At 41.3% G+C, this 122,285-nt stretch overlaps 1 protein-coding gene and 1 long non-coding RNA gene across 3 annotated transcripts; one reads left to right on the forward strand and one right to left on the reverse strand.

The window, feature by feature from the left end:
• The first annotated feature begins 50,354 nt into the window (after positions 1 to 50,354).
• LOC142743590 (uncharacterized) lies at positions 50,355 to 70,249 on the forward strand. Its single transcript, XR_012881590.1, has 3 exons — positions 50,355 to 50,836; positions 67,980 to 68,073; positions 70,180 to 70,249. It is a non-coding gene; the product is annotated as an uncharacterized LOC142743590 (long non-coding RNA).
• Positions 60,232 to 121,432, reverse strand: NRIP1 (nuclear receptor interacting protein 1). Of its 2 annotated transcripts, none has more exons than XM_075854498.1 (2): positions 121,158 to 121,432; positions 60,232 to 64,084 (listed from the first exon to the last, which is right to left on the reverse strand). In XM_075854498.1, the coding sequence occupies exon 2, from the start codon at positions 63,795 to 63,797 to the stop codon at positions 60,396 to 60,398; it is 3,402 nt and encodes a 1,133-aa protein (XP_075710613.1). In that variant the 5' UTR covers positions 63,798 to 64,084; positions 121,158 to 121,432; the 3' UTR covers positions 60,232 to 60,395. The 2 variants fall into 2 exon arrangements, with proteins under 2 accessions (XP_075710613.1, XP_075710614.1); XM_075854499.1 differs by lacking the exon at positions 121,158 to 121,432 and adding an exon at positions 120,890 to 120,939.
• Positions 121,433 to 122,285: the final 853 nt, after the last annotated feature.

The following is a 122,285-nucleotide window of genomic DNA, read 5'->3' on the forward strand; positions in this document are numbered from 1 at the left end:
TAATCTGGGTCGACAATCACCACTTTTTATTGTATTTGTGTTTTTGTATTTACCTGTTCGGTACATGGTGGTAATAATTTGTCATTTTATGGCTGTATTATATATATTTAGAAAAATGCTATACATTCTTATGGTGTAAATTAATTGGGGATGGGAAGTTACTACATAGTTTTCCCATCTAACATGAGCTGCACCCCTGCTCAAGTAATCTAGTGCCTCAAGCTGTATTTGTGATGTGCTCCCTATCAATGTGTAATGGGATTATAATTCTTAGCGAGTCTCAATAATCTATATTTTCATAGACCTGCATGGTTTTGTAGTGGTGGTTACCAGTGCTCGATTGTGGCTCTAGGGTTAAGGGTTCTCCCTGAGTTTGCATGGCTTTCTTACACGTGTTCTAGGTAAAGCAGATCTGACTGATTTCCTATGCCACCCTGAGGGCGGCATAGGATAGAGGAAGAGATGCAGAGCTCGGGGACATATCGTTTTCTATTATTGTTCGTTTTCAGCAGTTTCATGTGAAAATCTGTTTAAATGCTTGTAGGACTCATAAAACAAAAAGTCTGTGAGTCCTGCTTCACCCGCCCCCCACACAGAATGATTGACAGCTCTTCCTCTATGAGTTTGTATACAGGGAAAGCTATTAATTACTTTTTGTGGCCAGAGGGAAGCAGGACTCACAGGCTCTCTTTATGTTGCATTTTACATGAAAGTACTGAATAAAATAATAGAAAACTTTATATCCTCAAGCTCAGAATTTTCCCCTCTATCTTATGCTGGGTCTCAGACAGAACCACTTTAAATTACTTCAATTGAAATTGGACCTAGTGCAGATCTATGTACCTAAGATTGTAGAGTTTAGATTGTTGATCCTACTAAAAAAATAAAAGAAAACTATTTTCCATGAAGTTCTCATTCATGGATGCTGCACATGCGGTAACACTAATAGAGTGTAATTAATTGTTGATTAATTGCAACAGCCAATGACATTGACCCCAATTTGGCGATAACAAAAAGCAATTAAAGAACCATTTGAAACAAGTGCAAAACAAGCATAAAATACAATAAATTTACACAGTGGCTGATATTTTATACTCTATGGTTAAAGTAGAAAGATCTATAAGAAACATTCACCCCAATTGACATAGGTCTATATACTAAAACAATAAAAAGGATTTTGGGAAGAGTAATAAAAGTTCAACAGTAAAATTCTTTGCAACAAATATAATTCTACATTTTTCTCATAGCTGCCGTGGAAGGTAAATTTAGCCTTCTATGTTTAGTTGCACTTTAAGCCGTATCTAACCCTTACATTTTTTTTACTTATTTTACATAAATCAGTAGTTCACGTGAATATATGAAGCTTTATGTTATTGTTTATGTTATTAATCTTGTTAGGAGAGTAGTCCCACCTTCCTTAACCTTTCAGGAGCCTGTAGTTCCTTTTTTACTGCCTGCAGGCTCTCTGTAAATGTTTAAAAACCTATTGACTCCAGAAAATCCATCTAGTGTAAAACAGTAAATAGTTCAAGGAGGAGGGGGATGCAGCTGCAGTTTCAAGAGTATTGAAACTGCATAAGAGGAATAGGAGAGGCAGCGGGAAGAAGACCTGATTGGCTCAGAGCACACAGCATAACTCTAACATATACCAGAAAGAGCTCGGCAACTCAGCAAGCATGGAGAGAGAACAAATTTGCATTTACAAAAACCAGGCGAGGGGACGTAAAAAGAGCAAAAATTGGTAGGTTATACACATTGCTGGCTGCACTACACCTAACATCATCTACAGCTGCCCCTCAAGTATTTTTTAATGTTTCATAATAAATCTACCCATGTAATTCATTGATTGGTCCTTTCTATATACTAAAGCTCATGTATCGAGAAAAATAGTCTTTTCTCCAATCAAAATTAAGCTTTCCTGGGGTTTGTGCCGGGTCGGGAGGCGCGCGATAATACTCTTAAAACCTTTGATATTATCCACCATGCCCAAACCCACCACATCCCCCTCATGATCCTGTCCCTAGATGCCGAAAAGGCGTTTGACAGGATATCCTGGCCTGCCCTTCACCAAACTCTTCAACATATAGGACTGGGACCTTCACTTATGAGTAAAATAATGGCCCTCTATCATTCTCCATCCGCCTAACTAAAAGTAAACGGCTCCCTATCTGCTCCATTTGCTATTCATAATGGTACCAGACAGGGTTGCCCTCTATCCCCACTGTTTTATGTCCTCGTTATGGAACATCTTATGGCCTCCATTCGGAGCAGCTCGGATATTAAGGGCGTTCTCATAGGTGGGACTGAATATGTGTTCTGCCTTTGCTGTTGACCTATTGGTTTATCTCAAGGACCCGCATGTATCGCTTCCCTCGTTGATGTCCGAGCTGTCCCGCTTTGGAACATAGTCAAATTTTAAGATTAACTTCTCCAATTCTGAGGCATTGAATGTATCCCTTCCATCCTCGACACTATCGCTCCTCAAAAATAATTTCCCCTTCTCTTGGCCTGTTAGGGGTATAAAATATCTGGGTGCACGTATAAGCTCTGATCTCTCCCAACTGTTCACCAATAACTTTATCCCTTTACTAGCCAAATTTCTTGGAATAAAAAGGAATTCTCCTGGTTTGGCCGTATTAATATTATTAACAACTTGAGTACCCAGCTCATTTTGGCCTTGAGGACCAGACCCATTTTTTCAAATCTGACATGTATCACTTTATGTGGTAATAACTCTGGAATGCTTTTACCTATCCAATTGATTCTGAGACTGTTTTCTCGTGACATATTGTACTTTAGGTTAGTGCAAAAATTTGGTTGATAAATTCATTGCTTATTTGTGAAAAACACCAACATTTAGAGAAAATATGAAGAAATTATGATTTTTCCAATTTTAAATGTATCTGCTTGTAAAACGGATAGTAATACCACACAAAATAGTTACTAATTAACATCTCCCATATGTCTACTTTATGTTTGCATCGTTTTTTGAACATCCTTTTATTTTTCTATGACCTCACAAGGCTTAGAACTTTAGCAGCAATTTCTCATATTTTTAAGAAAATTTCAAAAAGCTATTTTTTCAGTAGCGAGTTCAGTTCTGAAGTGGTTTTGAGTGCCCTATATATTAGAAACCCCCATAAAACACCCCTCAAAGTATCCAAAACAGCATTCAGAAAGTGTTTCAACCCTTTAGGCGTTTTACAGGAATTGAAGGAAAGTAGAGCTGAAATTTTCAAATTTCATTTTTTTTACAAAATTCATATGTAATACATTTTCTTCTGTACCACAGAAGGTTTTACCTGAGAAACGCAATTCAATATTTATTGCCCAGATTCGGCAGTTTTTAGAAATATCCCACATGTGGCCCTAGTGCGCTAATTTACTGAAATACAGCCCTCAGAAGCAAAGGAGCACCTAGTGGATTTTGGGGCCTCCTTTTTTCAGAATATATTTTAGGCACCATGTCAGGTTTGAAGAGGTCTTGTGGTGCCAAAACAGTGGAAACCCCCAAAAGTGACTCCCATTTTTTAAACTACACCCCTCGGGGAATTTCTCTAGGGGTATAGTTAGCATTTTGACCCCACAGGTATTTTGCTATATTTTCTGGAGTTAGTCTGTGAAAATGAAAATCGACTTTTTTTCTGGAAAAACTTGAAAATTTCTAATTTTTGCAAGAAATAAAGGAGAGAAAGCACCCCAACATTTGTAAAGCAATTTCTCGCGATTACGGAAATACCCCATATGTGGTAATAAACTGCTGTTTGGACCCACAGCAGGGCTCAGAAGGGAAGGACCCCCATTTGGATTTTGGAGCTCTGATTTTACTGGAATGGTTTTCAGTGCCGTGTCACGTTTGCAACGCCCTGGAGGGACCTAAACAGTGGAATCCCCCCAAAAGTGACCCCATTTTGGAAACTATACCTCTCAAGGAATTTTTCTAGTGGTATAGTTAGCATTTTGACCCCACAGGTTTTTTGATGAATTTATTGGAATTAGTCTGTGAAGATGAAAAGAGACTTTTTTTGGAAAAAACACAGAATTTTCTAATTTTTATAAGGAATAAAGGAGAAAAAGCACCTCAACATTTGTAAAGCAATTTCTCCTGATTACGGTAATACCCCATATGTGGTAATAAACTGCTGTTTGGACCCACGGCAGGGCTCAGAAGGGACGGAGCACCATTTGGATTTTGCAGCTCAGATTTTGCTGAATTGGTTTCTGGGGGCCATGTCGCATTTGCAGAGTCCCTGAAGTACCAGTACAGTAGAAATTCCCCAGATGTGATCCCAATTTGGAGACTATACCCCTGAAAGAATTAAATTAGAGGTGTAGTGAGCATTTTGAGCCCTCAGGTGTTATATAGATTTTATTAGAATTGGTCCGTGAAAATGAAAACATTTTTTTTTTCCAATAACCTGTAGCTTTAGCTCAGAATTTTTCATTTCCACAAGGAATACAGGAGAAAAGACACCCCAAAATGTGTTACACAATTTCTCCTGATTACGGAAATACCCCATATGTGGTTGTAAACGGCTATTTGGACATACGGCAAGGGTCTAAACGGAAAAAGTGCAATTTCGTTTTTGGAGTGGAGATTTTACAAAATTTGTTTTTGACGCCATGTTGCATTGCGCTGAGGTACGACTACAGTGAAAACTCCCGAGAAGTGACCCCATTTAGGAAACTACACCCCTCAAGGAATTCATCTAGAAGTGTAGTGAGCATTTTGACCCCGAAAGGTTTTGCAGAAATTAGTGCACAGTGGATGTTGCAGATTGAAAATTGAAATTTTCCACATATATGCTATTTCAGTGCCCAATGCGTTGGGCCCAGCTTGTACCACTGGAGACATACGCCCCATAAATTGTTAAGCGGTTCTCCAGAGTACGGTAATACCCCATATGTGGTCATAAACTGCTGTTTGGGCACACTGCCAGGCCCAGAAGGAGCGCCATTTGGCTTTTGGAGCGCAGATTTTGCTTGGTAGTAGTTTTGTTTAGTGTTTTACTGGTGTTTCAGTTTATAATGTGGGGGCATATGTAAGCTGGGCGGAGTGTATCAGGGTATATGTAAGCTGTGCGGAGTACATCAGGGTATATGTAAGCTGGGCGGAGTACATCAGGGTATATGTAAGATGCGCGGAGTACATCAGGGTATATGTAAGCTGGGCGGAGTACATCAGGGTATATGTAAGCTGGGCGGAGTACATCAGGGTATATGTAAGCTGGGCGGAGTTCATCAGGGTATATGTTTGCTGGGCGGAGTGTATCAGGGTATATGTAAACTGTGCGGAGTACATCAGGGTATATGTAAGCTATGTGGAGTACATCAGGGTATATGTAAGCTGGGCGGAGTACATCAGGGTATATGTAAGCTGTGCAGAGTACATCAGGGTATATGTAAGCTATGTGGAGTGCATCAGGGTATATGTAAGCTAGGCGGAGTACATCAGGGTATATGTAAGCTATGTGGAGTACATCAGGGTATATGTAAGCTGGGCGGAGTGCATCAGGTCATAATAGGATGATGTAATAATGGGGAGAATGAATAATAAAATTAATTATCCCTGGATAGTGACGTACGCTTTGAACCAATCCTTCATGCACAGGCCGGATTATTGGGTGCAGGAGTCGCACTTCTAAAGGGTGTCCGTGGTATTGTACAAAACATCCGCACTCCAGCATTGCCTAATCTTTGACTACTTCACTAGCCCCATATGTAGCACAGACCCCAAAATGTCATCGTTTTCGCTGCATTTACAGGGTCTACCAGTGGGGGCTGCAAATGATGATGTGGTGTTTTAGGTGAAGAACTGCTGCAAATATAAATTAGTCTGGGCCGTCGTTTTGCATTATTGCGTTCCAAGAGTCATAACTTTTTATTTTTCCGTTGACGAGCTGTGTGCGTGCTTGATTTTCATGGAACGAGCTGTCGTTTTTATTAGTATCATTTTGGGGTACATGCGATAATTTGATCAGTTTTTATTCCATTTTTTCTGAGGTGAGGAGACCAAATACCAGAAATTCTTTCACTATTTTTTTTATAATTTTTTACCGGCGTTCTCTGTGCAGTATAAACAACATGTTTACTTTATTCTGCGGTTCGATCCGATTATGGCAATACCAAATTTATATAGTTTTTATATGTTTTACTACTTTTACAAAAAAAAAAACTTTTTTCTAAATAAAATGTTTTAGTGTCACCATGTCCTGAGAACTATAACTTTTTTATTTTTTTTGTCGACGGAGCTGTGTGAGGGCTTGTTTTTTGCGTGACACACTGTCGTTTTTATTTGTACCATGCGACTTTTTGATCACTTTTTATTCCATTTTTTTGGAAACAACGTGACCAAAAAAGGAAATTCTGCCATTGTTTTTTATGGTATTTTTTTTACGGTGTTCACCATGCGGGATAAATAATATGATATTTTTTTAGGTCAGGCCAATACGAACGCGGCGATACCTATTATGTCTAGTTTTTGTCTTTTTTTTCATTTTTTTTCTAATTATAATAACATCAGAAAAGGCAAGATGGACCATAGTGTATCAGCACACTATTGTAAATTCCACCATAAAGATCCCAAGGACACTAAATTCTTTGCTATTGAGACAATTGATAATCATTGGAGGGGGGAGGATTTTATTAAAAAAATGAGCAAGCAAGAAAGTTTTTGGATCTATCAATTAAAAACGCTTCAGCCCTTAGGACTCAATTCAGACTTCGAATTGAAGTGTTTTTTATAAAAATGTTTTTTTGTTTTTTTTTGTTTTGTTTATACAAGTATTTATTAATATTGGTGAGATACCATCTGATAGATATTCTGGTCCATATTTGTAGTTCCATGTTATGAAAACAATTATGCCAAAAAATGCCCTATGTATAGTATTAGTAAGAGACTTGTTCACACATAGCATTATGACCAAGGGATCTTGTCTCAGCAGAACTTAATTGTTCTGATTAGCTGCAGCTCACTGAAGCTCTGGAAGCTTTAGAGATTGGCCACAGTTCAGACTAAGTGGAAAATTAGAGACAGAAAAAATATAAAACAACTGATAAAATATAAATAAAAATCAATATAATGGATATGGGATGATATGTGGAATCTAACCAACTATAAAGGTGGCAAATAGGCTTGTTTAGCATAATATATTATATATATTTTTTTACTTTTTAAAGAGATTAGGCATTTATATAAAAATAATAAAAGTGTATATATATGTATACGATTATGATGGTAAGATCAGATTATCTCTATATATTGCAGAGATCATTGTGGGTGTATATGTTTTTTTTAACCATTTTTTATGTATGTAAATTTATGTAAATTTAAATGATATGCGGCTATATAAACCTGTTAATTAGACACGTCACACATGCCCCAGAGGAAGCCGGAAGGGCGAAACCCAGGGTCGGGCGAGAGTGTTTGGCGTGCCGCCTAGAAATTTTAAAGATTTTTACTTACCTTGATGCTTTTATTTCTTGTTACTTCTGTGAGTATGGATTAAACTTGGCGTGGAGCAATCTTTTTCAGAGGGTGTTGCACTATGTGTCTTCCTTTTTCCATCTATTAGAGACATAAGATCCTTTTCCTACCAGGAGTTCTTTGAATGTGGAGGGAGACGATAAGGAGCTTGGTGGAACTACAAGGATAAGAATTACCATCCACACCCTCATTGGATTGCGGACTGTCCACTGCATATTTCTGGGAGAGAGTGTCTATACTGAATGATATTGGACTGTTACCAGTGCCGTCTGAGCGGTAAACTTCACTGTACTTTATATATGCTATTTAGGGTATTTGTTGGATCATACCCAATTTAGTTTTGCCTGCTCCGGTCTGAGAGAGATTTTGTGGGTATTTGAGCCAAGAGAAACCACCATTATATTGGGATAAATAATATGATATTTTTTTAGGTCAGGCCAATACGAACGCGGCGATACCTATTATGTCTAGTTTTTGTCTTTTTTTTCATTTTTTTTCTAATTATAAAGGGCTTGATCAGGGAAACAGGGCGATTATTGTTTTTATTACGTAAAACTTTTATTTATTTATTTATCTAAAACTTTTTTTTTACTTTTTTTCACTTTTTATTTTACACATACTAGGGGACTGGAAGATCTGATCTTCTGATCCCCTGCACTACTTCTGTATGTACTGATGTAGTGCAGTGTATTGTAACTGTCACTTTACAACTGACAGTTGAGCCTATTACGTCCTGCCTTGGGCAGGTCCTAATAGGCTCCCGTACCTGGCAACCAGGAAGCCCCTCCCTCTGTATCAATCACTTAAATGCCGCTGTCGCTATTGACAGCGGCATTTAAGGGGTTAAACTACAGCGATCGGAGAGGACAGTGATCGCTGTAGTTGCAGTGGGATGTCGGCTGTATATTACAGCCGACATCCGATGAAGATGGTGCGAGCACAGCTATACGCCCATTTTCGGGATGGGGTTAATAAAAATAGTGTTTTTTTTTTTACACCGCTTTCTCTGATCTCCTCGCGTATCTCACAGAAATGAGGAGATCATAGAAAGTGACAGGAGCTTTCTCCTGCAGACGACGTCACAGACGGCTGTGATTGGTCAGTCTTCAGAGACTGACCAATCACAGCAATCGCCGGCATTGGGGACTGCTAATTGGTCCCCAGGCCGGTAGCAGAGACAGTTAGCTGTCAATGACAGCTGCCGCCGCTGTTATGTTACTATGTGATTTCACATAGTGACAGTTTATTCCTCCTCCGTAATAGTACGGCGAAGGTACGCTGGAATAAGCGGCCAGTGACGTACTATTACGGCGAAGGTACGCAAGGGGTTAAGATGTCACTTCTCCCCAGACTGCTCTACCTCCTGCAGACGATGCCTACAATTTTTTGGTTCCTTCATATGGCCAGCGGGTCGTCCCCGTCTGAGTAGGACGATTCTTACTCGTTCCAGGGGTGCAGGTGGGGTTGGTCTGCAGGACTGTCACCTTTACTATTTGGCGTCAACTCATGCTCGGGTCCTAGACTTTTTTCACACTCATGACTCTAAACTCTGGGTCCGCTTTGCACTCGTACCCTTTCTACTCTGCCTTGGACCCTGCCTGGGAATAGACCGACTTCCGCCTCCTTTGTCGTTTTCCATACCCTCTTGACACTGAGGTCCTCTGGGAGGATGGGCTCACTCGTTGACCCATTGTGTCCCTTGACCGCCGTCACTGACAACCATGCCTTTCCGGCCGGGGAGGTGAGTCTCTCCTTCCTGGGTAGATCTTCCACCAACCCCATGTACTTCACTCAGGTTCTCTCTGATGTATCTCTGCTCCCACTGGCCACGATCTGCCCAGCTGATACACTGTCACCACGTCACATATTTGCATACTCCCAGTTATAGTGTCACTAAGCGTCGGGCTCATCTTCACCGGCCGCTTACTGACTTCGAGCGGTTATGTGTTTCCACCCGGTCCCCTGCACACACCATATTCACACTCTATAAACTACTCCTATCCCAGCGATCCCCTCATCTCCCATCCTTCCTCAGGGCCTGGGAAACAGAATTTGATGCAACATTCTCTGACGCTCAGTGGAGACGGTGTTTCTACCTTTCCCAGAAGGCCTCAGTTGCCATCCGAGCTCAGGAAACTAGCTTCAAAATTATTTCTAGGTGGTATCGAGTTCCCGCTGCCCTGCATAAATTGTACCCGTCTGTACCTGATGAGTGTTAGCGGTGTGGGGCGTCGTGGGCTTCCATGTCTCACATTTGGTGGAGTTGCCCTAATTTGCAGAGTTTTTGGGTGGCGGTTCTTAAAATTATATTGGAAGTTACTGGGGTTTCGGTCCCTAAGGGTTCCTGAGGCAGTCCTTTTATTCATGTTCCCTATGCTGCTAACCATTTACAAATGTTCCTTAATTAGACATCTCCTCCAAGCCGCCAAGTCGGTTGTCCCTCGTAGGTGGAAAACGGCAGTCCCTCCACTGTTGGATGAGTGGTTCCAGGAGGTCGCTTTGATACAGCGAATGGAGCACCTTCTGGCTCATTCCCTGGCCACTTCTATAGGGTACAAGGATACTTGGTCTAACTGGCTTATGTGCCTCTCTTCTTCTACCTATCGCACTGCAGTGACCTGAGATAATCACCCTTTCCCATGAGACTTCATCACCGTAGGGACTACAGGCCGGTGTATTAGGGTTTGTTTGCTCCAACCAAATCTCTGACAGGCGCATGGCTGTTTCTTTTCATTTTATCTATGATGTTCCGGTGCTGGAGTCCAGGTCCGCCGTAACCTCCCTTTCTTTTTCCTCTACCCGTGTTTGTTTCCCATTCTATCTTTTCCTTCCCTTATTGTGTCTATTGCGAGTGGTCATTACTTCCTGTGATTGCACTTACATGCTATTGCCATTGCATTTTAGGATGTCTGGGTGGCTGGATTGGTGTATTCTCTTTTCTTTTTGTTACAATGCTCACTTCCTTTCAGTTTCCTCAGACTGCTGTGATTGGATTTTGTGCTTGTTATGGCTTGTGATGTTCACTCTCCTGCTTGGGCTGTGCCCTTATTGTCATGTTCTTTTTATTATGGGGACACATTTTTCCCGATTGTGTGTGTACCTGTTTGTATTAAAATCAATAAAAATTTTGAATATGAAAAAAAAATTATGGTTTCCTTATTTTAAATTGGTTTCTATGGACCCATAACACAAGCGCCATTTGATGTGGGACTACTGGGTAAGTAAATATAGCGGCATCTATAGGCCCTTCACTGTTTATGGCACATCTGTTAACCTATCACATGGAGTGGAGCACATTATTTTCTACTATAATGGGCAGCTTAAGCAGCCAATAAGCCTTTTTGGTTGGCTGACAGGAGGTGACATCGGTGTGTCCATGCAGTGACTATGTTACACACAGCCAATAGTACAGCACTAGAGTTTTGGATTATGCAGTCATATGAGTGCAATTCAGAGATGTCAAAGTGTTCAGCATGCGACCCGTGGCCACATTGTTTACGTGAGGCTGAGGAACTGCGCCGACAATGATGTAACTCATTTTTATAGAATTCTATTAGCAAGTTTATACATTTTACCAAATTTTCATGTTTGTGTAATGGTTAGATATCTGCCATATCCCAGACAAGACCTTTAATTAATTATGCTTAAATGCTAACTGGTTATTAGAGAAAACTTTGTAACTCCATTTGCACAGTGAAAACTGAAGTTTTCATTCAAAAAATTGTCCACTATTGTCTTTAGAGAAGAGAGAAACTGGATCTAACCGGGATAGAAATACAGCTGAAGGCCCAAATGCACAAGTTCAAAAGAGGAAAGTTTAAAATGCAGATGCTTTACAGGTCCTGAGTTCACTTATTCCTTAATGGGGCATTCCAGCAGTACACATTCATAACCTATACACAGGACCCCCACCGATCCCTAAAACAGGAAACCCTAGTCTAGTGACCCACTCCCTCCCCATGCACGTGCACAACTGTGGTGAGGGGGAGTTTAAGTAGAGTTTTGTGGACCGGCTGTTTGCATGCTTGACAGCTGGCTCCATACAAACTCCTTCTCAACACAGTTGTGTGGGTTGGGAAAGGGGGGAAAATGGAGCTGCAATTCTAAGATCCGGTAAGGGTCCCAGCGGTGGGATCTCTAACAATCAAACAAATATCATCGTTCCAGTAAATAGGTAATAAATATTTTCCACTGGAAAACTTCAATAAATGTACCAATGTGACCTACAAAAGTAATATGAAACTACTGCAGGATGCTGGCCTTACAGGCAGAGCTGCAGAGACAAAGCCATATATTCATCTGGAAACTAGAAAGAAAAGGTAAAAATTGGGGAAAAAAACAGACATTGGATGTGGATAAACTTGAAAGAGTAATATGCATGGATGAGGCAAAGTCTGGGATTCTTGAATGAAAGTGGAGAACAAACAACAAGTGAAAGTATACTGAAGAAGAGCTTGATGCCTACTGTCAAGCATTGTAGAAGACATGGGGTTAATTGTTTTTGATAGACTGGCCTGCAAAATCTCCAGATCTCAACCCTGCTAAGCCATTGTGGGATGAGCTTCCCCATAAGGTCAGGAAATAATGGCATACAAGCCAGTCACACTTCTGGGAATAGAAACAGACTTCTGATTATCTTCAAAAACTGATAGAAAGACAAACAACTGCAACACTTGGTGGACTCTTGGAGAACAAAAAGCTTGATGAGCAGAAAAGTTATCTATAATTATTATAAGTAGAGATGACATTTTCAATAAATTAAATATAACATCTTAAGTGGTACCTTGATAAATAAAAAAAGTATTTCATCGCTGATGGCGAGTAGGGGGCATTGTACATGCGACATTAACCTGGATCTTTTGGGGATATATTAAGAACAAACACATATAAAACACACACACTTAAAATAGTCTCATTGGACTTTTAAATCTCTGAATGACACCACATATTAGGTGCCAAGTAGAGCAATACAATTCCCTTTGTGACATTTATCTCGGAAGCCTACATATCCTGTAAATTGGCGGGAAATTTTCACTAAAAATAGTGTCTGAAGTTGAGGTTGATTTCTCTGTGTCCATCACAATATATTAAGAATCAGTTGCTAATTTCTAATGGTGACTCCAGATTTGAAGCCCTCTCTGTGCCCATATATTTATTTCACTATGATATATGCTCTCAAAATGTAGTTAAAAAAAGCCATGACGGGCAGGAAAAACCCTAAGGGTATGTTCACACGCACTAATTACAAAATAGCGTTGACAAACATCTGCCAATTGAAAGCAATGGGCAGACGTTTGTCTGTTCACACGAGGCGTAATTTACGCGCCGCTGTCAAATGACGGCGCGTAGATAGACGCCCGCGTCAAAGAAGTGACCTGTCACTTCTTTGGCCGTATTTGGAGCCGTTATTCATTGACTCCAATGAATAGCAGCGCCAATTACGTCCGTAACGGACGCGGCGTTCAAGCGCCTGCACATGCCGTTACGGCTGAAATTACGGGGATGTTTTCAGGCTGAAACATCCCCGTAATTTCAGCCGTTACGGACGCCCTCGTGTGCACATACCCTTAGGGTATGTGCACACGAGAAGTGGCTTTTACGTCTGAAATGACAGACTGTTTTCAGGAGAAAACAGCTTCCTCGTTTCAGACGTAATTGCTCCTCCTCGCATTTTGCGAGGCTTCTCTGACAGCCGTAAATTTTGAGCTGTGCTTCATTGAGTTCAATGAAGAACGGCTCAAATTACGTCTGAAAGAAGTGTCCTGCACTTCTTTTGACGAGGCTGTAATTTTACGCGTCGTCGTTTGACAGCTGTCAAACGACGACGCGTAAATGACAGGTTGTCTGCACAGTACGTCGGCAAACCCATTCAAATGAATGGGCAGATGTTTGCCGACGTATTGTAGCCCTATTTTCAGACGTAAAACGAGGCATAATACGCCTCGTTTACGTCTGAAAATAGGTCGTGTGAACCCAGCCTAAGGCTTCATTCTCACTCGGGTGCAAGAGATTTGTTTTGCCACCTGTCATTATCCACTAAAAACAGGAATCAAGCCTAACTTCTTTTTATTCCAAAAAGGGGCAGTGAAGGACAGGGGAGCATATAGACATTTGTCAAGGAGGGAGGTTCTCTGGTTCTCAGGTATGGTTATACATATGCAGCACATGCAAACACATACAAATAAAACAACATGCACTAGATATAGTCTAAGAGTCAGTGTCCTTATTATAAGGTAAAAGAAGCCTAACTATACAAATAAAATATACCACTGTACAGTACATAAATAATGCCACCAGATACTGTAACAAAAATAATACTGTCCTACACAGATTTCAGATAATAACAATATACAATGCTATAACATTGCAAATCTGTGACCAAATAATAATACAATATGTCGACATAAAACCTAACTAGACCAAATATTATGATTTAAAAGAACACAAATAAATATCACATAAACATACCAACATAAACAAACGCTCCCTTATATACATACATATAAACAAACGCAAAATATATGTATACACACTTACCTACTGTACTTTGACCTTTGTGTAGGCAGCCTCTTCAGGTGTCAGGCAGAGCTGTCGCAATATTACATGTAGTAGTAGGGAGCAGTGAATGTAGGGAATGGATGAAGAGATCATGAATCTATTTCATACCAGGCACTTAGCAACTCTACTGCCTTAATGTTTAGCACAGGGATGGGAGATGCAGTTACATCAAACCAGCGGCTGGAAATAAGCCTAGCCAGATTCATAGAAGACCTGGGCAAGGTCTGTGCTGGTCCTGATCCCATATGAAGTGGCTGCCTCCTCTCCTGCCACTTGGCTCTGCTGACCTCCTCTTTTTATGCTTCCTAAAGTAGCCACCTTCTGAAGGACACCAGATGTGGAGTGCTGCATGCACTGCCACAAATTTTTCCACGTTCCACAGTACCTGTCACAAAGCTTTAAATGTTAACCCCAGTTGAATATAGTCAAACACGTAACATCAACACTGCAAAACACAACCTAGGAAAAACAATGAACACAAGAGTAATGACACAATAGAAAGGTTATTTAGACAAGGCCTACATCAAAATAAAAAAAACCAGGGGAGCTCACACAACGTTTTTTGTCAGGCAGAAAAAACCTGCATCAAAATTCCTTCAGGAATTTTGAGGCAGATTTTTAAGTGCCAGCGTTTTGTTTTTTTAAGTTGTTCTATCACGTTTCTTGCAGGGTTTTCGGCCACGTTTTATTTTAGCCGTTAAATCTAATGCAAATATCGCAGGCATAAACCACTGCAAAAAAATGCTCAAAATGAGCGCCACAGGTTTTTTCTGCCTTTCATTGATTTCAATGGGAGGTCAGAGGCGGAAACCGCTCGAACAAAGAGCCACTTTTTTGCCCGCGAGCAGCCAAAAGCCACTCGGAAAAAAAAAGCCTCTTCCTCCCATTGAAACCACTTAGTGGCAATTTGGGATGTTTCTTGGCGCTGATTATGACACCGGTTTCTGCGTTGTAATCATCGCCAATAAACTCTGTGTGAACTATCCCTATAAATGATAAATACTATTGTAACATAATCACAATAGAACACAAATGAATTATTAAGGATAAACACTATTGTGACATCATCACAATAGAACATAGTTTTGAAATGATAACAGAGTATTGTAACATCATAATAGAACAAAGCTTATAGATAAAGAAACGCCCCAAATCCCGGGTGGTTTATGACAATCTGAAATAATCCTGTGAATTAGTTTGAACTCACTTACCACTACTCTCACTTTGGAATAACCCCCATTCTCCTCAGGCTCTGAAAAGGATGCAGCCTTTTGCTGGTGGTGGTCTAATGGAAAAAAAAATATGCCACTTACCGCATCCCATTTGCGGATCCTCTCCTTTGAGTAGATACAAACAGCCAAAGAACGTCCTCAAGTGGCAAAATATTCCGAACACAAAATCAGATGCGATCTCAAATCTCTCTCTGCTTTCGAGAGGATTTCCGACTCCAGCCCCAACTCTTAAAGAGGACCTGTCACTAGGTCATATTAGTTTAACTGGTTAACTGATGGAATTCGGTTTCTCATTGCTCCATAAACGTTACCACTATGGAAAATACATACTTATATAAGAACTTACGAGATGGTACCTGAACCCAAGCCGCATAGCTCATGCAGCGCCAAACTATCCTCTCACATGCTTTTGTGGATGTCCTTCAGTAGAGTACTTGGTGGTCCATACTTTGTGGTCCTGTCCTAAATTAACTAGACTTTTCTTTTCGTAGCCGCTAAACAGACAATCGCATTCAATTGGAAAAAAGGTTCTGTTCCCTTTTATGAAGTTAAATCAAATGTACCAGTATTCTCCTTGACGCCAACACAAAATTTTAAAAGATATCGCTGCCATGCATCCAGTACGCCCATCCGCATATACCCTCTCAACTTCTCAGATTTATGATATCCAAATCGTTTTGACGGAATTAATACTGTAGTCAACTATGGTATTCAATCCGTCAAAAAGACGCAAACTGAAACCATTGGCACCGAATCCATCACCATTGAAATCAATGGTGATGGAAACGGTAGCCTATGGTTTTCGTTTGTTTCAGTCAGGGCTCCGTTCCCATGGAAAGCTCTGACGGAACGTCGGAACAGAGCCCTGACGCAGATGTGAACATAGCCTTAGGAATAAAGACACACACTTCTGTGGCATCATTACAATAAAATACAGCCTAGAAATAAATACAAACACTTTTGTGACATAATCACAAAAGTACACAGAAATTCAGACAAACACCCAAGATATCGTCACATCGTCACAATAGATCACAATCTGGGAACAGAGACAAACACTATTGTGACATCATCACAAAAGAACATCGGTTAAAAAAAGAGGACACAGGCCATTGTGACATCAACATTATAGAACATGGCCTAACAATAAAGACAATCGCTATTTTGACTTCACAGTAGAACACAAAATAACGATACACACAGTCTTTTGTAATGTCATCATTATAGAACATATACTATCAATAAAAACAAGCAGTATTGTGACCTTATCAAACTAAAATACACTTATAAACAAAGACACAGGCTATTGTGATGCCGTCTAATTTAAATACAGCCTAGGAAGAAAGACATACACTTTGTGATGTCATCACAACAGAACATAGCTCATAAATAAAGACATAGGTCATTCTATCATTATCAAAAAATAACTAAGTCTAAGCTGTCTTGCACACGACCGATGTGCCACTCGGTCCGTTTTTAATGGCATCCGAGTGGCACCCGATAGTCTTTACGGACCCATTAACTTTAGCGGGTGAATCGGGTCCGTGAAAACTGACCCGATTCTCCGATCCGAAGAAAGATAGGACATGTCCTATCTTTCCACGGATCACTGACGGGACTTTGCCGGCGCACACTGTCGTGTGCATGAGGCAAAAGAACAAGGACCATCACTATTTTACATCATCACAAAAGAACATAACGTAGTAATAAAGACAATCACTATTATGACATCACCACTGGACATTTTGACATCGTCTAAATAGAACACTCTGGGAATAAAAACAAATTATATTGTGACATCATCACAATATAACACAGTATTGTGACATCATTAACATAGAACACAGCTTATAAATTAAAACTAGGCATCATCATAATAGGACACAGTGTATAAATAAACAGACACAGGCAATTGTGAAAGTACTATAATAGAACGTAGCTTATAAATAAGGAAACAGGCCAAGCTTCACATTAGAACATAGCCTGCAAATAAAGACAACTACTATTGTGACATAAAAAAGAAGAAAGAGCATTCATTGAAACTTAATTCTTTTCAAATGTTATTTATCCATTCATGCATCATTTCAGCTGAATATGCCTTACTCAAAAAAGTTTAAGAAAGGTTTATTCCCCCTAAACGTTGCATTGCATTGGTAAATAAAGTTCCATCTTATATATATTTTCGAAAGTTAGTTTGAAGCCCGATTTTTCATTTGTTTAAAATCATGGAATAGGCTCCGCCCCCTATTGATGACGTGGCTGCCCATAATTAGCTGCAACGTACATCATTCCTCGCTGAATTGCCTAACACAGCAGCACTGCGATGTTGGCCACAGCGGGTTTACACAGAGGCAGGACAGTTGTCATGTCTCGTATAATTGAGGGACTAAAATGCATGGAGAAGCAATGAGAAAGTAAAAGAATTCCATACCGTTGAAAGTAAAAGAAGTTCATACGTACCGTTGTTTTGGTGACGCGTCCCTCTTGACATCCAGTCCGACCTCCCTGATGACGCGGCAGTCCATGTGACCGCTGCAGCCTGTGATTGGCCTGTGATTGGCTGCAGCGATCACATGGGATGAAACGTCATCCCGGGTGGCTGGACTGGAGGAAGAAGCAGGTAAGTTAACTTTTAATACTCTCTAATTATTATGCGGGTCATGCTCCCATATAAAGTATGGGAGCACGATCCGTAAAAAGCAAAAACAGGACATGTCCTATCTTTTGTGGAGCCTTTCTACGGCACGGACACCTTCCTGTAAATATACATTAAGGTGTCCATGGGCAATAGAAGTGAATGGGTCCGTAATTACGGACAAATTGTACGGTCGTTTGCATGGGGCCTTACAACACATAATTGGGTATTTAAATAGTGAGCTTTTACTCTATCTATACCGTAAGTCAACCTCCCGAGCAACGCCGGGTATAAAAGCTAGTAACAATAAAGACTTCAATCGGTGCCGCTACTTTTTCTTTTTTATGGACTAAGGCCGGGTTCCCACAGAGCGTAAATGCTGTTGAATTTCCGCAATGGAGTTCTGTGGAAAAAAAAACGCAGCGAAAACTTTTACAAATTTACCTGCAGTGCGGATTTTAAATCCGCAGCATGTCAGTTTATGCTGTATTTTTGTTGCTTTTCTGTTGCGTATTTTCCCATTTAATTTAATTTAATGGGGATGTAAAACCTGCTACAAATAGCCAAGTGTTGCGACTCTTGCGGCGGAATATAAACGATTTTGCCACAAAAATCGCAAGTCGGAAAAAAAACAACCATAGGCTGGGTTCACACGAGCTTGTTACGTCCGTAATGGACGATGCTAGGAGTCCCTGCCTCGCTGCAGGACGACTGTCCCGTACTGTAATCATGATTTCAGTATGGGACAGTAGTTCCACAGAGAGGCAGGGACTCGTAGCGTCGTACATAACTATGATGTTAGGAGCCCGGCTCCCTGCAGTGTGTTCGGTCCGGGACTTGCGGCCAAAATACACTACCGTTCAAAAGTTTCCTTATTTTTGCAAGAAAAGCAGTTTTTTTCAATGAAGATAACATTAAATTGATCAGAAATACACGCTATACATTGTTAATGTGCTAAATGACTATTCTAGCTGCAAACGTCTGGTTTTTAATGCACATAGGTGTATAGAGGCCCATTTCCAGCAACCATCACTCCAGTGTTCTAATGGTACATTGTGTTTGCTAACTGTGTTAGAAGGCTAATGGATGATTAGAAAACACTTGAAAACCCTTGTGCAATTATGTTAGCACCGCTGTAAACAGTTTTGCTGTTTAGAGGAGCTATAAAACTGACCTTCCTTTGAGCTAGTTGAGAATCTGGAGCATTACATTTGTGGGTTCGATTAAACTCTCAAAATGGCTAGAAAAAGAGAGCTTTCATGTGAAACTCGACAGTCTATTCTTGTTCTTATAAATAAAGGCTATTCCATGCGAGAAATTGCCAAGAAACTGAAGATTTCCTACAACGGTGTGTACTACTCCCTTCAGAGGACAGCACAAACAGGCTCTAACCAGAGTAGAAAGAGAAGTGGGAGGCCCCGCTGCACAACTGAGCAACAAGACAAGTACATTAGAGTCTCTAGTTTGAGAAATAGACGCCTCACAGGTCCTCAACTGGCAGCTTCATTAAATAGTACCCGCAAAATGCCAGTGTCAACGTCTACAGTGAAGAGGCCTTCAGGGTAGAGTGGCAAAGAAAAAGCCATATCTGAGACTGGCTAATAAAAGGAAAAGATTAATAAGGGCAAAAGCACACAGACATTGGACAGAGGAAGATTGGAAAAAAGTGTTATGGACAGAGGAATCGAAGTTTGAGGTGTTTGGATCACACAGAAGAACATTTGTGAGATGCAGAACAACTGAAAAGATGCTGGAAGAGTGCCTGACGCCATCTGTCAAGCATGGTGGAGGTAATGTGATGGTCTGGGGTTGCTTTGGTGCTGGGAAAGTGGGAGATTTGTACAAGGTAAAAGGGATTTTGAATAAGGAAGGCTATCACTCCATTTTGCAACGCCATGCCATACCCTGTGGACAGCGCTTGATTGGAGCCAATTTCATCCTACAACAGGACAATGACCCAAAGCACACCTCCAAATTATGCAAGAACTATTTAGGGAAGAAGCAGGCAGCTGGTATTCTATCTGTAATGGAGTGGCCAGCGCAGTCACCAGATCTCAACCCCATAGAGCTGTTGTGGGAGCAGCTTGACCGTATGGTACACAAGAAGTGCCCATCAAGCCAATCCAACTTGTGGGAGGGGCTTCTGGAAGCATGGGGTGAAATTTCTCCCGATTACCTCAGCAAATTAACAGCTAGAATGCCAAAGGTCTGCAATGCTGTAATTGCTGCAAATGGAGCATTCTTTGACGAAAGCAAAGTTTGAAGGAGAAAATTATTATTTGAAATAAAAATCATTCTTTCTAACCTTGTCAATGTCTTGACTATATTTTCTAGTCATTTTGCAACTCATTTGATAAATATAAGTGTGAGTTTTCATGGAGAACACAAAATTGTCTAGGTGACACCAAACTTTTGAACGGTAGTGTACGTTCAGTCCATTACGGACGTAACATGCTCGTGTGAACCCAGCCTTATACTTACCCAGAACTCTCTGCTCCTGTGTCCAGCCTGGCCTCCAGGGATGACGTTTCATTCCATATGACTGCTGCAGCCAATCACAGGCTGCAGCCGTCACATGGGATGAAATGTCATCCCAGGAGGCCGGGCCTCAGGACGTCAAAGAGAGGCGTTGCCGTGGTTACGGCCGGGGTGAGTATGAAACATTTTTTTTCTTGCGCTGCTTTTCGCAGCGGAATTTCCGCCCTGTTTACAGCTTTGCGCTATTGATCTATTAGGGCCAGTTCACACAGAGTTTTTTTGACACGTTTTTTGATGCGGAAACCGCGGCAAAAAACTGCCGAAATTGCCTCTCATTGATTTCAACTGGAGGTGTAGCCGTTTTTTTCCCACGAGCAGAAAATCTGTCTCGTGGGAAAAAGAAGCAACATGCCCTATCTTCGGGCGTTTACATCTCTGACCTCTAATTGACATCAATGGGAGGCAGAGAAAGCGTATTTTGCTGTTTTTTTTGCCCATGGTGCTCAATGGCCACGGACAAAAAACACCAAAAAAAACGCCGCAAAAAAACGCGACATTTTCTGCCTGCAAAAAAACCCAGTGTGAACATAGCCTTACTGTCCATTCTCATACATTTTCAATCACTATTGTGACATCAATCACAATGACATAAGGGGGGATTCACACGAGCGTGATTTTCGTGCGTGCAGGCCGCGTATTTTTCGCGCGCCACGCACAGCCCTATAGAAGTCAATGGGGCAGTTCAAACAGTGCGTGATTTGTGCGCAGCGTTTGTTCGCTGCGTACAAAATGCGACAGGTTCAATATCTCCGCGTATTTCGTGCATCACGTGACCCATTGAAGTCAATGGGTGCGTGAAAACCACGCAGGTCGCACGGAAGCACTTCCGTGCGAACCGACTGAAACAGCGCACCAGCTGTCAAAAGGATGAATGTAACCAGAAAAGCACCACGTGCTTTTCTGTTTCCAAACATCCAAATGGAGTGTCTTTGAGATGAGCGAACCCGGACAATCGAACCGAACTTCACCGGGTTCGGCCGAACTCGTTTTGGCCGAACCCGGCAAAAAAATTTCCGGTACGCGACGTCAGGAGATAGTCACTGTCCAGGGTGCTGAAAGAGTTAAACTGTTTCAGCACCATGGACAGTGACTACCGATCCCAATAAACATGAACCTGTAAAAAAAAACGAAGTTCTGACTTACCGATAACTCCCGGCTTCTTCCTCCAGTCTGACCTCCCGGGATGACAATTCAGTCCAAGTGACAGCTCCAGCCAATCACAGGCCAAGCACAGGCTGCAGCGGTCACATGGACTGCCGCGTCATCCAGGGAGGTGGGGCCCGTTGTCAAGAGAGGCGCGTCACCAAGGACGCGTCACCAAGGACGCGTCACCAAGGCAACGGCCGGGAAGTTCTCGGTAAGTACGAACTTTTTCTTTTTTTTTTAACAGGTTGCTGTATATTGTGTTCGGCATTCACTGTCGAGGGTTCTGACAGAGTTACTGCCGATCAGTTAGCTCTTTCAGCACCTTGGACAGTGACGGGCGTCGACTAGCCTCATCTCTATGATGGCGGCTGCGCGAAAATCACGCAGCCGCGCATCATACACGGATGACACGCGCAGCTGTCAAATGGTTTTTGCGCGCGCAAAACGCAGCGTTGTTTGCGCGCGCAAAAACGCAACGTTCGTCTGAATCTGCCCTTAAGCCCATGGGTAAGATCAAACACTATTGTGGCATAATAAATAAAACAAAAAACATATAATACCTTACATAAAGATGACACTGGGTATCTCAGTGCACATGCACCTTGAGAAAATTCGGTTTTGGACCAAAAGCGTCTGTGGTGATGTCAGACACTACTGCCACCAGGAGAGATGCTGGCTAAATGCTTAGATGTATCATCCCTGCTGCCGATACTACTCCGATATAATTCCAGAGTAATCCACTCAATATAACGACTACTGAACTGGACCAGGGGTCTCAGAGAAGCAATATAGTGCACATTGCCTGATATCTGACACTTGTCATGATATAAGCTGCTGCACGGAGGATCATGTTCTGCTTATATTTGCAGCAGAACAATATTGCCTTCCGTAACATCTGAAAAGCACTTGTCATGTGGAGTGACTAATGGATTGGCGTTTGTTCCATGATTTATCATCTATATCCCTGCTTCACTGTGTTGTGTTCAACAGAAAGTACTAACAGCGTTATTACAGTTGTCCAATCATGAGATGGTCATTGAATAATTCTGGTTTAATGAGACACTACATCTCCATAGGCTAGGAGGAATTCGCTACTTTATTACAAGGGTCCTGTTATATTGTAAATCATGTGTATCGATTGATGACAGTGATGATACTGACTGCATTGTTTGACATAATTATATATGTTGGCATCAGGGCTCTTCTTTTTACAATAGCCGTAAACAAAGCGTTCCTATGGTCGACATTTCTTGTCAGCCACCCGGCCTTCATTATAAATTGTTATATTTAGCATTCAAGTATTAATTAAATTATTCTCGAATGACAATCATACATTTTGTAATACCATATGTGCTTTACAGTATATGCACTTGAATTCATTTATTTATATATTTGCTGCCCAGTAGGTTGTCTACTATGGTGGTAGGGCAGAAGAATCACAAGTGCTTTATGTATTTTTGATATCTATATTTTTTTTAACATGAATTTTGGAATAAAATAATACATTTTTATATTTACCAACTCTGGTCTAAATGCTTGGTTCTATGCCCAACTTATGTTTTGGTGTTTTCTATTTCACATTAGAACATAGTTCTTAAATGAAGACGCTGTCAATAGTCATTATGTTGACATAATAATAGAATAGAACATAGGAATAAAGTCACATAGTATTGTGACATCATCAATAAAGAAAACAGCCAAGTGTTAAACACTATTGTGACATGATCAATAAAGAAAACAGCCTAGTGTTAAACACTATTGTGACATCATCAATAAAGAAAACTGCCTATTGTTAAACACTATTGTGATATCATCAGAATTAAACACTGGCTAGCATTAAAACAAACACTATTGAAACATCATCACAATAGAAAACAGCTTAAAGGGGTTGTCCGAGATTTATTTTTTGAATACATTTAGAAATACATTACACATATTAAAAATTGCATAATATACTTACCTGTGTAATCTTGCTTCTGTTCTCCGCTCTGGCTGCTTCTTCCTTCTGGTCACATGAGCTCTGACGTCACCTTTTCAGCCGCCTCCACTGTCATGTCGTATCCCGATCACATGGTCTCGCACTAGAGAGACCTCGGATGGTATACGACACGTCACTGGAGACGTGTCGTATATCGGCTTCTTCTGCTTCACATCCCGTAACGCGCATGCGCTGTCACTGCTGTTCTCGCGGTCCCTGCTGTTCTCGAGATAACAGCAGAGGCCGCGCATGCGTGTTACAACAGAACAAGCCGATATACATGTCGTATACCCGGCAAGAATTCAAGATCAACAAAGCGGCAGAACCAGAGCAGAGAGAGACATCAACAGTCAAGTTGCCGACGGCAGGATCTGGAAACGGGGCCAGTTTGGAAAACGTAAGTATATTACAATTGTATTTATAACTTAAATGTTTTAAAGGTGTTATTGAAAATATGATGTTATCTCGGACAACCCCTTTAAATTCTGTTCACATTTAGCTTTTCAGGCATGTCAGAAGTATACACTGGGGGTGATCTCTGACGTATGTGTATGACGTATGCCTCCGAACTATGCCACTGTTTGGCACACAGTGGCATACGTTAGTCATTGACACTCGTAGTTTAAAAAACGTATACAGTGCGGTATATGTTTTTTATTTTGCCCCACTGCATATAAAAGCGTAATAGACGCCTTTCTATACAGTGAAAAAAAAGGTAAACCAATGCAGACCGGCCCAGCGTATTTAAAAAAATGGGTACATGGATATATGGGGCCTATGGTCATGTTGGAGTATACATCGGTCGATGATTCTGGCGCATACCTCTAACGTGCCTGAAAAACAAAATGTGAACAGAGCCCTGAAAATTAAGTAACAGTTTATTGTGTCATCATTACCATAAAACATGGCCTAGTAATAAAAACACTACTACAACATCAAAATAGTCTGATGTGACATCAATAAAAAAAACTGTTTATAAATGAAGACACAGGCCATTGCGTTGGGGTCCTGTTCTGATGTTCCGTTGGAGCTTTCCGTCAGAACGGGACCCTGAACAGACACAAACTGACAGGAACGGAAACCAGAGGTTTCCGTTTCCATCACCATTAATTTCAATGGTGATGGATCCGGTGCCTGTGGTTTCCGTTTGTCTCTGTTGTGCACCGGAAAAGTCGTTTTGCCGGAAGCAATAGCGTAGTTTCCGTTCCTGTCAGTTTGTGTCTGTTCAGGGTCCCGTTCTGACGGAAAGCTCAGACGGAACGTCAGAACGGGACCTCAACGCAGATGTGAACAGAGCCTTAACAATAACGACAATAACTATTTTGACTGAGTACAACATAGGAATTTAGACACAGAGAGGAATGTATTAACCTGAAAAGCACTGAAGTATGATGCGCCTACATCTCTGCCATCTCTATGGCAGAAAGTCAAATCTACGCCAGCTAGGAGCGGACACAGATTTGCACTATAATTTCTGCCAATTTCTTGCCTAAATTATAGAAAATTTGTCGGACTGCGGATAGCCCCGCCCTCTTCCACGAAGGCCTTATTCAGACACCCTGTCACACGGGCCTATGCAATTCAATAGGGCCATTCAGACATTGTGTTTTTCACACAGCGTGTTTCCGTTGCATGAAACTCACTGCATATCCTATTCTTGTGCGTTTCTTGCGCATCACACACCCATTGAAGTCAATGGGTGCGTAAAAACAACGGACAGCACACGAATGTCATCCGTGTGTTGTCCGTGTTTTTCACGCACAAGTTGCTATAGAAATCATTAGGGGAAAAAAACACCCACTTCAGTTTTTTTTGCTGACGTAAAAAACGCATTACATACATGCGTAAAAAATGCAGACGAGCACTGTACACGGATGTCACACGGAACTGCAACGCAACAAAAATGCTGTATTTTTTACGCGCACAAAACGGACACGTTCATGTGAATAAGGCCTAATTTTAAAAGTGGCAAAAGCAGCGTAACAATGCAAAAGTTACAGAATTCTTGTGCAAAATCGGGTAACTCAGATCCAGGCTGTTTGACCCCATTAGATACCACAGCCAATAGTGACTGCAGCATCTAAGCAGTTAGACAGGGGGAGCGGGACTTCCTCTGTCACCCCATCAGCCCCCCCTGCAAAAGTATTGCAGTGTATTATATCAGCAATAAAGCTCATATATAATCAAAAAAGAAGTTAGAAAGCTTTAAAATATTTAAGAAAAAACAAAAAACATTCAAGATGTCTCTTTTTCCTAATTAAAAATGCTTTATGTAAAAAAAAATATTAATAAAATACATTGTTGGTATCGCCGCAGCGGTAACGAACTGAGCCATAAAATTAGCATTTGGTCTAACCCACACAGTGAATGACATCATCTCATTCCACAAAAAAACTAAATCTCACCTTCCTTTGACGGAAAAATAAAAAAGTTATTTGTTTGTGTGTCAAATAAAGTGTTTTTATTGTGTAAAAGTAGTAAAACATAAAAAAAAAACAAAAAAACAGTAAAAATGTTGTAACGCCGTAATCATACTGACCCGCAGAATAGATTTAGCATATGATTAATACCACATGGTGAATGCCATAAACACGAAACCCCCCAAAAACAATGACAGAATTCCTGTTTTTTTTTCCATCCCCCACAAAAAAATTCTAAAAGTTTTCAATGCATTATGTGTAACAGAAATGGTGCCATTAAAAAAATACTAATCGTGCCGCAAAAAATAAGCGATTATACGGCTACGTCGATGAAAGAAAATATAAAAAGTTATGGCTCTCGGAAGACGGGGATGAAAAAACAAAAAATATTGATGCGTCCAAAAGACCAAAATAGGTCACATCCTTAAGGGGTTAGGTATAATAATATGTGTCGTCTTTTACCTTATTTTGTGTGTTTTTTTTTACCAAAATAGATTCTAAATCCATGTGTCCCAGTCATGTCACTAGGTCCTAATTGAATGTGTCAAGTCAATTGTAGAAAGTTGTTTTTAGCATAGTTTTACATTTTTGTGAGGTGAAATAAAAAATAACAGTGATCTTTTGTTTTTTTTAAACTAATTCTGCAGATCAATTACAATTTCATCACGTGATGACACAATATCACTGGAGAACATACAGTAAGAGGCTGGATTCTGTACTTTATTGGTTCCAGTGTCTAACCTGAAGCTCATAAAAGCTTGTATTTTCCCATTTATTTGCAAGATGTTCTGACTTCCTGGGCACAATCATCATAGAGAACGTCTACCATAGGTTATCTCCAGCTCCCATTTAGCCAAATATTTTGCTCATTATACATCCCACCATTCACCAGATGCTTCCTTAAAGTAATTGTTTATTAAAATAATTATTGGGAGTATTTTTCAGGATGCCAGAACAGAGAGATGTTCAGATTATTGGTTGCAAGGTGACAATAAGGTCCAGTTTAAAGATAATGCTTTCAATAAAAATTTAATGTTTCAAAAATAAAAGATAATGCTTGACTTGTGGCACATTCCAATACAAAGCTTAAATGAATGAGGTCTAGTGAATGAGACTAAAGTCCCTTTTACACATCCTATTATTCCGCCTGTTAAACGAGCGCCAATCAACAACAAAGCATGTTGATTGGCATTCGTTGGCTCCATTGGTAATACATTAGCATCTTGTTGGCAGCGCATCCACCGTTTAAAGGAGACGTGCTGCTGACAAGCGTTTGTCCGCTGATCGGCGCCCTGTTTACACAGGACAATGATTGGAAACTAGCGTTTTCCTGAACACTGGCCTATGTAAAAGAGCCTTTACCCTGCCACCACTCACTTTAAACAGTGATAATTGACCAAGAGGGCAAGGGTATATTGGCAGCAGTTGCACCTGGGCACTGGTGGCTGATGACAGCCCCCTGTCATCAAGAAAAATACTTCTCTAGGTACAGAGCAGAGGAGGCGGACTGCAGCAAGTGGGGGTGTGTCTCTTCACAGCCTGCCCATGGAATACTATGGAGGAGAGGGTTAGCAGAGTCAGTCACAGACGCTTCCCATAGAAGTCTATGGAGTGAGGAGGAGAGAGCAAGAGGAAGGAGCCGAGAGACAAAGACACACTGTGCAAAGAAGTCTATAGAGAGGGGAGGGTGAGAATGAGTGGGGAGCATGGAGAGAAAGACACCAACAAGCTGCCCTGTCTTTGGAGAGGGGGGAGCAGGAGCATAGAGAGACACTTGCTGCTGCCCATAAAAGTATATGGAGAGGGTAGGGGAGCAGGAGGAGAGAGCAGAGTGAAAGACAAAGAAACGCTGCCTATAGAAGTCTATGGAGAGGGTAGGGGGAGCAGGAGGGGGGAGCAGAGAGAGAAATACACAGCCTTTGCCTAAATAAGTTCATGGAGAGGGGAGTAGGAGGAGATAGAAGAGTGAGATATACAGACATGCAGCAGCAGCTGCTGGAAAGATTTAGGTCTCACCCCAGTTCTGGATTCTCAGCTACACTGTACATTACTGCTGTATAATCTCCTGAGTAGTGTAAAAAAGGTGACTGTTCCCACGATCCGAGCACGCATGTTTATCGTGCAGTCAGGAGAAATAGTTATCTGCTAAATGAGCATTCGGCTGACCGCTACCTGATGTGCATGTCCGGCTTAAAGGAGCCAAGATGATAGTTTCCAATTAATAATTACTGCTTGAATAATTTAAAGTAATCTCGCAAACATTTCTATCGTCAGACAAACCCAATTGTGGTGATATCCATAGGAACCTTCTTTAGTCATCAACATAGTTTTCGCTTTCAAAAATGTTTAATTTGTGTACAGAAGCCAAAGCAGACAATTCCCAATATTTTAACATTGTACAATGGGAAAAATAAAAGAGAATTCAAAGAAATGTCATGTCTGTTGTTCCAATTTACAAAACACTTTCAGTTCGATTTACAAAATAGTTGGTAGCCTCTAGAAGTCATCAGCATAGTTTTGGTGTGCTCTCAATGTCAGACACTTCTTCTAAAGCTTCATAATTGTAGCATGTAAACGGAGCCTACATAGGGACATTTCTAAATTGCCAAACCCAAACCGACTGATAAATATTGGTTGTTTTGTGATTGCCAATTTACAAATGTCCATATGTAGGCTCAGTTTACATGCTACAATTATGAAGCTTTAGGGCAATAGTCTGACATTGAGAGCACATCAAAACTATATTCATGTGCATGTCTCTTTATTACGGCGTAGATAACAAGAAGCATTAATCTTCTTAATTCATTGTTTGCTTCCAGCCGGAAGCCACTGTAACACAACGTCTACTCAGTGGTTACCATTTTGGTGTTGAAGTAGATATTTGGGTGCCCCAGTTTAATATTACAACGGCGTGCAACGAGCAAGGCACAAAAACGAATCGTATGGTTTCAAAAGTAAGTCATGACCTAGTTCTCCTTCCTGACCCAAGGCAAATGACTAACACAGAGGCAGACTGTGACCTGCTTAGACTGGTTTAGTGTGTCAACTGCCACCTGGTTTTATGTCATTGAACATTTAATGAAGCTGTCTAAATCAGGCAGAGTTAACCCAGAAACCACGCTACAGTCTTAAGTTGTATTTTTAGGTTAAATCCTGTTAAATACATTAAGCAGAATCTTAAGCGCACTGTGTTTTGAAACTTTGTTAATCCATCTTGTGTCTTTGCCGGCGGTGGAGAAACATCTTCTGCTCCCAGGTCTTTTATGTAGTAATGCACTGTTCAGTTACTCACAAGAATTTCTAGATTGCATGTACTTCTCTCAAGTAATAAAGGCTAAAAAATGAAGGGCACTGCTTTAACTAGTTGCCCTATAGATGAACCATTGCAAAAACTATACACAAAAACCCCCAATATCTGCAGGTCCTTAAATTTCAATACAGTAACTGGTAAATTATAGCAGATATGCAATGGTGGTCTCCTAGACAGTACCTTTGGGCAATACTTACCCGTGAGTATAACGTAATCCTGATGTGTCCAATGTACTGTATCTATGCAGTAAGGCTGAGTAAGCTCTTCTCACAGTAAATTTGTTACCAAATTTACATTCTTAAAGGGAACCTGTCAAGTTGAAAGTGCAGTCTGATCTGCAGGTAGCATGTTAGAGAGCAGGTGGAGCTGAGCAGATTGAAATATACTGTAGGTTTGTGCAAAAAGATTCAGGATAACCTTTAAATTATTCATTTGAATACCTGCTTACTGTGAGCTAAAGAGTCCAGTGGGCGGTCTTAACCATTGATTGACATCGTTCCCTGATGAGTCTGAATACAGAAATACCTGCCAATCACTGTGTAGGACCGCCCACTGGACTGAACCTGGAGATATGCTTTTTTGTATGTTTTGTAGTGTTTTATATGGTTTTTGTTTTTAAAAATAATTTACTATGTTATTAATGAACTTTCACATAATGAATATTTATCACCTATCCACAGGATAGGTGATAAATATCTGATTGGTGGGGGTCGGTGAGACGCCGGCACACACTGCTCTCCTTCCTGGCTGATGCCCCTAGCCAATCCCAGCACACCCAGGACTTTAAAAAGAACTCTGTCGACTTCCTCATTGCCTGCGCAATATTGTATCTAACCCTGTGTTGGTCTGCAAAGGTTCCCTAGCGTTATCCTGTATCCTGTATTGTGTTTGGTGTCAAGTGTCCGGTGTCCGTACCAAGTCAAGTGTCCGGTGTCCATGCCAAGTCAAGTATCCGGTGTCCGTGCCACGTCAAGTGTCTGTGACGACTTCTGTGTCCTGTGTATTTGTCTGGTGTTCGTCCCAAGTCCAGTATCCGTGACGACTACAGTTCCAGTGTCCTGTATCCGAAACAAGCCCAGTTATCCAGCATAAGCCTGCTTCCGATTCTCAGGCGCAAGCCAGCTTCCAATAGTCCGGTACAAGCCAGCTTCCGATAGTCCGGCACAAGTCAGCTTCCAATAGTCCGGCACAAGTCAGCTTCTGATCATCCGGCACAAGTCATCTAGCCAGGTACTCTTGTCCTCTCGTTTGACCAGCTGCTACTTCGCTACGGTAGATCGGCCCAGTGTGTCCACATACCCCACAGCCGTGACAGTTTGCTGAGGCCAGGCAATGCAATCAGACATGTGAAACCTCCGAGCACGCCAGGATCAGCTTCTACAAACGGTCAATGCTATTACCACACGCTTGGATCTTGCTTCTGTTGCTGTTCCATCTACTCCACTACCCGCCATCATTCCAGTCGGTTCTGGGTCCGGAGTTTCGTTCCCACTTCCACCTTGTTACAATGGAGATGCTAAAACCTGTTGAGGCTTTTTCAACCAGTGCAAGATCCACTTCGAGTTGCATGCACATCATTTCCCCTCTGATCTGACCAAGGTTGCCTCTATGGTCTCCCTCCTCTCTGGCAAAGCTCTGGCATGGGCAAACCCTATCTGGCAACGTGAGGGGCAGGAGTCTTCCAACCTGCAATTATTCTTGGATACTTCAGCAAGAAGGAGGCTGAGGTCCTTCCTCCACTTCGCCTGAACGATTGTCCAATCGTATTGCTCCCTGAAGCTTCACCTCCTCGGGAACAGGTTTATCCTCTGTCCTTGCCTGAAACCCAAGTAATGTCAGCATACGTTAAGGGGAACCTCAATAGGGGGTTTATCAGAAAGTCTATTTCTCCAATCAGAGCTGGATTCTTCTTCGTAAAAAAGATCTCTCCGGCCATGTATAGACTACGGTGGTTTAAACCAAATCACTATCAAGAACAAATACCCCTTAAATCTATTGTCTGAGCTCTTCAACAGAATTTGTGGGGCCAATTTTTTCACAAAGCTGGATCTACGCAGGGCATATAACTTGATCCGTATCTGCAAGGGTGACAAATGTAAAACCGCATTCAACACACGAGACGGTCACTAAGAATATCTCGTGATGCCCTATGGCATGTGTAACGCTCTAGCTGTGTTCTAGGATTCATAAACTACGTCTGTGTGGAAGTATATCTGGATGACATCTTGATTTACAACAGATCTGACGTCTCACCGGGAGCATTGTTCGCCAAGTCCTGTCGCGGTATAACCTTTACGATACACTTGAAAAGTGCATATTCGAAAAAAAGATCCTTGTCCTTTCTGGGCTATATAATTTCAGATCGTGGTCTCCTGATGGATCCGGAGAAAGTGAAGTCCGTCTTGGAGTGGCCGCGTCCTCAACGTCTCCGTGACATACAGAGATTTCTTGGTTTCGAAAATTTCTACCGCCAGTTTATCCCAAACTGCTCTTCACTTACTGCTCCTATCTCTACTCTCACCAAGAAGGGAGTGAATGCTAAGGTCTGGACCGCTGAGGCAGAGACGGCATTCACCAATCTCAAGAGAGCCTTCTCTTCAGCTTCCGTTCTTCACCATCCTGATGTGTCTCTGCAATTCTCGTTGGAAGTTGACGCTTCTTCCATTGGTGCTTGAGCACATCTCTTTCAAAGAAAGGCGGTTTTCTGTGGCTTCTTCTCAAAACTCTTCTCTCCTGCAGAACGAACCTACTCCATTGGGGACCGTGAGCTACCGGCCGTCAAAGCAGCCCAAGAATAGTGGAGGCATGGCCGCCATAAGGGCAGTACTAGAGGTACTGCTGTACGGGGCCCGGACAAAACCTAACTGAAATGGGGGCCGCCGATTGCCTTTGGTAGTAGAAAACAGGCCCCTGCAATGGGGCTCGTTCTTTTCACCAAGGTAGTGTTGTGGGCAGCGGGCCCCCCCTTACGTGATTTTGTGATGCCGCTCTGCTCCTCTCGTCATGGGGGCCTGGCCGTCAAACACCACCCCCCTTTGTATATCCGCCCGCACGCAGCCTCGCGCACCTGGCCGCTCGTAATCACGCGCACGCAGCCGCGCGCACCCGGCCGCTTGCTCCTCTGCTATCTGCAGAGTACGTCCCCCCTCTTATTTTTTACTAACCTCCTCCTCCTCAACAAAAGTGCGTAGCTACGTAAGGAGAGGAGGAGGAGTCAAGTTATAGCACGGCGGCGGGCGATTTCTGATCCCTGCTATTTTCAGAAGCCTGGAGGTGGAGGACTGGACCTGGAAGACGTGGGACAACGAGGACCGGAGTGGGAGCCAGCAGCTCTTCTGACACAGTAAGTAAAGTGTCTGAAAGTACTGATTAAATCTGCCTCAAAATTCCTTCCGATTTTGACCTGCCTACACTTTCTTGCCACGTTTTTTGCTGTGTTTTTCGCCCGCGGCCATTGGGGACTGACAGAACATGCCGCTCTTTTTCCCCGCTAATGGCTCCCATTGATTTCAGATAAAATCAATGGGAGACAGTTTCGGGCGTTTTTTGGCGCTGATTCCGATGCAGTTTCCGCGTCAAAATCAACACCAAAAAAACTCTGTGTGGAATGGGCCTTATTAGGGTAGGCACACACTAGGCGTGAACACTGCGGATTTTATGCAAAAAATTCATTGTGGAAAATACGCAGCTTATTGCAATAGCAGCAGAATGGATGAGATTTGAACAAATCTCATCCACACGCTGCAGAAAAAATCTGCCCCCCAAAAAAAATTAATTTACCTGCTGTGTTTTTCTTTAGCCGCAGTATGTCAATTTATGCTGCAGAATCGCTGCACCTCTGTTGCGGGTTTTCCCCATTGAATTCAATGGGGATTTAAAACACGCAACAATGTGCCGTGTGTTGTGATTTTTGCGCGCGGAAATGCTGCGATTGCTCCGCAAAAATCACAAATGAGAAAAAAAGGTTTTTTTTTTTGTTTTTTTTTAATTAATAAAAACATTTATACTTACAACGGCCGTAGTCTAGGCAACGCGATCCTCTGTTCTAAGCGCAGCCCGGCCTCCTGTTTTGACGTTTCATCCCATGTGACTGCTTCAGCAAATCAAAGCCTGTAGCGGTCCCATGGACTAAAGGCGTCATCACAGGAGGCCGGGCTACGCTCAAAAGAGAGAGACGCGTCACCTAGACTACGGCCGGGGTAAGTCTCTGCAGGATTTTCGCAGCGGACATGACGCCCAATAAACTGCACCACTATTTGGTGCGGTTTTGCTGGCGGAATTCCCTGTGGCTACCAGGGCGGATATGCTGTGTAGTTTTATGCAGTGTATCCACCTAGTGTGTTCCTACCCTTATGATGTGCTCCTGAAGCTGCTGCCTGTCTCTACATAGGCAGTTGGTTCAGTAGAATTTGTAATTGTTTATTTTTATTTTTATGTATCACTCAAAGAGCGTGATATGGTACTGAACGAAGTACCGTTAATGGGCGGTGCCACGGGAGGGGGGCCCAGACAATTTGGCTGTATGGGGCCCTGAAATTCCTAATGGCGGCCCTGAGTGGAGGCATTTGCTAGAGGGGGTTGCTCATCCTATTATCATCTACACCGATCACAAGAACCTCACTTATTTGCAGTCTGCACAACGACTGAACTCTCGTTAAGCCAGATGGTCGCTGTTTTTTGCCAGATTCCAGTTCTTGCTTAATTTCTGACCAGCTGATAAAAATATAAAGGCTGATGCACTGTCTCGGTCATTTGAGATAGATGACTCTGAAGAGGATCCTCAACATATCATTGACAATTCTAGGATTATTTCTGTTGACCCTCTGTAGATTAAAGACATTCCTCCTGGAAAAATCTTTGTTCATCCTACTGACAGGAAGAAAATTCTTATCCGAGGTCATAATTCCAAGTTGGCAGGGCACTTTGGTATCCGTAATACTCGGGACTTTATTTCTCATCACTACTGGTGGCCGACGCTGCCCAAAGATGTTGTGCACTATGTCGCTTCTTATAACAACTGTGCCCAAAACAAAGCTACCTATTCCAAGCCCGCGGGTCTACTTCAACCTCTGCCTGTTCTTGATGCTCCCTGGCAACATATTGCCATGGATTTAGTTACAGACCTTCCTCCTTCTGCAGGCTGTACCACTGTCTGGGAAGTGGTGGATTGTTTTTCCAAGATGGCACATTTTGTTCCTCTGTCTGGCCTTCCCTCAGCTCCTCGGCTGCCAAATTTGTTTGTCCAACATATTCTTCGTCTGGACCTACTGCCCCTCCAAATCGTGTCTGATCGGGGTGTACAAATCACGTCTAAGTTGTGGAGAGCCCTGTGTTAACTTTTGCATGTGAAATTAAACTTTTCTTCTGCTTATCAGGTCTTTGCCGGTGTCTCCTTCCTCAGAGACACTGGCACACACTGCTCTCCGCCCCGGGTAATGCCCATAGGGTGCATCCCTGGGCTTGGGCATTACCCGTCGGCACCAGGAACTTCTCCCCTAGCCAATCCCAGCACACCCGGGACTTTACAAAGACCTCTGCCTATTTCCTCATTGACTGAGCAACATTGTATCTAAACCTGTGTTGGTCTGCAAAGTTTCCCTGGCGTTATCCTGTATCCCGTATCGCGTTAGATGCCAATTCAAGTGTCCGGTGTCTATGCCAAGGTCAGTGTCCACGTCAAGTCAAGTGTCCGTGACGACTACAGTTTCGGTGTCCTGTATCCGAGACAAGTCCAGTTATCCAACACAAGCCTGCTTCCGATTATCCAGCGCAAGCCAGCTTCCGATAGTCCGGCACAAGCCATCTACCCAGGTACCCTTGTCCTAGAGACTATTATGGACTCTCTTTTGACCAGCTGCTACTCCGCTATGGCGGAGCGGCCCAGTGGGTCCATATACCCCACAGCTGTGAAAGTGACGTCAGAAGTTTTGATCCGTGGGGGTCCGAGCTCTGAGACCCCCACCGATCACTAAAATGAATCCGCTGTTGCACTCAGGTGAGCGCTGAGCCGCTTGGTTTCTTATCAGCTTTTCTCAGAAGCCGATGTAACGGTGTACGGACTCAATAGAAAGTCAATTAGCCTGTACACCGCTACATCGGCTTTCCGAAAAAAGTCCATCAGAAACAAAGCGGATCAGCGCTCACCCGAGCACTTCTGACACTTCGTTTTAGCGATCGGTAGGGGTCTCAGTGCTCAGACCCCCACCGATCAAAACTTCTGACATGTCACTATGAAGTTTGTTGAAAGGAAAGATTAGTTACACTTTAAGTAATCATATCTCTTTGTAAAAATAAGATATTAAAAAAGGTTTTCCATATTTTAAGTTACACTAGAGGGCCTTTTATTATGTTCTCCTGCACTTGTTCTTGTTTACAATTATAGTATTGAAAATTATTCTTTAATATACATATGTTTCATTTTTGGCAGTGCAATATGTAATATATAATAAACTGCAGCTGCACGTTTTGATTAATTAGATGACTAATATTTCTGTCTTCTATAGAAGGACACGTCAATGGCTTTTAGCAGTATCTGTCATAGAAGTTGCATCCCTAACCAAACCGTTGACTTAATCTCAAAAGAAATCTTGATGAAGGGGGGCAGGGTAAAAAGTTAATGAGCTGCGTCTGAATCTAATTAAGATCCTTACTCTGCAGTTCAAGGCAGTGATGGAGTGCCTTAGGAAAGGAGACGAGAGGTGTCCCCACTTCTCCAGCCACAGTTTTCCAGGCTTCTGGGACTGGGACGTAAAGAATCACTTAGAAAGCAAGAGAACAGCACTCTAGCATCTGAACTACATAGCCGAAGGGCAAACGGGTCCACTCATGAGCAAAACCAAGCGTGCAATATTTCTTAATTAACGTATGCAAGACAGAAGTTAAATTGGTGAAATATTGACTTCCCGGGCTGGAAACAAGCTCTTCAGTCATCACAAGATAAAGTACTTGTCTCCAGGCAGAACCTTAATGTACATAGTTGGCCAATTTTATAGGACACTTTGAACTTAACATTTTGAACAATTAGAATTTTTGTCATTGAAGGTTAGATCACATTTGTAGCCATTTGGTGTAGATACAATGAGCTTTGTTTGAAATGGAGTCTAAAGAAAAAAAATCAAAAAAAAATCACCATTTAATATTATATATTCTCTCCTGTCAGATTGTAACAAACTGTATTCAGCAGTTTCTTATTGCCTTGCCACCGCAGCCATTTTTTGTTTTTTTATTTTATTTTTTTCCTACTCACATTCCAAATGCCATAACGTTGTATGAGGCTTAACTTAAGTCATACCTTTTTATGAGAGCTTGTTTTTTACATGACGTTTTTTTACGGCACTATTTATTGTACCATATAATGTACTGGGAAACTGGAAAAAAATTGTGTGTGGTGGAGTGGGAAAACAAACAGCGATTCCTCCATAATTTTTTGGGTTTAGTTTTTACGTTGTTCACTGTGCCGTAAAAATGACATTAACTTTATTTTACTACTTAGGTTTAACTATTAGAAAAAAATAATTGTTAAAAAAAAAAATTGTGCCGCCGTATTCTGAGACCCATAATATTTTTATTTTTCTATTGAGCGATGTGAGGGTTTTTTTTTTTTTTGCAGGACAAGCTGTAGTTTTTATTGGTACCATTTTGTAGCGTCCATGGCCACGGGCCGTCCGGTTTACTTACCTCCCGACGCCCGCAGCCATAGATCTGTGAGCGCTGGTCCCCATCTCCTTCCTAGGAGACGCCAGCGCTCACTTCCGCTCTGGTCCGCTGTGTCCCGTAGGGTTCGCGCGCACGCTCGTGCCCGCTCTTAAAGGGCCAGCGCGCACACATAAAAACAATCACCATCATCAACTCACATGATTTCCTGGACTATAAGAAGGCCTCTGCCCTTCTGATCCTTGCCTGAGCGTTGTTTGTCATATCCTAATTTGTCTAAGCAAATGGTCTCCTAGTGTTTTCCAGTTCCAGTGCTCCCTGTTCCTGTACCTGTATCCTGTGCTATCCTGGTCAAGTGCCATGCTGTGCTGTAGTCGTGCTGTGCTGTATCTACGCCTGTCATGCTGATCCACGCCTGACGTCTACCCGCTGCCTAGTCCCAGCCGAGCCTGCCTTGCTACTGTCCGAGCTGCCACAGGTACCTTATACGAACTGTGGACTATGACCTGCGCCCTGTTGGCCGTCAAGGCGGTACGGCCCAGTGGGTCCACGAACACAACGTGACAGACTATTCAATCAAATTTTATTCCTTTTATGGTGGGAGACGAGGTGACCAAAAAACAGCTATTCTTTTTGTTTCCGGCGTTCACCGTGCTGGTTAAATAATGTTATATTGTAATATTTAGAACTTTTACGGATGTGGCAATACGATTTATGTTTATTTTATTTGTTTACATTACTTTAGGCGCAAAATAGGTAAGGTTTTTTGTTTTTCAACTTTTAACTTTTAAACTCACAATTTTGCACTTTTTTATTAGCCCCCCTAGGGGAATTGAGCAAGCGATCATTGGATCGCTTGCACAATATACTGCAATATTTATGTATTTCAGTATATTGTGTTTTTTACCAACTCCTATTAAGCCCTGCCTTTGGCTTTGGCTTAACCAAACCTTTGGCAGGGCTTAATAGGAAAGCAAAAATGGTAGATATAGGGGCCTTCATTAGACCCCCAGGCTGCCATGACAACCATCAATACCCCACAATCGTGTTGCTGGTAGGCAGACGGTCTGTCGGAGTGGGCCGTCCCCTCTTTCTAATGACTTCGATGCCGCAGTTGCTATTGACCATGGCATCTAGGTGGTTAAATGCCCAAGTTGGGCGTCATCTCTGATCCTGGCCGTGGCATAGAGCCGACACCCACTAAGTATGGAAAGGGCTCAGCCTGTTTCATGCTTCTCCTTCCGTTGTCCGGGTTTTTAAAAGAAGGAGTGCCTAGTGCCCAAGAAATGTACTTGGAGCATCCTTATGAGCTACAATCCTACACACATCCTATAGATGGATGGTTTTTGGAAAAACTGGGTGGCAACTTATGTGGCCACCATAAGCTCATGCTCAAAGCTGCATCAAAACCTGCACCGAAACCAGAGAGAACATTTTTTTTGCTGCGATCAAGGTGACTTTGGTTTTTATCCTAGAATAGCTAGAGGCGGGGTACTGGATGTAAAATAACCGCAATATGTATTTTTGCAGAGGTAGTTCTCAATTACATGTTTTATCCCTATTAAATTAAATAGGGTAAAGATTTTTAGGAAAAACTCCTATGGATTGTGCATAATGTAGCAGATTTACTAATGCGGTCTAAGATTTAGACAGCGTAAAATTAGACCAGGCAGTCAGAAGTTGCCCCAAATTTATCAAAGTGGCGTACGCTGGATGACAATATGGCGCATCTTGCTAGACATGTTAGATACATTTCTCTTACTTTCTTATACCCCCTCTTGGTTGCCTTAGTTTACGCCAGTTTTCTTGCACTAAAATGATTTCAACTTTGGCATAAGTAGAAGCATTAGAAGACACTCCCTCTCCAATTCGCCACGCTTTCTTTTCTAGACGCTTTTGAAAAGTGTCAAGTGGTTCGCAAACATCACTTATTTTTGGCAAAATCAATAATACGTTTGTCTCAATTGATTTGCGGCAAGAAGAGTAGAAACGAAGGCCAGAATTCTGGCGCAATAACAATAGTAAATCTGCCCCAATTATTTTTTTATTTTTTTTTAAATGCAGCAAGCCCTAAAAAAAAGTGTGGATTTCAAATGCAAGATATGAATGGAAAATGTGCAAATCTAATTCAACTTCATCTTTTCCACTGAATTGAATGCTTCATTTGATCTCCTTGGTAGCGCTGCAGGGACATTGAACACTTCTCGAATTCCCTCACGATTACAGATGATCGATCTGGCTGCAGGACACCTTGTGACCAGTTTATTTTTCGAAGGGCCCTTCTTAGGGTCTATTCACATGTGGCAGATTTATTGCAGAAATTTCCGCAACTGTCCCATTTATCTGAACATGGCTTGCAGAAATCTATGTGCTTCCTGCCAAAACAACCTCATTCACACGAATGCAGCTGATTTTCAGATGAAAAAAATTCTGCAACAAACCTGCCATGTGTGAATTCACCCTAACGGAATGTATATATATATATATATATATATATATATATATATATATATACATACACATATATATATATACACATATACATACTAGAAAAAGTACCCAGCGCTGCCCGGGTATATCGTGTCGGTCTGTCTGTTTGTGTGTTCATTGGATCTGTTCAAAGGGTGCCCAGGAGGCTAATCCATGCCCTAGTATTTTCTTGGTTTACAGGGAAATCGCTGGTAGTCATATATAACCCGGCATTTACACACTGTTTATTTCAATTTTAACTTCCTACATACCTACCTACAGCTAAACTAGCAGGAAATTGAGTCATAAGACTGTGACAGAGCCTGTTGATTAACAACATTGGCAGTTTTATTACCAGTTGGCCATAGACTATGGTTGGATCATAATTCAAAACAGCATCATGCATGAAAGCCACTCATTAGCACGCTGAACACAATGCGCTCTATCAGCTTGCTTTCTGTCGCAGGTTCGGACAGGAGTCTCTGCGCTTCTGAGAGCCACCTGCCTGTTGTGTTGCTGAGAGAGCTCGAGTTTGCTGAGGAGTTTCAGCAGCTCGAGCAGCAGATGCATTTGATCAGCTTGCAGTTGAGCAAGAGGAGTCTCTGCAGCTAGTAATGCAGCTTTCCTCCTGGCCATCAGTAATCTGATTGGTTGCTATGAGTAACCGCTCCCCTGTAACTTCTCATCTAGGATTATCTTGTTAAGTACCTGCTACTGCCAGATGACAACAACTTTACTACAAAAGCAAATGTCTGTATTCGCTTTTATAGGATTGGATCGTGATCATGTGATGATGGCTGATAACAGAGAACAACAGCAAGGTTGGGACATTTACGAAAACTTTCCCGTACACCTGATGTACCTATGTGCCAAATTTGGGGTCAAATATTTCAGGCGTTTGGATGCCTATAGAGGACGACAAACAGACATTGAATTTTATAATATAGAATAGCGGAGTTCTCCGGCTTCACACTGGTCCATTTGTTTAATGTTTGTGTGTGGGGTTAAAAACGTAGTTTCCTACTGATATGAAGCCGACATATACAATAAAGTCCAAGTGCAGGTTCCATTTTGGAGGCATGACTGGTCTGAAAGGTTCAATTTATGAGAATGCTGAAATCCACGGGCTTGGTTCTGTTGAGAGATTTCAGCAGCTCGGACAGCAGCCATGCTCTTTGCCGCTGGAGTCTTTCGTCCAAGTGAACGGTTCATTTTTTGAGGCATGACTGGTATAAAAGGGTTTTAATTTATGAGAATGCTCAAATCCAGTATAGGTTCAGTCCGTTTACAATTAATCACACTTGGAGTAAAGAAAAATGGCTTGGTTGTTATGGAAACCTGGTCTAAATCTGTGTATATGTGAATGAGGCTAAAATGAAGGACCTGAGAGCGTCTATTGGCTAATACGGGTCATGTGATATGGAGGGAGGCCCTTGCTGTGGAAGTCAGTGGTATCATATTTGCTTTAACCCCTTAATGACCAGCCTATTTTAGACCTTAATGACCAAGCCATTTTTTACGTTTTTCAATCGTCGCATTCCAAGCGCTATAACCTTTTTATTTTTGCGTCGACATAGCTGTATAAGGTCTTGTTTTTTGCGGGACAAGTTGTAGTTTTTAATAGCACCATTTTGGGGGACATATTATTTATTGATGAACTTTTATTAACTTTTATTTGGGGGGAAATAGAAAAAAACCTGAAATTTCGCCACTCTTTTTCGCGTCTTAAATCTACGCCGTTTACCGTGTGATATAAATAACACAATAACTTTATTCAGCGGGTTGTTATGATTGCAACGATACCAAATTTGTATAGTTTTTGTATGTTTTACTACTTTTACACAGTAACAACGCTTTTTTTTCACAATTATTTGTTTTTGTGTCTCCATATTTGAAGAGCCGTAACGTTTTTTATTTTTTCGCCGATGCGGTTGTATGAGGGCTTTTTTTTTGCGGGAAGACTTGTAGTTTTTATTGGTACCATTTTGGAGTAGATGCGACCTTTTGATCACTTTTTATCACATTTTTTTAAAGTCAGGATTCACAGAAAACAGCAATTTTCCATAGTTTTTTATTACATTTTTTACGGCGTTCACCTTGCGGGTTAAATAATGTAATAGATTTATAGTCGGGGTCGTTACGGACGCGGCGATACCAAATATGTGTAACTTTTTAACTTTATTTTGGTTTTTTAATAGTAAAGCATTTTGTAAGGGGAAAAGGTGGGTTTTTCATTTTTTTTAAAAAAATTTTTTAATTAACTTTATTAAACTTTTTTTTCACTTTTTTACTAGTCCCACTACTGGACTACAATATGCGATTCTGCGATCGCATTTATAATACACTGCAATACTTTTGTATTGCAGTATATTACTGCCTGTCCGTTTAACACGGACAGGCATCTGCTAGGTCATGCCTGCGGCATGATCTAGCAGGCATTCACTCCAGGCACACCTGGGGGCCTTTATTAGGCCCCCGGCTGCCATTAGAGACACTGACACTCGGCGATCGTATTGCCGGGTGTCAGTGGGATGAGAGGGAGCTCCCTTCCTCTCTCCAAAACCACTCAGATGCGGTGCACGCTATTGTGCACCGCATCTGAGGGGTTAAACGGGTGAGATCGATACTAATATCGATCTCACCTGGCAGAGCAGGGACACCCCCAGCCCTCAGCTGCCTCTGGCAGCTGAGAGCAGGGAGATTTGACAGCTCCCTGCTCTGTTTACTTATTCCGATGCCACGACGTAAAAAGTCTATGGCATCGGAATAAGGCCCGTTAGTGACCGACGTAGAAACACGATGGGCCGGTCACTAACGGGTTAATGAATATGTCGAGAACAGTATGTCCTAGAGAGCTAAAACCCGGTCTAAACCTTCGGAAGCGCGTGATTTACAAATGTGCCAAATTTGGTGCAGATTGGTCCAGTCATTTGGCCATTCATAAAGAACATGCAACAGACATCAGAAATTCAATCATATATATATATATATATATATATATATATACATACATATACACACACAAAATATATATATTTATATATATATATATATAAGAATCCTCCGCTGGGGACACAGTTCCAAACTGGAAGGTTACGCGGGTGTCCGTAAGACCCGAAACCTGATTGCTCATCAGTTCTGGTGGCCCACGCTGCCCAAAGACATCACAGACTTTGTCTCCTCCTGCACGGTGTGTGCAGCAAATAAAGTTGCCTACTCCAAACCAGCTGGCCTGCATCAGCCGCTGCCTGTGCCCCCTGGAAACATATTGCTATGGACTTTGTCATGGACCTGCCTCCCTCTGCTGGATGCAGTACGGTCTGGTTGGTGGTGGACCGATTCTTCAAGATGGCTCACTTTGTTTCACTGACCGGCCTACCTTCTGCTTCCCGACTGGCCAATCTCTTCATCCAACACATCTTCCGTCTGCACGGCTTGCCTCTGCATAGTTTGTCAGATCGGGGGGACAGTTTCTGGAGAGCCCTCTGCGGGCTCCTTGGTGTGAAGTTAGACTTTTCCTGAGCCTACCATCCCCAGTCCAATGGTAAAGTCAAGAGAATAAATCAGAACATGGAGAACTATGTACGACACTTTATCTCCAGGCAACATGATGACTGCGTGCAGCTGCTTCCTTGGGCTGAGTTCTCCTACAGTAACCACACTAGTGAGTCCACCGCCTCCAGTCCTCTCTTCATTGTCTATGTCCAACACCCAGGAATACTTCTCCCTGTTTCCACTACGTCCCAGGTACCTGCAACTGACTCTCTACTGACTTTCTACAAATCTGGCAGCAGACCCGCTCTTCTATTCTGCTGGCGGTCAACTGAATGAAAATAAAAGGCAGACACAAGAAGACGAGAGCCTCCCAAGTTTCTTCCAGGCACTAAGGCCTGGCTGTCCTCTAAGAATATCCGGCTGAGGGTGCCATCGCACCAGTTTGCTCCCAGGTTCCTCAGACCTTTAGAGATTTTGCAACAAATCAACCATCCCCTACAAACTTCGGCTGCCTCCTACCCTCAAGATCCCCAACTCCTTCCATGTCTCCCTTCTGAAACCTGTGGTGCTGAACCGTTACTCCAAGATTCCTAGTCCTGCAGTGGCTCCCAGCGGTTTATCAGATACTTTTGAGTTTAAGGAGATCCTGGACACCACGAGAGTGGGTGGAAGAACCTTTTATTTGGTGGATTGGAGGGGGTTTGGCCCTGAAGAGAGGTCCTGGGAGCCAGAGTAGAACTTCAATGCTCCTACCCTTCTGAAGAAGTTTCTCTCTCGCTCTGGCCCCAAGAGGAGGGGGCGTAAGAGGGGGGATACTGTCATGCCCATGGCCGCGGGCCGTCAGGCTCACTCACCTCCTGACGGCCGCAGACATGGATCTGTGAGCACTGGCCCCATCTCCTCCTTGGGAGGTGCCGGCGCTCACTTCCCCTTCTCTTGGCCAGGTCCCGTAGGCCAGCTAGGATTTTCACAACTGAATGATGTAAAAGTCTCTGTTAGAATAAGATATATTTGCCTGGTATGGTTTTACTCATGGCTGATTTTATAGTGTGGACTGGCAGAAGCAGCTGGAACATGGATTAATAAATAATACCTATCACAGCTGCATTTTATGAGCAGCTCACAACCAGCCGTCCCATACTGAGCAAGCAATAGGTCACTGCATACAGCCCTCAGGAAGTTGAACTTTACATACATTTTACACCAAGTCAAATCTGACTGTGTTGTAGGATCGTAGGCTTTATTTAAAAAAACACAAAAAAAACCACACTGATTCGATTGAAAATGACTGATTGACGAAATAATCGATATATGTAAATATAGAAGATCCACTGGATCGGATTGTTGGTTGATCTAAATTTGACCACCATTTTTACTTAACAGATATTTGCCATTATATGAAATAGGATGCAATATAAAAAACCTGCTATTAAATTATTAAGGCGTGTAAATAGCCTCTTCAAAAGATTGTCGCAATAATGAAATAGCAGGATGTCAGTCTTATTTATTGCCGAAATCTCTATCCATGTGTGAGATATCTTTAGCAAAACAGCAATGTGAGGCTATGTTAAAATATCAGATGTTAGGCGATTACCTTAATCTACGGCCATTAACATACTTTAAATGCAGACATAGAAGGCAAGTGCATTACTGTACAACGTGACATATATAACATGCCATGACCTGCAATAAACATACTCATATTACTGCTAATATTATCAAGGCTGCACAAGGTTATAGATCCTGACATTATAATAACTTCTACCAACTACCTTCACTACAGATCTGCTTTGTGCGATCACTATATACGGTATAAATTGATTTTCTTATATATATATATTTATATGTTTTCTTTTTTTATCTTGTTTTATTATGATGCCAGAATAAGGCACTTTTATAGCAGGATATATAGTAGGAGTTTAAAGGACCAGTGTCACGAAAAAAATATTTTTTAGATCAATTTGACTTTAGTGTGTTATTAAACATTTTTTTATTTATTTGTGTTTGTGTGTTTTACTTTTTTTTATTTTTTCACTTTTTCTTCCCTATGGGGGCTGCCATTTTTTTTTCCATTTCTGTATGTGTCGATTAACGACACATACAGACATGGAATACGGCACATACAGTCCCATAGTGAATGCGAACGGGGCCCGTTCCATCCACTATGCTGTACGCCGTCTGTGTGGGAACGGCGCATGCGCCGCACCCACACAGTCCAAGTTGAACTGTGCGACGTCCGGCGCCATTTTCCTGTGGACCGGAAGTCGCGGCCGGACAGTAAGATTACTACTTCCGGTCGCGGCTTCCGGACTTGTGCACTTGGAGCCGCGGTAGCAGACGGAGCGGACGGACCGGAGGGAGCGGCGGCGGCAGGAGCAGGTAAGTTATTTCTATGTATGTTCGTGTTTTAGTGTGTGTTTACTACTGTATGTAAACCTACTACACTGTGTGTTAGCTCAAAAAATGGCGACACACAGTGTAGGAGGTTTGACCGTTCACTCCCCTCGTTTCTCCCGGCGCAAGCCAGGATAAAGGAGGGGGGGGGGGGTTCTGAGAGCTCACTAGAGCGAGTGAGTTTTCTCAAATTTTGCAGCATAAAGCAATGTGGTTGCTTTACCACATGCAATGCTGCAATTTTGGGAATTGCTCCATCTAGTGACCAGCGCTGGGAAATATTATAAATTAGAATCTAATTTATAATATTTCCTGACTCGTGAAAAAAATAAAAAAAAATTAGAACAATGTCTAATCACCTATACACTAACTGTTTTAACTAAAAAAAAAAAAATGTTTTTCTAGCGACACATTACCTTTAAGGCGGTTTGTCTCAGAGCAGACAACCTCTTCAATATGGAAGCCGCAGCAATCAGACATTTCACCTGCAGTGGACTCGAGCCGTCACTATATAACATAGTCAGCCCGAGTCCGCCAGAGCGATAGCTGCTGCTTATTAACTGCCCTCTAGTCTGGCTCAAAGAGGAGGTCCCGAGCATGAGGGCTCCCTAGATGACGTCCATGTGCCCCATAAATGCCATTTGAGAGTCGTTGCCTTGATTGATAACCTCTTTAAAGGGGTTGTTCACGATCGGACAACTGATGATCTATACAGAGGATAGGTCATGAGTATATGATCGGTGGGGTCCAACGCCCGGACCCCGCACCGATCAGCTGCCGGATCTTTTGAAGGGTATGCAGTAGTTGGAGCCGGAAGCAGATAGCTCCGACCACTGCATAGTGGCCATTCTGCAGAACTGCAGCTCTGCCGCTATTCCGCGACCGGAGCCATCTGGTTCCGGCTTAAAGTACTGCTTACCCTTCAAAAGATCCGGCGCCCGGAGGCAGCCAGAGCAGCTGACTGGTGCGGTGTCCAGGTGCCCACCAATCATATACGAAATATGTGGATAGGTCATCAGTTGTCCGGTCTTAGACAGCCCCTTTAAAGGCCAAATGCACACAATGCGTTATCTACAAGTTCCAGATTTTTTTTGCACATAAATTAGGGCTGGGCAATTAATAGAAAAAGAACTAAAACGGAGCATAATTAACCAACGTCATCTTGCACAGATCGGTTTCTTCAATTTTTTTTCTTTCAAATCTGCATTCTCAGGATGTCATCTTGCGCATTCCTTTTTTTTGGTTATTTTTTTTTTCTGGTTTCAACTGTACCTGCATCGTCAGGACGCAGATACAGTTAAATCCAATGGTAGAGCAGGGAGCTGTAAGATCCCTGCTCTACCATTCGCTATGTATCGCCGGACACTCACGGCTCGGCGCAGACAGGCGAGAGGCAAAGAGGTCGTCGCACCTGTCTGCGCTGAGCCACACAGACCGAAGGAGCAGAGGGATCTCCTCCACTCGACGTTGGAATGGGGTTAGGTGAATATGTATTTTATTAGGCACTGTGTGGGGCAGCTATAGAGACTTTATACTGTGTGGAAGCAGATACAGGGGTATTATACTGTATGCAGGCAGTTATGGGGGTATTATACTGGGTGGAGAGCAGCTATGAGGGCAGCTATGGGAGGCATTATACTGAGTCGGGGCAGCTATGGGGGGCATTATATTGTGTGGAGGGCAGCTATAGGGGGCATTATACAGTGCAGAGGCAACTATAGGTGCATTATACTGGGTGGAGAGCAGTTATGGGGGTATTATACTGTGTTGAGGGCAGTTATGGAGGGCATGATACTGTATGGAGGGGAGCTATAGGGGCATTATGATGTGTGGGAGCAGCAATGGGGCATTATACTGTGTGGGGAGCATTGTGGGGCAATATACTGTGTGGGGACAGTGCCAGGATATATTATACATTAGTTTATAGCAGGCTCAGCGGATATTAATACAATGGCATAACATGCAAATAGGGGGCATGTTATGCAAAAAGGGGTGAGGCCTTAATCCTCCATTAATCGTTAACGAGGTTACATGTTCAATTAATCATGATTTTTATTTAGGTCATAATTGTCCAGCCCTAATGTAAATTGTCCTCCGATGCGTATTTTAAAATCTGCAGCATGTCCATTTATCCTGCGTTCCACCTGCGAATGGTATGTGACAAGTTTATAAAAAAAACAAAACACAAAATTCCGAAGCAAAAAGCTGAATTCAGATGGGGCGGATATGCTGCGTAGAAGGACGCAGCGTATAAATCCTGTGCGCCGCAGGGAATTCTGAGCGAATAACTGTTCCACAGTTTGATGTGCTTTTGTCCGCTGCGGAAAACTGCAGCACTTAGCATGTGATTGGTTGCAGCGGTCACATGGGATGAAACATCATCCCAGGAGGCCGTGCTGAAAGGAGGAACACAGACTTCTGGGTAAGCAAGAGTTTGTTTTTTTCTGCGTTGCGGTTTTTGCGGCAGAATCGCTACGAACCTGTCACAAAGAAACGCAAGAACTGCTATTTGTTGCGGGATTTACCTCCCCAGTGAATTCAATGGAGAAAACCTGAAACAAATAAGCAGCGTTTACGCAAATACAATTGACATGCTGCGGAATAAAATTCTGCACCGGTCGATTTGAGCATTTTTTTCCGCTCACTATTTACGCAGTGTGGGGATGAGATTTATTTTATCTCATCCAATTTGCTCCTACTGTATTTACTGCAGATTTTTTGCAACTAATTCCGTTGCGGAAAAACCACAGTATTTACGCAATGTGTGAACCAACCCAACAACTGCACTAACCCCTGCATCAAAATCTAAAAACACACACAAAAAACAACAACGCACTATTAGGCCCGATTCACATGAGCGTGTTCGGTCTGTGATATACGGATCGTATGTCGGAAGTATTTCCCGGACCGGACACAATGCAGGGAACGGGCTCCTATCGTCATAGTTATCTATGATTCTAGGAGTCCCTGCCACGCTGCGGGAAAACTGCCCCATACTATAATCATATTCTTAATATGGGACAATTTTCGCCCAGCGAGGCAGGGACTCCTAGCGTCATAGTTAACTATGCTACGCTAGGAGCCTGGCTTCCTGCAGTGTGTTCAGTCCAGGAAATACTGCCTGTATACGATCTGTATATCACAGACCGAACACGCTCGTGTCAATCCGGCCTAAGGTGCGGATGTTCCTGGCGGAATTACCTGTATTTACTTGCGGTTTTGATGAAAATTTTCTGCACCAAATTACTCAACATGTGAATACAGCCTAACATGCACACTGTTGTGGCATGTACCAAGTCATCTTATCTGAATACTGTGGTCCGGCTATGCAGGGTGACCTCTACCACAATAGGTACCAACGAGTTACTAGTTCAAGGCACAACCTGAGCAAACAACTACTGAAACATCTGTGACTAAAACGTCAAGTTCACTGATAAAAAGGACCACTAATTACATTTACAGATACAAATCAAAACTTTTCCAGAGCTTATCACAATAGTAAATATTTGACATAAGATCATGATTGTGAGAGCTGCTCCTATAAGACCTCATGCACACTTCTGTCGGCCGTTGAACGGTCGTTAATGACGGTCCCTTCACACACGGGCTGCACACGGATGGCTTCCGTGTGCAGTCCATTGTTTCACGGACAAAATTCAATGAGAAGGCAGAGACTGTTCCATCAAAAACGGGCAGGACCTGCCCTACTTTTGACGGAACGGCCGCATGGTTCCGTTAAAACAATGGAGGTGTGCATGGCCCAATTCAAATGAATGGGTTCAGGGTGCTATCAGTGACAAAAACGAATAGCACCCTAAAGGAAAAAACTGCCTCATGTCCACTTCCATCACCGTTTTCACACCCTTTTTCACGGATCCGTGTGGTTTCCGTGTGCACTGTGTCCATTACGGGTTTCCGTTTTAAACGGACGTTGTGCTTCTGTTTCGCTTCGGTGTTTCCGTTACAAAAAACGGAAGGTTCTGAACTTTATTTGAACTTGTCACATGTCCCAGTCTGTGAATTTTGTCACGCCCTGCCGTTGCTAGGGCAACGGATCCGTCAAAAACGGACGGCACACGGAAGCCTTCCGTGTGCCGTCCGTTTTTTTTCACTGACCCATTGACTTCTATGGGCCCCATGGTCACTGACAAAAGTAGGACATGCTCTACTTTTGACGGAACGGAACAATGGATCAGTGAAAATAATGGAAGTGTGCATGGGCCCATTGAAATGAATGGGTCAGGGTGCTATCAGTGGAAAATACAGATAGCATGTGGGCATGAGGCCTAAACCGAACCCTTCCCGACAGCCATCTCGTGAAGGAGACTGCAGCTGCCAGTTTAAAAATAATGAAATGGATAGCCAAAAACAATAACCTGCACAGCAAATAGTAAATCCAATGTAACTCATCTCACGTAATCTTAAAGTGACACTAAACCGAACGTTTAGTTTCTCTACATTTGCGCTTGTTCGCTGTAGTCTATTGTTCGCTGTAAGCAGCCCGATTATAATTGCTTCTCAATGGGATTACTAATAAATTCAGAATTTTTTTTCCAGTTGTGACAATTTCTGGATACATTTACATGGAATAATCTCTGGAACTGCATATAGGGGAGGGGGTTTCCCTGCAATTCCACCAACTCCAGCAGTTGTTCTGGTAGACGGTTGTTTTACGGGGCTACTAATAGAAATTGTACTAATGAAAAATATCTGCGTTATTCCCCTTCTCGGAAATGTATTTATATATATTTTCTCTAGGCATAAGGGTACCTATCACTTCATGATGTCAGCTGTCTTGGCCTTGGTTTATTTATCTTTTTTTTTTTGTGCAAAACCATAATTCAATATTTGTGTTTGAACAATCAATTACAACAGAACTTTTCATGAAATAAAAAACACAAGAATATAACACCAAAAAATGGTCTTCTTGCAGTCAGTTCAAGGCAAGGAACTCTGGGCAAACACTTAAAGGGGTTTTGCCCATCAGGGACATTTATGACATATCCACAGAATATACTATAAGGGGAGATTCACACGAACGTTGCGTTTTTGCGCGCGCAAACAACGCAGCGTTTTGCGAGCGCAAAAACCATTTGACAGCTGCGTGTGTCATGCGTGTCTGATGCGCGGCTGCGTGATTTTCGCGCAGCCGGCATCATAGAGATGAGGCTTGTCAACGCCCGTCACTGTCCAAGGTGCTGAAAGAGCTAAATCTTTCAGCACCCTCGACAGTGAATGCCGAACACAACAGCGAAAAACCTGTACAAAAAAAAGATAAAGTTCCTACTTACCGAGAACTTCCCGGCCGTTGCCTTGGTGACGCGTCCTTGGTGACGCGTCCTTGGTGACGCGCCTCTCTTGACATCGGGCCCCACCTCCCTGGATGACGCAGCAGTCCAAGTGACCGCTGCAGCCTGTGATTGGCTGCAGCCTGTGCTTGGCCTGTGATTGGCTGGAGCTGTCACTTGAACTGAAGTGTCATCCCGGGAGGTCGGACTGCAGGAAGGAGACAGCAGTAATCGGTAAGTTAGAACTTCGGGTTTTTTTTACAGGTTAATGTATTTTGGGATCGCAAGTCACTGTCCATGGTGCTGAAACAGTTTAACTCTTTCAGCACCATGGACAGTGACTATCTCCTGACGTCGCGTACCGATAATTTTTTTGCCGGGATCGGCCAAAACGAGTTTGGCCGAACCCGGTGAAGTTCGGTACGCAAAGACACTCCGTTTGGATGTTCGGAAACAGAAAAGCACGTGGTGCTTTTCGGTTTTCATTCATCCTTTTCACTGCTGTTGCGCGAATCACGCTCGTCCAACGGAAGTGCTTCCGTGTGGTGCGCGTGATTTTCACGCACCCATTGACTTCAATGGGTGCGTGATGCGCGAAATACGCAGAGTTTTTGAACCTGTCGCGCTTTTTGCGCAGCAGACAAACGCTGCGCAAAAAGCACGGACTGTCTGTACTGGCCCATAGACTTGTATTGTCCATGCGTGCCGCGTGAAAACCACGCGGCCCGCACGGACCGAATACACGCTCGTGTGAATCCCCCCTAACTGTCAGATAGATGCGGGTCCCACCTCTGGCACGGGAGGTTTAGAGGACTCCGTTCTAGAGATAGGTGCGGGTCCCATACCCTGTGGATATGCCATAAAGGTCTCTGATGGGCAAACCCCTTTAAAAAACAGCTTTTGCCTGTAGTTCAGAAGATATACCACCCAGAGTTGGCACTGATCCGGTGATCTCCTGCTATCTTCTCCAAAGTCTTGCAGCTTGTTAGCTTCCGGGCAGCAGCTATCATAGGTCATGATATAGTCATAGGCCACTTAGGAACTTATCTGCCAATTGGAAATGATGGAACAAGCCTTTAGGAAAAGCCTGCAGGACAACAGCAGATTTCAGAGGGTCCAAAGTTTCACTGTCTGAGATATCCAACCACTTTTTATATGGAATATGATACTATGTATGGCTGGATATATTTACACATACCACATGACTTTTTGCACAATTTATATTTAGATGAACATAGATTATTTTTGCATAGGATTACCACCTAAATGTTTGTATTGTTGGATACATCTTGATGGGCCGGGTGGAGAACGAGAGATTGTCAATACAACATTATGGTGAATGCCTGAGGTGTGTAAGACGGAATGGCTGCTAGGGTTACATTGCCTAGAGCCCCAGCCAAAGAAGTTGTCAGGCAGGGTGTTCACAGCAAATAGTCTATATACAAGGGAGAGCACAATGTCAGGAGTACAGTGCAGTGTATAAGAGCAGCACAATTACAGGTAGTGAAAGAGTTAGACCACTAGGCAAGTTGGTATTAAGGTAGGTAAGGGGTTAGTGCTAGCTTCCCTGGTGATCTAAGTACCTAAAAGGTCAATGCCAACATTCTTGGTGGTCTAGTGTATTGAAGAGGTCAATGACAAAAGTCCTGGTGCTTTGGTGTTGGAGTTGATGTAAGCATCCCTGGTGGTCTAGAGCATAGAAGGGGTTAAGGTAAACATCCTTGGTGGCCTACTTTGGCGAAGAGGTCAACCATATCTGGTGTCAATTAGATTACTAACCCCACAGGCTCCAGTGACTTCTGCTCTTACCGGAAGCTGAACGCGATGTAACTTCCCTGCACTGATCACAGCTGGGAGTGACAGAGGACTTTTTGGTTGTAATTAAACAGCTGCAATGTTGTCTCTGTGTTTTAGCAGAGCATTACGTGGCCCGTTAGTCATACCTAGAATTATGTGACCTGTTATAGTAATCCCTAGCATTAAGCAGTCTGTTATATAGTCAGACCTAGCATTACATGGCCTGTTAGTCAGACGTAGCATTATGCGGCCTCTGATCGAAATATCTAGCACTACGTGGCCTGTTATAGTCATACCTAGCATTACGTGGCCTATTGTAGTCATCTCTAGAATTAGGTGGCCTGTTGTAGTGATCCCTAGAATTACGTGGCCTGTTGTAGTCATCCCTAGAATTACGTGGCCTGTTGTAGTCATCCCTAGAATTACGTGGCCTGTAACACCTAGCATTATGTGGCCTGTTATAGGCATACCTAGCCTTATGTGGCCTGTTATAGGCATACCTAGCATTATGTGGCCTGTTATATAGTCAGACCTAGCATTATTTATTATTTTTACAGTCTAGCTTTAAAAAATACATAAAACAAAATTTTATTTTAATATTTATTCAAATCCTCATCAGGAAATGAACACTAAGATTTTAAAAAAATAATAATAATAAAAGAATCACACAGCAATATATACAAGGCTTGTGACACCACAGGAAAACAAGAAATTTTCCATTAAAATAACACAATAAAACAGTTTTCTGTAAACCTTAGAATCTATAACTTAATGGCAAAGAAACAAGATTTAATATTGCAATGCTAAATTACTTCATTTACCTTTTTTTTTATGTTTTTATAAAATTAAAATATATAAACTATCAGTCACATTACAGTTGTGGGCTTCCCATTGAAATCCATCATCATATCATATCATTAAATCCTTTACTTATTAGACTATTCCAGGGGGACTATGAAAAAACCCACAATTTTTGATTAGTCTCCGACCTGACTCCAAAGTCATCACGCACAGGACGTCTTCCCATGCATCGCACATGCAGAATTTAATCACATTTTTAAATAAAATCTAATTTCTGTACATTTTCCCAAGATACAATGATATGCATACATGCAAAACAAGAAGGCTGAGAACCCATCTGCTTCTATATACACATATATTCACAGACTGTATAGAACCCGAAAACAGGTTTCATTAAAACAATACAAAAAGATTGACTTATGGTAAACAATATTTACAGCCATGTTTCCTTTTTAAAAAAATGCTAACATACCAATGCATATGTGATACATTATTTACAATCATATTTACATAGGAAGAAAAACATATTTTTTCATTTGTATTTAAAAATACAATATATTTTAAAATGTTATCTTCAAATTATTTTTTTTACAGAAATTTAAATATTGTTTTGCAACACAACAATCCTGCAATTTCTAAATTCTGTGCAATTAAAAACACATTTTCAAATTTGAAATATTTTTTATTGGAAATAAAAAAAATTCAAGAAATTAACATAAAAGAAAAAAAATCCTTCTATTATTAATTGAGCATTTTTGGCCAGTGCATGATCTGATAAGGCACACCAATCCTCTCACTACTAGCATAGGGATAATCATGGCCTACATAAGTTCATACAGGTTGGCTGCTTACTTGTGCTTATACCTTTTAGCTAGAAGGTAACTTTTTCATTTTGAGGTTCAAAATTCTATGCAAAATAATTTCTTAATATATTTTTATAGTGGTCAAACCCTAGTTTTTCTGATACAGAGCTCCAAATCCCCTGCATGGACACAGAGTTAATTGATAAAATACTCTATCTGCCTGAAGTCACCACTAGAGGGAGATTACTGCATACTGGTTTAGAATCGAGTTCAATGTACAAACAGTATGCAGTAAACTCATAAGCCCCCTCTAGTGGTGGCTGAAGGCAAACAGAATCTTATCATTTAAATCTGGGAATTTGAGGCTCTGTATCTGAAAAACTGAGCCCCTATCCCAAAAAATATTTGGACGTATTTAGATTATAATGCACATTTATCAGCAGCTTGATATCAATAAGAGCATATATAGCCTATCCCAAAAACTTCTAATCATGTGCGGAGAACACAATAGATACAAAAATCAGGTTCATATATTACTTTAATGGGAAAACATGGGCAAACCCCAGAGAAAGCCGTTGCCAATAGATCAAATGCAAATGTTCCCAAATTACAAATTTTCAGAAGACGTTTTACCTTGAGTGACTATGCACGGACTTAAAATGCACAAGTAAGATCTCATACACACGGCCATATTAGGGTCAGTTCACCCTCTGAGCTGTACAAAACTGTAAAACAGCACCCATAAAACATATACATGGGGCTATACTGTACCTTTGTATGCCTCCGATATCATACAGAATGCAATAGAAAAAAGAAAATAAATCATGGCATGCTCTATCAAATGGCATATTACAGAGGTTGGGGGGGGGGGGGATATTTTCTTAATACAGTGCCTTACAGGGGAACCAAATGGCAGCACATGGTGTCACTATTGTTCTGTAATACGGAGCCATAGGGATTCTACATGCCTTTGCGCACATGGCTCTGCTGTGACCATGGAGTCTTAAAATTAGAGTGAATGGCCATTTTTTTCCTGCATTAGAACTTCAATACTAGAATTTTCTAAACACTATAGTGGTATCTTCAAAATTTAATGTATTTAAATTTTTCCCCATAGATTTCTAAGCCAAACATAAATGGAAACTGGTTTCATTTGTTAAAAACCCATTTAAATTTTTTTGTAGGGGAAAAAAACAAAAGCAGAGATTCATTATAGAACAGTAAAATATTTTCTGAAGTCAGATTTGAGCCTCACCCCACATATCGCTTCTATTTACATACACGGCATATATCTATATACAGATTTCAGGCACAGTACAAGTGAGGGCATATCACATAGAGATACTCATGGTAAAATGTTATTTTCAGTATTTAACATGTAAACTTTGTTAGCTGCCTCTTAAAGAAGTAAAAGAACTCAAAAAAAAAAAAAAAAAAAAATAGGTTGTGTTTCAAATAAAACATTGATCTGTTCGATACTCAGATGGGCTGTAGCTAAAGCACACAAAATAGCATTAGATTTGTCAAATTTGGCAGACTGTAACAAGACGTTTAAAGTTAATCATCCATAAAATAAGTGAGGGGAAATCATCACTAGAATGGAACTTTATATTCAGATAATTTCCAAAAATAAATTTCATAAAGTCAGGATACGGCGTTGGAGGCTCTGTTAAGGGCCTCCGTCGCAGATCCGGCAGAGATTGGAAACAATAGCGCCGCATGCTGAGCTATTGTTTCCGGAAAAATCACGGACACCACGACGGAAAGCTGACGGAACCCATTAAACTCAATGGGTTCCGCCGGCCGGCTGCGGTGTCCGTGGTGCAACTGAACTGTTGCCTCTTGGCATTCCCTTGTTCTGCTCCTCTGATGGAGCAGAACGACAAAACGGCCTGACGCAGATGTGAACAGGGCCTTAGCCTACCTAATGTAAAAAGAACCTGTATGCATAAGAGGTAAAGTACACACCCAATATACATCCTCTCACACTGAGCCTTGATTACACACACACACACACACACACACACACACACACACACACACACGACTGATTCACACAGTAAAAATATGAACTAATGAATATTTTTTTTTCAATTACATATGATCTATTTAGTCTATCATATGCAGAAATATGTACTTATGATAAAGAAAATAAATAATGTAATTAAGTAAGTTTGGTAAAAAACGAAAAAAAAATGTGTGGATATCTTTTAAGAAAATTGTTACGTTACAGAAGTAGCTGAGCCCTTTTTATACTGATGTCAAATTTATATTGGCAACATGCAGATGTTTGTTTCTATAGGTTATCAGCATTTCTAAATTTGTTAAGCCATAACCTCCGAGTTGTATGGATCCATAATATGGCACCTATAAAATTCTATGGGGCCTTATTGTACCGCTGTATTCAGAGGCGTCCAAATATGATACGGTGTTCCACTGGAGGCTGTATCACTGCTTCTAGAGAAGAATATCTCCGTAATATGGTGCCGAATGAGGTGCCATATGGAGGCACATGGAGTGCCTCTGGCTTTGTATTACAGGGCCACGGGGACTCCAGGGACACAACCTGCTGTGTGCATTAAGGCCTTATGTGATACTGAGTAGTATTGGTTTTGCTTCTGATTTATTAAAGTTGTAGGAAGACAACCCAGACATATTACAGCACTTAATGCAAAAGACCTGCAAAAACAGACCTCAACACATAAAGGTATGTTCACACGCTAGCTGGCTTTTACGGCTGAAATGACAGACTGTTTTCAGAAGAAAACAGCTGCGTCGTTTCAGCCGTAAATGCTCCTCCTCGTAATATACCAGGCGTCTGTGACGCTCGTATATTTTGAGCTGCTCTTCATTGAGTTCAATGAAGAACGGCTCAAATTACGTTGCAAAGAAGTGCCCTGCATATAATGTATATAAGTGTCCTGCACTTCTTTGCCGAGGCAGTCAATTTACGCGTCGTCGTTTGACAGCTGTCAAATGACGACGCGTAAATTACAAGTCGTCTGCACAATACGTCGGCAAACCCATTCAAATGAATGGGCAGATGTTTGCCGACGTATTGTAGCCCTATTTTCAGACGTAAAACGAGGCATAATACGCCTCGTTTACGTCTGAAAATAGGTCGTGTGAACCCAGCCTAAACGTTGCAATGTACTATGCAGATTATCAGCCGTTGTAGTATTTTTTACTCGATTCATATAGGTCATTAATTGTTCTTAAATTTTGTCAGCATTTATTTTACATTTCCTATACACAGAGCCCATTGAACCGTGTATAACAAGTAAAAGTTCTTCTATGGTCTCTCTGCTTCTTTTGCACTTTTGCACTGATGATCACAATTGTTTTACTTACTGCATTTAATGATGCTCGGCACAGAACATTACCTACTAAAGACAATTTTAGTACATTTTTGCCAATCTTAACATTGGATAATTTGCTCCACTCATAGCTTGTATGTAGTTTAATATGCTTCAATAACGAAAAGTATGAAATTTTTACCATAAACAGAGGAAGTTTGTTGTATAGCCACCTTATATTAAGCCTCATTTATGTCATACTGACTCAGTACCTTGAAGTACGATGTAAAAAACAAGAGCCTGACTATACTTATTTGTATTAATGCTATTGTGCTTTACCTTGACATTATTGGAATAGGGGGGGCCCAGACACACGTCCAATTTCTGTGTCTTGATAATGGACAAGAAAATGAAAATTGATAGCCTATCCTTAAAGAGGCTCTGTCACCACATTATAAGTGCCCTATTTCCTACATAATATGATCAGCGCTACAATGTAGAGAACAGTAGTTTTTATTTTGAAAAACGATAATTTTTGAGCAAGTTATGAGCAATTATAGATTTATGCTAATTAGTTTCTTAATACCCAACAGGCGTTTTTTTAACTTTTGACCAAGAGGGCGTTGTAAAGAGAAGTGTATGACGCTGACCAATCAGCGTCATATACTTCTTCCATTTGTACTCAGCACATAGGAATCACGCTATGCTGTCACATACACCCATATTAACTTTACTGAAGTGTCTTGAAAGTGAATAGACATTGCCTCCAGCCAGGACGCGATGTCTATTCAAACTCCCGACACGTCTGTAAAGTTTTTGTGGGACTTACTTGCACAGCGTGATCACACTGTGCTGTCATTCACAGCGTGATCTCACTGTGCTGTGATTAAGTCTCACACAAACTTTGCCGAAGTGTCGGGAGTGTGAATAGACATCACGTCCTGGCTGGAGGCAATGTCTATTCACTCTCAGGACACTTCAGTAAAGTTAATGTGGGTGTATGTGACAACGCGAGATCACGCTGTGCTGAGTACAAATGGACATGAATAGAGAGAAGTGTATGTCGCTGATTGGTCACGGATTGGTCAGCGTCATACACTCCTCTTTACAACGCCCACTTGGTCAAAAGTTAAAAATCACAGTTGGGCATTAAGAAACGAATTAGCATAAATCTAAAATTGCTCATAACTTGCTAAAAAATGATAGTTTTTCACAATTAAAACCACTGTTATCTACATTATAGCGTCGATCAGATAATGTAGAAGATAGGGCATTTATAATCTGGTGACAGAGCCTCCTTAAAATAGGACATAAATGTGTAATTGGTGGGGATCCGACCTGCAGGACTACTCCAGATCAGCAATTGATAATGGATTATCCAGACACAGTTGCTCTTCATGTACGTGTGGCTGTGCCTGGTACTGCAGCTCAGCCCCATTCAAGTCAATGGGGCTGGGCTGCAATTCCCACACAGTCACATGGACTGGCCGTAGTGTCTGGAAATAAATTTAAGGAGCCACAGAACTCCAGGTACTGTCGTGGTCCCTTTGATCTGCTGATAGGTGGGAGTCCTGGGTTTGGACCCTCACAGATCACACATTGATCAGCTATCTTAAGGAAAGGCCATTAAAGGCTATGTACACCTTTGTCATTTTTTGTTTTGTTTTTTTTTTTAAATAAAATTGTCCATCAGTGTGATTGGTGCAACTTCCTAAATACATTTTATGAAAAATTATTTTTACTTTTTGAGATACAGCTGCTTTGTGTCCTGTATACAGAGCAGCTGTATCTTGCACTGAATCCTGTATTCATCAGGTCAGCGGGACTTACAGGTTCAGTGTCAGCGGGTCACGCAGGATCGAGCTGCTATTGATCACATTTAAGTTCATAACTTAAATGTGATTGATTACAAGTGGATCCTGGATGTCAGGAACACGCAGAACCCGCTGACACTGAACCCATCAGTCCCAACCTGACGAATACAGGTTCTGGTGAACGATACAGCTGCTCTGTATACAGAATACAAAGCAACTGTATTTCAAAAAGTTAAAATCTATTTTTATCAAAGTGTGTTCAGGAAGTTGCGCCAATCACACTGATGCACAATTTTATTAAAAAACAAAACAAAAAAACAGCAAAGTATCTTCCCAAATGTGATGATCAATCTTTCGAATAGCCAGTAATATTAAAGTTACCATTATGGTAAAAACAAAATTACAAAATGTCAAAACAGATATTTAGACAAATGACGTGCTGTCACAATGTTCTCCCTGAAGAAACGGAAAGTCGTATGTCAATTCAAATGGCAATGTTGTTACCTTGGGAAAGAGACTAAGTATTCCATTTACCACTAGGTAACACCGCTATGACCTTGTGGTAACCGGCCAGCTTCACTGTGCTTGCTGCATTGATTTAACATTAAAGACAAACTGCCAGGAACATAAAAGTATCCAAAAGAAAACCATAATCATCAGAATAAGGATTACATATTGAAAAACATTCTGTTCTTGTCACCATCTGGTCACTAATGTGCTTAAAAATACTGAGAAAACCTAGATGTTATTATGCTATATTGGATTTGGCCTAAAGACACTGGAAACATCCAAACCACGACATTTATCGCCTAAAAGAAAAAACATTTGTACTTGGATTATGTTTTTGTAAATAAAATAGTGTACTTTTGTGTTTTTGTTATTTTTGTTGGGGGGGGGGGGGCAAGGATTGGTGCAGGGTTAGAGGTTTAATGTATTAGTTTACCCGTAATGAAAAAGTGTTCAATACTATAAACTCAATATTTGTCTCTTTCCAAGTACCCCAGAAAAACACCCAATTAACCAGAGTAATTTTGAAACTGTTGACATTTTCAATGACCTGTATTATAAGTCGATATACCTAGCTACTGAAGTAGGAGCAAAATAAGATATTAAAAAGGTAAAAAAAGAAGAAATTTTTAATAACAATACTTGTACATTTACTAGAACCACAAGCAAGATCAACCTAAGTCCATAAATTTATAACATGTCCATAAGATCATGCCATTTGTTATGTCATGCATGATACAATTACATTTTTTCTTTATTTTGATTTTCCAGTATTTTATTCCGGCTCCTTCTTTATTGTTAGCATATCAAGAAGCCCATATTTGCTGCTATTGGAATTATGCAAAGTGTTATTTACAACATTGGGATGTCTGGTAAAACCAATCCCATTTGTTCCTCTACTATGGGCTGATTCTCTTTTGAAGGTCATCTCTGCTGCTTGTCCCAATAGCGACTCAGTCCAGCTGGTTCGATCTCGTAAGTCCTGACCAGCAACCGTATGTGCCCCCTTTTGTAGCATATAGTACAATATAGGGTTGGTCTTGGTCAGTCTAGGAGAATCTTTCCCAAAGTCATTTTTTTCCATATCTGCGATAACCCATTTAATGGGACTTCTATCATTGGGGGGAGGGCACATATTCATATGTCCAGACTCAGTCCGTGGGGAGTTATTTCTTAAAATATCTGGGGAAGAATGTGGAGAGTTCTTTAAAGGAGATGGATATTGAAATGACATTTGACCTAAATTATTTTGATGAGAATGCTTTCCCATAAACATATTTAGAGGAGGAAGCATAAATTCTGAGTTTCCTGATAAGTTACTTCTGTTTCCTCTTATAAGTTCATCAACCGGCGTATTGTTCCTATGCTGAGAGTCCCTGACACAATTTTCTGAAAGCAATAGCTGTTTCAACACATTAAAACCTTTACTCTCTCTTGACCAACTCAAGTTTTTATTCCCATTGAAGGAATTCTGACACATAAGGTTCTTGTTATCATGATCAGTTTTTGTGCCATTGACTTTGTCCACATGGAGAAAAGGTGCCTCACATGAAGATGGTGAAGTGCAGTACTGCATGTTTCCAACATCTGGTGAATTCAATTTTGCCATTTTCACTTGGCTTTCTACGGGGTCATTTTGGTGCATTTTTCTTTTTTTAGGCACAATACAAGATATTTTTGATTCTGTCTGTTTGGATTCAGAATGTCTATTATTTACATCTAGGTCACTGGTATCATATCCATCATGGTTTTGACGTAGCAAACGACTTAAAAGGCCATTTTTTGAAAGTGAAAAGTCCTGTGGGGGAGAGTGTGGAGAACGGACATCCTCTGGAGCTTGTCTTGCAGCTTTGTGCAACGAGGCCGCTAAGGGACTTGGAACACTTGTCTCTTGGTAAGCATTGATGTGCTCCCCGGGCTCAGCTTTAATTCTGAAAGCCATAAGTTGCTCATTTGGAGACTTTTGAGTCCGGTCTGTGTTAATTTCATCTTTTATACTTGGTCTCTGCACTTTGTCATTTTTGCATTTGTTGTTAGGTGTGGCTAGCAGCAATTGAAGTACAGTACGACGTTCCAGAAGGTTTTCAATTTCAGAGCCAGAAAATGCAGAATCCACTGGAGTAGATGGACTGCTAAATCCCCTACCTTCCTCAAATGTCCGTGATGATTGATTTGTAAGTAGAGGACTGTTCAGTCTTTCAATTAACCCTAAAGATTTTGAATTTGCCGGACCTATTGGTTTCGACTGCCTCTGCTCATCGGGAGAAGATGTTGGCTTTCCACATTGAGCTAGATTTTGTAACAACTTGCTAGCACTGAAAGATGTATTTTGTGCATTTTCATTAGCTAGTGGGACAGTTGTTTGAAGTGCTTTGTTTCTGTTAAGCTCTATCAAATGGCTTGATGCTGGATTTACAACCCTTTCAGGTTGAATGTTGTTAATAAATGATGTGAAAGGAGGCTTTACTGGAAATGACTGGTGAGTTAGGTTCATTGGAGAATCTGCTTTTGAAGAAGAGTGCAAAGAGAGTGCATTTAACGGAGAAGAATTGCGTATACTTGGACTTTCTGAGAGAGGACCAGGTGCGGAGAAACTGAACTTCGACAAATCTGTAGCCTTCTGTTGTGTCTGCAGATCTTCAATTGTTGATGGAACTTCTTCGGTTTTATGCCCAAGCAATAGTTGTAACAGTGTTACTTTTTGATATGGTTTAAGTGTAGTATCCACTGATGAGTCTTTATTTTCTTGGCTGATACCAATTCCATTGACATTTGGATCCCAGTTGTGAAGTAACGATTCCGTTAAATTTTCAATAGAGGCTGCAGAATGCAACATCTTGGGCTTGTCTGCTCTGTTTTTGAAGGACAAATCTATAGGTACACAGTTAGAATGAGTGCTTTCATCATCACTGCTCTCTTCCTCTGTAAAGCTAGGATTGTTATCGGAACAGTCATCTGTCGTTGTAGGTGTAGCACTTTCTTCAAACACAGAATATTTTTCATTGTGCGAAAGGTTTTTTCCAACACTTGCACCATTTTGGCTTTTTAAAAGGTGTAAAAGCAAACTGTTGTTGGGTGATGGCTTTCCATGGCTTCTTTCCAAATGGTTCTTATACCCAACTGTTTTAAGAGGAGAATTTGGAACACCAAGTGTACTTGAAAAAGGCGACATATTGCCTGCGTTACTTAATCCATTGGTTACTGTCCTTGCTTGAGTATTCAGGCTAGCTGGCACATTGGATAACTGAAGCCGGCCAAGATCATTTTCCGAACTCTCCTTCAATCTCGCCATTGCTGCAAGCCTTTCACTTGCTAACTGACTTGCGGTCTGTGCTTTAAGCGCATGCTCCCTAGAGTACTGCTGCAAGTGTGCTTCACTGGAAAGCAGAAGAGCAAGCTGACTACAGGCCACACTTGGTTTAGGCGAGGCAGTGGGACTTGACCTTTTCTCCACCATGTTAGCAACAGCTTGAAGTCTTGCAGCACATGAAATTGGCTCACCTACCACTTTAGTGCTACTTTGTGCAGAAAGAGAAGGTTCAACAAATGTTTCCTGATGAGAACTTTTAGCCAAAACAGTCAAGTTACTGTCCACTGTATTATCTTTTGATCTATTTTTGTTTAAGAGAGTCTTTAGGTGATTTGAAGCCAAACCATAACATTGAGCATCCTTTTCATCTGCGTTTCCCTGCTGGCTGAGGGAAAATCCTTGGTCTTTAAGACTTTGTTTTATCTGTTGAGTCAGTGCAACACTCTGCAGCCTAGAGCTAAATGACTGCAGCAAAGAAGCCAGCAACGTGCTATCTTGTTTCCCTTTTGGAACATTTTCAACCATTCCAGCTAAGAGAGAATCATTTTTGCCATTTCCATTGACAGAATCAGATAAACGCCTTCTCTTTGCAGCATGCCAGTCCTCTGAAGACTGTAAGAGTCTGGCCTTCTTGAGATGCAACATGCCGGAGGACTGACTACTGTTGTGCACTGGGGCATTATTCTTACAGTTCGTAAAAACATTCCCAGAAATGTTAAAGTTGTCATCAGCTTTTACACGGCCGGAGAGTTTGTCAACCGCTGTTATAGAACCGCCTGCTGCTTGATGCATTAGTAATCCTTCTAGATACGTTAAAACAATGGGATCCTGTTGCATTTCAGAGCTAAGCTCTTCTCCATGAGTCATGTTCAACAAACGTATGCGTAGAAGCTATGTCTTTACCTACTTTAGAGAACAGTGTAGACTAAATTTTCGAAAGTAGATATCGGTGTTCTTTTAAATCATTTCCAGAATAATCTCCCAGCAGATGTCCTCTGAAGAATCTTTGCCAAGAATACGAATGTTCCATCAAATTAGTGTTGAGGCAACATGTTGAAATGGTGTGTATCAATCGGTCAGAACTCTGCTCGCATCAGACAATCTTCTTAATTTTTCCATGGAAACAGTGCTTTAATTCTTTTATTAGAAGTTACCTTAAAATCAAAGAAAAGAAAACACACATAAGTATGTTATCAAATAATAGTCACAGATCAGATACAGCATTTAAAATGAGCCAAAAACTCTCTCTGAATAACAGTGACCTTATATTGTAGTAAAATAAATAATTCTACATAAAAAAAATGAATTCGTAAAAAAAAAGTGATTTTTAGAAATATACATTCAATTACATAATGATAAAGTGGTGTCACCGGCTCCTTTTATGGTTAAAATGCATGAATGTCTAGCAGGAACTCCGTTGTATGCTCATAATACTTATGACGGTCCATTTTAAGGGCACCTACAAATATTTTACATGGGGTTCAATAATTTAAGGACTTTTTTGTGCCTAAAGCGTTGCTGGCCTTTCCTTAGGATAGACCATCAGTGTTTGATTGATGGCAGTCTGATCCCACAGGAACCCCACTTCTCAAAATTAATAGGGATGATCTGCAGTACCAGGTACAGCCATACATATGGGCGAACCAGTATGTGTGGATAAACACTGAAGACGGGGGAAACTTTGATGGCCTATCTTAATTTCATCAATTTTTAGTATAAAAAAAACCGCGTTAAGTTTAGGGGCAACTTGTTGCTAAAATAGCAACTAATGAGAATGTACTTGGTCGCACTAAAATACAGCAGGTTTAGATTTCTGCCACGACACAAACACATTTACTATTATTAGTTACGATGTAGTACTGCCACATTGCGATATGTTGCGTGGCCTCAAGTCGCCGTGTAGCTCTAGCCTAAGAGTCCAATTAGGAAATAAAATGAAGATACAAAAAGGTTTATTTTTACCTAAAAACATGTAGGTTAAAACACAAAATGTTCAACGCAAATCACCCTTATAAAGAGATATAACACATGGTAAGTCCAGAACTGCAATGTCAAGGTCATAGAGTAGAATGTAAGATTACAACCAGGACCGATGTAACAGCTGCCATTTGATCCAGGCTCGTGGGATTTAGAATACACTTAACATACACACACTCAATTTAGGCATACTGTACATTGTGTACAAGTGTTTTCACACCTAAAGACAACTAAATATTTAGCCTTACGTGACATTCTGTGTAAACCAATTCATTATACCATTAATTACAGCTCATCAGAAATGATGCCAGTAATGGTTTTATGATTAAAACGGACTTACATGAAAAGGCGACAAACATAAAAAGGCAAGTTGCCTTAAAAATATAACATTTTACAAAGTTCTGATGTATTGGAAGTTGCAGAACTGAACTTTAGATGTGACAGAACGGATGAGAATTGTTCTAAGATATCAGCCATCTCCGGTAACATCTGCTTCACTATTAAGGAGTCTGACCAACTTGCGTCAGAAATGACCATAGATAAGTCTTTAGGATATTCAACATTCAGACCGGCTTGCTTACAAAACACCTCCAAAAGCACAAACAGACGTAACTTTAAAGAGAATGTCCACCTTTTATCTCCATATCTTGTTTTTAGGTTCAGAATTCTTTATAGCAGTTGGTTGTGTTTCTAATGTAGAACCCAAAATCCCGTTGATAGAGTTATTGGGTATTCCCAACTTATACATTAAGCAATGCCATAAACGTCTGATAGATGTGGATTCCAGCTTGCTCGGCTGTTTTCTTAACGGTCGCACATGCATGGCCATCTCTGCATACATTCTCCACCTGGATCTGGCAGCCAGCTCACCAGGTGGGACAGGGGTTGGGTGACCACTGTTCTGGAGATACGTGTGGGTCCCAGAGCGAAGACTATGCCATTCAATAAATGCTTAAGTTGGGAATACTACATTAAATGGTAAAATTCTGGCTGCCTGCATGAACCACTAGAGGGAGCATGGAGGGTTACTGCAGTATCAACAGTCGTGGCTGCAGGCAGCTAAAAAGTTAACATTTGAAGAAGCACTCCGGCAATAAAAAAAATTCTGTCCCGATTATTTGAAAATTTGATCACTAGACCAAACGTAGCAGCTACCAGTAAATTAAAGGGCCCGGTAAGCCGATAACTTTAAGCGGTAGAGGGGCTTTTGAGCCCCTTAAGGAACCAGCACTCAGGTGCCGTGTAGTTGTATGCTTACGCATAAATAAATTATATTTGCAGTAGATGCAAGGTTACCCATAGACATATTTTTTCTTTTCTCCTATTCTGAAAAAATATAGGTTACATGTCTTGCTTGCAAACGCGGTCCACACAGTTAATTTCCCATAGTGTGAAGGAAAGTGATGACTTATTTGTTATAGATTTTATTTTTCCCTTTGCAACGAGTCTTGCTGGCTCACTGGATATGCACCTATTGATCGATGGCAGAATAAAGTCAGTGGTTCCTCCCCACGTACAGTAATTGATGCCACACATAAATTCCTGAAAACAGCTCAGCTATTCTTGTTGAGACCGCTTTCTTGAAGTGTCAAACTCCCGGAATAATTTAGGCAATAACTTCGTAGCCAACAAATGCAAACTTTTTCACCATTTCTAATAATCTTGGTCTCCACATCAGCAAACAAATTCGAAAATTCAGTTAATTCACCTTTTTTTCAATCAAACTTAAAGAGGCTCTGTCACCAGATTTTGCAACCCCTATCTGCTATTGCAGCAGATAGGCGCTGCAATGTAGATTACAGTAACGTTTTTATTTTTAAAAAACGAGCATTTTTGGCCAAGTTATGACCATTTTTGTAGTTATGCAAATGAGGCTTGCAAAAGTCCAAGTGGGTGTGTTTAAAAGTAAAAGTCCAACTGGGCGTGTATTATGTGCGTACATCGGGGCGTTTTTAATACTTTTACTAGCTGGGCGCTCTGATGAGAAGTATCATCCACTTCTCTTCAGAACGCCCAGCTTCTGCCAGATCACGCTGTGACGTCACTCACAGGTCTTGCATCGTGTCAGACAAGCGAGGACACAGCGGCATCAGAGGCTTCAGTTGATTCTGCAGCAGCATCGGCGTTAGCAGGTAAGTCGATGTAGCTACTTACCTGCTGATGCTGATGCAGAATCAACTGTAGCCTCTGGTGCCGATGTGTCCTCGCTCGTCTGACACGATGCAGGACCTGTGAGTGACGTCACAGCGTGATCTGGCAGAAGCTGGGCGTTCTGAAGAGAAGTGGATGATACTAGTAAAAGTATTAAAAACGCCCCGATGTACGCACATAATACACACCCACTTGGACTTTTGCAAGCCTCATTTGCATAACTAAAAAAATGGTCATAACTTGGCCAAAAATGCTCGTTTTTTAAAAATAAAAACGTTACTGTAATCTACATTGCAGCGCCGATCTGCTGCAATAGCAGATAGGGGTTGCAAAATCTGGTGACAGAGCCTCTTTAAGGAGAAAGAAACACCCTAGATCTAAGAGTCTATGACCGATGTCTGAATCAAGGCTATAGAGGATCATTACAAGCACAATACATAATTAAATATGATAGCAACTCATTATTCAGCCTTCCCCTGTCTCCAGTCTGTCTCAGGCTAGGTTCCCAGTTCCACGATGTTTCACCTTTACGATTGGCGTGTATGCCAGGAGAATCTCCCATCTAACGTGCCTATAGACGTCAATAGAAAAACGTATGCCAAAAGTTGACAACTCTTAATTCCAACTGTAAAAAAAAAGAAATCTCTACTACACGGTTTATGTTGTTTTTTTTAAGGGTTACTCTGTATACATAATTCTTCATGTGACTTAATCAATTCAGACAATCCATAGTGGTTGTTGCATTAATTTCTTGGTCCCTTTAACAACCAAACATGGCTATAATACAGATCGCAACTAAAAAACAACTTCCTCATCCTCAGAAGGTATCCTTTGTATTCTTTAAAATTCACCTTTAGCCGCGCCGATAGTAGTGGTTGAAGTAAGCTGTAGCATTAACTTTCCTTACTTTATGAGCCACAGATCAGATATAAAATGTCATAATGAACAACACTAAATGAAGCAAGTCACAGGTCAGAGAACGATGACAAGCCTTCCTGCTCAAACAGGCAAAATGGTGAGTCATATTAGCTTATTAATAGCGGATTGTTTATAGCAAAGACATCGGATGAGCATGAGTGTACGTAGAATGTCAATATAATCACACAAAACCCCCAAGAAAAAAATAAAGGGGACCTGCCACTAGATTTTAGGGCACTAAACCACCAGAATGTTGTTATAGTGCTGGGATTTAGCATCCTAAACATGCCCCTCTCAAAACGGTCCGTGTTACCATTTTGTCTAAAAAGAAGATATAATACAGCCTGCGCCGTATGTAAATTACCGGAGAAGAGTCCTGAGAGGAGTCCAACAGCATCCTGCACATGCTCAGATGAAGCAGAGGCCGATATACCTGGACTCATCTCAGGACTCATCTCTGGTAATCTACATACGGCGTGCACTGTATTATAACTTCTCTTTAGACAAAATACTAAAATGGACAGTTTGGACAGAGGCATTTTTAGGATGCCAAACCATAGTAGTAGAACAGGTTGGTGATATAGTTCCCTAAAATCTAGCGACAGGTTCCCTTTACAGGGTTTGTGCCAAGATAGACATTTATCACCTTTCCAGAAGGTTGGTGATAAATGTCTGATCACGGGTCACAGATCACTAGAACAAGCCCCCCCCCCCCCCCCAACCCCTCTGATCCTCTTCAACACATGACTGCAGTAAGGAGACCTTTGATTGGAGCGATGCTCGGAGGTTTATGTTAGCCCCATAGCCATTGAATGGCGCAGCAGGGCCCATGCTCGACCACCACTTCACTCAAGCTCCTTCTCACTGAAGACGGTGCAATGAGAAGGAATGGGGGACTCGGGACCCCCGTTCCAGTGATTTGTGGAGTTCCTAGCGGTTGGTCCCCCAGTCACCAGACATTAATCACAGTGGGATAACCCCATTAAGGTGCCAAAAAAATTCCAAATTATTGTACATAGGAAACATTGTGTCATGCAGACTCTGTGGCTATGTATGGAGTGCTATCCGGATTCCCACTGCTACAAATCCGCGGTATCGCATATGTGAATCAGCGCTCTATTAGCAAGTGATATTGTAGTCATTATCAGTCCTAGGGCTCATGCACATAGCCCCCTATATACGTCTATGGCACCGATAACAGTCTCTGGGGCCATACTGTATCTCTATGCCTCCGATTTTATAAGCAGTCATTGATAATACTTGTATGTTCCAGATGATTTCTTATTACGAAGATATTGTTCCCAAGAACAACTGCTTCCAAAGGAGAATATCTCCATAATATGGTTCCATACAGATTCACTATACTGCGGGATATAGAGTACCTTCAGCTCCGTAGTGCAGCACTATAGGGAGTTCATGTGCCGCCGTACAGTATATGGGCACACGGATATGCCATGTGCATAGCCCTGATTCAGAAGACGCTGCTTTAACATGTATGCATAAAACCTGCAGGTTACAATCTACTGAACTGTATCGCTGAAATTATTCTATCATGGCCTTATGTACTAGTTTGGACCCTACTCACAGTGTCCTTCGTCTCCTACCTGACCTGGCTTCTTTGTGGGGGTATTCTACCCTGATAAATTGTACCAATGATCCCCTTCTTCATGAAGCCTTAGACAAAGGCAGCAGCCGGGGGGAGGGTAGCGATCTGAATTACGCCTCACTAAAATGTTAATGCACTTTATTTCCTTTGTCTATTAAGCCAATGGTGTTCAATAAAAAGCTGCAGATTGCAATTCAAGACGTGGAGCTATAGGTAGAGTGACTTATTAGAAATCACTGAGTAAATCTCATGGTGTTTGCTAGAAATGCAATTTGCATAAACCTGACATGCCGTCTTAACATCGAACAAAGCATACATTTATTAAAAGTCCATGACCTCACGCTAAACTCTAGCCACTCGGCTAATTTGGCATAAAGACATTCAGTACAATGCTGTACCTACTTACAGGAGTTAAATGACCCGATAAATGAACTCGCGGCTAAAAACAATACGCTCACTGTACCGGCCACGTCACTGAATCAACAACTTATTTTTGCCTTTGTGCTTTGTACATTTTTATCTGGTGAGGTCTTATAATATAGAAGGTTACTTATATCATTTTATGTTTTTGTGTGTAAACATTTTTGTCAATTACAGAACACTGGATGACATGGGAAATGCACGTGGGTAGTGAGCAGCACGAACACACACATGCATACGACTGGAAATTAAGTAAACTATTAAAAATGTAATGATTTGATTTTTCTGGGCCTTCTCTGCGACGCAGCAGTCAACGTCATCAGTGCTGTGTCACATGCAACATCCCGACGCCATCCAACGTTGGGACATTGTATGAGCCGCAGCATGCCGAGGGGGTCGGAGGGGAAAAGAGGAGAAATGAGGAGAGTATACATTTTTTTTTTTTAACTTAATCGTCCAACAGGGGAGGAGGGCACACGCCTTTACCTTGCTACACCCTACAGAGTGAAATCTACGCCAGCTAGAAGTTGGCGTAGATTCTCACTATAATTTACACCATTCTATAATTATAATTTTTCTCGCATAAATTATATTAAACTTGTTGGGCGGCTGTGGCCACACCCCCTTTCGGGAAGCCACGCTAGGAGCTGGTGTAGATTTTCACAAAAATTAATGCCAGTTTTCTGGCATAAATTATAATCAATTTTCGAGCCACTCGGGCCCCGACCCTTTTGGGAAGCCCTGCGCCTTTCCACAAAAGTAGCGATGACAGCATAGAAAGGCCAAATTGGTAAATTTGGGCCCAGTAGAGACTATTCTACACCAGAAAACTGGCATAAAAAAGGTTGATAAATTCCCCCAAAAGTGTTGGCCAATCTCAGCCCCTTTCCAATGGACCTTAGACACCTGACTGCATATCCATATACTGTCCTGGACGCTGGAAACCCGCACATAAACTTACTTGGGTGTAGAATCATAAAGAAGAAGAACTGTGTTCATACAGGTTATATTCAGGACATTGGTATTAAGAGACCTTTTAATAAGGAGTAGAAGTATAGATATTATAAAAGTGCCGGTAACACTGATAACATCAGTCACACATGTATGTAAATGTTTCTGGAGTTCTCAGAACCGGAGATATGTGACATACAATAGTGATTATGAAGACAGGAATATTTCTGGACTCAATGTCTGTCATCAGCAGGATCCCCCTAAAATAAGCATCCAGAATGAATGGAGGATAACAGAGAGCAAAGGCTTGCATTAAACTGAACATATAGAGAAGTATTAATTTACTGTACCTTTTAAAGAACGATAGTATAATTTTACTACAGTCAGAGGAGGAAACCCATTGAGTTTGTAATGTATTTAGCTTAGTTAGGTTTGTTTCTATTGTATGTAAAAAGTTCATAAAGTTAATATCACAAAAAGTGCTGTATTACTAGACAATAACTGTAAATAAGCAGCAATAATAAACCTGTGGAAGTTCCCATCTCATGAATATCCATGGCCGGCTATTGGTGGCTTAATTAGATTGTCATTTTGATTGATTCCTCTGTGTTTTGGAAGGGATATCTGTAATCAGCAGGCATGTTATAGCAGAGATTGAAAACGCACGATACTGAAGAATGGATCAGAATGCAGAACATATGCAAACACACAAACTATTTCCATGTAATGCAGGAAAAAATAAATAAATATATATATATATATATATATATATATACACACACACAAATACATACACACACACACACACACACACACACACACACACCATATGTATCTGAACACACAGTAATTATATATATATATATATTTATTTTACACACACACACATTACACATATATGTGTGTGTGTGTGTGTGTGTGTGTGTGTGTGTGTGTGTGTGTGTAAAATAAATATATATACACATACGCGCACACACAAAAAAAAAAAACACATTATATTTATTTATGTATATATGATTAAAAAAATAAAAAATAAATTAAAATTATATATATATATATATATATATATATATATATATATATATATACACACACACGTGCCATGTATCTGCATATATATTATAACTATCTAATATTCCTAATCTTCTGCACAGTACTTTATATCACTGCATTCCAGAAAGGTCTCCTAAGGTCCTTTCCCTCAATGTAACCCTTTTCCACCCCCCCCCGCTCCTTATATTATACAATAAGCTCCCATGCAGATTTGAAGAACTCCTGTACGTCTGCCACCTGCCCAGTAATGTTACTGGCGGTGTCTGTTGTGTGAAAGTGGACAAAATACTTGAGCCGTCTCTACTGTCTGTTAATGTAAACACGGCATTGTTCACATACTAACCCAACATCACAAGGGCAGACCATCTCTGGCCACAGTCACGAGACGCTCTGGTGAGGACCTCAGCTTGGAGTTTCCAACATAGAGCAAAACATTCTAACAAGTGCATGAAGAGATACAAAGACTCCCATCAGATCCTCTTCCAGCAAATAAAACAACATATATATATATATATATATATATATATATATATATATATATAACCCAAGACAAACTGTCTACGGAGATGATAGACCTAATACCGTAACAAGATTGCACTTGATTAATCCTTAATTGTAATTCAATATTCCCAATGTATACGACAGAAAATAATCTTGGAATGCCCCAATTTGTGATACGGTAACAGATTCCGAGCATACCTCACTGTTTTTGTCTCGATCCTGCAAGCGCTGGTGCCCGGCACAGGTACGGTGTGGCAATCAATTTGTTCTGCAGACAGAACGGCTTCCTTAGAATACTAATGAAAATACATCCTTCTTTCTCCTTCGACTTGACTCCCCAGCGCCCAGGTCCTGACCAGTACGAAGGAGAGACTATCCTCTAAGACACCTACTGGTACTAATCAACAGTCTGCGTGTCAGGGCATAGGATTAAAACCTTTACTACGCTTGAATCACTCAGAGCAGCTAAGCGTATGCAGAACAAGGTCAGCATTAAACACGTATACACACACACATGCAAGAAGACTGGAGTGCACTAATTCATCACTCAGTACCATTGACTGACTTTTACCTCCGGGGATTGCAATTCCATCTTAGGGTAAGGATGACAAAGAAAAAATAATGCATTGTATGTATTGCTGACAACCGGGGCTTATATTTACTCCACTTTATTGGATATATTTACAGAGGTGACTTTGCTAAAAAAAACGAAAACATTTTTTTTTTTGATCATTTCCATTCGATACGTGTCACTACACCTGGGTAACAACTGAATTGTTTGTGCGTGGTTTGTTATGCTGCTATAGCATCAAACAGCAGGTAACCTCTTTGTCCAGAGACGTCTGAGGGCAGACACAAAATCTGCCAAGCTATTCCCCTTCAGTGAGCACCTACTTGTAGAAAAGCAGTGAGAGAGGAGCACTCAGCCATGAAACATCTGATTAACCTTTCAAAAGGAGGAAGAAGAAAGAAAAAGAGTTAACATCTAATAACAAACAGAACGTTCTATCCTAGATACCTCTGATATTACACGAAAGCGCCGTGCGATACAATCGCTGGGCCGTAATACAAAAGGTCACCCTTAAAAAAAAATCCTCTGCATTGTAAATAACTTTTTGGAAGCCCGATATGGTTGCTGGGTAGCACGCAGCAATTGAGATTAGCCATTTGCTCCCCGGTGACAATATCACACATTTAAACTAATTCCAATGACAAGGATGTAGATCAATGTTATAATTTCCATTCTCCATGGCTTGCTCACTGCACCGTACTTTAATCACTGACATCCAATATATAAGCAGCCGCAATGAGACATCATGAAAGGGAGCAGAATCAATAACGTAGCCATCGCCCTTGACACAGTGACATTGGATTGCGCTCATGTGATAGCGAGTCGCTTCCCCACCTGGCTTGTGACCTTGTCCTTTAAATGACCCAAAGCCTCTTACATGAAGCAGGAGGCTCCTCCTTGCTGTCTCAGCAAGGTCAAACGGGTCAGCATGTCCCCATCTATAATCCGCCACCATTTGTCAGCGGGGAGGCTTGAAGGAGGCATGCTTGCTACAAGGAGAGAATGCCCAATTAGGCAGCTGTCACACAAAGCATTGGATGCAAAATTATCCCCTGTCAAAAGAAAGAGCAGCTGCGGGTACCAATTACAACAATCTTTCCACCCGTTAGGTGCCGGAATCCAGACAAACAACTGGGAAAAATTGTCACAACATGGCATTGAACTAGAGCCGCAATGTTAAATGGCCAAAGGCCATGCCCAAGGGGGTCACTAAAAGACAGAACGTTCTTCAATGACACTCATGAACTTGGGTCCTTTTTGGAAACACAAAACATGACCATTACAGGGTTAAAAGAACGTCTATTGTGATGAGTAATGGACTGTTTAAATACATGTTACTCACAGAACCAATACCCTGTCATGGACCAATGTGGGAAACGTTAAACTGCTGCGACATTACGGCCAACTGTGTGATGATTCAATGTACATACGAGTGACCTCAATTTAACTGCATTCCATACGAGAACAAGGTTAAGAAAGTAGGACAATGTGTAATGACGGGGCCATGAAGTAACGCAGGACTGAGAGGTCACATTTAACAACGTACAAGTACATTTAAATTTAAAAAAAAATTCATTTGGGATGTTTTATAGAACTTAAAGAGGACCTATTACCAGGGGAGGCCCATGTTGATAAAAAGTTAGACCCTACAGAATAACTAATAATTTTCTAAATATAAGTAAATTTAAAAAAAAAACAAATTAAAAAAAAAAAAAAAAAGACAAAAAAATGTAAAAAGAAAAACATAAAGCAGTTTTTACAGGAGCGTGCCTGTTTTGCAAATAGGCGACTCACCTCCGGAGTTGGCGTGTCCATCCTCTCGGACATGACATTTGTTTTTTGTGGGGGCTAACTCTTTATCAATTAAAAACAGGGGGCCTCTCCTAGTGATAGGTTCTCCTTAACCTCTGCATGGATTGGATGATAGATAGATAGATAGATAGATAGATAGATAGATTAGATAGATTAGATAGATAGATAGATAGATAGATAGATAGATAGATAGATAGATAGATAGATAGATAGATAGATAGATAGATAGATAGATAGAATTCAGTAGTGCTTTAGGCTGTGTTCACATCTGCACTATTTTGTTTGGCAAGATGACAAAAACCATGGTGGCACCCATTAAAGTCAGAGGGTTACATTTGGTGCCGTTGCTGTCCGTCATTTGATGGATTCAGTGCTTCCGTTATTTTCATTATTCTGGTTCTATGACAGAATAGAATAACGGGAAAAGAAAAGGCAGATGTGAACAGAGCCACATTGTGTCAAAATATAGGTCAGCGAAAACGGCATAAATTGGAAGGTATGTTAGAAACTTCACTCCTCCTTATAACACGTCATGGCTGGAGTTCATTTACACCAATATTGTATGCCAAAAAAAATGTACCTTTCAAAACTTCACTGCAAATTGCCAAGAAAATAATATTTGCCCACATTGCTTTCCTGATGCAAGCAGTTAGACTGCACTACACGATGACCAGAGATACATCTGCATCCTTCCAAAGAATTTAGATGCACAAACAACAAACAGCAGTCATATGTGTATAAACCATTCAAAACCACCTCTCTCTTAAAGGGTCTGTCCCACAATTCCTGTCCATATGCCTTATTAGGGCAGATAGACGTCATAGGGTGGAGGATCTACTGCTTGGGACAACTCCCCTAACGAGCCAGAGCAAAGAGTGTCGCCTGCTCTGGAGGACTCTGCATGACCATGATTCACATGGTTGCCCATCCATGACGGTGTTGGTCATGACAACCAAACAGGTCACTGTACTCCCCTACACCATCAAAATGCCTTTGCAAATCCACCCTTATGACTCCCTGTGAGTTTGGGCATGTGGCTTTAAGGACTCCACTGTGACTAAAGAGCCGGCGCTTGGCATTAAAAATGAGATACTATAAAAATAAAACAAAAACAATACACTAACACCATTCTTATATATGGTGCACATACTGACATATTTCTATCATGGAAAAAAAAGGGTATAAAAGTTTATAAAAAAAAAAAAAGAATTAAAAAATTAAAATAATGCTTTATTTAAAAGAAAAATGTAAAAAGTAAAAAAGTAACAGTGGTAATCACAGTCATGTCACTTTCTCAATACATAGGTCAATGGATTTATATCCAATGAGACATCAGTTAAATGAGCGACACATCTGACACAGTGTAGCAAGTTCCAGTTAAATAAAGAAGCAAATCATGGAACTGGCATTAGAAGCAAACTTTTCCGCTTACAGCAAAGGAGATCCTGGAAAAACTTTGGCTACATTGAGATACAGACTATCATTTCCTCTTCCAGACAGCCAAGCTACATTCCCAGAGAGTCACAACAACTCTGGACAGATGTGACTGTGAGGGGAAGCTTGGGACTAACCATTGGAATTCATCGCTCCCTTTTAGTACCTTAGGTGATCTTAAAATAATATATTATGGGATTGCATGACTAGCAATTCCCAAAGCTAAAACTAGAATATAAATATCTTCACTGTCAAACAGGAAGGAACCTGAAAGGAATTTCAGATTCCAACAGATTCCCTGTCAGGCCACGAGCAGACGTAAGTGGCACATTAGATTATTGGTCTGCTGAACCTGTTCATTTTGTGCCAATAATGTGTTTAGGAACCTCCCGATTCTCCCCTGAAAGCAGATGTGAAGTCAATAAGCCAAACCTCCGACTTCTCCATTTTTCCATGGTCTGACTCCGGCTCAGACTCCTTATAAATAGAGGATGACCAATCGTTTTGTTCTCAGGGGAGACGAGACGCAACTAGCAGTATTTTGCATTGGATTACTCCCCTCTCCAGCTGAGCGTGCTTATATATAGGGAGTCGGGAGGAATAGCGGTCGGCAATATGTATGGCCAGCTATAGGCTATTTTTGAGTCTGTGCCTGCCCTCCATAGGCTGCAGCCCGGCCCTATTATCAGAATACTCTTGCCTGTAAAGGAAGCGATACAGATATAAAGTATATATTAGGGAATTGCTTAATGTGCTGTTCTCTAATATAACAGTTTCAACTCATTTTTTATAAATAAAACATTTGCTAGTAGCATCCCCGGTTGCAGATTGTGCTAGTTTTGGTAAGGAGGAAGAACCTATGAGCATAAAATGGGTTTTCGGCGAGCAAAAATTGATGGAATATCCTCAGGATAGGCCATCAATATTTGATCGGTGGGGGTCTGAATCTCGGCAACCCCCCCCCAGTGATCAGCTGTTTTGAAGAGGCCACGGCACTGGTGCAAGCGCTGGTTCCCCACCATCCCTCACGCTGCTCAATACCGTCAAACGTCAACAAACTTGTAGCAGCGGTTCACAGTATTAGTCTTTTCCAATTCTGGGAGACGGCTGTAATACTGTGAACTGTCGCCGACACACTTGACCTGCCACTACATGTGTGTCGGCGTTTGATAGTATTGAACAGCGTGAGCGATGAAGGGAAAGCAGGTCTCGCAAGAGTGGCACGGCGCCTTCAAAAAAGCTAAACGGCGGTGGTGCTGAGAGTTGGACCCCAGCTAACAGATATCGATGGAATATCCTGAATATAGGCTATTAATATTCTCTCTCCGGAAAACCTTTTTAACGATTACTCTACCAGTTCACACGTGTAAATGACGGCTTCGACTGATCAAAACAGCAGACGTCTGTAAAAATTATTATCCACAATGTCTGACAGATGGTCCCCTTGAGACAGATGTCATTTCGAGAGATGCAACCGTTTCTCCATTGTGATAACGGCTACTGTCCAAATAGCAAATGACTGATCAAAAATTTTTTGTAAAAATCCCACCGTGTATGACCAGTCTAAAACCTTTGACATGCAATACAAAGATGCAAAGTGGAAAAGATACAAGTAATAAACGGGGGGAGGGGGTGAACAATAAAGTATGGGCACATCACTCATTTTATGGTACTTAGTGAGTAGCTCCTTATTGGATGGTATACATCACAGTACATGCTCTAAGTTTATTTCTTCAGCAGTAACCTTATAGGGACTGTCTACTTTAGTCAATCTTTATTTCTAAGAAAGGTCCCCCGGTGAAAAACTATTTACAGTGTCCCAACGCTGGGGCTTTAGTGATCAGCTATAATATGCGAGGGAATCCAGATGCAAGTGTTCAATTTTCTTGCAGCACCATCATAGGGACAATGAAAAATGACATGGAGTCTATGAAATGTAATAGGTTGTCCATGTAATGCACGCATCTCATTGTAAGCAGTCTAAATTTAAGGCACTAAGTAAATCTGCACTTATGGCTGCAGAGCTCAGGACAAACACCTTCAATTCACTGTAAAAATATCTTCGGACTCAGTAATGAATAATAATTTGGACTAAAGTCTGCTAATAAACATCAGTCATAGCCAGTGGGTGACGTGCCACGAATACCGCTTCACTGTGGAGCTCTGCTGCCACATATTTGTCCAGCACCAAAGCCAAAAAGATGGTAATATGGATGCTACTCCCCAGTATATCTCCCATCAATCTCATGTTTCGTGGGACTGTCCCGTGAACAAGACAGGGTTGTTTAAACAGATCTGCATAAAAAGGGATGTTTCTAGCTAGATATTTAGTCCGGGCTTAAAATGTCCCGCTATTTGGAATTCACATGTTGGGACTTCGGCTCCACAGAATCAAACAAGTATAACTATTACTATTTGTTTACACAGTGTTGGACAGGAGAGAAATGGTGGAATCTAGAAAATGATTAAGGAGCCTCACACACGAGCATGTTCGGTCCGTGATATACGGTCCGTACGTCAGCAGCATTTCCCGGACCGAACACACTGCAGGGAGCCGGGCTCCTAGCATCATAGTTATGTGGTGAAAACCATCCTGTACTGTAATCAGGTTTTCGGTACGGGACAGTAGTTACGTGGAGAGGCAGGGACTCCTAGCGTCATAGATAACTGTGATGCTAGGAGCCCGGCTCCCTGCAGTGTGTTCGGTCCAGGAATTGCGGCCGACATACGGACCGTATATCACGGACCGAAAACGTGCCTGTGTGTGTGTGGCCTTAGGCTACATTCACACGAGCGTATCAGATTCACGTGCGTGAATCTGGTCCGAGTGTGCTGCGTACGCATCAGTGTGCTTTGCGAGTGGCATGCGTTATTTAAGCACTCGCAAAGCACATTTATTTATTTTTTTCAATTGAATTGATTCGCAAACCGTGTGCGGTGCATGGTTTTCACGCACCCATTAAGTTCAATGGGTGCGCAGGTGCATGAGAACGCACCAATATAGGACATGCAGTGAGTTCCGCGCAGTGGACTCTCGCTGCGTGAAAACTCACACGTGTGAACGGCCCCATTGAAATCAATGGGTCCGTGTTCTGCGCGTGATTTCCATGCACAGCACACGGACGTGATTTACGTTCGGGTGAATGGGCCCTTAATGTCTTATTGGTGGAGTATCCCTTTAAGTAGGTCCAGCATATATCCTGCCAGAATGAACAGGCCACACTATCTGTCACAATGAACGATTTGGTCACCACATGCGCATCAATTATTGCTCCAACAGTTGATTCTTATCAAATTGAAGGAGTCTATGACTACCGTACAACATTACGGGTTATAGGCAAAATCAAAGGTTAAAAGAAATTAAAAAAAGTCTTTAGTCTACAGTGGAGAATATCCCTTTAAATAATTAAAATCCTCTCTATCAACTACAAAGCTGTTTTGAAGCAGTTGAGCTTTGTTCTTTACATGTGTTCTAATTAAGTAAGAAATGACCTTGTCATCACACGCAGCCGAAATCCTGGATTATGTCTTACAGCCGAAAAAAAATAAAAAAAAAAAGAGAAAAAAAAATGTGAAAAGTAATAAAATAAGCACCTCGTTTACTGATGAGCGGAGAAGTTTTGGTTGGCTGGATGCTGTAGCAGTTTCACTGCATAATTTTGTGTGTGCTGAATGTCACAGGGCGGGTTAGATTGACCTTGAGATGCATCAGCAACACAGCAAGGGTCGAGATGCCTGCAGGCGTCCTTGTACTGGATTTACAAGACAAAAACCTTCAAACTGGCTGAAGGACATCTTAAATCTCTTCAAAGGTTTTCTGAACTAATCTGGGCTGCTCTTAGCCGGATCTGTGCCAGTATGAAAGGCAAAATGAAAAACAAGGTCTTCGACAGGCATGTGGTCTCCTCTTAACCCTTTCAGATTGTCATAACGTTCATTGTCGTGATATTCATTTTACAAAATACAGATAAAGGTAAAAAGAACAGCAAATGTGTAAACACGTCGCAATGCAAGAAGCTTATGATGTAGCTGGTACATTCTCACGGGTGATAGATTATATTATAGCACCACTGTTTATTAACATGCCCAAAGCAAATGTGCTGCAATGTTTGCCATTTTACTATAGTATACCATCAAAACATTTGTAACCAGTAACTCTGATGAGACATAAAAGGCATTAAGGGTTAACTACGTCTTGAAAAAAGACATCAGCGAGGTATAGGCCACTATGTGCTTCACGCTTCAACGTTGTCATTAAATTAAAACAGATATGTTTCAGAATTGGGTGGAAAACTGATTACAGTGGACATCTGAACATTCAAGGAACATTTAAAATTTGGCACATAAGTACAATTTACATTAAAAGTTTAAGAACTTAGTACAAGATGTGGTTAACTTAGAGGCTCGATCACCAGTTTATAACTTCTCTATCTCTAATCTAAGTGCTTTGATGTAGACGACTACCGTTTTTTGTTTTTTTTTAAACTTTATTATTGACCAAGTTATGAACATTTTTCGATTTATGCACATTTTTTCTAATCACCAAGTGGGCGTTGTATAGAAAAAAAGTCTATGACGCTGACCAATCAGCGTCATACACTTCTCTTCATTCCTGCAAAAGCTTGATTCACTGCACAGCGGGGTCTCGCGAGATCACGCTGTGACGTCACTTCATCCCACAGGTCCTTCACCAGAGCGACGAAAGACTGAACAGACATCGCCTCCAGCCGCTGTAGATTCGGATAAACGTCCTGGCACGGCTGGAGGCGATGTCTGTTCAGTCTTCAGTCTCTCCGGTGAAGGACCTGTTCAAATCATGGTCAATAATAAGAAAAAATTCTTGTTGTTTTTTAAAACAGTAGTTATCTACATCAAAGCGTCTATTATATTAGGTAGGAGATAGGGAAGTTATAAACTGGTGACAGAGAGTCTTTAAAGGGGTATTCCCAAAATCATAAATTAACACCTATTCACAGGATTGGTGATCATTTCCTGATCACTGGGGGCACCACGTATGGTACCCCCACTGATTGTGAGAACGTGTGTCCCGAACCCCCAGATCCTCCACACTGTACTGCACTGCAGTGAGGAGGAGCTTGAATGAAGCGGCAGTCAAGAAGGCACCCACCACTCCATTCACGGTTTATGAGAATGACAGAAACTACTTGGCTATTTCTGTCATTCCCATAGACTTTAAAAGGACAGCCATATGCCCGAATAGGTGACAAACCCTTAAAAGGCAACGTATCACCTATGTTTTTTTCCTAATTAAAACAAGATAGTGCAACAATCTTTGCTTCTAATGGATTTTTATTTTTTGATTGTAGATGTTTTCATTCTGTTTTCTGTACATGATTAGGGGGCTTCCATCTTGCCTGAGCTGCTGTTAACAGAATTTAGAGATATTCTAAACAGCAGCCACATGGAGCATAGGAACCTGTGAACAGGAGGGGACCCATTGACTCCTATGGGGGAGTTTTCTAGGTATGCTCTTTGACCTGTGTAGAGGTCACTGTGAAGGGAGGAGGAGGAGAGCTGTGTCTCTCACATATTGTCCTGTGTTAACACACATATATATATATATATATATATATATATAATGTGTGTGTGTGTGTGTGTGTTAACTGTCAGTGTAATCCTGCCTTTGATAATGAGGTGACTGCTGAGAAGTGATCTCTACAGAACAGGAAGTGTCAGTCTATTGTGAGGCTCAGTGGCCAGAATGAAAACTGGAAAATGTTAGGATTTTTACATATCAATAATGTCACATGTAAAAAAAACAAACAAAAAAATAAATCACTCAAAACTTAAAAAAAAATAGATAATTTTCTGATGACACATTATCTTTACACGCGATTTTATCAACCAGCGACAAATGATCAGTGGTTTCAAAAATCGTGGAGTAGGATCTTTGAGACATTTCCATTAATACAATCCCGTGCATACAATGCATTATACAATGCAGCTGACGGGAAAGTGTGCCCCACTAGCCAGATAGAGTAGCACCATTGGTTCCTAGGGTTGACTCTTGCGAGTGTTGTGCACTAGGGAGCAATACATTTACAGATCATGCCTCCACTGGATAAGTAATAAAAAGGTAAGATTAGTGGGGGTCCGACTGCTAACATGTCAAGTCCAGGTTGTTCCTGTAACTCAGAGTTGTATGGAGGGGAAACGAATACTCAACTGCTGTCCCCCATAACTCCTCATTATTACAATAATGCTGGCGGGGAAGGATGGAGGACTGGGGTCCCCCATTCCAAGCGGTCGGAGACCCACCAATCTAACATTTAATGCTTATCCAGTGGAAAGTGATAAAGGTTATTGGCTGGAATACCCCTTTTAAGAGCACATACTTTGGATAAATCTAGGGAATTTTGGCCCGGATTGCAAAATCAAGTGTCATTGTTATTTATGCAATTTTAGTCTGAAACGTGTATACTGGTTTGATTTAAGAGCCCAGACCCAAGGTATGCATTATTCAGGTCATTGTGTTGAAGTCTGTTCAGTTTTTCTAACTTAAGCATGAAAAAAAAAGAAAAAGAAAATTTCATTAATTGAAATGTGAACCAGGAATTTGAAAGAAATTATTATTTTGACCTTAAGGAATTCACCTTTAAATCCTCAGCCAGGGCTAATATTGACTTAGATTGCATCAAACAGATGGAAATAATAGGCCTGAGCGAATATATAAAGTAAATAAGAAGGAATACATTTCTGTAGCAGGAGGCTGATCATATCTCTCGTGTCGAACATCAGTAACTGCGGTTATATTTGGTCAGAGCGGGATAATTCTGGCTAGTAAAGCTCACTATGACAATGCCTTGAAGCATCTTTAGCGTATAGGTCACACATGTCCTTGGGGGAAGACAGGAGAGGTGAAAGAGAGACCAATAATGCCTTACAGAGTGATCGGATTCACTCACCATGCATCATACAATCTATTTTGAACACCTCTGCATAGTTAGAAGTAGCAACACCCAACAGTAATAAAAACAGCCCACCAGCAAACTGCAAGCAAAAGTCAAATAGATCAAAACTGAAGAGACCCCATTTGAGTTTGTTTAAAATGTTTATAATAAAAATTTAAAAAAGTTGGTATGTTAACCAGATAATCCCCCTCCATCTGTACAAATAGCAGTCAGACCCACTCTGACCAGCTGATCGCTGCATTTAGAAAAGTATTGTTTTGGATTTTACGGTTTGTGTATCTTGGCAAGTTCAGTAGGTTTACCTGCAGTCCTATGGAAAATTCCAGATAACACAATGTTATATCACAATCAGTTGTGCTAAATGACAACTTCAACTCTGCTTCATCAGCGTGTATATATAAGCCTTTTGGCTCATGATCTGAAAGCTAATGAAAGATCAACTATGCAACACCAGCCCATCCTTTCCCCTATTTGGACATGTTTTTTTGTAAATACTTTTATTTCTTAGAACTATGCGTTGTGCCGTTCCTCGGTTATTACTCCTAGAAATGTACGGATAAATTTACACCATTCCCCTTGTCGAAACGGCGTGTCCCTACACAGTCTCACTCTGTCAGCACTGATTGGACAGTGTCCATCTATGTAGGGACACACCCCCAACTGGCAACACCCAAATTGTCATTTCTTAATACATTTCTAGAAGGAATAACAGAGGAACGAAAGAACGTAGAGTTCTCAGAAAATAAACTGCAGAATTGTAATTTCATGGGGAATGCAAATATATTTTTTTAATTACATTTTTAGATATTTTTTTTTCTATTTTCCATGAAACAATAAAAGGTACATACAGCAGTTAGACTCATCTGCATCAATATACAATACATAACACATACAAACATGTCGGGAGAGGTGACAGGTCCTCTTTAAAGGCGGAACAGGAAAAAAAATAGCAGCTAGTACAAAACAATTAATGAAGGGAGGTGGCGGGGGTCGTGCTTTGACACCCATAATAAAATTACAGGGAGCACATGGGATATATTGTACATAGTAATAAACAGGATTAAAAGAAACAAAAAACTATTTTCAAATTAACAATTGGGGCATTTTGAGTTAATAGAAAGGAGTCCCTCATTCGGGACCTCCATCAATTAGCCAGAGTGAAGAGGGGCTACAAAAAGTGCCTCTCGTTGGAAGATCAGGGACATCCATGTATTACAGAAACAGCCCACTAATTTGATTAGGCACCATGTAATATTATATTTCACCTGTGGTAGTAGCAGAGGAATAAAAAACACTCAATACTAGGTTCCCCCTATCATATTATGGAGGAGTACAGACAATGAGGCCAATTTGCATTTTTTGCCTCATTCTTTTGCAAAAATCGCAGGGAAAAAACGCAATGACTGTGACATGTAAACCCACCTAACAGATGATCCCAGAAGCGGGTCACTCTGATTGGATGATTTTTGGGAGACCCAACTAAAAAAAAAAAAATAGCCTTAAAATAGTTTTCCAGGATTAAAAAATGAATCATTGTTTGATCGGTGGAGCTTTCATATCCCTGAGACTCGCTGATCATCAGAACACAGGAGCATTACGGCCCTTTGATTATTTATCCAGAAGCAGCGGCCCATCTAGAAGTGCGGCTGTGAATGGTACTGGAGCTGAGCCGTATGAGGCCGAGCAGCAGTATCAGGCTCAGCCATATATACGAATAAGCTGTTGTGTCCGGATAAACAATGAAGGAGAGTTTTGATAATTGGCACGGTCCCCTGGAAACAGACCCCTTTCGATCAAGCATTGCTAGGCCATCAATGTTTTAGTCTCAGAAAAACCCTTTAAGTTGAAAACCCCTAAAAATATCTTTCAAAGCGAACAGTGATCATACACAGTCATAGACGTCTTACGTGTGGTGTCAAAACTGCCCTGAAACTCAGCAGACTCGAATAGTAATAGTACAATTTTAGAACTCATGATATTTTTTTCACCTCCCCCAGGTAACTTCTCAGATGAAAGGTCACTTCCTTTTAGAAAACAGACATTGTACAATTACCTTGTATTATACAAAAATAAAAGGCGAACTGCCGATACCAAACACCAATATTGGCGGTGGTGGGAATGGAGAGGTTGATATTTCCACACACCCTTCAAAAATAAAAACCCCTTTGTATCACGTTATGTGACGGTCACTCAACTTCTCCAGACTCCTGAATGGTTAATCTGCTCTTTTGTTCAGTTGTCTGGATAAGTGGACGCCACTGTGAGAACTGTTGCGGCCAATGTACTGTACAGATATCGGGGGCTGCCGGTAATGGGTCAATTTTGAGCAGGGATAGTTTATTTATTAACACATTCATATAGGTATCTCTACGCTCACATTTCATGCAAACAGAGGAAAAATGCTGAATTTATTTCTTTAGGCCTTATTCACACGACAGGGTCCGAGTATCGGCTGATAAAATCGGCCGTTTTGGGCCGTTTTTCCCGGCTGTTTTGCATCCGTTCCGATTCCGTTCCGGACCGTGTTGTCGTTTTTAATGGCCGATTTTGACCCGTTTTGCATCCGTTTTTTTCCCTGTCCGTTTTAAAATCGGATGAATTTCATTTTAATTTGTTGCCACACACAGCCCTCTGTAGATAATGCCACAGCCCCCCAGGTAGCTAATGCCACCCAGCCCCTGCAGGTAATGCCACCCGGCCCCCTGCAAGTAATGCCACCCGACCCCCTGCAGGTAATGCCACCCGACCCCCTGCAGGTAATGCCACCCGACCCCCTGCAGGTAATGCCACCCGACCCCCTGCAGGTAATGCCACCCGACCCCCTGCAGGTAATGCCACCCGGCCCCCTGCAGGTAATGCCACCCGGCCCCCTGCAGGTAATGCCACCCGGCCCCCTGCAGGTAATGCCACCCGGCCCCCTGTAGGTTGAACCCACCCCCCCCCCTTCCAGGTGAAGTCACTGACTTCAATGTCCATATATGGACAGTGTAGTCACTGACTTCTGCTGGAGAAGAATTCCTGGCCACAGGGTCGGGGATTCCGCTTCAGAAGTGAGTGACGTCGCTGTGTCCATATATCGACAGTGTAGTCACTCACTTCTCCTGTAGCGGAATCCCCAATCCCCGGCCGGGGATTGGGGATTCAGACTCCTACAGGGAGTAAAAAAAGACCCTCCTCCTCACATGCACTCTACTTTCACACGCACTCTGCACTGTGAGGAGGAGGAGGAGGAGGAGAGAGAGCGCGAGCGACGGAAGACACGGCCGTCACTCGGGACACATTCCGGTGATAGCCGTGTATTACCCGGCCCCATAGACTTCTATGGGAGCCGGGCGGCTGGGTAAACGGCCGAAAATAGGGCTTGTCCAGGTTTCCCGGGCCGTCAAAAAAAAAAAAAACGGTCATGTGAATAGCCCCATTAGGGGTGTATTGTTCCTACTGCAGCCGTGTGACGGCCCTGTCGTGTGAATAAGGGCTTAGTCTTTGCATTTTGTATTTGCAAAATGTCAAACTCAGCTCTGCTGCATTTATAAAAAATAGACGCAAAACACAGACCTTATTTTAAGCAACAAAGATCAAACTGTTTGACTACCACAGAAGCAAGATCTTTACAAAAAAGCAAGGAATAGTAACAGATCATAAGGAAGACCCAAAGAAATATTTACATATCAAACTGATATTTGCATTGATTGTCAAAAACAAAGTGCTGTTGAGGTACAAACTTAGAAAGCTGCTCTCAGGAATCTGGAAAGTCCAGATGGATACGCGGAACCCAACAGATACGGTTAAAAAGAACTGGTCACTGATGTAAACACCAGGTGGGGAAATGACGCTTAAAAAGCACCTGAGAGCAACCGGTCAGGAAAGTGAATACTGCGCGGACCCCCTCCAGAGGAATATTAACTTCCTGCAACGCTAATGTATCAGAGATAACAGCCTCCAGACTCATATAAAGGTTTTGTGGTAATATGAATATATGGCTATTTTAGTTACAACATTTTTGAAGAAACTTTGACATGTCATAAAGAAATCTCAGGATTCAACAGAGTAGAAAAGTCTCATGGCTAATATACCGTAGATAAAAATATCCTACATATTACATATAAACGACAGAAAGAGCTGCTGGAAGCTGGGGAATGACTATGTATATACAATGCGTCTAGGGGAGAACATCTCAGCAATATGGCATCCGATGGTGAATGCCACAATTTGTTTTTTTCATATTTATACGGAAAAAAGCCCCTCTGAATGAAACCGGAGGCATACAGAGGTACAGTAGGGCCCCATAGACGTGCCATATTACTGCCCTGGACAACTCAGAGGATGTATGCAAAAGTAAACGATTGCCATTGTAACCCGTAACGTTGATCAACTATCCACTGGACATGTAAAATATTTTTATTGGTGGGGTCCTCATCATGGTTGTGCTGGTGGAGGCAGTGGTGGTAATAGACAGTGAGTAGGTGACAAATGGTATTGGCTAGAATAACCCTTTAAATCACCTGTGTCTGAACTTAGTAATAATATTAAAGGTCTCAGCTATAAATATTTTCTAAGAATCACATTTTTAGTAGCAAGTAAGAAATCCATGTAGACAGCTATATACACATATATACATGTTCAAGTACTGAAGGTTTTTTAAGTCAAGGGACCTGGACAGAGTTTTGCAGATAATAATGGACCTGATATGCATAATGTCCATACTTAGGACCTTCAACATTATTGAAATTAAATTTGGAGCACCTCCTGTAGACGTATAATCAAGCTTTCTATATATGGTTCTCTAAATTGTATATATTAAAATGATACAAAGAATCTTAATGAAACCTTCAAGGACATTTGAAATCCAAGAGGTCAATGCTTCTGCTGAAGTAACTTCTGGAGACCTGTGTGGTCAACTTACTATTGACTTCTAGTAATGGGAAAGGGTATTTTTATATAAAGTTATTAAAAATAATACTTTATTTGAAGGTAAAGCTCCTCTACAGCCTGTCCTGACTCATTTTTTCTACTTAGATAAGCAGTGTCAAATTTATCTGGCAGACGCTTATCCCTCAAGCCAAATGTGTATGGCATGGGGTATTCGAGGATTATATAGTCTTACTACTATCATGTGTCTATCACCAGCTTAACACTGCCACCATGTAGCTCAGTGCTCAGAGGCCGAATTAAAATAGTGCAGCATTTTTTTTTCTCCCATTGGGGCACTACCGATGCGATTATAAATGCTCGCTATTTACCTAGTCCTGGAGAAGCCCTTTTAGCAGCAGTACATTTTTTTCAGGCTACATTGGCTGCCTAGCTCTGACAAGCACAGATACATGGGTGCATAATGTTTATTTTTTACTACAACAAAGCTCTGTGTGCTCTTGGCAATTCACATTCAGGGTAAAGGTCAAAAAAAGACCTTCTGTAACCAGAGTGATGCTAGTGGCGGCCAAAAACCAAACAGTCCAAAGACAAACAAGTGCAGGAAGCTGTACTGTGAGAATGACCTACTGTATACAACATTACATCTATTTCATCACTAGTAAAAAGGAAAAAAGTCAAAAAGAAAAAAAAAGAGGTCAAAAGTCGTCCTATTACACACAGTAACCTCCATACATATCGCAGCGACAGAGTAGATAAGCAGAAAAGAAACTATACAAAAATTTGTCAAAAAGGTCCAGCAATATCAAGGCGCAATCTTGTACAAATAGCCAAATATAGTTACAGTAACATCAATGCAGCCAATAAGTGCTACAGCAATTGTACTACTTACACAACTATACTGATAAATTGTCCTTCGTGTAGAGTCATTCATATAGAAGGATAGGTTCCAAAGCAAAGATCATAAATGGAGCTCCACTCATGGTTCATGTCAAAATCCTGAGACATAAGCCCAGAAGTGATACCTCTCATGTGTTTAGTACAGGTAGAGAGCAGTACAGTACAGGTAGAGAGCAGTACAGTACAGGTTGTACATGTAGAGATCAGTACATTATATGTAGTACAGGTAGAGAGAAGTGCAGTACATGTAGTACAGGTAGAGAGAAGTGCAGTACATGTAGTACAGGTAGAGAGAAGTGCAGTACATGTAGTACAGGTAGAGAGAAGTGCAGTACATGTAGCACAGGTAGAGAGCATATGTAGTACAGGTAGAGAGCACGTACAGTATATGTAGTACAGGCAAATAGCAGTAGTGCACATGTAGTGCAGGTAAATAGCAGTAGAGCACATGTACTACAGGTAGAGAGCAGTACAGTACAGGTAGTGAGCAGTACAGTACAGGTAGAGAGCAGTACAGTACATGTAGTACAGGTAGAGAGCAGTACAGTACACGTAGTACAGGTAAATGGCAGTGCAGTACATGTAGCACAGGCAGAGGACAGTACAGTGCATGTAGTACAGGTAGAGGGCAGTGCAGTGCATGTAGTACAGGTAGAGGGCAGTGCAGTACAGTACATGTAGTACAAGTAGAGAGCAGTACAGTACATGTAGTACAGGGTTGAGAGCAGTATAGTACATGTAGTACAGGTAGAGAGCAGTACAGTACATGTAGTACAGGTAGAGCACATGTAGTACAGGTAGAGAGCACTCCGGTATATATTTAATACACGTTGTTAGCAGACGGTTATGGTCGAACATTCCCAAGAAATTGTGCTGTCCATGAATTTTTGTCATTTTTGCAGGTTGTTGGAAGGGGTAGGGCTGTTGGACATTCTGTGCAGGAGTTGGCCATATAAGCACAGTGCAAAAACCTTTACTATGTCTGAAGACAGATGGGTAAACCACAGTCTAGACACCTATCAGGAGCCACTACAAATGAGAGAAGTCTCAAAGCAAGTAATCTCATTAGCTGTAGGAAACAATGAATTATGCAGTCACCATTCTCTGGCCACAGAAGAAACAAATTAATCAACAATCTCAGTGTAAAAACATTATATTAGTGATACCAAAATAAATGGAAAAATCAAAATACTCTAAATGTTATTATTGTTAAACTATCTAAACATTATTGGATGTATTACATTGACAGCACATTTACTGAATTTCAAGGGCACCAGGTAATGCTTCAGTGCCCCTGCAGAGGAGCTGCAGGAGAATTGAACATTTGCTGCCAAGTTCCCCCACAGATTACAGCTGATTGCAGCAAAGAAACTTCCTGTCATCAGCTTCGCAGGGAAACCTTGTAACAAGAAAGGATTGCCCAAAGTTCATGTTTAGATAATACTTGCGTGGTAGTGCCTACTGTCCTACTGTGCATGTTTTTTTTACTCGGTTTCAAGTAGTAAGAATTTGTTCTCGGATTTATTTAAAATCTGTCACTAACACGAAGATTATGATTTTTACCACAAATATTGTTCCGATTGTTGCATTGTCAACATAGGATATAATGATTAGACTACTAATCAATAGCTACAACGCCAGCTAGTGATTAGTAGGGGTGCTGACTAGCAGTTCCCTAGGGGGGAATTTTCTAAGCCCTGTCCAAAAAGTCACAATTTGAGCAAAAGCGTGCGTTTGGCGCAAGAAGAATTGTGACTTTTCTATTTTTATGGTGCTTTGGACACTTTTCAAAAAAAGTGGGCGGGGATTAGCGGTAGTCAAGGGTAAACTAGCGCCCCATACCCTCCCCTCGCCTATGCAGTTGATTCAACAGTCAATCAACTGCATAGGAGAGTGGAGGGGTTGGAGTACTAGATGTCAGACTCTTCCTAGTTCAGCGAGCACACCGCACTGCAGAATAAATAAAAAAATTCCGCTAAAGCAAGCACTAGCAGCAGTAACACAGGTATGCCCCTAATCTGTTACCCAATAGCTACCTAGAAGTGTCAGCCATTTGGTAACATAAAATTTACTGACAGACTCTCTTTAAGGCCTCATACATACGACCGTATTTTTATTCCGTAATTACGGACCCATTAATTTCTATGGGCTACGGACACCTTTGCGTATTTTTACGGATGGAAATTATAGAACATGTCCTTTTTTTGTCCGTAATTACGGGACTGACTTTCCATAGAAGTCTATGGGTGCGTCCGTAATTACGGAAGCGTTTCTATGCGACGCCAGGGGATTTACCTTCCTGTCCTCCCTGTTCTTTAGTGGATCCGTAAATACAGATGCAATAAGGACCGTATGTATGGACACCCTTTCGTATATGTGGATGATTTACGGATAACGATAAATGATTACAGACCCGTATTTACAGACAGTATTTACGGATGAATGAAAAAATACGGTCGTGTGCATGGTGCCTAAATGATAAAAGTCCAGCTCCGTGAAGCTGCCACTAGAGGGAGCACTAAGCTACCCCAGAATTTTATCATTTAACACATTTATCATAGTGCCTATGCCTGGGCCTTGCAGCACAGAATATTGGACCTAAAATAAGATGGTGTTAATAAGGTGGAGTAACATGGCATATTTAGCTAGTACAGAGGGCTTACCTTAGATTTTAATGAATGCCCTTAGATTTCAATAGGTGCTCTGTCAAGAATTTGCATTGCAAACTGGAAACTTTCCTTAAAACAAAAGTACACCCAGAGAAAACGCACATGTTCAAGTAGATGACCTGTTTAAAAAAATGCTAACCCATTACGTCTACTACTATATACAGTCATGTACTTCCAATTATCTGTATAAGAGCTGAAATGAAACACCTGGCAGCCCTCTCCAGCCAAGGAAGAATACTTCTACAATCCACAGATGAAGGAAAAAAACTTTTTAATCTGTAAATGATCAGGTTGTTTTATATAAACAAGAGCATGTGAAGCAGAAGAATGGAAAGCATAGTGATAAGCAGGTCATCGTGACCAGTCAATCTGCTCTTAGAAATAAATAACAAAAGGCAAAATTATTAAACTAGAAGCCATTCTGCAGAATCTTATGCAACTTTCAGTAAAACTAAATACATACAGGTATGTTAAAGGGAGTCACTACTATAAGGACTCATGCACACGACCACGGAGTTCTTCCATAATACTGCATCCAAATCCATGGGGCTCTACTATACAGAAGCATACAGATTTTTTGTTCTCTCAGTATCCATGGCATGTTCTAGTGCTTACAATATTACGGAGGTATTCTCCTCTAGAATCATTGCTTCTAGAGAATACCTCCATAATACAGTGTCATACAGATGCACCATATGGCGGCACACAACGCACCTATGTACCCGAGTGCAGAGGCACCAGGTCTCGTCCGTCCAGGCTCAGTCCACACTTGATTTAATGGGATGTTTTCTGTAGATTGAGTCCCTCTTGTTGACAGCAATCTTTAAAAACGAAATATATCACGGTCACATTACTTACTAAAGGGGAGATCGTTTCAAAACTTTAAAAAAAAGTGTGCAGGATCTTTCGTCATTCTGGCTACTATCAGATTACAACTTGGACTAAAATTGAGACACCATAGTTCAATTGTTGGCACTCAGTGGAGAGGGCACAAGTTTCCTTGTGTTGGTAAAAAGACTTAAAAAAAAAAAAAAAAAAAGTGTTGGACTATTCTTAAACTAGGAATGGGTGGGTGGGGGGGGGGGGGCATTTGCTATAACCATAGGCATAGTTTTTGGAGACCAAATATGCCACAGCCGGTCGGAAAGATGTTGATTTTTGGCTAGTTCTCTCTTTTGGAATTTGCAATAAGCTATTTGATTTAAAGGGTCCAGAAAACCTAGAGAGCACAGCTGATAAGAGAACAGACTATAGAACGAGCTGCTAATGTAATTTACCTAAATGTAAGCAAATTTTCCAGAGTTTCTCAGAAAGGACGATATGTCAGATGTTCTAGTTAACGGGGCAAGAATTCTCTGGACTTGACCAATCAGTGATCCCATTACATTACACTACAGATCGCGTCTAACCAAGTCTGAAATAGCAACAATGCTTTGAACAGTACAGCAAAAATAATATATGCTGAAGGTTTAGTATCCCTTTAAGAAGGCGTAGTCTGCAAATGGACAAGCCCTTTAAGACTAAAGATGAATTCTCATAATAATATAAGAGACTGCAGATACAGCATTAAAAACTTAGCTAAAAAGTTACATAAGAACCAAAAGGAGAATATATTTTTGGTTTAACAGGAGACTTTATACTAAAACATAGTATTCCCCTACCATCAGTTATTGACCAAAACATAATGAGAATTGTATTTCAGAGACACATGGGCTGTTTAATCTGGAATTAGATATAGTTATCTAACTGCAATCACACAATGAAATAAAAAATTGTTGTGATCACACAATGAACAAGAAATTGTCTTAACTGGAAGGGTAGGTGACATTGATCCGGTCACATAAGCCATACCACCCTAGGATAGCACAGCAGACACCTTGGATAAGAATTGCCTTATTACATTTGGATGACTCAGAACATTGTTCAAACCTGAAGTCAGCGACTCCAAGGTCACCGTAGGGGAAAGAAGCAGTAGAATAAAAAAAAAAAAAAAAAAGTTGAATGAGAATACTAAGGGCGCAGGCATTGACACTAGGGCTAGGCAATTATGACCTAAATCAAAATCACGATTAATTGAACACGTAACCTCGATTAAGATTATTGAATTATTATTTAGGCCACACCCTTTTTGCATGCCTTGCCACTATTTGCACAGTACGCCATTGAATTAATATTTATCCCCCGAGTCTGCTGTACACTACTGTATATAATATACCTCCTGACACTGCCCCCACACAGTATATTTCCCTCATAGTGCTCCCCACACAGTATAATGCCTCATAGCTGCCCTCCACACATTATAATGCCCCTATAGTTGTCCTCTGCACAGTATAATGCCCCCCATAACTGTACTCCACACCGTATAATGCCACCATATCTGCCTCTACGTAGTATAATGTCCCTATAACTTACTTCCACGCAGTATAATGCCCCCATAGCTGCACCCCTCGCTGTATAATGCCCCTACAGCTGCCCCCAATAGTACCTCATAAAAATAATATACATACTCACCTAACTATTGTGTGAATGAGATTTATGGTTTGCTGTTTACAACAGACTCCAGGGCTTTGGCTACTTGGTCAGCAGATTGATTATGAATGGGGATGCTCACTTCTCTCCCCTGCTCTACCATTGGATTCAACGGTATCTACGCCCTGAAGATGCAGATACAGTTTAAACCAGGAGAAAATTGATAAAACCGAAATTCGCAAGATGATGTCGATTGTGCTGAATTTCGATTTTGATTATTTTTCGATTAATTGCCCAGCCCTAATTGACACAAACACATATATGTGTATAACCCTCTATATAAACCAAGGCTGGACAGGTCCGAGGAACCAGGTAGCCTAGAAATTTACCAATGGCATCCAACTTTTTTTGTCTTCTATTGGATGTCTACATGGCCTGACCACTAACACTAAAAATGTCAAACTCACTCCTTGAATGGTCCATCTGATAAAGTGTCCAGTATTGTCACCATCAGTGAGCTCAATGCCCAGTGATCACCCACTATTTGTCAAACAGACCGTTATGATGGCAAAATATGAAACCTACAGAGAAAAGAGGTCAAGTACACACAAGATATTACAATAGAAAAGATCATTTATTAACAAATTCAAGAAACAGGACAATTTAAAAAATGAGTCATACAGTGTACATTGGCGTCAGCCCATGTTGTGTGTGAATATTAATGGTGTCACAAATGAGTAACAAGACCCGGGGTCAGTACTGTTGTATATCAGAAAATCTTTAAATGCATATGGCTATATGTAACATATCATGAATAGGTGGTGCAGGTAGTGCAAATCCTCAAGTTGAAATCAAGAATTGCCTGTTATATAGAGGTTATAAATATATCTGGCCAATACACGTGGATGAACTCATTCATGTATAAGGTATACAATTTACAAATATTCAAGAATGTAAGTCATGGGTGTGATTGGCAACACTGAAGCAAATATAGGTGAAAGTCGAAGGCCTGAATCATAATACCAGCAGATAGCCAGATGCATAGGCAGAAAGTGATGTTACGTACCCGGATTCATGTAGTCAACATGGGGGAGACGCCAGTCCCGACGCGCGTTTCGGCTGATGTCTTCGTCCGGGGAAGGCATCAGCCGAAACGCGCGTCGGGACTGGCGTCTCCCCCATGTTGACTACATGAATCCGGGTACGTAACATCACTTTCTGCCTATGCATCTGGCTATCTGCTGGTATTATGATTCAGGCCTTCGACTTTCACCTATATTTGCTTCAGTGTTGCCAATCACACCCATGACTTACATTCTTGAATATTTGTAAATTGTATACCTTATACATGAATGAGTTCATCCACGTGTATTGGCCACATATATTTATAACCTCTATATAACCTCTATATAACAGGCAATTATTGATTTCAACTTGAGGATTTGCACTACCTGCACCACCTATTCATGATATGTTACATATAGCCATATGCATTTAAAGATTTTCTGATATACAACAGTACTGACCCCGGGTCTTGTTACTCATTTGTGACATTGTGTTACCATTAATATTCACACACAACATGGGCTGACGCCAATGTACACTGTATGACTCATTTTTTAAATTGTCCTGTTTCTTGAATTTGTTAATAAAGGATCTTTTCTATTGTAATATCTTGTGTGTACTTGACCTCTTTTCTCTGTAGGTTTCGTAGCAATGCTATGGTCAGAGTACCAGGTCATATTGGGTTATATGTGTGTTCTCCTCAATCTATAGATATAACTATTTGTGTCAACTTGACCTTTAAAGACATATAGAGATTTATATATCACAAAAATTATATATCTTTTTGGAGTTCACACGATTCCTGCTTGTGTACATATTGGTTGTCTGATGGCAAAATATGCCTGCGGACCTGCTACTGCCTACTGATATGGACACTTCAAACTTGTTTGAACACAAATAGTTCTCTTGGTTATAAAGAGTATATGGCCTACGATATAAAACTTAACACTTTGTGTACCATGTCAGTCTAAGAGAACATTACCTTTGACTTCGATTGAGTTAATATCTAATTCACGGGAGTCATCCTTTTAAAATATCATATCAAAGTCGAGATGTCAAAGAATCCTAGAGTCTGTTGTATAACATATCCAGACAAAGAATTTCTGCAAATGATTGCAGCTCATTGGTCTGAACATGTTCAGGCTTTTGAATCCTCCAGGAGGATAAAGTATGAGAACTTCTGGATATGGATAGAGCACACTGTGCAGGACAAGTAAAATTTAGTTCACATCTGCGTTGGGACTCTGTTCATGGGTTCCGCCGGACCTTCCCGTCAGGGGAACACATGAACGGAATCCAAACTGAAACAGACCCATCGATTTCAATGATGACGGATCCAGTGCAAATGGTTTCTGCTTGTCACCGTTGTTTAAGGGTTCCGTCGTTTTGACATAAAGAATAGCACAGTAGACTACTGTATTGATTCCGTCAAAACGACGGAACCCTTAAACAACGGTGACAAACAGAAACCATTTGCGCCGGATCCGTCACCATTGAAATCAATGGTGATGCAAATGGAAACCTATAGTTTCTGTTTGTTTCAGTTTGGACTCCGCCCATGAGTTCCCCTGATGGAAAGGTCCATCGGAACCCATGAAGAGAGTCCCAACGCAGATGTGAACGAAGCCTAAGAATCAACCATCACAAGCAAGAGAGCAAACCACCGAATAAGAGTCTATTGTAGTAAGCCATTAAATAGCCCATTAGGATCGCCGATACCAGGTCTACAACATATGAATTCCAGAAAATAACCGAATATCATCGTGGCACTTCCAGAAAAAAAATAAAATAAATACCACATTAAATATATAAAAGAACAAAATTAAGATTTTTTTTTAAATTCCTGCACAGCGCCATGACTTCAATATTCAAGATTTTTTGAATAGGTCAGAATGTCCTTCATTAGTCAAAGCAAAATTTAGATAATTCTAGCAGATCTCAAATGATCTTTGCATGTGCACGGTTTTCTGGAGAATGTTCTTATATTCAAAAAACATTGAATTGATAGTCGAAAAAAGAGAAATATTAACGTCTCTGCTCCCTTAAAGGGGTTTCATAAAAGACAAACCTCTTAATATGAGATCCGCCACAGAGAGCTGCTCTGGCTCCCGAGACCCCCATCAAACAACTAATTCTGTTGGGTGAAATTGCTATCAGTTGCTAATTTTCACCTCTACAGCGAAAATGAAGTATTACATGCAGCCACTCAAACAAATGGCCATTTAATACATTAATGGGCTGCGAGAGCCACTGCTTGTTGGTGGCCCAAAGAGAGGGGGGGGTAATACGTCAAATGGAAAGGGGTTACTGGGATAAGACAACCCCTTTAAGAAAGGTAAAATCGAATGAAATTGTATAATGGCTCGCTTCAGACATATAATCATAAGAATAGATCAAACAAATAGTTACAGGTGCTGGAGGACGTTATCAGGAGAGCGCATCACGATCAAAAACACTTCCCGTTACCGCAGGTGACTTGAGAAGATCTCAAAAATACCCATAGAAGCGAATCATAATAAACAAGTAATTAGAAGTACACAATTGTTCTTTGTTAGCCGACTTCTTATTGCCTGTCACAAAAGGGTTCTGACATAAAATAAGTCATTTATTAACCGGTTTCATAGAAAAAGAAAAAAAACTTGAAACATTTCCATCGCCAACAGATCAACAGCTTTTACTGAATTAATGACCGGGCTTCCTCCTCGAGTAATTGAGTTTCATTATTCATTTATCAGCAGGATGGCTCCAGAAACCTCTTTTTACTATGAAGGCAGAAAACACTGGGCAGTTACCTCAAACCAAAGCTTCATCGAATCGTCGGCCCCTATTTCTATGTGCCCTTAGGCGGGATTCACACGACCGGGTCGTTCCCGGGCCCGAGTGTCGGCCGGTAAAATCGGCCATTTTGCCCGGCCGGTTTGCATTAAGTTTTGCATCCGTGCCGGGCCGGGCAGATCCGGACAGTGACATCAGCGGCAACTCCTGAAGGGGAATCCCCATGTGTTCGGGGATTCCGCTTCAGGAGTTTCCCCTGATGTCACTGCCCAGATATGGACAGAGACATCAAGCGCTCTGTCCAGGAGCGGAATCCCCGAACACACGGGGATTCCGCTCCTTCAAGGAGCTAAAGTGCGGCTAGCACATAGCAGAGCGGAAGAGATACCTCCCTGCTCTGCTATAGTGGCGTCGCTACAGTAGTAGCAGCCGCTAGCAGCGCCATCGAAGGTGTCGCCGGGCCAGGGTGCTTTTAAAATAAGCAGGGGAAGGGAGCCAGCGCAGCGCTCCCTTCCACCTGCTGTACACCCCGGCCCTGGCACACAGTGTACAGCGATGCCATTCGTCAGAATGGCATCAACTCCTCCTCCTCACATGCACTCTGCGCTGTGAGGAGGAGGAGATAGAGAGCAAGCGCCGGAAAACCCGGCCATCACTCGGGACACATCCCGGTGATGGCCGTGTATTACCCGGCCCCATAGACTTCTATGGGAGCCGGGCAGCCGGGTACCCGGGCGAAGATAGAGCATGTCCTATTTTTTGACGGCCGGTTTTCCCGGCCGTCAAAAAAATCGGTCGTGTGAATAGCCCCATTAGGGGTCTATTATTCCTAATGCAGCCGGGTGCCGGCCGATTTATGAACGGCCGGCACCCGGACGGGTAACCCTGTCGTGTGAATGAGGCCTTAGTGTTCCGCCTTGTGGGGGCGCAGATACAAATTATACATCATGATGTCTAGATCCACGATTGATACTTGTAAAAAACCAAAAGAACATTAGAAGTATACAGCAAAGAAAGAAAAGCATAAAAAAAAATAAAAGAATGGAGAACATACTAAGTTCTATGTGGCCGAAAGTCAGAACCACCAAACTCTCAATATTATGTGCTTGACGGTCAAATGCGTAGACCATGCCTCAAGGGCTTGGACTGAAAATCATGCCTGGTTTACAGAAGGATATAAGGACACATTGGTATGCAGATACGAACACGGCTGCCAACCCAAAAACAAAGCAGAACAGTGCAGCTCAACCAGTGACTGTAGCCCTCAAGTATTTTATTAAAAGCAGGTTGTCTGAGGCCACGTATCCCATTTTGGCTCTATAGACCTTCTGGAAAAATCCAGAATCTACAGCTCTCCAATACGGACCTTCCTCAAGTACAATGAAGGTGGGTGTTAATCCAAGATAAAAGTATTCCCGTTGTCTAAATGCAAGACATAACCATAGAATGGCCTATATTTTCTTGAATATCTGTTAAGCCCACAATATTATTACCAATTACATACACGTATAAATGTTCACAACTAAGAATTGTCAGAAATATCTAGGCACAAAGTTAACTTTCAAAAGGTCACCACAATCCATATTGAGTAATATGAGCATGTGTTTATTCCCCTATAAGAATAGACTTGAAGAGTGGGGAACATAGAGGACGTCTGCCCATAACAAACATAAAAATCAGGCCCCTTTCAGGAACTTATTGACACCACCACACTCTCAAACACTTGTGAATGTATCTCCTGTGCCCGCTTCCCATTTTCATGGCTTAACAAGTTATTTCCACAATAGACATTTTAACGCCTATGCACGGGATAGGCCATATATCTTTGATAGGCTTGGTTTACAGGGAATTCACACTCAGCTATCTTAAGAACTTGGGTCACCCAACCCCCGTCCCGCCTGTTGAGGCAAGCGTGGCATGTGCGTGGTTCCCTCTATTCTGTTCTATGGGAGACAAAGATAACAGCCAAGTAAGCGTGATTTAAAGAGTCTTGTAATGGACTAGGAGCCACAAGCACTGCTCGAATGCACAAGCGGTCAATCCACCATTCTCCATAATGCATAGACAATATTTCTAATGCTTGCACAATATTTGCAAAAACATTTTCCAGTGAAGAAAGGGCATCTTGATTAGAATTGTCATTTCTAAACATGATTCAGGACTAATTGAGAACGGTAGCATTAAGAGCAACTTTACTCCCTGGCCATACAAAAAGCACAGTTACATAACAGCCTGCTATCATTAAAGAAATATTGTTTCATATTCTGTAAAGAAGTCTTCCCACGCAGGAGATAATGCCGTTCTATTATTCTGAAAACGCCTCCATGCTAAACTGTACAAATAGTGAATAACTGTAGAGACTTTATGAACAACAAAAACAACAAAAAGTGGCAAGTACCAACTATCTTATGCCAACACGGTCAACGTCATCGGGAGAAGAAAGCCGGACAGATGGTTAATGTACCAAATATAAGGCTAGAATATATGTGTATGTATAGAGATACACTTATAGGTTACCTATACACAATGTATTTGTATGTACAGAGAGACACTTATAGGTTACCTATACACACAGTATATGTATGTATAGTGATACACTTATAGGTTACCTACACACAATGTATATTTATGCACAGAGACACTTCTAGGCTACCCATACACAATGTATATGTATGTACAGAGAGACACTTCTAGGGTACCTATACACACAGTATATGTATGCATAGAGACACACTTGTACGTTCCCTATACACAATGTACATTTATGAACAGAGACACTTCTAGGATACCCATACACAATGTATATGTATGTACAGAGAGACACTTATAGGGTACCCATACACAATGTATTTGTATGTACAGATAGTCACTTTTAGGGTACCTATACACACAGTATATGTATGCATAGAGACACACTTGTACGTTCCCTATACACAATGTATATTTATGCACAGAGACACTTATAGGGTACCCATACACAATATATATGTATGTACAGAGAGACACTTATAGGGTACCTATACACACAGTATATGTATGCATAGAGACACATGTTGGGTAGCTATTTGCAATGTATATTTGTGTATGGACACAAACTTGTAGGGTACCTATACACATTGTATATGAATGTATAGAGATACACTTGTAGGGTACCTATACACAATGTATATTTAGTTATAGACACATAATTCCAGGGTAGACAATGCTCTGTACAATATCTCTGATCCAACATTCTGATAAGCATTGATTTTTGTACATTTTGACCTTAAAATTAATAAAACATCATACATAAATATTTTATTTTGCTACTTTCCTTGGAAATTTGCGTTGATTGCTAATATAGTTATTACACTTGAATGTTTGATTTGTCCCACAGGGAAAACGTTTCAACTATTATTGATAAATGGTGAAGCAGAAGTAGGAGTCTAAGCCCACTAGATCCCCTAATACTTTAATGGATCAGTCCAACCCGGACACAATAAAGGTCCCCTAATACAACAAAAGCCCTTTTGGCATAAAAAAAATAGAGAGGAAAAAAATTGACATTGCCCATAACAACCATTCAAATGCTTTGATTCTCGAACTATCACCGCTAAATTATACATGAACATAACCTATTTTTTTTTTTTTTTGCCTAGAAGTCCAATTTTTGATACGTTTTGTAGAACATGCTGGGTGTTGAACATGCTGGGTCTTTTACTGATTACAACACCTTCTGTTAGTCCTTCTACTGCATTAACATACAGCGACTATATACAGCCTTGGTGAAAACAGGGCACGAGATATTGCAGCAAAATGGCCACAGAGCAAAAAGTCCATGAAATCTTCTGGTACCCAGTTCTTCCATATAAAAAAATAAATAAAAAATGAAGGTGTTATATGCTACAATGCTCAGCAAATAGTCAATTAATATTTCAAGCTAAAAACAACGGAAAGAATAAAACCTTAAGATCAACAGCTTTTATTTGTAAGTTATGGAAACGCTGCAACAGTTTGCTTCTGGCAACGTTGATAAAATATATCTAAAGCTATAAAATGTTACTTGGCAAGGAGAACAGCGGAGAGATTTCAAGGTCTTACGGAAACTCTGTAAAATTGCCTCCATAGACGGAGACCGATCTTAGCACTGACCTTCACATACCGGCACCTACGTCCTTCATAAAAATAACATGTTAAGAGATAACCAAATGAGAGAATTCCACCCAAGTAATGTGCTCACCTTTGAGAAATACAAACATTTACGCAGAGTACATTAAATAAGTTATAGGTGGAAGGAAAATGTCAGCAATCAGAGCATCTCATTAAAAAAAAAAACACTCTTTGTTAGGCAAATTTCTATATATATATATATATATATATATATATACATACACACACACACACACACACACACACACACACATTATACGTACATATATACACACACACACACATACATATATACACACACACACACATACATTATACATACATACATATACACATACACACACACACATTATACATACATATACACATACACACATATATATATATATATATATATATACACATACACACACACACGAACATTATATATACATATATACACATACATACACACAGACACACAGACACACACACAGTAAATGGCAGAAATGAAATCCTTTGGGTCTGTGAGGGTCAGAGCAGTTGGACCCCGACCAATAAGACATTTATAGTATATTCTATTGATATTCCATCAATGACTATATGATATTTTTACACATGAGTTTGTTAATTTTATTAGTAGGACTTCAATACTTTGTATTTATTAATGCTACTTTAAGCCATATAGGTACTGTGATGTATATTGGATCTGGATACAATTCTTTATAAACATATTTTCCAGACATAAAGAAGACCTTTCTCTGGACAGATCTCACGTTAGGCATGGGTCATATGTTTGCAGCAGCAGCAATAATTACCGGGTCGTGGTACAGAGGTCAGGTTACTCCCTTATCGCACATTCTCCCATGACCTCCAGAACTGGAAAAATATTAGAGGTAGAGAACTAACCTCTATTAACCTCCAATAACCCTTCCAATCTGGAAGGTCAGATGGGCAGAAGTAAACAATCTGTGTGCCAAATAAATGCTACTGGACCTTTTAAATTAACAAAAAGAAAAGAATTGGCTGCCTACCATGTCAAATAATTATATAACATACGGATTATTCCGCCTCTAAAACTTCTACACTTCGTACTGGTTCATCTAGTGTTACGCCCGATATGCTTGGTCTTAGTTATATCAGATTATAGGAAAATTGGGTGACTGGCAGAAATGTCTAGCTCCCACAATGGTGGTCACTGCCGATCATGAGTCTTGGAAAGCTGGATGACCAGAGTCTTTCCTACATCCGAGGTAAAGTTTTACTACACCCCCCCCCCCAGCCATGTATCTCAATGCCGAAGGTCTTATTAGTGCTCCCCCTGACACCCAGCATCCAGGGCACATGTACCTCCAGCACCCCCTAGCTACACCCCTGTGGGTGACAACCACTGTGGGAGTTATAGCGGTGGCCCTAAAGGATATCAGCTTTTGTAAAAACAGGTCGAAATTATATTTACCATTGTGCGAATTTTTTTTTAAAAAAGGACAATTCATAAACTTCACTACGTTCGCTAGCAATAATGTTTTATTAACCTGCAAAATTAATTCTACAAGGTCACAAAGCGCAGCGCTATAGAAAGAATTCAGAATAGTGCGTGGAGTCACACAGACAATATACAATTATTACAGTGACACACACACACACACACACACACTATGGAGCCGTTCTTATGAGATGGCAGTTTTTGCCTCTGGATATGCCAGTCCTTAGTATGAAAGAGGAGAAAGAGGTTTGTAACATCTTCTGCTGCCAATGCGCCAGAAAGGAAAATCTAAAAAGGCAGCTACAAGCTTGCGTAGATTTCGCAATAAATTCCCTATAAACGATAGCAAATGTGTCAAGCCGCTGGTGGCCCCACCCTGTTCCCTTTCTCTAAACAGGTCATGAGTGGAGTAAATGTGATGCATTCGCAACTTTTCTACGCCAGAAAAGTGTCTCTGTATGAAAATTGGAAGCACAGGGAGCTACGATATGAACCGAAAGATAACACGGGTCCGTAATATGGTTGAGTGCATGAGTCCTAAAGCTGGCCATACATTAGGGACGTTAGATGGAACTTGTTCACCGTTGGTCTGTGAAGGTTGACGTTTTGGATAAAATCGGCATAAGTTAAAAATTACAAATCGTCAATTGATCTCTTTCTTAAAGGGGTTTTCCCATTGTAGACATTAATCGCATATCCACAGGATTTGCCATAAATGTCTGATAGATGCGGGTCTCAGCTGGGAGACCTGCACCTATATCGAGAACAGGGATCTCCCGGCCCCCGTTCTGCGTGGTGCAGCGGCTGCTGGCTGCAGCTTTCTGGCGGTAACTTGTGGAGAGAGGGTCGCGCGTACGCGCTGCTCTTTCCATTCTGTTCAATGGGAGTTACAGAAACAGCCGAGCAGCACTTATTCATCGGTTTCCGAAACTCCCATTAAAGAGAACTGAAAGAAACATGTGATCCTCTCTCTGCTACACCCTGTCTGGATTCTGCGTCCAGCGGCCGCCGCACTGGGTGGGATGGGGGTTGAGAGAACACCGTTCTCAATATAGTTGCCGGTCCCAGAGCCAGGACCCGCATCTATTAGACATTTATGGATATGCCATAAACGTCTAAGATGGGAAAACCCATTTAATCTACGGCCTTGTCTGGGCTTCCGTTGATAGGGATATAGATCTGTCGTTGGGCGTGAAAAATCCGACAAGGCAGATCAAAATTCCCACATATATCTTCCTTCGATCAGCGTCTGGCAGACTCGTTCATGTCACGAAAAGGCACCCACAGACAATGGCCTAAATATGCCTTTTCGCTCATCCAAAATCCGTAGTGTACAGACAACTTAAGATATTAGGTATGGGTCTGTGGACTCACCCTAGAAGAAAAAAAATAACGAATGCCATGAATTTGCCAAGTTATTCAACTTTTTTAATCTATAGCAATTCCATACAATCCCTATAGTGCCATTACCAAAGCTACTACCCTTTAGCTGCAAGAACAAGCCAACAATAACTTGCTGCTGGGCTTTGGGGAATCTCAAATTCTCTCTAAATCTTATAGTGTCTTTACAGCAGTCTGCAGTCTGTCCATGGACTCCAAGCCAGTATGTCGTGAAACAGTCTGTCTGCTGCCAGATGTGCAGGGAAATAATGGGAAGACTAGAAATTCCCCTAAATCCTATATGTCTTAATTAGATCATGACCGGCGGCTTAAAGGTACAAATCCAATTCTTGATTTGGGAATTGCCTTTTAGGCCATTGTATGATATATCCATCTCATGGAAAGTGAACAGAAGGCTTCCCTACAACACTGGGCTGTACCCTCTCCAGATATCCACACCTACTTCTTATGATCATTCATATGACGGGTATATATTTCACCTTTTAAAAGTACAAGTTCCGTATGAACGTTTGCACAATAACCAAGAACCTCATAAAACCCACACACCGAGGTTACTCTAAGGTAACAGATGTCAATGTTGTTTTAAAACGAGCCATATACTGAACAACGCCTCATTGTTAACAATAAGTATGGGGCAAGGGGTACAAGCAAAGTCAATGATCTGTTTTCCAAAGAGGTGTGACAGCTTATATCCAGATCAGCAGAGAAGAAAAAGAACGTCGTCTGATGTTCACAGTCAACATATTTTTTTTTCTTCGTTGCCAAGTCAATCACACGTCCTTGAGACTGTGTTAATATTAGACAACACGGCCTGACCTCCGCTTGACATTAAACCGGAGAACAACCTTGAACTGTAAATGAACTACAAACCTTATCCCCGGCAGCTTTTTCTCTCATCAACATTTTATTAATGGTATCAAATTGCGAGAGATAATTCAATTCTAGCTATACAAAGTCACGCCGTGTATAAAAACACATATAATGGGACGCATAAGCAAAAGATGGGACGCATAAGCAATTTCTGCAATCAATTTGACAGCAGAGCATAATAAAATTTAAAAAAAAAGAATTCAAATATAAAAATTGAAGTATAGGAGAGGGGAGAACAAATCCCCGGAGTCAGGTAGACAATACATCTTCTGCACCGGACAATGCACTTAGACATCTGTTCTCTATTGAGGTGTATGGAGCTCTTAGGCTTTATTCAGACGAGCGTGTGTGAAAATCGGCCGGGGGGGGGGGCTATTTTAGACCGCTGGGACCCCGAGGGATGAGGAGGCTCGTTGACCAAGAGTCCACCAAAGTGGGCCACAAGAATATAGCGCTGGTACTCCTGCTTGGCAAACGCTCCATTAATTTCTATGGGGCTTCCGGGGGCCGCTGTCTCTGGCAGCTCCATGGAAATTAATGGAGCGCTGGACGAGCATGCGCACCAGAGCTCCACTCTCATAGAGTAGTGCAGTGGACTTTCGGTCCCCTATACTCTCCATTACGAGGGGTACCAGCAGTCAGACTCCCCCAGCGATCACACATGTATCCCCTATACTGTAGATAGGGGATACCTGTGTTTGTGGGAAACCCCTTTAATAGAAGCAGAAAGATGCCATGACAACAATCGGCACCCCGTGTCGCAGGGGGGAGGGCAATAGGATGATGGTGGGGTCCCCCTACTTTGTAACGACTAAGATGCCGCTGTTGCTATTGAGTGAAGCACCTCAGTGGTAAAAAGGCCGGGACCAGCGTAATCTCCGATCCCTGCTGTTCGTGCAGGCGGTCAGCTGTAATACACAGGTGACACTGACGGTATATGGAGGGACTGAGCCTGTGAGCCGGCTCCATACTCCTCCCCTACTGACTGCGACGTTTAGTCACGTCAAACGTCGTTAATCTATTTTGTGTACAATCACCATTATAAAAAAAGGGTTACGAATATAAACAGCATTTTGGTCATACATTAGAATTCTGTGCCGACCAATACAGCTCTCATGAAATTGACAGAGGACGCTTCATGCGTCAACATGGTAGATTCCTTTGCCCTTTACTCCAAGTCAGTCATTCAGCTTGAAAAATGGCAGAAGAATAAGAGGACTGTGGGAAATCGACTTAATTGTCACAGAGCGAAGACACTCCTGCACTCTTCTAATTAACGCCATGTCTTCACGTTGTGACCTTTTGTTCTCTTCTATTATCCCTACCAAGCAGAAGTTCAAATGCTTAAGAAAAATAAACTTAATTGGGGAATGTGCACAAGCAGCGACTGAAGGATAGGAACGCTTTGTTTGCCATGTCATGTAGGTTACAGTTCAGGCATAAAGTGGATTATGAAGGAGAGCGTTGCACGCTTCCTCCATACACCTAATGCGCTCGGTGATGGCTCCTTTCCTGTGTGTGCTCTTTACTAGAATGCTGCGTCTCTAGAATACTAAGTCATCGCAACACAGGACATTTATGGGGAGAATCAATCAGACCCGAGAACGCGAACAGGTAAAGCCGACAGAATTTGTACAAGGTCTATACAAATGAACAGGTAAAGAAAATGCAAAACCATACAATTGCGTATGGATCACTTGGAAAATAATCTGTAAAAAATAGAAATAAAGTCTGATATTAAAATATACGGTATGAACTATATGGCCCCCCAAGGCGCCGAGTGGTGGGCCAAAATAAGGGCCCTTTTGCACCAAGGGTTTCACCTCCTGGATGAGATATTCATCGTTCAACGTGCGGCATAACTAAGATTTTACCTTTATTCTGTCGGTACGATTACTACGATATCAAATATGTATTTTTTTATGATTTACTACTTTTGCACAATAAAAATGCATTTCATGAAACAATTGTGACCGCATTCTAAGACCATGAGGGCTTGTTTTTTTTAATACAACCATTTTGGGGTACATATAAATTACTGATTACCTAATAACATTCTCTTGTTGGGGATAGAATAGAAAAAAAAATCCACCATTTTTTGGGTGGGTTTTTTTTATGCTGTCCACCATGATGTGATAACTTTATTGTTCGGGTCATTACAATTCCGGCACTGCCATACAGGTGTATTTATTTTATACACTTTTGCAAAACAAAACCACATTTTAAAATATATTTTTTTTGTGAACACTTTTTTAATTAACTTTGTTAAACTTTGTATGCCTAGTATATGAAATAATTATTGCCCGTCAGTAACCAACTGACAGGCAAGCTATTAGGCCATGCCTTCAGCACACATACAGCTATGGCAGGATTGTGGGCCTTTGCTAAACTTCCGGCTGCCATAGCAACCCATTGCGCCGCCTCCCGCTGTGGCATCGAAGGTGTAAAACAGCTAGGATCTAAAGTAACTCCGATCTCAGCGGTTACAGCAGGGTGACGGCTGTATATTACAGTTGTATATAACATGCTGCAGAAGGCACGGGCACAGGAGACATCTAATGGGTGTAACTGTATGCCAATTTGCAGGAAGGCACCGCTAAAATGGAGATATAGTTACTCTATGTCCAAATGCTCCCCTGACCAGTCTGTTCTAGTAAATACTTGTATTCCCCATAAAACAACAATTTGAAGCATCTTTTCTTAGTACTCTTTGTTGTGCCGTTCCTCGGTTATTCCTCCTAGAAATGTATGAATACATTGACAACCGGGTCTTATCATTGCCCTCGTTAAAGGGGTGTGTCCCTACGTAGTATGAGACTGTGCAAACTGATTGGACAGTGTCAGAATGCGTAGGGACACACCCCCAACTAGTAACACCCAGTTGTCAATTTATTCATAAATTTGTCAGAGGAATAACAAAGGAGCGGCACAATGTAAAGTTCTTATATACAAAAAAAAAAAAAAAAAGGGGAGGGACATGTAGGATAAGTATTTACTAGAACAAATATGTCAGGAGTCCTCTTTGAAGGAGTTGTCCAGACACGGGGCGCTTTTTCATACTGATGACCTATACACAGGATAGGTGATCAGTATACAATCGGTGGGGGTACGACACATGGACCCTGCACCGATCAACTGTTCTTCCGGGCACCAGATGTCATGCAGTGGTCGGTATCAGAAAGAGATGGCAATTTTACTTTGATCCATTGGCAATAACTATGTCCAGGTCTATGGTGCCTGCCCAATTGTGACCCCAGATGTCTACCAATGGGGAAATTGGGGGAAAGAAGGATCGCAAGTGGTTGGTAGGTAAATTGCCTTATCTATTGTTCATCGGAGAGATAAGCAGTAAAAATAAATGTTTGAGAGACACTTATCCTCCTGTTCCCATTCAAATATGCATGCATGCTCAATCAACCCAATCCTTGTTATCCTTAGTCTATGGCCTTCTTTAGACAGCTATATTACTACCCCGTAAACTACCGGATTAGCGAACAGAGACAGAACCCGCACAGGGTGTATATTAGGAAGTTCCAGCTACTGCTGCCCATTGACACCCCTTTAGCTTAGGGCACAGCTTTTCAACTTATTTCCAAGTTTACAAAATTAAAAGAAATGGCGAGGGAAAAACCCAAACTGACACCAGCTTTCATGTCATGTCTGTCATCATAAACCCTGTTCACTAAGCAGCTTATTTGTCTAGATGTATGGCAGAAGAGACAATTCCCAAAATCCTTCTCCAAGCAACTTAGCGGCACTGTCGGCACGTTCCCAGCAGCCAATAAAATGACAGTAGTTACTGTAACAGGTTAGACGGTATGGATTATACAGTGTCTAGGTCAACTTGTAAGAGATTATGTATAAATTCTGCAATTTTAAGATGAAGGACATGATTCACTAATCTGCATGATGTCATCCTGAGCTCATTAGAGGCCAAAGGGTAATCACTAGTCATTAAGGACAGCACTAACACTGATGGAATGGAGACAAAAGACATTTCATAGCACAAGACACTAAATCACAACTCTACAAGTTTTATATATATATATATATATATATATATATATATATATATATATATATATATATATACACACACACACACACACATACATACATACATACATACACACACACACACACACACTATTAAAGCTTACCTGGGGTCGAGAGAAAAACCCTAAAAAAAAACTGTATCTAGGATAGATTATAGCAATCAACAGGAAGCTCAGATGTAGCAGAGCTATAAATGCAATGTTGACTCAGTGGTGATGTCACTTGCAAGTTATAGCGTGTGCATCACACAACGTTCACTTCTAGCAGGCCAAGAATTAAAGATTCGTTGGGATGTTCCACTGCTTCTATTACCTTAAGACAATCGTTTGCAGGATTTTAATTTTGTTAAATAACCGTCCATTCTTAACTTACTCTAAACTTCTCAGGGTTAATTTCTCACCATTGATGTAGCACTGATGTATTCCAGAGCCCTGTACAAAGATAGAACTCAATATATGTTCTGTAAAGACCCCACCTTACCCTTCTTTTCATGCCGTAATGTCTGTGGGTGCCCGTTCGATTGGGGTCTATTGAAACCAAAGTAGGAGGGAAAGTGATTTATCTTCTCCCTCATTTATGTTCCCATAGAACTGCACCTCTGGGAATTCCAAAAATTCTCAAAAACTTTTAATATTTAAGCGGTAAATTAGTGTGAAGGCCCCTCCTCTATGGGAAACATCCCTGTTTGACAAACATATGGCCACCGCCGTCTTTTTCAGAATTTACATACGAGCTTGTCTCTACATAATGAGAGGGATGGGATAGGATCTCACTGTGATTGACTGCCAGGAAGAGCTGAGAGAGGGGGGAGAGGGGTGAGCTGACATAAAAACAGCCCTAATCCAAGTACTATTGGACAATGCATGGTGGATTGTCCCATTCACTCCACAAAAATGGATAGTAGGTCTTACAACTAGAGCAGTTTTCAAGATGGAGACATCCTTTTCTTTTATATGTACGATAGACGGGTTAGAAAATGACATCAGTTGGGCGGTCTGCAAGATTACACCTCCCCTAGCTTCCAAACACAGGACCCCTGACACTCTACAGTGCCAATCAATTCACCACAGTTTGAAAGTCTCATTGAATCAAAAATCCCAAATATGGGAGCTGCTGAATACTGTGGAGAACTTAAACACTCTTTACGCTTTTTTTTTTTTTTTTTTTATGTGACTGACGCATAGTAAGCTTTGTAATATTGAACTTGAACTTTTGCCCCCCCCCCCCCCCCCAGTTGTCACACTGATCACATTTCTCCTTTTCAGAATGTCTAAGCATAAACCACTTGATTTATATACAGGAATAAAAACTAAAAAGCAAAAATAAATAAACATTGACCTTGAACTTGTGAGCGGAGCACGGCCTGCGTGCAAGTTTCATAGTCGAATAATGACACAATCTGTGGATCACAAGCTATGGGAAAGTGATTAAAGCAGGCAGTGTATGGGGCAGCCATTAATGACGAGTTACCCCTATGAGAGACCGGTGAAGGCCGACAATTATACCCAGAAACTTAAAAGGAAAATCTGTCTACTCACAGACGACCAAGAACATGACATACAGTATGTTCTGCTGAAGTTAGCCTATGGTGTCCCACACGAAAAAGTACAACTAAAAATGGAACTCCCATAAAATAGTCCACATGCTCATTATCTCGACAGGTGCCCAACTCATGGTTTCTGTGAAAGTTGACACAATACATATGGTCTGTTAGGACAGATGTTCTTCTAATGCTTATGGTCGATATTCCAGTTTGGGTTGTCCTTGCTTGTGAAATACCTATTCTTGGGAGGTCTTAAACTGGCCATGCACACTAGGGAACTGCTAGGTGTATGCTTTTTTGTGAATACTACGAAGATTTCCAGTCCTAGGGAGGAGGGATGATGGAGTAGCTACCAAACACCTCTGATGCTTTTGAGAATTTACCGATGGGTATTGAGATTGAATGCAAAGTGGGAAAATATTCTGGGGTTTCCAGATTGATAACAATGCATTTTCCAATGGTACTTAGGTTACGGATGCTTATTCTGTCAGCTCACCTCTCTCCTCCCTCCCTTAGCTCTCCCTGGAAATCAATCACATCGAGGGAACCTTCCCTCTCCCATCCCTCTATTGTGCAGAGACATGCTTGTATGTATAGTCTGAAAAAGACCAAATATTTCTCAACCAGGAATGTGTCATACAGAGGAGAGGGCTTCACCCTAATTTACAGCCTAAAGATTATAGGGTTTGGATTATTTTTGGAATTCCCAGCAGTGTAGTTCAATAGGAACATAAATGAGGGAGAAGATAAATAGCTTTTCCTTCTATTTGGGTTTCGATGGACCCCAATATAAACAGCCTCAGATACAACTGCATAAAAAGAAAGGGTGGGGGTCTTTACAGAACAAGTATGGAGTTCTATGGGTGTTGTTTTTATACAGGGCCCTGGAATATATCAGTGCTACATAAATAAAGAGAAATTAACCCTGAAAAGTTCAGAGCAAATTGAGAATGGACGGCTATTTGGCAAAATTAAAAACCTGCACACTATTGTCTTGAGGTAAGAGATGCAGTGAAATATCCCAACGTACCTTTAATTCTTGGCCTGCCTCAAGTGAACATTGTGTGATGCAGACGCTATAACTAACATTAGATTTGCTGTATCTGAACTTTCTATTAATTGCTATCATCTATACCAGATAAGTTTAGAAGTTTTTGTCTTGACCCAAGATAATAGTTTTTGTTTTTTACATGTCAACCTATAGAGTTGTGATTCAATGTGTTGTGCTACGATTAACCTTATGTCTCCATTGCATCAGTATCGGTGCGGACTCAAACACTTATTCAGCCAACAGATATATCTTTCCACTCGACCATAAACATGCATGCTCGGCTTTGCGGAGCTTGCATGTTTATTTCAATTAGAAGAGAGGAATACGCTGCCTCCAGATCCCTCTGGCAGCAGCTTATTTCCCACGGGAACATAATGCTCGACCCATCTTTCCTCCGTTGTAGTCAGGAGGTCCCATATACATTAGATCATTGAGTGATCCCGCCAAAGTTGGCAGGTTCAGTTGAATTTTATCGAATGGCTAGCTAAACAGAAGTTAACCTTAACACTTACTATATATAGTCCTATATAATTCTATAGTAGATTTGCCAAAACACAGCACTCTAGGAGCTCCAATGGGTATTTGCTGTAGACCAACAAACCTTATTTTATCGGATGTGAAGGAAAGCGTGAACGCTAGATAAAAAATATGTCAAAATTACTGTTTGACCTTTTTCACCTTGGAGGCAAGAAAATCACTTTATCTTGGAGTAATGCTGCATCATAACATATGAAAGGAACACGATACGGCGCACTCCATACGTAGTATATACAGGATCTGTACAGATATGGAACTGTGGGAAAGTTCCTAATCACAACACTAATATTTGTTTTATTATTATTTGCCTTTGCTATTTTGATCGCAATTTTGTGTTACTAATCTGGTTGCTTGGTAACAATGTTTGTCGTTTAACTTTCACCCGGTGATGTCACCTGCGCTTTCTGCGACTACCATCTAATTGTGAACTACTTCCGTCATTACAAGTCAATGAGTCCTTGTCTTTCATCAAGCTGTGAACACTTCTATTCTTATTTATATGTGACGACTAATGAGGCCGCCATTACAGGAACCACAGGAATATTATTCCAGCTTTCCCATGCTGCTGAATGGACATTCTATCTAGTTGTACAGAGATTCATATCCTGCTGCATAACTAGCAATATTCACACCTGCGACTGTACAGATGTTGTGAATCTACAACTCCCAGGATGACCTGACTATCACGGCATACTGGGAGTTGTAGTTTTGCAACAGCCGGAAAGACACAGGTTGGAGACAACAGATTTGGACAAATCACGTAAACTATATATTAACCCAACTTTTGAAGGAAGAACATTATTCATCAGGAATTTCGTTATCAGAAAGTGGTAGTGCCTGTGAATTCCCAGCATTGGTAATTTTACATGTCTAGAGAATAGCTCGAATAGTACATATTTGCTTTAATTTGCCCTTTAAAACACTGTGGTTCTCCGTGCCCGGCATGCTGGGGGTTGTAGTTTTGCAACATCTGGACAGCCGCAGCTCAGGATCCACTGATTTAGGGAACAGAATAAATGTAAATATTAACATATATAAATAATATTATTTGCCATCGCCCACATTAACTAATATTAATAAAAATATATACTTAAATCTGTTTGGCTGGAATAAGGTTTATCATAAATATACGTGAACAAGCCGCCATCGCTGCCTGACAAACGCAAGACTTATTCATGAATAATTACAACAGAAAGCACTGGGATTTTTTGTTACCGATGTTTTATTTTAATATCCAAAACACGCGATTGTATTATGGATTTCTTTTGCATGAATCCGTTATAACCGATGCAAAATTACGAGTCCAGACAGAGAGGTTTCTTTCCTCAAAGATTCATACAGAGGTATTCTCTCATATAAGAATTACCTCTAAAGGGAGAACACAGCGCCTCTCGGAGGCACCACACAGCGGGACGCTGCATGCCTGCGGCTCCATAATAGAGACCATAGGGATTTCGTAAAGGGCCCGTGCATGAGGCCTAAGACCAACAGGGACCAGTGCCCGTTTTTATATGACAAGATCTACCCAGTTTAATAAAACTTTTCTGCACCCACATTATATTTTAATGTTTGTGTTTTAGTTTCTAGAATTCATACATGATTAATTAACCTTATACCCAATGTTTAGAGCCCTGAACCTTCGCCCGCTTTAGGTTAATCCGGGTGTGGAGTGAGTGACATTTCTCTATATACAGGACGAGGCCGTTCCTCATTGCACATTACACAGGCTCTGTATTCAGCACTGCAGCTCATTTCCAGCCAAGGAAAAAATTGCTTAGCGCTGGAAATCTCTACCGATAATTTTATGACTCACAAACCATAAAGATAATAAGTAGAGCGGGTACAGGTTAACTGAATTACAGCTTTTGTACATCTAAATAAAACAAATCAAAATCTTTACTAAGCAGAAGACGGGTCAATGTGCAATTTTCAGGGGGACGCAGCTCAGCGACAGTCGCATCAATTCAGGCTGTTGATCTGTCATCTTAGTACTTTTTCGCGACTTCGCATAAACATTTATGGCATTATCGCCAAATGCCGTAAATATACTGCACAGGGATGGTGTGGGTGCCCACGCCATCCACAGCGGGTTTCAGCTTTGTATTATAGCGGACACTCTACTGCAACAACCCAGATCGGTGATCACTTGCATTCTGTCCGTTTAACCCCCTTAGATGCTGTGGTCAATAGTCCATCTAAGTGGTTAGACAGAGCGAGGGGGCTCCTGGTTAACCCATCGGTGCCCCCACGACGTTCTGGTGGGGTGCTGATGGGTTGCCATGGCATCTGGGGGCCTAATAAAGGCCCCAGGTCTGCATGTTTTTTAGGCCCTGCCTCCACTAACAGGCTTAATACACTGCAATATAGGAGCATATTATATCGTCGATCGCATGTCTGAGACCCCTAGTGGTAAAAAATAAATAAAAAAAAGTTAAATCAAATGTTATGGGGTGTGGCACACAGAATACGGACAGTTATACTCACGTCTGAATGTGGTTTTAATAAAATATGAAACGTTTTTTTAAAGAAGAAGAATTTTTGGGGATAACAAATCTCAAGAAATGACATCCTTCACTTGCAGTACCAGTTTTCACCAGTCTATGGCGCATATTTTCCATTAACTCCAACGTAACATCACCGCTAGCTCAAATGTAGCTAATTATAAAAGTAAAAATGAAATAACCAAAATGATATCTGTGAAATAAAAGCATCTTCCCAAATCATAAGATGCGTCAATTTAATCAGAAAAAAAACAAATTAATAAAAAATTCTACATAAGACAACCCTTTATCTCCCGGTCACTGCCCACAATCGAGTTAATTGTCCAATATGATATATAAGGGTAAACAGGGCTGCCGTAGAGTGTGAACCGGTCCTTAGCTGCTCATATCCCCTCCAGGTATACAGGCTTCCTGCAAGGACTATGGCGAGTGCCATTTTTATTCACACAGAGTTCTCTCGTGCTTGACCAGATCCTTACAGTCATGGAGGTCCCTTTTTATAACACCAGCGCTTCGCTGAACAAACATTTGACAGAGACCAATCATGTCAAAGATTAAGTTGGGGTTTGTACAGTCATAGCAATGCTTTACGTAATTTTGTGAAGAGGCCTCCCGCAGCACTAGGTTTATGACTTCATTTGCACACGTAGGAGCTGCGTACATCACCTTGGCGCAATCTTGTTTTTTTGCAAAACAAAAAGACAAAACACTGAACCATAAAAGGTTAAATAACATCTTTCAATCTGTCACCCAAAGGGTTTCGTGTACACATGTAGCAGAGCTGAATTTGTCATTTAACAGTTTCTTTTGTTCAAAGTGATAACTCACTGGGAAAAAAAAATAGTCATTTTACCTGCGGAAAAACAGCACATTGTGAGATCACACCTGCCACATTATTCCAAATGACAAATTCACCTCAGAGACGCCCGCATCTGTATGAAAAGGGTCTATAGGGGGTTGACAGAACAACAGAGCTGGACCCAGACTCTACGCAATGAAATATATGAAAATTTTGCACATACAGCCAAAAAATTTTGTTTCGGAACTCAAAAGCACAATGGAAGTCAACCATATAGCTGACCTCCATAGAAAATTTTAAGGGAAATTATGGCATGTAACGTCACCCTGCAACTTTGAATGCAGATTTTAGAGACAAAATTGAGCATCACATAGTCCTCACTTGTGCGAGCCACTGACCAAAACTGGAGGAGTCGAACAGGTAGAGTGATTGCAATATGACAAACTAATAGTGTCCGGACAGTACAGGGAGTATGGGACAATTGGTATGCATTGGGTATAAAAAGGTATGTATGGCTTTATACAGCTCTGTTTGTGAGGCATATATATAGCACCAAAATACAGGGTCGCCTCGGGCGCACCATGTATAGAGGAGTCTCTCTTTGCGGCAGCTCTCCACTTAGGTCCCAAGTGGGGACTTCTGCCTATGTTGACCACAAGGCTCATATAGGACATATGGACAGGATTGTCCAGATAGGACAACACCTTATATCAGATCTAGGATCTATTTGGTTTGTCTATGGAGCTCGGATTCCCTGTTCCTCCTGGACACCTTGGTGGCCCAGAAAGCCCATATGCAGGACCCATTGACTTCAGTCAAGTAGAATAATTCTGAAATAATATTTATAAATGGAGGTACACTCCACAATGGATCAATATAGGCCACAGTGTCATATAAACAGTCATTTGCAACTACAGCCCACAAAATCCTGCACATGATTCATAAAGCAAAGGCTAGACAGCCATTCCAGCTACCGGTGATATCAGAGTATATAAAGTATACTGCCATGTCTTTCTAATCAAGAACACATAGAATCTCCCAGATAAGATAATAAAACATTTTATAACTTCACATTGGGAGGAACAAGTCAAAGAATATTCTATTATATGAAGCAGCTGGAAAAAGGGCGCTGTGCGGCCACGGTCCTAAAGGTGTAGGCGGCCTTATACAGCGACAATGGTTGAAACCAGGGCACACAAAATAGCATTAGGGAGTTAACGCGCCGTGTCTTTAAAATAAACATTAGTCCATCAGCTGTAATCTCCTTTCACAAAGTCCAGCGGTAGGACATGGATCACTGACAATACGACACATATCTAATTCAATTATGTGCAAGGGACATGCAGGGTTATGTATCAGCAGTGTCACAGCATGGGCATCGTGGAGGGGTCTCATACATACGGTTCAGATATTTATTTTTAGGGGATCCTTAATCTATTTGTGATGTATGAACTCCTCTTTCTTCTATTATACACAGACTGATACCCGATACCCTCCTCTAACTGCATGACCACAAAGACCCCAAATCAAACTGCCCATCAATTTCCTGCTGCTATTTTGAGGGCAACAAACTTAAGATGAGATGATCTGGGATCATGTTCTCCAGAAGGTCAATGGTCTTATTCCAGATAGCATAAATCAGCCCACATTCTTATATATATTAGACAATAAGAAGTAAATAGGAAGCTCTCACAAAGGGTTATGGTGGGGAAAAAAAAAAGGGTGCTTTATGACCCCAAAAGTACGACGTTTCGGCTCACACAACATGAGACTAGATAGATAGATAGATAGATAGATAGATAGATAGATAGATAGACAAACTATGGTAACAACTATAAAAAGACCACCACATAATGACCGTCTAAAAGGCCTGGCATAGGCAACCTGATGCCAACCAGTTCTTAGAAACTACGACTCCATGCACGGTCTATTAGTCAATACCCTACAGAGACTTATCTGGCAGTTCTCCAAGGGTCAGTTCACACAGAGTTTTTTTGACATGGAAACCGTGTCGGAAAACGCGCCAATAAACGGCTGAAAATGTCTCCCATTGAATTCAATGGGAGGCGGAGGGTTTTTTTTTCCTGTCAGCGGAAAAAACGGCTCACGGGATAAAGAAGGGACATGCCCTATCTTTGGCCGTTTATGTCTCTGACCTCCCATTGACATCAATGGGAGGCAGAGAAAGCGTATTTCGCTGCGTTTTTTGCCCGCTGCGCTCCATGGCCGCGGGTGAAAAATGGCGCAAAAAAAAACACCACGAAAATCGGCGTGCAGGCAGAGCAAAATCTGCCTCAAAAATCCCAAACGAAATTTTGAGGCAGATTTTCTGCCTGCAAAAAATTCTGTGTGAACCCAGCTCAAGACAGGAACTTATAATGAATCTGGTATATTAAACAGAAATGGAATAGCAATGGTAAGAAATGGTGCAAGACAATAATTAAAATAAGACACCCAAGCTGTCCTCTTATGCAATATAAGGTCCTTAGAAGAAAAACGTACACATACACTTTGGACCTGACATCAGCGAGGATCCCGGCATTAGAACCATCCCGAATATGTAGAATGATGGGACTATAAAGTTCGTCCAAGCCCAATATCCCATGGGGCTCATAACATGGTGATAGTCTATAGAACCCAACAATATAGCTTGTAGATAGGACCCCTGAACTAAAGAGGCATGGAACTCACAATAAATAGGTGGGGACCCCACTGCATAGACCCCCCCCCCATCAATGTGATCTTCTGATATGTCTAAAGATATGTGCACTACCCTTTCTTTTCAGCAATTGATGAGTTTTCTTGGGCTAACAGAGCTGGCTTACCCAGGGCGATGGTCTCCATTACAGAACATGGACTTTCATCCAGCTTTTCCAGACACCTGAATGGCTAAACTACGCAGATATGAAGTGATATATAAGTTGGGATGTAGATTTATTTAAATTCGCCGTTAAGGAGTCTTAGGACGCATGGATCCATATTGATTGCCACCTGCCTTACCCAAAAACATATACATTATATATATATATACACATACACACAGATGCTGAATTTCTGATTTATCCATTTTGATTGCGCTCCGTGATAACTCTCCATATTAAGATTGGGCAGTAGGTTTACCTGCAGTCCTATGTAAAGCCACAGATGGCACATTGTGATACCACAAAAAGTGGTAAATCACAAATCCAGCTCTGCTATGTTATAATATAATATACACCAATTAAAAAGCAACAAATTCTGTAATAGCTCATCCTACAAATTACACATTAAGTAAATATTCATGATTTAACGAATAAGAAATTGAAGTGATAATGAATGGTGATTTCGCTCCATTTTTGGTACGGAGAGGTTGCAATTTGTTCCAATCCAAGGCAAAAAGAACCAATTGTTCTGTCTCCAACATTTGTGCTACATGAAATGTGACATCTTAAATTGCAATATAAGGTCACAACAATGCAGGGGAAGCCGGCTGTGGTTAAAGTAAACCGGCTTGTGTGATGATGACAACCATAACTTGGGAGCGCTGCCAGTTATTGGGCCGTCAGCATGAGTCACGGAAACAGTCATTTTCCCTCCTGTTCATGACTTTGAGGTTGTTCTGTACTATGTAACCCCCATCACCCCACCGAGAAGATTAACTGTCACTGCCACATCCAATAAATCAAGGGCGCCAAACAATGTGAAAGTCTGGTCTGAAGAGCTTGCAATCTATCTCCTTTATGTCTCATGCTTCTAGATGTTTAACCAATATTTACTTTCTAGTGTTTCTTATTTATTATAGATGTACTGCTTCCACTGTATATGTTGGTGCTACGATAAGATAGGAGATCAGTACTATGGTTATTACTAGCCCTGATAGTAAAGCGCCTCGGTATATGTTGGTGATGCATAAACACTGGAAAATATTACAGCACTGGTGTATATGTTACCATTACTCCCTCCTGATAGTAAAGCTCTGCTGTATATGCTGGTGCCATATCAATATTACTACCATTACTCCCTGATAGTGAAGCTCTTTGGTATATGTTGGTGCCATATAAATATACTGTTATTACTCCCCCACATTGTAAAGCTCTGCTGTATATGTTGGTGCCATATCAATATACAATATTACTACTATTACTCCCATTACATAGTAAAGCTCTTTGGTATATGTTGGTGCTATATAAATATACTGTTATTACTCCTCCACATTGTAAAGCTCTGCTGTATATGCTGGTGCCATATAAATACAGGAATTGTTATTATTCTCCCCAGAAATGTATACAATAATAACAGCCTACAATGTAACACAAGTAACATCACACACCCTGCCAATAACAAAGTCTGCAGCGCAGCTCCCCTCCCTGCTCAGTGACAGCTCGGGCTGGTGCCCCCTCCAGGGTAATTACGACCCCCCTTTTCCTGGAAGTAACTAACATAAGCCTCCTCCAGTGTGTGCGTTATCCGGGGGGCTGGGAACATAACCCCCGGCTGTCATGTCACTGTGCCAGCTTCCCAAGGTACAGCATTACCTCATTTCCAGGAGCCAGAGGTCTAATCACAAAACCAGACATGTCCCGGTGACACAAGAAGCTCCTAGTCTGCTCCATGTAATCCACACACAGCGCCGGTGACCGCCGTACAATGCGGGTCCAGGCTCCAGGGACCATCCTGCTGTGATCCCCCAGCCTCCCCCTTCCTTCCTCCTCCCCAGCCTGGCTGAGCCAGACATTGGGCTAGATGAGAAGCTTTACAGTCATGGCCATTTCCTTGTAACAATACAGCAGAACTACTACTCACCCCAAAGCTGGGCCTCAAGTCTCCACATGTCCAGGGCGCAGCCCACCAAGAATCCACATTGTCCCCCAAATCCCGGCGTGTGACATGAAGGGAGCAGCAGTGTCCTCCCCGGCCGCCTGTGTCTTCTCCTGTGTGTGGCTCCGGGCTCTGCTGCAATGTCTGAGTGTCCTCCTCCAGCTCACCCGGCACCGCACACAGGCCCTCCCACTGGTGTACCATTCATCCACTCACTCAGCTCCTTAACCCTTCCACCCACACACACAGCACTGCTGTCACCGGATCCAATGCAGCCGAGGAGGAGGGGCAGCCCGGACTACACTGCCACTCAACCGTGCTGCCAGCCACAGGGTCTACACCCACAGCTACTGGTGGCATCAGCTTTATAGAGGGGGCACTACATGATGAAGATACCAACCGTAATAATATCTATCATCTATCTATCTATCTATCTATCTATCTATCTATCTATCTATCTATCTATCTATCTCATATCTATCTATCTATCTATCTATCTATCTATCTATCTATCTATCTATCTATCTATCTATCTATCTATCTATCTATCTATCTATCTATCTATCTCATATCTATCTATCATCTATCTATCTATCTATCTATCTATCTATCTATCTATCTATCTATCTATCTATCTATCTATCTATCTATCTATCTATCTATCTATTTCATATCTATATATCTCATATCTATCTATCTATCTATCTATCTATCTATCTATCTATCTATCTATCTATCTATCTATCTATCTATCTATCTATCTATTTCATATCTATCTATCTCATATCTATCTATCTATCTATCTATCTATCTATCTATCTATCTATCTATCTATCTATCTATCTATCTATCTATCTATCTATCTATCTATCTATCTATCTATCTATCATCTCATATCTATCTATCATCTATTATCTATCTATCTATCTATCTATCTATCTATCTATCTATCTATCTATCTATCTATCTATCTATCTATCTATCTATCTATCTATCATCTATCTATCTATCTATCTATCTATCTATCTATCTATCTATCTATCTATCTATCTATCTCATATCTATCTATCTATCTATCTATCTATCTATCTATCTATCTATCTATCTATCTAT

Source organism: Rhinoderma darwinii, chromosome 2, assembly GCF_050947455.1.
Source record: "Rhinoderma darwinii isolate aRhiDar2 chromosome 2, aRhiDar2.hap1, whole genome shotgun sequence".
In the NCBI taxonomy this organism is placed as follows: domain Eukaryota; kingdom Metazoa; phylum Chordata; class Amphibia; order Anura; family Rhinodermatidae; genus Rhinoderma; species Rhinoderma darwinii.

Excerpts from the sequence above, each read along its gene's own strand:
- NRIP1 (XM_075854498.1), bottom strand. The coding sequence starts at position 63,797 with ATGACTCATGGAGAAGAGCTTAGCTCTGAAATGCAACAGGATCCCATT.